Below are 144179 nucleotides of genomic sequence, written 5' to 3' on the forward strand. Positions count from 1 at the left end.
ACAGGCATGCCACAGCCCAGAGTAACATACACCTGTGTGTATGTGCATCACTACAACCAGTGTGAACACAGCCACAGCTACATATGGCATGCTAGCGTATTATTACAGTATATGGACTATCTGTTCAACACCAACCTCATATGTGCCACACACACACACTGACCCTACATATACTGGTCTGCTACACAGTGTGGTCTGCTGCCTGTCTGTGGTATGGGACATGTGCGTGCATGGCTCTACAAACATGTAAGCCGATAGGGTAACATACAATGGAGTAGCATGTAACATCAGATAGAACAGGACCAAGAATAATGACATCTACCACAGTCTGTACACAGGCCAAGGTACATATTAACATTACACGCACTGCCAACAATCACCATAAGTACACAGACCTCAGTACTAATCATACAATCACAGAATGTCCAGGTTATATCATCAACTATAACCCCTATTATACATTACATGTGTAGCAGTCTGATATCTCACTGGCTTGTTATCAGATATGATATCAGTAATTATGGTGTACAGTACATATGCACCCCTTACTGCATGACATGTGTACAAAGGTTGTCAGGATTGTGGCTGGAGGCACATCCACAGTGCCAATCTTGACATGTTGCTGTGATAACCTCATACATTTACTGTTGTAACAGGGTTTGTTGCACCATATATCCTATGAGGGATAAGAAGTCAGTAACTCTCATGGCTGTCACCATCTACAGACTGTCACACTACCTTCTATAGTTCACAGATAGGTGCTCTGTGGGTAACACCTGAAACAGAAGGCACCGCCCACTGGCCAGTCTGCAGATGGCCCTACAGATGGGTGTCCCCCTCATAAACATAGCACTGACATGGCTGGTATGTAAACATGTAGGACAGCCATAACCACACAAACCCTGTTAAACCAACATTACTCCAAATGCAGTATAGCACCTCTTACAGTCTGTAGTCAGGTCAGGCATATCCCCCTCCTGTGTGTTGGCCTATTTCCACAGTGTATGTTGTTAGAGGTAAACACCAATCCATCTGAAATGCTGTTTGCCAAACAACAGATGGAGTTCTTGCTCACAGTGAATGAAAGGCCCAACACCAGCATGATGTTCCTAGATATTGGTGTGTGTTTCCATGCAATTGGCTATGGGAATGTTATCACTGCTGTTCCACATGCAATCAGCTAGAGGAGGACTGGATTTCCTACAGAGACTATCAGCTGATCCTGAGCATCCCTTAAAATACACATGCTGCTGCCTAAGCAAAGCAGGTGTAAGTCTCCACATACACCAGAGAGGGAGTAAGAGAGGCAGACAGAGGCACAGAAAAGCCAAGGGGGGTGGAAGAGTAAAACTTATGCATGCTTGTGTCACACACCTACCAGTACAGGGTAGCAAATCCCCAATGACTATGTAGTGCTATCACATGTCCATGCAGTTATTGGATGCACCATATAGGTTACATGTTGGGGAGCCCTCAGAACGTATATGTGATGGTGAGTGACATCTGCAACAGGGATATGGTAGCTATGTGGTAGGTGAAGTACACGTGCCTGCCCGCATGAACAGGTGTCAGCGTCAACACAGCCACACTTTCACAGGGATGCACACACATTGCCACACTTGGCAGGGCCAGGAATACAAATTATCACTAGTGGAATTGCCACAACACAGTACTGTGCAGATATCACATGCACCACAGAGTTCATATGGAGGTTATATGTGCAAAGGGTATTTGGAGGTGTCTGACATCAGACAGCATGCTTCAGTATGCCAGTGGAGGTTATAGTGAGTGTGAGTGTGGTCATACGCATCATACACCATACACACAGACACAGATTCCAGTACTGGCATGCATGTGTGCACTGCTTCATGGGTGTGTTGTGGTTGACAGTGCCAAACGGCTATACAAGGCTAGGTGATGGGTATACCTTGGCATCAGGTCACATGACAATGGTCTGCATTGTGGCTCAGGGTTGTAGTGTCTGGAGTTGCCCACACAGGTGGGTATTGTATTCACCATCCAGTCACCTGAGTGACTATTGCGTGTGGCCAACACTGTGCATTGCTTGCCATGTATGTGGTTCTTCATCCATGAGATGGACAGTGTCTGGGATGTGCACACCTCCCACATACATGTACAGTGACATGTGGAACTATACCTGGAGTGTCTGGCCCATGTTGTGTACACAGATCATTATCATCAGATGTGCCAGTCCTGGCCTCATGTGGCGGGAACTGTTCATGGACAGCAGGTTGGCTCTGCACCTAAATTGATAGCATGATACTGGTATTCCCTGGTGTCAGTGGCATCTGTCCATACAGGGCATGTGTTTCAGGCATGGTATGTCCTTTGTGGGTCACATGTGATGGCACCACAGGTGTTGCAGGTGTCCAGTGAGGAACATAGGGGAGGTGCACTGTTGGCATGTACATGCCTATTGGACTGATGGACAGGATTCCATTCCCTCTGTAGCCCACTGTAATCACACCATGGTTACTATCAGTGGGCAATATGCAGGGTACTACCAACATAGTGGCTGATCGGCTGTTGCCTAGGCAAGTGTGTGTGTATATGAGATATGGGTTGAGAGTATACCCTGGGTAATACAAGGGTTGCTAACATTGTTCAGCTGGCATTGATGTCACATTTAAGAGTATGGATTTTCACCCCAGCCTCTTGGCTAATTCACATCTGTTATCCCTGTACAGTGGACATTGTGATATATACGTGGCTCACCATATAAGAAGTTTGCAAAACCTGCTACACATGGAGTCCAGTTGTTACACACTCACCACCACACAGGATACGAATGACAAACACAGCCACACACGCACACACATGTCATGTCTGGGATTAGAACTCTGACCTAACTATATTACTCTATAGCACTACACCATTATAGGATGCGCCACAGAGATTACTGGAGCTCTCCTTCCCCAAAGGTGTATTTCACAGTGAATGACATCAGCAGGGATGCCAAAGTATGGCATTTGAATTGTAGTGCGTGTGACTAGCCTAAAAATGCATTGCTCCCTACACAAACATAGAAACACACACAAAACATCCACAACTGCCATGTATGGGGATAAAACCCCTACCAGATGTCTATATCACCCTACAGTATGATGCTGTTATAGGACACAACATGGGGATTACTGGAATGCCCCTTCCCCAAAGGCATATTTCACAGTGAATAACATCAGTAGGATTGCCAAAGTAGGACATTTGAATTGTAGTGAGTGTGACTAGCCTAAAATGCATTGCTCCCTACACAAACATAGAAACACACACAAAACATCCACAACTGCCATGTGTGGGGATAGAACCCTACCAGATGTCATTATCACACTACAGCATGGTGCTGTTATAGAACTCACCAAGAGGATTACTGGAGTTCTCACTCCCCAAAGGTGTATTTCGCAGTGAATGACATCAGCAGGGATGCCAAAGTAGGACATTTGAATTGTAGTGAGTGTGACTAGCCTAAAATGCATTGCTACCTACACATACATAGAAACACACACAAAACATCCCCAACTGTCATGTGTGGGGATAGAACCCCTACCAGACGTCTATAGCCCACTACAGCATGATGCTGTTATAGGACACACCACAGGGATTACTGGAGTGCCCCACCCCCAAAGGTGTATTTCACAGTGAATAACATCAGCAGGATTGCCAAAGTAGGACATTTGAATTGTAGTGAGTGTAACTAGCCTAAAATGTATTGCTTCCTACGCAAACATAGAAACACACACACAAGTACTAAATCAAGGAGTAGAACTCCTACCTAACTATTCTATCACACTACATTGGTACGCAGTTATAGGACATGCTACAGAGATTACTGGGCTACAATATTCCCATAGGTGTATTTAAAGGTGGATGGCATCAGCAGCCTTGCCAAAGTAGAGCATTCAAATTGTAGGGAGTGTGACTACCCTAAAAAGTGTTGCTGTCTACACAGACAGACACACACACAAATACTTTCCAAGTCTGGGATTAGAACTCCTACATTACTAATTTATCACAATACAGCAGTATGCAGTCATAGGACACGCTACGGAGATTACTGGGCTACGACCTTCCCAGAGGTATATTTCTAGGTGGATGACATCAGCAGCCTTGCCAAAGTAGAGCATTTGAATTGTAGGGAGTGTGACTACCCTAAGAAGCATTGCTGTCTACACAGACAGACATACACACAAATACTTGCCAAGTCTGGGCTGAGGACTCCTACCTGACTAATTTATCACACTACAGCAGTATGCAGCTATAGGACACACAACAGAGATTACTGGGCTACAACCTTCTCAGAGATGTATTGCTAGGTGGATGATATCAGCAGCCTTGCCAAAGTACAGCATTTGAATTGTAGGGAGTGTGACTACTCTAAAAAGCATTGCTGTCTACACAGACACACACACAAATACTTGCCAAGTCTGGGTTTAGAACTCCTACCTGACTAATTTATCACACTACAGCAGTACACAGTTATAGGACACGCTACAGAGATTACTGGGCTGCAACCTTCCCAGAGGTGTATTTCTAGGTGGATGACATCAGCAGCCTTGCCAAAGTAGAGCATTTGAATTGTAGGGAGTGTTACTACCCTAAAAAGCATTGATGTCTGCACAGACAGAGACAGACACACTTGCCAAGTCTGGGATTAGACCTCCTAACTAACTAATTTATCGCACTACAGCAATACACAGTTGCAGGATGCACTACAGAGATTACTGGGCTACAACCTTACCAGAGATGTATTTCTAGGTGGATGACATCAGCAGCCTTACCAAAGTAGAGCATTTGAGTTGTAGGGAGTGTGACTACCCTAAAAAGCATTGCTCTCTACACAGACAGACACACACACAAACACACACTCACACAGTTGCCATGTCTGGGATTGGAACTCCTACCTAACTAGTTTATCATACTACAGCAGTTATGGGACACACCACAGAGATTACTGGGATACAACTCTTCCAAAGGTGTATTTCACAGTAGATGACCTCAGCAGGTTTGTCATAGTAGGGCTATAGGGAGGGCAGTGTGTGTGCATGGGCCATAACCCATTCATCTAGAGGTTGACACACCACATGCGGGCACACACAGGGTCATATTTCACAGGTACATGTATACAGATGCTAGATGACTACTTCCATGTACAGTCATGTTGCACAGCTAACACATGCACCACATAGTCTGTAATGCTGACAGATACAGGTGGCTAGTATCTACAGTGAGTGACATCTGAACCTCATGTTGTTGTGGCCCTTTCACTGTGTGCTGGGTGGGACAAGCCTTTATGGCTCCTTGTCAGAGTTACCCTCTTCCACACATCTATGTAGTCTACTTTTGGCTTATTATAGTATGTTGTCCTTAGATATATGTCCAAATTCCTATCCACTGTGAGTGCAAAGCATGTGTGGTGCATACTGAGAAGTGTATGCACTAACAGCTGCGACTGACAGATATGCCTGGTCCACTGGTGTTTGCAGACATGGCCTTCATGTGTTTAAGTGTGTGACCATGCCCAGTATGACCTTTCAGTATGTTGTTGACTGACATTGCCTTAATTTCTCTAAGTGTGTAAGCATGCTCAGTATGCCGGTCTGTATTGAATGTGTGGATCGAGTCCAGCTAGTTTGTACTGCATTGCCGACCATTGTGTTGTACACCTACAGGTAGCATACTGTTTCTGCAGGGTATCCATCGATCATTTGGCATTGACTGTTACTACATTTCTACATAGGATGGGGGGCACACCTGACTATTTCTACATTTCTACACAGGATTAAGGGGGTACACTTGACTGTTACTAAATTTCTACGTAGGATGGGGGGGCACACCTGACTATTTCTACATTTCTACACATGATTGTGAGGACACACCTGACTGTTACTACATTTCTGCATCGGATGGGGGGGCACAACTGACAGTTATACACATTTGCTATGACTGTACTGGTATGTCTAGTACTCCATTTCATTCTGTATTCTTACCTATCATGCTGACTAGAGGCTTACCAGTGTACTACAGATCTTAGCTTTGATTACCTAGATATTAGTTTCTGACTTCCTACCCTTCAGAATTAACATCCCACTGCCTGACCTGCTGTAGTCTGTCTGTGTATGCCGGGGGGGGGGGTTACCCATAGGCATCATTCAGAGGCCATAGCATGGCCTTTGTTTGTGTTTGTTTACACCTGTCCTGCTGGCTGTGACTGTTGTTGGGTATGTGAGCCCCCCTGACTGGCATGTGTGAATCACTTACCTTGTGGGTGTCCCAGTATTGAGGGTGGTGCTGCAGGGCTTCCTATGTCAGATGCACATAGTACACTTCCTACACATGGTTGAGCACAGGTAGTGTAATGTTTGTCACCCCTTTTACTGTATGTGAGAGTCAGAGAGAGGTGTTATTCCCTGTGTCCCTCCTGTGTCAGTGTATGTGCTATGCGTTGCCTCTTTGCCAAGGCCAGGGTATACTGGGCATACCTCCTTCTGCCTACTGGGGCAGGCTCAAGTTGTTCCTCCTCCAAATCACTCAGTGCCTGGGCAGGCCTTGAAAATGGTGGGGTGCTGTGTGGCCCTGCCCCGTGCTCTTCCTGCTGCAGCTGTTTATGCAGGATCATATTGTGTAGCATGGCACATAGGAGGACAATTTGGGTACACATAGCTGGTGAGTACTGCAAGGCTCCACCGGATGTGTCCAGGCACCAGAACCGTGACATGACAATTCCAAACACATGCTCTACTATAATTCTGGTCTGTGTGTGTGCCTCATTATGGAGTTCTTATTCAGGTGTGTGTGCATTTCTGATGGGTGTCATCAGCCATGGCTCCAATGTGTATCCAGCATCCCCCACTAGGTGACCGTGAGGGATATCCCCATTGGCAAATCTGTGGTATGGCTGATACAGATGCCAGATGTGGGAATCATGATAGCTTCCAGGGCAGCCAGCACACACATTCATTATTATGCCCTGGGCATCACACACGACCTGGCAGTTGATGGAGGGGAAGCCCTTGCTGTTGCTGTAGACTCTACCCCACTCACCGGGTGGTGCTTTGATGCATATGTGCATGCAGTCTATAATACCCACTACCTCAGGGTATTCTGCTATTTGGTGGAACAGTTGCATATTGCTAGCCAACGCCTCATGGGTGCTGGGGAAATATACGTGCTCACTGACATGTGTTGACATGGCATCCAGGAACTGGTGGAGTACCCTGGATGATGATGCCTGTGAGATCCCCATCATATCCCCAGCAGTTGTCCTTTGGAAGGTACCTGTAGCTAGTATTCTTAGGCCTACACATACCTTGGTATCCACTGGGATGGGTTCCCCTCTGTTAGTTCTGTGTGTGAGGCATGGCCAGCGCAGCTCAACAATTTGCTGTAGGAGGTCCCTGTCCACCCTATAGCACTCCACTATCTCCAGCTCATGTAGTCCCTGGTAGGTTACCCTGGGTCTCCGTCTCCTCACTGTGGGTTGGTCGACAGCATTCACATCTTCACTACCCTCAGCCTCTTCCACAAGTTGTTGAATGATAGCTATTGCAGCCCCTATCATTTTGCTGATGTGAGTGTTAAAAGTTCCGCACTTGTTTACACCGGTGGTGTAGAGTTTGGGAAAAAACGGAGGGGAAAGTGTTTGCATAGTTTATAGTAGTGTTCTGGGCTGGGCTGGTCTGCTGCCTGTCACCTGTGTGATTGGCTGATTCTGATACATTTCACCTGCCAGCTATGCTAGTTCTCCTTGGTTACCTTTCTACTGCTGTTTTCCCTTTCCATTGCCTTCCTGTTTAAGCCCGGGGGCACCATGCAAACAGAGTGCTCCAATGTGCACAGTGCTGCTATTTCCTGTTTTAACTTTTTTTTTCTTCCTTTAAAACCCGGTGCTCAGTGCGCACACTTACTTAGGCAATGTAAAGAGCGCTAGGCAGATTCAGACACACCCCCTAGCTTAGCTGTGCTAAGCTATGAGCAAACCCGAGCCACAGGGCTCCAATCTGCTTACAGCATGCCTGACACCCCCCCCCCCCCATGATGCCAGCTAACTCCTAGGCTTGCACCAAGCTATTCCTACTCTTACACTGTTGTGATCTGACTAGCATGCTGGGGAAATCACTACTCACTAGCCATGTTGTCTTCTGCCTGCCATTGACTTGCATGGCAGAATAGTGATTTTAGTTAGAATGCTTAATTTAGGTTTATTTTGTTATTTTCCCCCAATCCCATTTGCGTGCCGCTGCCCTACGCTTAAATAGCCGAGATCGGCTAAAAAAAATAAAAGTTATTTTTTTTATTTTTTTGGCTGTTTGCAATGCCAATGGCCTTATACTTGGCCAGTGGCATGCTTCCTAACTGATATGCAGCCTTTATTTGGAGCTGTCACAGCTCCGTTTTGGATTTTGCAGAAATATACTCAGTTATTAACCGAGTACATTTCTGCAGATTGCACTAGTCCTACACGGCCGGTTGCAAGCTTCCTGGATTGCAAATTCACCTCATTTGCATGGATTTCTCCTACAAATAGGGTGATTTGCATGCAGGGTCTTAGTCCATGCAGGACTAGTGCAGGAGCACTCATGCACACCCCTACAGGCTGTTCCTGGATCGTACGGCAGACATATTGCCTGCTAGGGCTCCTGCACTGATCCTGCATGCCGTGCAAGGCATAGAGAATTTGGGGGATAGTCTTTAATTTAGCTACTTTAACTTCTTAGACAGTACAGCTAACAACAAGCTGCAAGTCAATGCAGCATATAAAGTTTTATAAAACGTGTCTCCCATCTGAAACAATATTTACAAGAGACAAATAATTATGTGATATATATTATACTGGAAATGGTTTATTTTAAACCATTTCTTCTAACTTAATCTGTTTTTACTGAAATATAGATAGCAGTTATATAATTTTTTTCACTTTTAGTCCCTTTATTTTCAAAAATCTTTGGAACACAGCATATAACAAGAATAAATCAGTTTGTGTGTTTATCACAAAACATCTTCTCCTGTGTTTGCTCCCAGACTGAAGCCCCCAGCATTATAGTGTTGCATGTTTATCATAATATAGGAAAGACAAAACTATAGCAGTCGCTCTTGAAAAAATGTAGTAAGAAGTTGAAGACACTGTATTCTGAACTTGCTATTAAACGCACAGACTTGCTTTCACCATAAGATAGGTGTCATCTGGTCAGGATAAAATAGACAAACATTTGTGGGTTCTGTTCAACAGCTTTATTACACACAAACACATCAGAAATGAGGCTTTGTAACTTAAACTTAAATAAATTTATAAACAGACTGACTACTGCACTCATACATGTTAACACTCTAGCTGTTCAGTCAAAATGGCACTGCTGCCTGCACATGCTCACTATTTATATGCACGTGCTACATATAGAAATGCTTCTTAAAAGTACATGCACATGCTCTGATCTACATCCTCCCTCTTTGAGAAATAGCAAATATACGAACTGACAGTATTCAACGACGTGCAATTTACAGAGACAATCTTTTGACATGCAGTTATACAGAACTAATTATTTGACATGCAATCATACAAAATTAGACACATGGAAAACAATCATGTCCAGGTTGCTGTGTATTTTACACTAGGTCTTGAAATACGACCTGAGCATGTAACATAAAAGTCAGAATTGGATATAGCAATGGGGACTGTTTTCAAGGAATGTTCAACTTTGGGGACATCTGGGACATCATTAGGAACAGAAATGGATACTGCAACACGTTCTTTGGTAAAAATATTGTCCAGGTTGCTCTGAGATATAGAATCTGTATCACAGGTATGATGCCGCGATATAGTTTCTGATACAGGAAAGAGATGTCTGCAGTTTCTCCTGTACTCTATACCCTCAGATTCAACTAAATAGGATCTTGGCTTTGTATATATACCTCTCACCTGACCAATTTGATCAAAGCCTTTCACTGTTTGTAATCTCACTGTCTCTTTCTTTTAATCGACAAAGAAATCTGCTCATTTTATCACAGCTGGACTTCTGAAAAGAACACTTTTTAAAAAGTTGGGCTTTGATTGCTCAAACTAGAACTCAAACTAGAACTGATAGCCAAGGTTGTTCTGGTTTGCCTAGATAGAAGTCTCTGAGCAGGTGAGCCAAGTAGATTGTCATGGGGTATATTTCTGAAATTAATTAAATTCAAGAAGATATCAGTATTGTCATGCGTTGACCTATTGGGTCTATATTATAAAGGCAAACTTTCAGGTTGTTGAAACCTAAACAGCGAAACCTAAACAGCGAAAGCTAAAAACCGTGAACGGCCACTTCCGCAAATTTTTTCACAGGGAAAAAATTTGCTAGGCTGGCAAACAGTTAAAGAAATTTTCAACCCTAATCAAGTGGAGGTTTTTGCACCCCACACCCCGCTAACTAAATATACTAACTCCAAGATCGTTCTACATTGGGGAAAAGGGCAAATTCCCATTAACAGCCAAGCAAATTTTTTCCCTGTGAAAAAAATTGCGGACGTGGCCATTCACGGTTTTCAGCTTTCACTGTTTAGCTGTCAATGTTTACGTATTCGACAATCTGAACATTCGCTTTTATAATATAGACCTGACCTTTCCAGTAATTGCTTTGCACTCTGCACTGCATGTTCAGCAATGCCATTTGACTGAGGATATTCACGACTGCTAGTAACATGGATAAAGTCCACTCTTTAGCAAATCTCTGAAAGAATTGACTGGTAAACTGACAACCATTGTCAGAAATAACTTTGAGTGGACTACCATGGACTGAGAAATGATATTTCATCTTAGTAATAACAACACTGGACATTAGGTAGAAAATCGATCTCAAACCAGTTTGAATAAGAGTCTACCAACACTAAGTAATGTTGACTGTTGACCAAGGTAGTTCAGGAATATGGCTTACATGAAGTGGCTCCTTTTGCAAATGTGACTTAGTACTATTGCACACTGAACAAGAAGAAAGCATTTTATCAATGTCTTTTGCTAGAGAAGATCAAAATACTAGTCCTCTCATCCTTCTTTTGGTAGAATTGGAACCTGGGTGACCACAGTACAAAATCTGAATGTATTCATGTTGTAAGGAAATAGGGACAACAACTTTTGGACCTTTTAAAATGACACCATCTTCCATCAGCATCTCATCTCTGTATGGAAAGGATGGTTGTACTTCTGAGTACATAGGATTGCTTTGATGGCCATCCTACATTGATGAAATGGTTGAGCTTTTGCAAAATTGGATCAGTCTTTGTATGATCTCTCAGCTCATCAAGTCTCATGGTAGAAAAATGATGCACTTCTATGACATCAAAGTCAAAATTCTCCACATCAAGCTGTTCCGTGGCATTTCTGGGTGATCTGAATAAAGTATCAGCCAGATAAAGAAGTTACCCTTTGTAGAGACCATTTTGAAATTATGCTTTTGCAATTTGATCATCGTTCTTTGTAGTCTTGCTGGAGCGGAATGCATAGGCTTCTTTAAAATAGTAACTAGAGGTTGTTGATCAGTTTCTATCTGGATAGCTCAGCCATAAATATAATCATCGAACTTCGAAACATGCTAACACAATTGCCAAAAGTTGCTTCTCAATTTGAGCATGCTGCATCTCAGTTTGGGTAAGAGTTCTAAACACACAGGCAATATGTGTGCCCTCTTGAAGAATAACTGCACCAAGACAGAACTTTGAAGCATCACAAGAATGATCTATTGGTTTGCGGACATCTTAGTGTCTTAATGTAGGCGTGATGGCAATTTGCTGTTTGAATTTATCAAATGCTCTCTGGTGTTGTTCTAACCATGACCATGCAACATTTTTGTGTCTCAGCTCTCTTAAAGGCACTGATAATTCACTAAAGTCTGGGATAAATTTGCCCAAATATTTAACCATACCAAGAAAACGCTGAAGGTCTTGGACATTGTCTGGAGCTGGCATCTCAAGAATGTCTCTTGGTTGGAAAGATCTGGTCTTAAGCCTGTACTGGTAAATAAATGACCTACATAAGTAACTTCTGGTAGTCTAAATTTGCACTTCAGAGGATTGAGCTTTAAATTCACTTCATGTGCTCTGTCCAGAACTTTCCTGAGGTTTCTGCCATGCTCTGCTTTACCATTGCCTTCAACCAATACATCATCAACTATTATTGCACACAGTTAGCCTGAAAAAATTTGCTCCATTGCATGTTGAAAGATTTTAATAGCAAAATTTATTCCAAAAGACATCCTGAGGAATCTGTATCTACCAAATGGGGTACTGAATGGAGTCAGTAGTGAAGATTTGCGATCAAGCATCACTTGCCGAAATTAACTCTTTGCATCTAAGACAAAAAAAAACAGTGGCATTTGGCATGAGGGTTGCAATCTCCTCGACTGCACACATAGGATGAAGAGGTCTTTTTAATGCCTTGTTTAAGTCTCTTGGATCAATGCATATTTTGATTTCATTTGAATTTTTTCTTATGAGCAGCTACCATGGAAGATACCCATTCAGTCGGTTCTGTGACTGGACAAATCACGCCTTGCTGTACCATTTTGCCTAACTGGACCTTGACCTTGTCCTGCATAGCTATTGGAACTCTCCTTGCTGGTCTGACCACTGGACTGACCTCTGGGTCTACTTCCATGGAATACACAACTGGAAGTTTGCCTAGCTTGTCATCGAACACATCAGCATACTCTGAGAAAACAGTATCACTGAAGTTGGAACTGGGACGTGTTTACATGATGTGTAAAAGAAAGTAGTTTCATTCTCAAATTGTCACTGAGACCTAATAATAACTGCACAGGTCTTCAGACTACATAAATTTGCAAGCTGTAACTGTTCCCAATCAAATAGCATGAAAGCACTACTAAGCCTTCGGTTTGAATCTCTTTACCTCCATAAGCAACAAGCTTTGCAAAATTGACAAAATTAAGTTGCTCACCAGCCCTCACTTGAACAAATGTTTCTGCTAACATTACATCACACTTTGAACCAGTGTCTACTTTGAGCTCTGTGGGCTTACCATTGATCAGGATAGTACAAAATATTTCATTCTTTGCCAATAAATCTACTGCATTAACCTTTTCACCGACCACTGATACACCATCTACATAGAAAGTAGGGTTGCAGCTCTCTACATTATCAACTTCTTTTTTGATTGATGTTTCTTAATAACTGAATGAGGCTTGCTTGATTTACAAAACTTTTGAAAATGATTCCATTTTTTACACTTGTGGCATTGCAGACCAAATGCAAGGCACTTCTCTCTTTTAGACTCATGATTGGCACCACAATTATGACACTTAACAATAAGACTTGACATGGGTTTTGCTGACTCACCCTTATACTGTACTGAGCATGCCATTTTTATTGAGCTAGTCTTTGAACTTGTTAGAAAGCTTTGAGGTCTCTCTGCCACACCCATAGGGATTGCTGCTACCATGCGCTTAGGCCTGTTTCTGCTTGCTATGTGTTGCATGTTGTCTATGTTTGCTCTAGAGGCTATTGAAATCATGCTTTTTTCACTTGTAAGCATATTTGTGTGCCTTTCTGTGAGTTCATGGATCTGACAAGTCTCTCTGGCTTTGATTAACATTAAATCATTGCCACAAAGCAAAATCTTTATCACTGCACCACTATTAACACCACACACAAGCCTGTCCTTTATTAACTCATCTTTCAAGTCACCAAATCTGCATGTTTTAGCTTTGTTTCTCAAGTCAGTGATATAAGCTACAAAAGTTTCACCTGGCTTTTGGTCTCTTGTATAAAATAAGTGTCTGTCTAATGTAACATTTGTCTGGGGGTTGCACATTTCTCTAAATTTATGTTTTAAGCACTCAGAGACCTCTCTCGATTCATCCAGTACCACAATATGGTGGTTTTCCCCCTCCTGCATATACTGCCGGCACATACACAAATGAATGCTCTCTTTCAATAGTCTTTGACCCAGCTAAGTTAAGCAAAATGAATGCCCTCGTACGTTCATCTTTGTCAGAGAAAGCTGCTTGTATGAAAATATGGTATTCCTGCTTGAACACTCTCCAGTTCTCTGCTATATATGATCACATGCAAGTGGACTTGGTTTGCAAAATGCCTCTGCCATATCAACACAGCAGTGAAAGTGCTTGAAATCAAGTACCAACATACACACATAAATACATATGCCAGAACTTTATGCCAGTACTTGTAATTATGTGCAATAGCACAACAAACTCTTTGAAAAACTGCACTTTGCCAAATAAGTCTCCGTAGCACAAGAATACTTTGAAAACATCGTACTTTATGAAACCACTCCTTATCAGTGTAAAACATACTTCAAAATGACTGTACTTTGCGAATTAACTGTACACAGCAGAAAATGCTCAGAGTAAGAAACACTTCAAGATGAATGCACATTGCAAATAAACTATGAATAATTTTGCTAGTTTTATCAAATATCGTGGTATAAAACATTTTTTTAATTAATAATGCGGTTTGTGCCTTTCCTTTGCTTAATATGTTTTTTGTGCTACTTGTTTGATTAATAATGTGTTTTGTACAGTTTCATTTTCTTTGCCAAGTAAATCATTTTTGCTTTTTTTCTATACCTTTAGTTCATTTCTGGCTCTTTTTTTGTCTGTGCTCTATTTCACTCAACCTGCTTAGTCTGCCTTCACCTTCAACTCTGTACCTCATGGCTCAAAGTTGGTCTTCTAATCCCAGTTCTGACACCATGTCACTCGTCTGGTCAAGATTAAACAGACAAACATTTGTGGGTTCTGATCAAGCAGCTTTATTGCACACAAACACATCAGAAATGAGGCTTTGTAACTTAAACTTAAATAAACTTATAAACAGGCTGACTACTGCACTCATACTTGTTAACACTCTGACTGTTCTTTCAAAATGGCACTACTGCCTGCACATGCTCACTATTTATATGCATATGCTATATCTGGAAATCCTTCTTAAAGATACAAACACATGCTCTGATCTACAGTAGGCTTATATGTAACAGTTCAAAGGCTGGATTCAGAAATACTTACAGTGATGCAGAAACCTTATTTGGGATTTAGGAACCACTCTCCTGATATTGGTTTTCCAACTGGGACCTGTAGCACAAAATGATGTCTCAGTGGGGAAGCTGAATGCTATGAGACAGTCCAGGGGGAGTGGCTAATGTTATTTAATCATCTGGTCTCCCCCCGGAAATCATTGTGGCTCCCCCATTAGCTCAGCAGAGGGAATCAGAGAATCACTCTTCTAAGTTATTTTCTTTTTTCTACAATAAAAAAGTGAATGTCATATTTTAATAGCATTCACTTGTCACTCCTATATGAACAGTTATAGTCCTGGTAAGAATAGTGGTACCATGAGGGCATACGTTTGCTTGTGGACATGTGCACGCATGTCTGTAAGGGCATGCATGTAGCTTAATGAATATATATGTGCATGTGTCTGTCTGGATGGTGGCACTACAGGAGTTACATAAGAAATGTAGATTTTCTGTGTTTATGTGTGTATTCTCTAACAGTCAATGAATGAAGGCTTGTTTGTAGATCCTTGGACACTGAGTATGTGTATGTGTGTGTCGGTGTATGTATATATATATATATATATATATATATATATATATATATATATATATATAGGCATGTGGGTGTTTCCCCAAGAGTGAGTAATTGTGTGGAGGCTTATTTGTGGGTACTTGGACACAAGGGGTGCCTGTGTTACCACAATGTGTGTGTTAGGCGGGAGAACACCAGCACAGGTTTGACATCACAGTGTTTAATTCATAGAAAAGGTAATGATATGTTAAAGAGGAGGTTTTTGTCTTTACCATGTCTCTGTGATTCTCTCCCTCATGCTAAACAACTAATTTGCATTGGTCAATTAATACATGCAGAAAGCATCTTTGCTAGTCTAGCGCAAGTTCTTTCCCCAAGTTCATCAATACAAATCTTGCATAACTGAATAACTAAAGGCATTGATCTTGGTGAAAAGCAGACATGTAGAGCAAAATCAAATGAACACACCAACAAGAGGTTGGAGCATCTTAAATTTATCGGTACATTATCCGGCATGCACTCATTGCAAAACTCAGGTTATAGTAAAATTATTTAAAGAAGAATATACTATTTAGCCTGCTAATTTTCCATCAGTCAAAAGTGTACAGAAATTCTACCTGTTCTAATTCAGCATGCATACAGAAATAATTAAACTTACAATGGGTGTCTTTGGTAATATATGTCATATCTAAAAATTATGCAGAATATAGAACTAAGGTTAAAATTATGCAAGAATGTCATAAATTGAAGTATAAATCCTGTCCTTAACTAATTTATCTATTTATTTATTTATGTTTTGCTTACTGGGTCAACTGTCTGTGAAAAAGTCTATTTTTAGAGGAGAACCCGGGGAAAAATACGTTATTAGAGTAGTATAAAATATAAACAGAAGTATTTGTACAAAAACAGCAGGAATAGCACACAGAATGATTACTGAAATAGGGTAAATGTTGTATGCTATCATATTAACTTCACTGTACTGGTCATGTGTCAGCCTTAACTTCCCATAATTCAAGTTGCACATTACAGCACTTGGTGTACTGTGTGGGTATTAGCAGCACTGTTGCTTTGCTGTGTAACTGTACTGGCAATGAGGCTTAGCTGCACGGAAAATGCACCTTTGACTTTGGGTACTGTTTAATGTCATGCAGTGTTGAAAGAACTGTTTTTGCAGCAGCCCTTCTGTTGGCTGCATTTTACATGGCTTCAGCATGTTGCTGCACATGTGCTAACATGGCTAGCAGCGTATCGCATGTGTAGTATTGCATAAACATATCTGGTTTCTGCACTTTATCGGTTTATGCAGATGCCAGATATCTAACTGCACTATCAACACCAGTGCAGAAAATATCCAAAGTGGTCAAATTTCCCCAATATCCACATTGTCTTAGTAATGAGCTCCTAACTTTCTTCATAAAAATATGGGACATACTGTATGACTAATGGGCATGAATGTGTGACAAGGGATCTGATGAAGCTAGAAGCACAAAAGATAGTGCATGGAAGTGCACAAGTATTTATATCAACTTCATATGGCAGACAATGACCAAAAATATTGACTTAAACTGGAAGTGGTCAAACTGAATTCTGCTTTAATATAGAATTGTTTTATAACTAAAACGTACAATATAGCCTTCAACAACGTACATGACATATGAACTCTAATCTGCATGCTGTTGTCACATTGATAAAATGTAATCTGCAAGTAGCTGACAGTGTGAACACATAGGTGGGTAGGGAGTAAACTCAGCATGTGGGTGCACTCTGAATTACAATGTTATGTGATATCACAGCAGTATATGTAAGCAGCTTACACATTTGCCTTACTGACAGACTTTGAGCATTCTGCTCATATGCTGCATTTCCTTATACAAGTCTTTCAGATTGTAGTCATATGACATTTGGACAAAAGGAGTGAAAGTCAGCTGTATACATATGCAGCCCACTAACATTGTTGGTCCATAGTTGTGTCAGCTCTGTATATGGCCAAGAGCAATATTTCTACAGCTCTGTATTACAAGGTTCTCACTGTGCAAAAATGTGACATTGCCTTGCATAAACTACAGTTATTTTTTGTAGACAGTTACTCATTTCTGTAGGTTCCTAGTGCTGGATTATGTTGCCAATGCCAAAGGCCTCCACATACAGCATGACCACTCTACCTCTACAAGGGTGCTTCTGTGCATAATTTGTGGGCATGTGCATGGACTGTCAGAAACAGGGGATATCTCAGCACCCCAGGTATGATTGGCACCTTCTGATGTATCCATAGGCCTGTAAACTGATCCATGTTACTTTAATAGTATCATAGGATCATAGGAAATTACTAGGCTATCAACCCGGAGATCATTTTAAGCCTATCCATTTCATCCCAATGTAATACCATGCCTGTCAATACCCAAGTTGCATTTAGTGATGAAAGCCCATGTCCAGGAGGGTTGTGGGTCATATCCCCAGTAAGAATTTACAATGCCCCATCCACTCATCCAGGTTCCACTTGAAGAGTGTCATAGAGGTGCTCTGTTTCACATGAATTGGTAGCCTGTTCCAAAGATGCAGTAGTCACTGGGAGATAAATATGTTCCTCCAGCATGTCCTATTTAAGTCACAGGACATATTTAATTTCATGGGATTCCATACATTTGGGTCATGTAGCATTTTGGAACTTAACTATCAGCCCTAAAGAGCCAGTGTGCATGGTTCTAACATGGAGGTGCACTCATATTTAATATCAATCTCTCTAGCTCTCTCTAACCCACTTTTGTAACTCACATTACCCATGATGACCAAACCATACATCTTTCCACTTCTGTCCCTATATTCTGTTCCTCTTGTCCTTTCTTTTTAACCTCAAATGCTCCCAGACATTACTTTTCTTTAAACTCTTTAACAACATCTGTACTACATACAGTGAATACATACTCTGTTTACTCTATTGCCTCTGTTTTGCCATACTCTATTACCTCTATGATGCATCTATGATTAGGCATAACAGATGGACTTCAGCTTATGTGCCACTGCCTACCATACTATAAGATATACAGTAAAGTGAATTATAGCAACATTATTCAAATACTTTAATTGCCTGTATTTGCAGTCTCATTTTAAGGTTTGATTGCATTTGATTTCCTTGAACTATTTATTGCTAATGTTACAAGCAAAAATCAAATGAAATCAAGCATTTGTTGTTAATGTTTAATTTTATTTTATTTGTATCTGTTTTTTTTTCCTGGCTGAGACTGAAAATAGTCTAGATGGAACAATGCTCCACACAGTTAACAAATAAAAATAAAATCATTAAAACAATAGTGCTATTGTCTCATTCAGTCACCATGCAAATTATTTCTCTAATTTCTTATCCCTTTCATTTAGTCCCTCTCATGTTGTTTATAACTTCAAAGTCCACCTTACCTGTTGTGTGTTGTCTTTTCCTATGTGTGTGTCAATCACATTGGTTTTGCACGTCTTGATGTACATACCTACTAACTCATCTAACTGCATTTTGTGATTTGCACTAGCCTTTCCAGGAAACTTTCTAAAAAGGGGGAAAAAAGTCCTATATCTACCACAAGATTAGCCTATATTATGCCTATTGAGCATATCAAGACCCCCTCACAGTTTCATCCTCATATAACCAGCACCTCCTTGTCATGTTTACCTCATGTTCTTTCTGTTGCATCCCATATAACATGTTTGTTCATCTTCACTGGATCTGGAGAGGGGAGGGTCATGAATGTCACTGTTGTAGCACACATTTGCCTTTTCCCAAGATCATCTTTACACAAGAATGTGTATGCATAAGACTGTGGTGTTTATGGCATAAGCTGTTATGCAGGGGACTCTCTTAATGTACTACATACCCGAAGAGGCAGAGGTGTCATAACAGGAGCACAGGAGCATGGCAGGAAGACATGAAGGGGCTACTCTGAACAGAAAGCAAAGTGAAGGAAGGAGAGAGATGGCATCACATTTTAGGAAACAAGTACTCCCTGCATCTGTGAATGAATAGGCGGCGAAGAAATCCATGCAGACATTCAGGAGGGTATAAAACAAGAGGTGGAAGTGTGAGGGGAAAAGAAGGGACAGAGAAGAGGCTAAATGTAAAATGTAGTTAAAGGGTAGACAAGACAGGCTCAGCTCCCACTACCATAATGTAATGAAGACTAATTTTAAGGTTATGGTACTGTAATTAACACATTGGAAGTATATCTTGTCCTATGTGTGTGTCATGTATAATGATGAACAGACAGCATTGTGTCACATGTACACATTAGTGCACATAAACACTACTCACAGAACACTGTTTTAAAATGCATGTGGCACATGTGCTATCACTATACTGATATAGTGCTGTATTCACACAGTGACATATTGTAATGATATGTCACTATGTATACAAATCACTAATGAACATGTGGGCAGCACATGTGATTGATGATTCTAACAATATAATGGGAATACTTACATGGCTCATAGGTTCATAGGTTCGTACTAGGCTATCTGCCCTAAGGCATTTATAAGCCTAGCCAGAGTGTATGTGGCTTACACCACCCCTTAGGATGAAAATACTACGCCCTTTTAGGGTTTAGTTTACTATGCCTCTGTCTAGTAGTGACACAGAAATGACCCCCGGGGTAAACCTACGATCTCCCATCCATTCGTCGAGATTTCTCTTGAATAGAGTCAGTGAGGGGCTCTGCCTAACATGGACTGGGATTCTGTTCCAGAGTGTAGGGAGCCTCTGGGTTATGAATCTGTCCCTCCAGCACGTCCTATTTATTTCTGTGTTGAGGTTTAAGTCACTTGTTCTCGTGGCTCTGATGGATTTGGATTTTCTGAGGTGGAGCATGTCCATTAATTCAGGATTGGACATGGCCTTGTACGTCAGGCACAGATCACCTCTGAGTAGGCGGTATGCGACTGAATAGAGCTGGAGTTTTTCAGTCGGGTGGCATATGACATATGTTTAAGACCCTTTATCCTCTTGGTGAGGAACTTTTGGGGTCTTTCCAACTACTGCAGGTGTCGGGTGAGATACATCCCAAATGGGGCATTGTACTCAATCATTGGCCTGATAAGAGAAGAGTACAGGGGCACAATGACCTCTCTTGATCTAGATGTGAAACCCTTCATGATAAGGTGGGCAATATAGAAGGTCTTCCTAACCACTTTGGCAATGTGAGTGTCAAATGAGAGGTTACTGTCAACCTGGGTCCCTAGGTCCCTGATTACCTCTTCCGTACTTAATGGATTACCGCCTATGTGGTAATTTGTCGGTACCTTGTTTTTCCCAAAGGGTATGACTATACATTTTTTGGCGTTCAGCTTAAGGCCATGGCTCTGGCACCAATTATCCATTTGTATGAGGCCTCTCTGAAGGATGTTTGTGTCCGCTGGTGTATCAATTATGGCACCCAGTTTGCAGTCATCTGCGAACTTTGTCAGCCACAATCCTCCTATGTTTGCCTGTACCTCGGAAAAATAAATGCCGAACAAGAGGGGTCCCAGCACTGAGCCCTGTGGGACACCGCTTGTGACTGGCTTAGAGTCTGACATAGCTCCAGCAACTCTGACCCTGTGGGTTCTGTCCTTGAGCCAGTTTGCAACCCATCTTGTGACATATGGGTTTACATTTAAGCTGGTGAGTTTGTCTATGATGCCCGAGTGGGGTATTGTGTCAAAGGCTTTGCAAGGTCAAGGTAGGCTGTGTGAACTGCCTTACCCTCATCAATGGCCTTAGTGACTGTTTCAAAAAAGTCGACCAAGTTCAAAAGGCAGGATCTGCCCTTGACAAAGCCAAATTGGGTAGGATCCAATGTCTGTAGGTCCCCAATGTCTTTGTTTATGAGTTCCATAATGATCCTCTCCATAGCTTTGCAGACCAGACTCGTCAAGCTTATGGGGCGGTAATTTCCAGGGTCCGTAGAAGCACAGCCTTTGTGAAGTGGGACCACTGTTGCCGTACGCCACTCTTTGGGTACGTATCCTGTAGTAAGGCTAAGATTAAACAGCAGCCTTATGTGTGGGTTTAGTTCCTCTTGGAGTTCATGTAGCACACAGCCTGGGACACCATCCGGTCCCATTGAAGCTGTGTTTTTAGCTTTAGAGAGGGCGGCTCTCACCTGGGCATCTGAGATGTTAGGGAGGCTACACTCTGCTGGGATAGTTTTTTCTCCTTTTGGGAGGGAGGGGGAGGAGAAATTTGCACTGAACCTGTCTGCCAGAATGTTGGCAATGTCAGTGGGTTCGGTGTATTTTGTGTCATTTTGGACTAACTCTGAGCATATCTGGGAGTTTCCACCCAGGTTTCTAACATAGCTAAAGAAGGCCTTGTGATTGTCTTTTGTGTCTTTTGCGATTTTTCTCTCAAAGTTGGCCTTGGATGATTTTATGAGTGATCGTAGCTTTTTGCTAGTACTGATCAGAGACGCCTTCCCTTTTAGGGATTTTGCTCTGTCATGTAGTAGCTTCTTCCTCCTGTTGTAAAGTTTGTTTATGGCTGGGGTCCACCAGACTGGCCTGCCTTTGGGGAATGGGTCTTGGTTTTATTTGGGATTGCATGATCCATGCATTCTTGAAGGTGCCCATAGAAGGCATTTGCAAAGGATTCAGCAGTGTGGGTTGTGGTTTCCACTGGCCCAGGGGCCTTGAAGGATACCACTTCAATCTTAAGAAGTGTGAAGTTTGCTTTTGAGAAGTTCTTCACTGTGGTCTTTTGTGCAGGGGTCCGGGGCGGATGTGGATTTCCAGTGAGATTAATTTATGGTCTGATCTTACCAAAGAGGGATATACTTCCGGTGTGGAGCATTTTGTCCCCATGTTTGTGATGATCAGGTCTAGTATATTGTCTCCTCTTGTGGGAATGGTGACTAGTTGTTCCATTGCATTTGAGTTTATGAATTCTAGGAACCTTTGGGCTAGGGTGTTGGGGCTTGAGTAATGCTCCCAGTCTATGTTTGGGTAGTTGAAGTCTCCCAAAATGATGGTATTTGGAGAGACATTCATACTCTCCATTGTCTTAAGGAAGGCTGTGTGGGGTTCCTGAGTTTGAGAGGGTGGTCTGTAGCATGCTACAAACTGTAAGGCAGTTTTGCCTATGGTTAGTTGCACCTGGATAGTCTCCGATGCTTCATGCGTTGCCACTAACCTGGAGGTGTGGGTATCTTTGATGAAAATGGATACTCCCCCTCCTTTTGTGGTTCGGTCCAAGTTTTGCGGCCGGAAAGCATGATATGAGGTAAAACCTGATAGTGCTGGGGTGCTCTCAGGAGCCTTGAACCAGGTTTCAGTCACCTCACAGACATCGATGTTCTCCATACTGAGGAGGGCTTTGAGGGCGTGCATCTTGAGGTTTAGACTTCTGGCATTGAGCAGCATTACCCTTAGTTTTTTTCCACTTGTGTTTTCTAGGGAGGTAGGTTTGTCATTTGAGCCTTGCCTAAAAAGGCACTATGAGGTGGCAAGAGCCTTGGCCAATATCCGGAAGCCCAGGGGTGACAGGTGCAAGCCATCCCTTGTGAAGCAGCGTGGCTTGTCAAGCATGTCATCCCAAGCAGACAGACATTGGATCCCCTTAGAATGACACCAGTAATTAAGCCAATTGTTAAAACTGATCATTTTGTCTTTGTACTGTGGCATCATTCTTGGTGAGGGTAAGATGCTGCTCAGGGTCAGGGTCATACCGGCCTGGGCTACATAATCAGAGAGCTCCTCTATGTCTCTTTTCATGTAGTCCAGGGAGGTACGTCTCAGGTCGTTCACACCGGCATGTACAATGACTGAGTCATATTTGTACTTGCTGTGGAGTGACCTGAGTGCTTGTGTTATGTGGCGGATTCTAGCTCCCGACAGGCAGCTTACTGTGACCTTTTCCTTGTTTAGTCTGGTGAGCGGGATGTCAGTGTGTCTGACTATGGAGTCACCTATTACAAGTGTGTATGGCATGTTGTTTGGCCTTAAGGGCTGTGACTGTTTAGCACACTGACTTTGTGAACTATGTGTTGCATGTGCTATGTCTTGAGGTGGTGGTTGCTTGGGTGTCTGCTTTGGAGGCCTCTGTTGTTTTGGTAGATTTTTAATCAGCGCCTCTGAGTATGTTTTTGTGTGTTTATGTGTTTGGTTTGCTGTTGTGATAGTTCTATGTGAGACTGGGTTTGTGGTGTGCGTGGTTACCTTCTCCTCCTGACTGGTCTTGCCAGTACTGAATTGAGAGAGCTCAGCCTCCAGTTTGGCTATATAGTTGCATCTCACACATATATTTGTATTTGTTGGGAGGAGGAGAGGGTTGTCTGTGTACATGAGGCAATTGTAACATTGCCTCAAGATTCCCAGATTCACCAGCTGAACAGGAGAGGATGCCAGCAACTGACCCTTCGACATGCTAGAAATAGTGAAAAAGATTGCTGTGAAACTGAGTCAGAAAGGACCTATAGGGAGATGTGTACTCAACAGAATTTAGGTGAATGAAGTACTTTCTTTTATTTAAGAGTGCTTTACCTGTATAAAAATGCTTTAGGAGCAAGTGCTGAGCTTTTCAGATAGAGTATAGGCTGTTTAGATTGCAAGTAGAACAGTTCTAAGGGAAAAATTGAAGAGCAGACTTGGCGGAGCCAGAAAAAGTTTAACCTTGTTTAACTAAGTTTAACCTTGTATAACCGGCGCTCCGCTATGCGCACGACCGCGCAAAGCAGTGCAAAGGTGGATTTTAAGCAGTGAACTACAAAAGAGCTAGGAATGGTCCCAAACAACCAATTACTACAGCATGTTGAGATCAATATTGTGCATGTGTGTGCATTTAAGGGTTTACCTATGCCTGTTTTTACTTATAGGAGTGTGTTTATGCATGTGTGTGTATACGTGTTTGTGTGATGTAAGATTCCACAAGTGTATGTCTATATGCATGTATATGTATGTGTCTGTGTGTGTGTGTGTGTGTGTGTGTGTGTGTGTGTGTGTGTGTGTGTGTGTGTGTTCTGTTCAGATGTATAGCTGATTCATCCAGTGCCTGCAACGATTCCCCAGTCTGTCACCCCTTAACATCACTGATGAGCAAAAAATAAATAAAATCCAATCTGGTGACTGGTTGGTACTCCTGAAATGCAGGACCCAACTAGCCAACTTGATCCTGTTTCTGCATTACACCCCAGCCCCATTGCAGGACAGGAGCAATTTAAAAAAAAAGTCCAAGATCTGGTACTTGATGCAGGGGCCAGTTATAACCCATTTCTGCTCCCTACCTCCACCCCTCCTTCTTCAGTTAAGAGAAATAAAAAAATATCTTTTCTTTCCTTAACTGCAGCAAATTGTTTGCTACATTTGTGAAAAGCAGTTGCTACAGTTTGTGCAGAAGGCACATGGAGCACTAAAGTGCTAAAGTTATTAAAAAAATTCAGTTTATATTTTAGAAAAATGATTGTTACATTTGTAGTAAGCAGATGCTACAGTTTATACCATGCATAAAGTGCTACAGCACTAAGATCTGTCTTAAAAAAAGAAAAAAAATGTTTTTTCAAACTGAAGCAAACTGCTTGTTAGATTTGTAGCAAGCAAATGCTACAGTTTATGCAGATGGAGCACAGCCCACTAAAGCACTTATGTAACAAACAAACAAAAAAAAACTTCTGTTTAAAATGTAACAAATTGCTTGCTACACTTTATACCACCAATGGAGTGCTACAGAGCTTACACTGATTTGTCTTAAAAATAAAAAAAGAAAAAGAAAAAGAAAATTTTAAACTGTCGCAAACTGCTTGCTACAGTTAAACCACACATGGAGTGCTACAGCACTCCGTTTTTACTGCAAATGTAATACCTGCATTTATATGTTGGTATGCACTACTAAAGAGTGATCAGGATTGCCTGATCATACCCACTAAAACTTTGTCCCCTGGGGCAGCTGCCTTGTTTGCCCCATCTGAACTACACAATGCTACTGGTTGCATATATGTATACATATAGCAACTCAAACATACTACTTTGTCTTTATTCTTTGTCATCATATCTCTTTGTTGTCTTAAGTTGCATGATATGGCTTCATTAGTGACATTCTAATCATTGTCCAATAGTGTCTTAAAGGTCTACATTCATAAAATACTAATCCTTGCTGTAACCCTTGGACAATTGTCTGTATTTTTTTTTTACATTTTTTTGTAAATGCTCTTTAAATTGAGGGTACACATCATCTGTGTGTTATGCTTTCAGGGATTTGAACATAACTACAAACTTAGCAGAAGTGAGTTATGTGACAGTGTGGTATCTTAGTGAATCTGTGCATTGCAGGGTATTATACTGCAGTTTGCAATTGACATACCGGTCTTGTAGGCATATTTGCTTTCTACTGCATAAACAGCTATTTTATTTTAATTCTTTACAGTTGCATTCAGCATGTTTGGGTATTCATCATGTGTTAAAAATAACACTGACAGGATAGTTTTAAGGAATTTTCACCTTCTAAAATATTGGTGTTTTGGGCAGGCACACATTTATAGTACTACACTTATGTTATACTTCTCCTATGTTAATGTGAAACACAAATGCTCAGATATTAATGTCCCAGTGGCATTTCCAGAACTATCATTACCTCAGTTCATAAAGTATTAAAACACATTTTAATGAAACAAACATAAAAAAGAAAAGAAAAGAAAAAAAGCATTACTTAAACTATTTTACAGGGCCAAGTCACCCTCTACCTCTTAAACTGTTATGTGGAAGTATTGGTACTGCTCTAATTGCCCTTATTTAAGGAAAACAAGCTTCTCTGATCTCTAATAACCTCAGCTACTACAAGAGCTGTCCTGCATCTAATTGCTGATTGTTTTTTTTTTCTTTTTAGCCCATACCTATGATTGGGATTCCAAATATAATTCCTTGCTCTTATTCCTGTTTCTATAACACCTTCTGACTGTCTTCTCCTATTCTGCCGATATTTAACTAACAGTGGAAACTTTTCCTCACATTAGGTAATTAATGCCCGCAGTCTTGATACTTGGGTTAGGGAGATGAGGAAAAGAAGAAATATAAACATCAGGAACAGAGTATGAGATGAGAAAAAAAGATGGAAAATAAAAGTCAGGAACAGAGAAAGGAATTGCATCGGTAGTACAGTGGGGTTACAGATGTGCGGGAGGGAAATTTGAGTGCATTTTGATGATGTAGGAGGTGCTGCTAGAATAGTAGCATGTGGTGTGCATAGAAAAATAAAATTAACAGGCATACAATTTTTGGAATAGCTGTTTCAAGATTATGACAGTGGAGAGATGGGAACTTAGTGTGCGCTTGAGCTTCAGCTTGTAATTGACCAGGAAAGTAAGTAGTTCTCAGATTAAGGTACTGGCAGGATGCAAGGCTTACAATATCTTCAAGTAATATAGGAACATGATAAAAAAACAGTGGCCATACATCATCAGAAGCAGCAGCCAATACTCTGGGTAGGGGCAAGGTGGACTGGAAAAAAAAGAAGCAGGGATAAAATCTTTCACATACTTTCCATCTTTTTTTCTCATCTCATACTCTGTTCCTGACTTTTATATTTCTTCTTTTCCTCATCTCCCTAACCCAAGATTTAGATCATGATCCTCCCACCCATCACACCTTGTGCCATTTAACCCTCTGTGAACAGTGTTTTGGTGCCATTATTTGTTCTAGTCCATCTTTCCTCTAGCCAGAGTACTGGCCACTACTTCTGGTGGTGTAAGGCTGCTGTCTTTTTATCACATTCCTGTATTGCTTGAAAGTATAATTTTTCTAATGTTTTTGTTTAACATTTGTATCTAAACACTCATGCAACCTCAGTCTGTAATTTCACTGTGGTACTTACTATTAACCTATTGCTCTTAGTTAGCTGTGGATTACTAGAAAATAGAAGCAGTGCATATACTAGAGAAGTGTATATTGTGTAGCTGTATTTACATAAGACTGAACACTTTGAATGCATTTTAAATGATAGCATGCAGATAACAACTGTTGGGTCTCTTTTTTGCCGATGTATTGTGATGTATCGTATGCTAACAAAGATAGTTAATCTTAAGTTTGCAAGAGTGCCCATTTGTTAATCCTCAGCATCCAAATATGTTTGATCCTTAATTTTTCTCTTTATAATGCAAATCATAATCCAAACTTATCCTGGTTTAACTGCTTGCGCTCATTATGCAGCACTCTAAAATTAATGTTTTAAAGTGGCATAAGCTTAGTATTACTGAAATAACTGCATTACTACTCCTGCACTGTTTTCCTTTCTATTACACAGAACTAACCTTTTTCCTCTTTATTATGCCGACTCTACTCTTCTTATTATCTATTGATAACTATCTTTTCCTTATTACTGTTTCCTTCCCTCTAAATGTTCGTTATTTACAGTATATGCAGGCACTACTATGCTAACAAACTTGCCATCTGTATAAAGGATTTTAATTCATTGTTACTGCTCACTTTCTTTCTAACTTTTAACCCATCATCTTCCACAGCCTCCATTCCTGCTTTTGTTAGCTAATCTCGCCCCTCCTTTTCATAGATATTGTAAGCCTTGCAACCTGCCAACACCTTATCCTGAAAACTACCTACTTCTCCTGGATAGCTACATCTCTCGGAGTCATGGTCTCAAAAAGCTAGTGCAAAAAATTGTATGTATTTTAATTTTATATCTCTGTGTACACCACATGATACCATTCTAGGGATGCCTCATACATCACCAGAATGCACTCAATTTTCCCTTCCTCACAACTCTAACCCCTTTGTATTACCAATGTAATTCCTTTCTCCTACTCCTATTTCTATAACAGCTTCTGACCACCTTCTTCTCTTCTGCTGATATTTAACCTTACAGTAGAAACTTTTCTTCACATTAGGTAATTATTGCCCCTAGCCTTGGTACGGTTCTAACTGCTCTTATTTAAAAAAAAACAAGCTTCTCTGATAACCTCAGCTACTGCAAGAGCTGTCCTGGATATAATTATTGATTGTTTTTTTTTTATTTTTAGCCTGTACCTACAATTGGGCCAACCTACTCAATTTGCTCTCATAACAAGGATGCAGTTCGCTCATCTACCCTACCCCCAATTCCCACCCACCCCCACTACCTCTACATTAGATCTCACAACTCTGCGCCCCCTTCCTTTTTTAGCTCCACCCTCCTCCTTCAATTCATCCTACTTAACTCTTTACTTTAATTATCACACACTCATCCTATCAACTTAATACTCCCTTTCCCCTTTGAATACAGACACCACTACCCCCTTCCTAATACCTACCAACTCAATATTTCTTATTCCATCTCTCCAATCACCTCAATTTCTAACTACACACCAGTATACTCTACACTTAATCATACACTATATACACCTGTATAGGTTCCAGCTGTCTTTGTTTCACCTTTTAATCAATGTTGGCTCATTATATCACACCATTATCCCTCTTCCTATCCACCTTATTCCAAAATCTTTCAATACACCATTCACTACTCCTCTTTCTTCTCATCCATTTCATAATTCTTCCAGTCCTAATTCCACCATCATTCTCCTTACCCTTATACTTTTCTCCCGCTCCTCTCTGTCATCTTATTTTATACCAATCCCACATACACTCCTCCCTCCTACAGGCACTGCCTCTTCCTCCAATTTCAGACATCACTACTCCCTGCCAATTGCTCTTCATCTTGTTTCTTTAAACCTAAACTGTATCAATCACCACTGTATTTGGCTAACATCAAACAGAGTTTGATCAGAGAGTATGGCCAAAATTAAATACTTTCCGTCCTGTGTATTCTTTAAATTTTTGCTACTCTGTGGTGACATTCACCCCAACCAGGTCCTACTTTCACACCATCCCCATCTCTAACTAATATTCCAGCTTCACACAATAAACTTAATTTTATCTCAGTAAACATACATAGTATTTGCTATGATGTTTCTGAACTACATACTTGGAAGACACTATATTCCCCCTGACATATTAACTATTACAATAACCTGGCTCAAACCACAAATCAAAGATATTGAAGCCCTTTCCCCTGGTTTCAACATGTTCAGAGCTGACTGACCCAAAAGAAAAGGAGGTGGTGTAACAATACTATATCCTGACTATTTCTTTAACGCCTTATAACCACCCTGTATCTTCCTTTGATAAAGCCAAACTTATTATCACCTATCTTAACCTAAATAATAACAAGAGCATCTTCATAATTAAATTGAATATAGCCCCTGGCAACAATCTATCAACTCTTGAAAATATTCTCTCCTGGGTATTAGCTAATATTTCTCTAGAAACAGCTTTATTAGGTGATGTCAACATTGACTGGCTGAAATTTAACTGCCAGTTCCTTGCTGACAGCATTAATTTCTTTGGTTGTTCACAGCTTATATAACACACCCAGCCTATTTCAATTCATCACACCAAAATGGCTCAGTATTTATTGACTGCCTTTTAGTCTACCACGTCAGTAATTTCAATGAATCCACAATACTACCAGACTCTATTAGTGATCACCACCCTATCTGCATAACTAGGCTTATCACTCACCCTTGTAAACAACATACATATAAGTCAGTAAGCAACTTAACCCACATTAATCAGCAGACCTGTATGAATATTGTAAGTACTATTAATTGGTCTTTGTTTAAATACCTCTTGATGAGGCAGTAGAAAAGAAATTCAACTCTACTTTCCTAAATACGTTAAACAGATTAGATCCTGCCAGAAAGAAAAGAGTCAAAACTAACTATTCTCCCTCACTTTATAACAATACCAAATCCCTTATGCAAAACAAAAGAGAGAGAGAGAAAGCCTCGGCTTGCTACTCAACACAAAAAACACAAACAAATCTACAACAATTTAGAGCACTACATAACCTAGTAAAGAAACAAGTGAACATAGATAAAAACAATTATACACAAAGCCATAAGATCAGCATAAAACCAGTCCAAAAACATTTTGGCAATCAAAAAAATTCTACACCCTAGAAATCAATCTTCCCTTCAACCCTCCAATGACAGTACTTCTACTGATATAGCATCTCAATTTAACTTATTTCATTAACAGCATAGCTTCCATTACTAAAAACTTCCCAGCATCACCTTTTACTTTCTCTAGACACCTCACCTCTTTCCCACTACAACCAGTACCCACTTCCTTTATCAATCCCTGGTAAGCAAACTCAAACCTTGTTCCCCCTCTGCTGATAATCTTCACAGTGAGTATCTAAAACTGGCAGCAAAATCTATAGCCTATTCAGTTTCCATTCTTATTAATAGATCTATCAAAGAAGCCTATGTCCCCACCTTGTGGAAAAAGTTCTTTATCCTGCTTCTCTGCAAAGGTGGTACCTCCACAGAAATATCTAACTAAAGGCCTACTGCAATCCCTTCTCCTCTATCCAAAATTCTAGAGAATGCATCCACAAACAATTGCTTCAATACCTACTTGACAATAATTTTCTTTCTTCTACCCAACAAGGATTCAGACCTGCATACAGTACTAACACTGCTGTGTTATCCTTCACAGTAAATAAAGTCTGTGATACAGGTAACTTTGTCTCATCTCTATTCTCAGATCTAACTAAAGCTTTTGATACAGCCTCCCACCCCAATCACTTGTTACAACTTTCTCAACTTGGCTTAACTGAAACTACCTTACAATGGTTCACCAATTACCTCTCAAACAGATATCAGTCAAATGGGATACCAGTTTCTCTCCTTATCTCCTAGTATGCACTGGGGTACCTCAAGTTTCCATTCTGGGTCCAGTCCTCTTCAACATTTTCATCAGTCATCTTCATATCTCCACAAAACAAGCAACCTTATTCACTATGCTGACGACTCTACTTTAATCTGCTCCTCAAACAATCGTACCCATCCTTATTTCTTTATTTTATTTATCTACATTTGTTTACTGGGAAATTCCAACTGGACACATGTCCTTTTTCAGTGGAGGCCTGGGGAGAAAAGCTCCACAGAACAATACATGAGCAGCAGAGTACATGAAGAACAATTGAATATACATACAATAGCAAATAAAACATACTGCAGCAAACATTAGCAATACATACAATATGAAACATAGCAATAAACAGGTACACAATATCTAGCTAAAGGCTAGGAATAAATGTAGGAATTATATACAGATAGTACTAAGCTCAAACAGATACTGTTCTAAACTCATATACCTAAATCTTGTATACAAACATTGCACTAAACTCAAGCAGATATAAAGCAGAAGCTCCACATGAAGGTGGAACAAGCTAGAAGGGCTAATGGGATGTAAGGGGAAGACAGAGGAGTAAGAGAGGAGACTGACTGAGCAGTATACATGGTAGTGAAAGGAAGCTAGGTGTAAGTCAGTTGGATATGTATTTGGGGTTGAGATGAAGTGAGGTAGTTAAGCATGTTATAACAGGTCTGAAGGATTGAGTGAGGAGGGAAGGGGAGGGTAAAGGGTGAGCCAGAGCCTGCAGAGGAAGGAATGCAATGATCAGATGGTGTGAGGCAGGGAAGGCGGGACAAAGGGAAGGTAAAAAGGAGGGCTACTAGTTGGGATTGGTGCATGGGCATAACCAGAGACTTTTTAAGTGAGTTTTTAGTGCAGTCTTGAAGTAATTGCAAGAAGGTAGTGTGGTTATAGAGGGGGGGGATTGTTCCATAATCTGGATATGACGCAGGAGAATAGTGCTTCACCTGCTGAGTTCTTGGGTTTGGTCACTAGAAGTAGTTTTTTGCTGCAGGAGCATAGTGGTCTAGTGGAGCAGTAGGGCTGGAAAAGGGTTTGAAGGGATGGGACTTTAAGAGGATGATTTACTAACTTGTGGGTGAGAGAGAGTTGATTCAGATGAAGAATTTGAGGGGGTTCAAGCCAGTGAAGTTCTCTAAGTGAGCTACAGTGGTGGCTGCGATAAGATGCACCAGTGGCAAACTTAGCAATTTTATAGTAGCAAGCCTAGAGTTTGTTTAGGTTTGTTTGTCTAAGGTAGGTAAGTATAGTAGAGACGTAGAGTAAAGTGGAGATTAGATGGGAATTGGCAGCAGAAATTCTGTCTGTCTTGGTGTGGAATTGTTTGTTTCTGTACAATGCACCTAGTTTTTTGTGAACCTTTTTTATGGTAAGAGAAATGTGAGTGTCAAATCTGAGGTTGTTATCAATCTCAACACCAAGTAGTTTGGTGTGTTCTGTTGGGGAGATGATGATATTGTCTTTGGCTAGAATATTAAAGTGATGGATAATTGGGTTAGATTTAATGGATTGGAAGATAAGGAGTTAAGTCTTGCTTTGGTTGAGTAATAACTGGGCAATAGATAGCCAGCTTTCTACAGATAAAAAGGCTTCCTATGTGATCTTGTGAAGTTCAGGTATAGTTGGGGCTGAGCAGATGAGGATGGAGTCATCTGCATACTGTATAAGAGAAGCATGCTTGGTGGCTGTGAATAGATTATTAGTGAAGAGTTGGAATAGTAGGGGACCAAGGATGGAGCCTTGGGGAACACTGAGTGTTACAGGAAGTCGAGGAGATAGGTCATTATGCCAGACAACTGATTGTTGGTGGCCAGTTAGATAGTTCTGAAACCAGTAGCTGATTGAGAAAAGGATAGATTAGTATGAGAACAGAGATAAGTAGTTTGTGTGAGGCCATGTCAAAAGCCTTGGATAGATCCAGAAATATAGCAGAGGAGAACAGGCCATTATTTTTATGATGTAGGATAGTGTTAGTAAAAGAGAGGAAGGTGGTAGTAGAGCTATAGTATGGCCTGAAGCCATGCTGGGTGCTGGAGAGGAGGTTATTAGCTAAGAGGTAGTCTAAGACTTGGGAATGGATGCACTTCTCAACTATCTTGGAAAGTGGGGAAAGGATTGCTATGGGGCGGTAATTGGAAAGTTCAGTGGAGGAGCCATCTTTATGGAGGGGAATGATGTGGGATATTTTCCAAAGTGTGGGGACATAGCTTTCTGATAAGGACCAGTTAATTAAGATAGAGACTGGATAAGCTAGGGCTTCTACTGCTATTTTTAGGTATTCAGAGGGGAGATTGTCAGATGCAAGTTTTGTAGGCTTAAGTTTCAATAGAAGTTTTTTTTATATAGGAGGTAGGTACTGATGAAAAAGAGAAGACTGTGGGAAGAGTATTTGATTTTGATGTAAGGAGGGTGGGTAGAGGGTTGTGTTGTTTAGTCAAAGACAGAATGGTTTCAATAAAGTGTTTATTGAATGAGTCAGCAATACTGCTGGGGGAAAGGGGAGTGGAAGGTGGGGGGGTGCCTACTTTACCTGGATGGAGAATGGAGTTTATTGTGGACCAGAACTTTATCTTCAAAGTATAACACAAGAATCATTTAATTCCATTGAGGCATGGCTCACCAACAACCATCTTCTACTCAGTTCAAAAAAAAAAAAAAACAAACTCCTACTATTCTTACCCAAGGAATCCCCCCCTAATAATACTACCTTTACAATTACTTTCCTGAAGAACACCACATTTGATGTTGTCTCTCACATTAAGCTGTTAGGTCTTACAATAGACAACAATCTTAAATTTGATCTGCATATCAATAACAACATAAAAAAGACCAATGAAAAACTTGGCATGTTGTATAGGATTAAAAAATCCCTCAAATATTCAACGAAAGTAACTCTTGCCACCACTTATCTCTTGCCATCACGTCTATACAACTCCCCAATCCCAATCCTAACAAATATTCACTCTTCTCTAAAAGCAAAACTCAGTCAATGTTGTAATAGAATAGCTAACTTTGCCACTGGTCAGCCCTCCTAATACTCACAGTGTGAGCTGCACTCAAAACCTAAAATCAGCTCGAACTGCCCCACCTGCTGACTTTTCATCAACTAATATTAACACACAAAATAATGTATAACATCTCTTTTTTCACAAACAACCTCAACTTTACTTCAATATTATATTCTATTTTGTGACTTAGGCTCCTCTCACAAGCATCTACTATCTATTTATAAATCTCAAGGATCAAATGGAGTTAGTCTGTATTCACACTGTGTTGCAAAAACCTGGAATACTATTCCTGAATCAATCAGACTTTTACCTCATTACTCTTCCTTCAAATCTCGACTGAAAGAACATCAGTCCAACAACTGGATCTGCCAGTGCCCCTTGCCAACTTAGTTCTCTGTTCAATTCTCATAGCTGGAAATTACTGTGAGTCAACTAACTTCCCCATATTTTTCTTTTCTCTTGCCTTTCCATCTGTAAACCTTATCTACTAATTATTCCTTCATTTCCATTCCTACTCTACCCTTTCCCTTTCATTAAACCATAATTTTATTTATTGAACAAGAGCTTGTACTAGTGTTTATATAGTATATAACAGTTTTGTTTATTTTTCATTTATAAAAATTTTTTACTTGTTTTGTTGTGATAATAGCATCTGTAATCAATGTAAAATTATAACTTTGCTAACGTGCTTTTGGAGCTTTTCTCCCCAGGCCTCCCCTGAAAATGGACACATGCCCAGTGGGACTTTCTCCGTAAGCAAATGTCAAATAAATAAATACATTTATATATTTGAACTCCAAAGCCACACAGCCTTGTCTTGGTGAAAGACCAACATGCTTTTTAAACTGTATATTAAACTTTTCTTTTTTGTCTTCTTTGATTGAGGATAACAATGAAGGAGTTATAGTTTTTAAGAGCAAATTAAGTGTATTAATAATGAGCAAATAATAAGCCAACCAAATACAACTCAGGAAAAATTACATTGAGCAAATAGGAGTTAGGAAAAATAGATTTGCTCTATTGTAGATAAACCATATATTGTAGCTTGTTTTTTTAACTAGATTGGATATATTATTTAGAAGGGAACAGAGCTGTGGCACCATTACTGTTTCTCAGTTATGGGTGGGGAAAAAGACTACAGAGCTCTGGGAAATTGTGATAAGCTTACTAGCTATGGGGACCTTTCAGAGATAAACTGAGACACACTGGGTATTTCATGGGCCCCTGCCCCTGGAAAAATCAACAAGTTCCTTGAAATAAAGCTTCTACATATAAAGCTTCTACATATGATGGATCAATCATAGGGCAATTCATTGTCAGCACTACAATAGAGTACTATTATATCAATCCTATTAGCCCTGTTATCGCAATCATTATTAAATTCCATTACAGTATGGCAAGCTCCCTGCACCCACCAATTTTACATAAACCTCTGTACATAAAAAGTCTGCTCTTTGTTGTGATCCCAGCTATTTGTACCAAACTGTTTTTATAATCCTTTTATTTACTAGACACTGTTTTAAGGTAATTCTAAGAGAAGCTGTTTTAGTGCACCGCTGGATTTGGTACAAATGGCTGAAATCACAACAAACTGTTTTTTTTTTTAAATCCTTTTATTTAGAAGACATTAGTTGAGGCAGTTCTAAGAGAAGTTGTTTTACTGCACCAGCAGAAGACTGGAGTCCATCTTATACTCATCATATCTCTATAAATGCTACGCTGCATAATTAAAAAAAATAATCATAAGAAAACATACTGGCATTATTTAATAAAACTTAATTTACTTGATTTACAGTCATGATATATAAGATGGTCCCTACTTTCATTTCCTGTTAATGCTGTGATTAAAGGGGTAGTTTAACTTTTGGTGGGAGACAAAAAGATTGACAGGCTTTACCAAAGGAAAATTAAGTTATTCTGGATCCCAAACATGACAAAACAAAATTCATCAAAAATAAGAAGCCAGTCCAGTGAAATATTTGATCTTATGTCCAGCCTACATTGGTAGTAGCATCCATGGCAGAAGTGTGACAAAAGACAGATTTATTTGGTATTGATGACTATTGGGTTATTCTGAACATAGACATGTATAGTACAAATGCCCCATCAATGGACAATATATTACACAACAATAATAAAATACAGAATAAAACTGAGCAGTAAACATTAAACAATGCTTAGAACAGTTGTGGTTATTTTAATTACAATCATGTTAAATAGTTTATGGCTTTAATATAACAGCATAGTATTTAAACCCACAGTGTTTGCATGCAACAGAGCTGCATTTTGTAAAACTCAAGAATGCACATGCAGATGAGGGATGGCTTTAGTGGGTTAGCATATCGCATGCACAGCACACTTCTTTGTCTGACATCATACACAGTGTAGTGTTGCGTGTGCTGCAGAAAAGAACAGAGCTTGTTTTAAAATGTGTACAACAGTTATTACTCCCTAATCTGTGTTGTGCAATTTCATATTTAAGGAACCTTTGAGCTAAAAACACTGATCCCATTATGCTTGAAAGTTCTGTGCACTGACATTTTAAACTGATATTAATATCTTGCTATCCTGACTTTCAGGGACTACTAAAGGTAAATGCCTCGGTCTCTGTGCAGTATGCAGAATGTAAGACATACTTAAACTGACTTTTGTTTGAAAGAACGAGAAGCACATGAAACAATAGGAGTAAAGAAATCAGACCCATTGAAAGAGCAGAGCGGGTGTATGGATCGTCTACAAGGAGTGAGAACGGGTGCTTGTATCTATGGGTGTTCACTTAACCTGGTCAAGTTTTCATAATTTTCTTCCTTCCTTCCTGACATTAAACTGATGAAGCCATTTTAAACTAAATTATACACTGTGCCCTCTGTATAAATTAGAAGATTATCGGTCACACCGAAAATGTATGTCTGATGAAGAATGCATGGACGTTAAGTAATTCCAAACCTCACCCCAGATAGCATAGATATAAAGAGCTCAGCATGCACCAATTTTCCATTAAAACAAAAATTCATTTCAAGGGCTTCAGCTGCAGATGAAAAGATAGAGATGCCTAGAGAAGTGTTAGCTGCATAGTAGGTTGTGACATGAGAATGATCAGTTCACATTCCTGGTTGCAAGGGCAATGGCCACATTGCAGGGGGGTGAGATTAAAAGATTTTATTTGCCATACCTTGCAGTTTAAAAGCCATGGAAAAGGAAGCAGTGGCCCCTGCAAGTAGAGATGTGTAGCAAGGACCAATATAGCCCTTATCTGTATGACCAGGTAGGTGAACTGGCCACTTTGATGTCAAAATCATGCATGTAAGGGTTTTAAACTCTGCTCAGATTTTTCTATGGAAAAATAATAAGCCAGTCTTGTGTGATGGCACATCCATCACTTTTTGGTGTCAAAGGGGGAAATCATATATGAGTTGTCAAAGCACAGACTACACATGTCTCATGTACATGTTTTTACTGCAAGGGGTGTCATGGCAACAGTTTATCTTGTCTGACTTTACTATTGAGAGGAAGGGCTGGGGTGAATGAGGTGGGTTCTGCATTTTTTTTTTTTTTTTTTTGGTACATTGCCCCAGGCATCAAACTCCCTTGCAACTTCATTGGGTGATGTATCCTGATTTGTGTCTCAGTCATGTGCCTTAGGAAACTGAACAAACAAGGCATGTTATCCTTAGAGGTTAAACAGAGAAGGGAAAAAACAACTTGGTGAACCATAAGGTCCATGCAGTGGGACTTACTACTACAAATTTATTGCAGTGGAAAAAAGTTGCAAGGGATATAAGATTTTTTAAATAATTTATGCTGTGGAAAGGATAATGGAAAGTGAACACAATACAATTATAATACTGGATGTTTGATAAGAAAAGAATATTGTACAAGTTTTGTCCAACTCAAGGTTGTGGAGGATCCAGGGGTCAGAACTCATGAACATATTCACTCACATGCAGCACATAACATTATGGCTAATTTAGAGGATCACCAGTTCATCTGATGGTATGTCTATAGAATGTGGGAGGAAACCAAAATGCTCAACAAATACTTACACAGACACATGCAAACTCCACACAGAAGGCAATACATCCAGAACATGATCCAGAAAACCAAGACCTGAGAGGTAGCAATGCAATACACAGGAAATTAGGGATAATACTAGGCAAACAATCATGGGAACTAGAGGATGCTTAGCCATGTATACTTTTAAGCAGACCAGCATATAACTCCTTGCCACCCTTACTGTTTAACTGCCATGCCCCACAGATGTATATTGTTTGACCTTAACACTGTTCCTAGCACAGCAAGAAAAAAATGAAGGAAACATGGTCAAAAAGGAAATGAAAAGAGGGGCCATCTGTAGAAACATTAGGAATATTCCAAGAGAAAATAGATGAGAGTAAAAAAATGATTTGATAGATAAGGAACCATAGATCTCACTGAGATGGGATACCTGTCAGTCATCTCTGCAACAAACTTCCTTGTAACTAGAATGTTGTATACAGGTGAATGCAGGCAATGACACTGCAATACAAATGAGACTACAAGCCTAGAACAAAATCTGAAGTGAGGTTTTTGATATAGATAGGTAGAATTATAGACAGAGCAAAAACATTTGGAATATTCAGCACAGCATTGTAATAGGCCATTGAATGGTAGTGAGGAAGAGTTAAAAGGTCAATGGCAGAGGAATCAGTAAGTTGGCAGATCATGGGAATGGACTTGTCAGTATGGCATTTGGCAGGGCCGGGGACCTATTGAAAAATAGCCTTGGCATTGGGCCAACCTAACATCAGACTCCTGACTAAAGATGACAATCTGGGAATAGAAATAGAACTGGTTTGAAGGGCTAAGGCCTGGTATAAAGGGACATGGCCTATAACAGGACATCTCCAACTTTAAAAGACTGTAGGGATGAAGGAACTGAAAGTTTGCAAGGTAGCTCTTGACTTTACTGAAAATCATAATTAAGGATATAAACCCTGAAACATGATGGAATGAAACAGAATGTTGAAACACAAATGATATTAAGTAAACATGATTTGAATACTGAAATTTATGGAAGTTAATAAAATAGCAAAATTCAAATAAAAGTAAGCAGGATAATAAAGCTAGCATCTAATCCTGATAAAATGATAGTAAATAAATCTATGATCTGGTTACTTAAAAGGAGGATGGCGTGGTTAATTATTATTATTTTATATATATATATTATTTTTGTGTGTAAACCAAATCCCTTGTTATAAACTGTGCTGTCATTTGATAAATTAATGCAGCTCTGCAAAGACAAGCTGACGTTTATTGAGTATAAAAGATTTGTTCCAGCCTTAGGCAGTCTTAATGCAGGTACTCTATATTTCCCAAAGGAGAATGCATTCTTTGGCATGAGTGACGATGCAGAAAAGAACATATCTTCAGCTACTATCTTAGCGAGTTCTCTTTAATTTGGAGCAAAACTTTTTTTTATAAATGCTGTTGCAGTCAGCATGGACATCTCAGACATAATAGCACAATGACCCTAGGGTTATCAGATCTCAGAGCTCATATGCTGCTTAAAGGTCATTTGGTAACAGGTAGCTAAAGGATTTGCTTGACCCTACTTCATTTTTATAGGAAGACTGTTTTCATGACTATCTCTGCATCAGCAAAATAAAACAACTGCAGCTCATGACCTGGTTCAATGCAGATACCATCTGTCAGAACAAATTTTTCAATTGGGTGGGTAAGACTCTCGACTGCCTCCTTTAAGGGGATTTTTTAACCAGATATCAAAATGATGCAGGTGTGTTAAGTTTTACGGTGACACAGAAAAAATGAGGGACAGCTAAAGTTTCACAAGAGAAACTTGAGACATAAAATTAATATTTCCATACAACGACAATGTGACGTAATACAGTTTCAAATGGAACTGCATACTGCTTTTGTTGCATCCTGACCACAATGTGTGTAATTTAAGATAGTAACAATTTCTTTTCAGAAGATTAATATGTGAATGCTTTAGCTTCCATTTTCTTCAGTAAACGTCTCTTCTTCCATGATAATTCTTTCCTTTATACTTCTTGACTATATCAGAACAAAGCTAGCAATTTGGCTTACTGTGCTATTGTGAGAACAGTAGACTAGACATTGCAACAGTCAACACAAATAGGGGGATTTCTGCTTATGCTGAAACTGAATAGCTCATTTCTTGTTAATTCAAGCAATATGATTTAAAAATGGCGCCTTTTGTCATTATTTACCTAAGAAAGGGCAAAACCAAGCACTTGCTCTTTTTGTAAAAAAAAAAAAATAAATTAATAATAATAATGCCATTTATTTGAGGTATGTCAACCTTAGAGCTAATTAGCAAAGGGGGTGCTCGGGGGTTGACTTCTGCATACAATACAATGTTATGACAAACATCATTTTGCAGTTTTTTGATTGAAGTTATGTCTATTAGATGTGAAAATCATAATATTTTGAGTAAGTTTCACATAAATGTTGACAGTTTATCAAAATAAGAAGGGAAAGTGATGAACAGTTGACCATACCATTGTTTATCTGTACACAAAATTCCAGTTATGAGGAAATTTTTTTCATATAGCATTTTGGACTTCATTCCTTGTCAGTTTCTGTTTGCCCTCAGCAGGTATCTAATGACCACACTCTCACCATTTCTATGGCTACCTGCTATTCCCCGTGTCTTATAATAAATGCCTTCTTACAGATTTATGAAGAAATACTTCACACTGGTCTGAAATAGTCTGTGAGTAACTGGACAGTTCTAGAGCATTATAATTTTTCCACACGGTAAACAGTTCACATAAGTTTGTAGCCCACATGTATTTCAGGTGTAGGTAGGTACTGTGCTGAAATCTATACATTTGCAGGCTGCTTCTATATAAAACCAGATAAAATTTCTGAAACATACTAAGGAAGTAAAGTAGGCTATAACAATCCATCTCTCAAAGAACATTTCTTGAAATAAAGAAAACTAGATTTTTTATACAGTAAATCTTCAATAAAACTTGGCTAATCCATTTTTTTTACATTGTCAACAAACCGAGAAAATTCACAGCTTGTTAAGGAAAGTGGTCATAAAACAAGTGCCATGACATATAAAGTAATTTCTGCATGGCACAGATGTTAGCTTTCATTTACTAATTTCAATTAATTGTTTTTTGCAGAAAAATACATACTTTACGAGGAGCAGACCAAAAATATGATTAAAAATATCCATACATTCTAGGAAATTCTGGAGAGTTGAAAGGTGTGATGGTATGATGAGTTTAATATCCATATGAAGGTGCAGAGCAAGGAACACTGATGTACAATGTCCATGGGTTTAAATCATAGAGAAGTAAAAGTCTTACAATGAGTCATAGAGTTATACTGCGATATCAGCATTTCTCATGTCATGAGACTTAATAAATACATATATACATATATTTATATATATTTATTTATGTTTATATTTTCATAGCTATTGAGTTATTAATTGCATTCATTTTATATGTACATTTTATATATATATATTCTTATTTGAATATATATTTTTATCTGAATATTTTTACCTGAATATATATACATATATATACAACTGCACTAGATAATCTGACTTGAAAGTTTGAAGTGGTTACAATATTGTGTCTTGGTTCACAGAGGGTTAACCTTCTGTGAATAATCTCTCCTCAGTTGTTCATTGGAGGATTTGAATTAATTGGACCATCTGAGATAATCAAATATGTATAAATATGGTTGTTACTTTTTGTGTGGTGATCTGAAGAAGCGTATTGTTACGCGAAAGCGCTCATCCCTGTGTTTCATCTAATAAATATCATCGTGTTTTAATACTTTGGATTTCATCATTGTCTCCTGCCTCTGCGTTGGAACTGAACGTGTTTTTTCTACTACTTAATAAATACACAAACAGTATATGTCATCTGCATCCATGAGATCTATATTGCAAACTAAATTCACTGGGACTTCTGCATGCCATCCATCCATTCATCCACAACCCCTTTTCCTATTTTTGCATATGGGGTCAGATATCATACTAATCACTGTACATACCTTATTAGTGGATGCTATATGCTCCATAACTAAAATGTTGTTTTTTGAAAACTATAAAACATAAATATCTATGAGGAACATTTATTATTTCACACTACACACTGCAACATTACCATTAACAGTATTATACACAAAGGCATAGCTAGGATGGGACAAAGGGGGTAGCCGCACAAATGGACAAATTCAGCACCTCCCTTTATGTCTGTCCCTTCATGTCTGTCCTGTGATAGGCTTCACTGCATTGCCAGCATTCAGAAATGAATGCTGGCGCTGCATTTGCAGTCAGAACTGAAGTGTTGTAGCAGTCAGTGTGTGGCATATACTGCAGCAATTGCTTCTATAAATGCAGTTTGCTGCAGTTTAAAAGGAGAGAGGAGCTTCATATAGGGGGACAGTACTAGAGTACTAGGAGCAAGAATGGCTAGCTATACCTCTGTCTATGCCATGGGCTAATTACAGTAAAATCAAACTTTTGTACACAGTTAAAAAGACATTTAGCAGTGCAGATTTTCAGTCCATGGTATCACTTTCACATATGGAGTAGTCCATATACCGGTCTGATTTCTGCAGGGGTCTGTTATAGCTGGTGAACTTAACAGGACTGCTTACAACTGATCTTCATTTTGAGAAAGTTCTTCATGCACAGCAGATTCACAGGTAGACAACATTTTATAAGGCTATGTAACTTTTGACCATCATAGTTATTCTTGCAATCATCTTTATTTTCTTTCAAATTGAACTCTTTCAGACAATTCTGGTCTCATATCTTTATGGACCTTCATTTTCATATTACATGCATTTGTCTTGACTAAAGATACTTAGGATTTTACTCATCTTCCCCACAAACAAGGCTCAACCTCAAGTGAAATTGCTATATGCCACCACCCCACTTTCAATCAATTTCCCCTTGCACCACCAAAAGTTACTCTTGTTTACTCCCCATCCTGCCCTCTACACTATCCAAATTAATTGTTTTTCTTATGTTCACACTATGCCTTGCTCTTTGTTTTTTCCTCTAACCCTACACCTTAATTGACCAGGTTTGCACTGTAATAACTATGAAGGAAATACATTTAGTAGGGGGTCTGGTGTTGTTATTCTACATGGTTTGAGGTGACTTTAAAGATTCCCCCCATTCCTTTGACCTTATGATGGCCTGAACAAAAATCATGAGGAAGGAAAGAACTTTATGTTCTCATTTTGGCTTCTCTTCACATTTTCCTCAGTCCTTTCAATATGCCTTAACTAGACCAAACTGCACTGTAATAATTGTGGAGGAAATCAATTATGTTGGCTTTGGGACTTTACAAAGCCACTGGGATCCATAGAGTTTTAGATCCTAGAATGGATATATTAGGCATTGTTTGATTCAGTCAGCTTCTTTTTGCCTGTTATGTGATTCTGACCAAATCACTTAACCAGACAGTGCATTGGAATTGGGATAGTTGGTAAATTGGGCAAAGTTCCTCAGTGGTCTCCTTGATCACATGCCTAGTAACTACCAATGAACCTCTTCATCTAATGATGGCTTAAACAAAAAATATGCGCATAAGGAAATAAACTCATTTTCACACTTTATTTACATTTCATTTTTCACATAATTTCAACATTCTACATGTCTAAACAGCACTGTAATTGCCATGGAAGAAACAATCAAATTATGTGTAGTGGCTGGGGGTCAACTAGGGACCCAGGACAAGCCATAGGGTTATAGATGCTCTGAACTGCATTTTAGAACTTTTTCCCAACTGTTTGCTCAAATAACAGCCTGAACAGACAGTTAAGAAATTCAGTCTTATTTTTTATATTTCAAGGAAGAAACAATTTGTGTCCAAGACCTAATAATAAAAGCTGACAAAACAGCAGTTAACAGTGACCTATGAAGACAAATTATTATTAGGGCATATAAATTAAATCACTATCTGGGAATATTGTTTGCCTCCCTACCTAACAAAAAAAGAAAAACACAGTCACCTTCTGTACAACACTCTGGTATTACAGTGCCATGAATGTAAAAAGAACGAATGTCCACAGTAATGCATTTCAAGTTGTTGCTCTAATACATATACAAAGTACATCCCTCACCCATGCCTCCAAAGGACAACCACTTTCTCTTTATCTCTTTAATGTTAGACTGAGATAATACATGGCATACAAAATATAGCAACCTGTATACATCTGATATTTCATTGTGAGGAACTTAAAAAAATAATTCCAGTAATGAATTCCAACTTGTTTCTCCTAGACGGTATGCTGCCCATAAACAAACTATAACAACCTGCTGTGGATACCTTTGAGGTTTGATTAAAAGGTATGCTAAATAAAACATGGCTACACTGTCTCTATGCATCTCCCTTGCAAACTATAGTGACTTTCTCTGTACAGCTCTGACTTTGGTTGATTATTCACTAGATGATACCTGGGGCAGAGGTTGAGGATGGGGACTACCATACTTAACCAGTGTTAAAATCCTCTTAGAAAGATGGGTGTTCTGCTCACCACCAGGCCCTCAGAAGCTCTGAGAGTCTACATGCCCTATAATGCATTTTATGACTTTTTTGAAAGATAATTATTTGTTGAATGTTATTTTTACTGATGGCCAGAGCAACCCTGGCTATACCAACCTTTGGAGCACACCTCTATGCAGGGCTGATTGAACTAAAGAGTAGGTACTTGTAAAGCCAACACTGTGGTATAGAATAAAGCCCTAAATTTGGTCTAGGTGACCCTGGTTTAATTAGCATCTCACACACTGCCAGGAAAGGATGGACAAAGCTCATCCCAGGAGGGAGGGAATTTGATGATGACTCACTCTAAGAGGAGTAAGCCCTCAGATGAGTTTTCCAAATGCAGGAGACAGAGTGGGGAAGTGTTCAGGGCATAAGTAAAAAAACAACTTCTAAATGGAATGTAGATTGCCAAGACCTCCAGGATGTCCTTAGGTTCCATGACAGGCCTCAACAGGATACATATTAAGTCTTGGGTATTTTAGTAGCTGGTAGACCCAACATGGACATGAGGCACTGGATTGCAGTGCACAAAAATGATGCTGGGAACCCCCAAAAGCAAGGGGGCCTTGGGAATAAGGGTAAGGCGACATGTTGTCTATTTGTGTCTGAGAGCAGCTATGCATGTGTCCCCCCATACTGTGTATGACCACAGATAAAAACTGTGATATTTTTCACATTTTCATGCATGCACATACACTGACACTGATGTTGATAAGCCAGTTCTATCACAATATATACCCACACACAGACAGAGACCACACACTGCATGCTTGCCTGCAGGTAAATTGGAAAAACAACAGTTCACTTACAGAATTGTATTTGAGGTGTGGATGAAACTGGAGCACCTAGATAAAACCCAGAGAAACATAAGAGACACTGAAACAACAACAGATCAAGAACTCAACTAGAAAACCAAGAGCTGTGAGATGACAAGAAGTCTTGCTGACCACTGTACCAATAATCAATTGATTTTATATAAAACCTGCCTAAAGTATCAAAGACAAGCTCTAATTATGTATAGAACTGTTGTGTGACTTTGATGGAATGTCATAGAAATTATAGATAACATATTTTTCTCAGATGCAATTCAACACTCCTAATGCACACACAAGCATAAGACACAGACAGGATTATTTCATAACTGATTTTATCAAATATAGTGCATTGTGTGACATTGGTTAGGTCAAGCCTGTTTAGTGACTATTTAACTGTGATAAAACAACAGAAGGATTAAATTGCTGTTCTGCACAAATTACCTCCATATCCAGCAGTTACAGAGACTGACAATGCACCACCTCAGATACCTGACTGTGATTTTATAAAATGGTCACAAAAAGCATTCCAACTTGTTTCTTGCAAATACAGACTAGTCCTGCAAAGCCAGATTAATGTCTGTTTAGCTTAATCCTGACATCAGGCTCATTTAATCCATATGCATACCAATACATAACACTTAAAGCCACTTTGATGGCTGTGCAGTGATCAGATATCAAACAGTGGGAAAAATAATAGTCACAGTAATGTATCTCAAACTGTTTTCAAACACACAAATGTGCAATAATTCTACAAAACCAGACTAATGACTGATTAAATTGAAGAGACAAACTAGATCAGTCACATTCATCCTCAGACTGCAGCCATACTCTGCAGTTATTACCCAGTTTGACTGTGCATACTTTGGACATCTATTATTGTTGTAGAACTTTGTTTCATACATAACAGCATACTAAATGAACCACAGCTTCAGCCTGCAAAATTTGCTATAGCTTCTGTATATTTATTATGTATTCAACCTGTACAACAGATAGTGTCTACCATAGTAGCATTTTTGTTGCTTATTTCTTTCCAGATTTTTGTTATTTTATGTTGAGCTTCAGGCATGAGCAATGCAGCTGAAGTAACCTGCCTTCAATTTTCTTCCTATTAGCAACACAGCTATTCCATGCAGTGTACTCTCATATTCCAAGCCTGCAATTCACAAATTGTAAAGCTTTTGTAGCAGTTCCTTCTAAATTGATTTTTCACTGTCTATAATATTCTATTTGCCCATTACACCGAGGAGAGAGGACTAGATATTACATGCCTAAATTCCCATTTATACAAATGTCTTCTGAATTCCTGGTTTGTTATGTGGTCTAGTGTGAGATGTGAGTATATTGGGTGCTCCCAATCTAAAGAATACAGCCATTAATGTAATAATCACAACTGCAATGTGTCAGTCATTTGGATTATTTCATGGAAAAAAATAATAGAATCCGCTTGGATGAGATATAAAGGGTTCTCTGAACTAAAGCAAAATTAGTGCCTACTAGACTTCATAGATTATCTGAACCTGGATAGGCTGTCATTTCTCTATTGGGATTGTTTATATAGCATGCACTGTAGAGGATTTAGCGCCTTACTACTCATTCAAAGGAGTTAACAAATCTAGCCAAAACATTCCAAGTCTTGCTCTTTCTATTCTTAGATGTGATTTATGTATCCTGTCTAGTATTTGCTTTCTCATTTGACTGGGAGCTATTATTGTGTTAACTTTGAACTTCATTTATTACACATGTAGTTAGCTCTGGTAGCACAGCAGGATAAAGTACTGACTATGGCCAAGGCAATCTACGTTTTAACTAGTGATTTAGACACTGGATGGAGCTGACAGGGGAGGGTTGGGTATGTCTCTCCTGGTGAGGAAGGGCAGAGCAGGACATATATTGTACAATCCCATAGAGGAGGGATAATGTTGCATAATCATCATGGGAGTGAGATTGTGCTCACTAAACCAGCATCTGGTGGTGGCCCTCAGAACTAGATGCAAAAGAGAGTATGCAGTTGCAGGAGGGGCTGTATTGTGGGTACCAGATGTGATGCAGGTAGCTGATCCTCTCACCTAGGAAGTAGGTTTAAGGCCATTCATATGTCCACAAGTAACCTTCATGGCTGCCTGAATGCTGGCTCTTCTGAAAAGCTCTTGCCTTAGCTCTTCTGGGGATTCTGTATCATGGAGGAATGAATGGGTGCAATCTGAGTTAGTGGAGGCTTAGTGGTCCTCACTTATAGTGGCAAAAGGAACATAAGAAAAGAAAAAATATACTGGATACAATTTAACTTTTTTCATTGAATTTAGAATAATGCTGAATTTTTTTCCTTGTTTCCTTGCTGCTGATTCTTTTTTAGCCAATGCCATCCTTTCATCATAACACCTTCCATTAATTGCATTTTTGATGAGTATCAGTATGTAAATAGCATTCTTTTACTTTTAGTCCTGTCATGGGTGACTGCACTATTAACAAAACAATCAAGGTTCTTCTTCTAGTAGTTCTCTAAGATTTTCTGATAAAGAACATATATGTTACATGTAGTTCCTTATCTGGTCTTTTATCACCTTCAGGAAATACTACTGTAGATTAAGTAACATGCTGTATAGTCTTGGGAGAACATTTTACAAGGAGATTGTGTATACATTTAGCAAAGATTGGAATTTTCCAAACATGCAGTATTGCTAACAGTTTTTTTGTTAGATATGAGTATTTTTGTGCTTCTGTAAATTATTTTTACACAAAGACAAGTCTTCTGTAGGATCATTGCCTCTATACCATTCTGACCACCATCTGCTTGTAACACATCTGGATTTTTCTCAATCTATATGCAACTGGTATTTTCCCTTGCAGAATCACAGCTCCTATACCACTCTGATTGGCACCCACTTACACTACAGCTAGCTTATTCACATCATAGTATTTTAACATTGGAGAAGCTGTGACTTTTTGAGAATTTCATAACTCTAATCTTGTTTATAACTCCTTAACCAAACTACATCTTACTCTAACAGTTTTCTCACATGTTTAGTTATAATGAGCATATATTATTCAAAATACTGCATAATTCCTATAAATCTCTGCAATGCCTACTTGCCTTCAGACCATGGTATGTGCACATTATCTCAAATTATTTTCTTGATTAGGTTTCAGAACCTCTCACATTAGAACATCATCATGCATTTCAGACTTGTTACTTTTTCTTAACTACTTGAAATTATTCTGTCTTAATCTATTCAGCAGATGTATCAGTGTCTATTGTCACTTTCTTTTCAGGTCAGTACCACACCAGTAGATCAACAATTACATTTATGATACTATCCAAGCCTTCAGTTTTGCTGAGTTAGCTCATAAAGATTTTATGAGCAATAGGTCCAATATAGTTTATAACATGTCTATTCAAGAATGGAAAGCTTTATTAACTTTAAGTAAGATGGATGACATTGTTTTCAAGCCATCGGATAAGGGTAACAAACTTGTGGTTATGGATTTTTCTGATTATTTGAATATGTGTATGAAACATCTCTGTGATATTAACACTTATAAGGTTGCTGAGCCTGAAGTTTATTTTACAGCTATTGATGAATATAAGGAGCTGGTTAATAAGGGATTAAGATTGGGCTATTTTTGTCAGTCAGATGTTAAAAAAAAGTTTCAAGTGGAGGGTTGCAAAATGGCCTTGTTTTACTGTCTACCTAAAATCCATAAGAATTTGCAAAAGCCCCCTGGTAGGCCGATAGTATCTGGGTCTGAGTATTTCCTTCATAACCTGGGTGTTTTTTTACATCATTTTTTGTCTCCTTATGTTATGAAATTACCCTCATACATAAGTGATGTGTTTGACTTTTTGAATAAGGTAAAAAGCATTAAAATAAATCGCAATATGATATGGGTTAGTATTGACGTAAAAAGCTTATATACAAGCATTAGACATCAATTTGGTTTGGAAGCTTTAAGATTTTTCTTAGGCAATTCACCTGCTACAGAATACGTGATGGAAATGGTACATTTTTGTTTAACTCACAATTTTTTTGAATTCAATAATGTTTTATACCATCAGTTGCAAGGTACAGCCATGGGGGCTTCATTTGCCCCCATGTATGCCAATCTTTTTATGGGTTTGTTTGAATTAGAAGTGATTTATAAACAAAAATTTTTTCAAGAACACGTTATTCAGTATTTTAGGTACGTTGATGATTTAATATTCTTGGTTGATAGCAATAGGGATGAAATCATTGAATTTTTTAATGAAATCAATGCTAATAAATACCATATCAAATTTGATGGATTAAATATTGGACATATTATTCCCTTTTTGGATGTGGTGTTAGATATTTCAGATGGGGAGAATATTGTGACATCTCCCAATAAGAAATTTGAAGGGGCATGCCAGTATTTACACGGTACGAGTGGGCACCCTTCTCATGTAATTGAGGCTCTACCTTATGGTGAAATGTTACGTATTTTCAGACTGTGTAATAGACCTGACATTTTCCATAAAGAAATGGGTCTCTTGGTTGAATCTTTTTCTACCCGAGGTTATAGTAAGAATGTTTTGGAGAAAAGTTTTACAAGGTTAGTGACAGGGGTTAAACCTAGACATGAAAGATCTATTTACCATAGGACCTGCAACACTGTGAGAGGTAACAGGACACAACAAAATAATGAAAGCATAACTAAGGAAAACATTTATTTTGTAACCACTTTTGGATGTTTTACTAAACAGTTTCTTGACATTGTTAGCCAATTTTGGCTTTATCTATGCTCTCTTAGGAATGTACAACAATGGTTTAATGTGAATATTAAGTTTTCTTACCGTAAAGGTAAGAATATAAAAAATTTTTTGGTGAAATCTAAGATTGTTTTACCCTCCCCAAGAATGTATATGGAACCTGTTAGGGTTGGGACCTTCCCTTGTGGGAAATGCAAGGCTTGTAAACACATTGTATCCAATTTTGAATTTATTAATAATGTTAAATTTGATAGTCAGGGTCTATTTAGTTGTAATTCTGTGGGTGTTATCTATGCTTTACAATGTCCTTGCAATAAGTTTTACATTGGGGAAACAAAGAGGGCATTTAAAATAAGATTTTTAGAACATGTAAGAGACATTAGAAATTGCAAGAAAGATAGCCCAGTTGCAGTACACTTTTCAGAAGCCCATAATAATTGTAGTGATGGCTTGAAAGGAACTATATTGGAACAAGTTTGTGTATCTATGTTCAATAATATAAGTATCAAAACTGTTTTAGTGCAGAAAGAAGCTGTGTATATTTTAAAATTTAAAACTATGTTTCCTTTTGGGCTAAATGAAGAGCTCAATTGGAAAGTATTATCATGTTAATAAGCTGTTTAAATTGATTAATTGTTTAATCATCTTATAATGGGTGTGTATATAAACTGCTTTTTTATGCAAGTATTTTATTCTCCTTGAAGGCTTTGGCCGAGACGTCAGAGAGAGACTTTTTCCAGTGTATAATAAATCCTTGGTGGAATTTGCTCCTGTTGTTTTTTTCCTGTTTGGTTCCTGTTGTTCCAGTTTGTTACTTTTTCTTAACTACTTGAAATTATTCTGTCTTAATCTATTCAGCAGATGTATCAGTGTCTATTGTCACTTTCTTTTCAGGTCAGTACCACACCAGTAGATCAACAATTACATTTATGATACTATCCAAGCTTTCAGTTATCTGTACAATAGCTCTTGAACACCTCTGGTGCTGACAAATTACCAAAGGTTAATCTAAGGTGACTCTATATTCCTAACAGCATGTTAAATGAACACAGTTCAGAGCTTTGTCCATGTAGTTTTATCCATAAGAAACAATGGTTTGCATCCAGTACTGAAAAAAATCCTAGCCTTTGTCATTCTTGAGACAAATTTTTCAACAGAAGGCAGTGGGTAATGCTCTGTCCTAATCAATTAATTTAGATCATGTGGATAAACGCGAGTACAAATGTTATCTATATTCACAAGTGACCACACCATTCACCTATTCTGCTAGCTGTAATTTTGTTCTACCACCAACCTAACCTTTCCATATGCTTCAGTTCCCATCTTTGGAGTTTGCATCTTTCCCACTGCATTAGGTCTTATCGGTTTATCAACAAATCAGCACAGTCATGTAGAAAAACATCCAAGATGCTTGTGTGATTGATTTTGAACTCTTGCATTCTTTGCTTTTCTCTGTGAATTAATTTTATCATTCTTATTTTATAACAATCATCATAATCCCAAATGTTAGGAGTTGTTTCTTTAAATGCAACAATTTCACAAAGACTGGACTGTTATTCTTGTACTGACTTGTCAGCAGTTGCTGAAATAATGATGCTATTCACTGGCCAAAATAAATTAATAATGTACATACAGCACCAGGCTCTATGCAGTAGAGAGATAAAGCCCTGACAATGTCAGAGAATCTGAGTTTGAGCAGAAATTTGAGTGTTAGGAAGACAGTTGGATGAGTTTTGGAGTGAGGGGTAAGTGCTTGCTCACTCATCTTAAAGGAAAGGGAATAGCAGTTAATGTCATAAGTTACTTTCTACAGGCAATGAGTGAATGATTTCTAGTCCAGTGATGGAGTTTGGCTTGATAAAGCACATGAGTTGCAAAAGCCTGTGTATGTTTGTCTAGCAATAATTTTTTATTGTGGTCCTTTTCAGCTAGTGTTTACATTTGTGTTGAACTGCGCTTGGCTTAGCAAGCTGGTGATAGTAGCCTTCATTAGCTTGCATGTAGCAACATGAGCACACATGCAGGGGGCATAGTAGACCTCCATAATTTTTATTTAATTCTATTTTATCCTTAATTGACTGGATTAGTACCAGTAGGCTAGTGGTCTCTTTTCAGGGGGCAACCCGGGGTTGAATTTATACAGCTGCTCATTTCAGCCACAAGTGTAAGGATAAAATGTTTGGCTATACATCTTAATAAGGGATTCAGGCAAACCCCTGGCAGCATCATGGGATGAAGCAGAAAGGATCAACAGCAAAATCAGTCCTCTCCTGTTTGTCCACCAGGCTGCTAGTCCAGACAGTCTGCAACTGGGTGGGCCATAGTAGACTGATAGCATCCATATAGCTACAGCTCCAAACAACCTTCTTATCTGCCTGGATGATGTCTCCCTCTGCTCAGCTATGTCTCTAACAGGGAATAAAGGGGCTAAGAATCTTTGTAAGGGATCTAATGGTCAACAGTTGACGAGGCAAATGGCCTAGAGAAACATACACACTGTGTTCTCTTTGGAGGAGGGGGACAAAGAGATCCCAAAGCTGTCAAAGTATTTTTAAACAAACCATTAAACCCTGTATCATATCTAATTAAATTCCACATGCTAGCCACTAGGTCTCAGGATTACTTTCTAACAGTCTCCTTTAAACACTTGTTTCACTGTCTTTCATACATATTCAGATTTTACAGAATCACGTCTTTTCATTTGTAAAATACCTACAATTTTTTTTCTTATTTCTGTTTAGTAACATGTGACAGGGTGCCTAGAGAGGAGTTGTGGTATTGTATGAGGAAGTCGGGAGTGTCAGAAAAGTATGTAAGAGTGGTACAGGATATGTACGAGGATAGTGTGACAGTGGTGATGTCTGCGGTGGGAGTGATGGATGCATTTAAGGTTGAGGTGGGATTACATCAAGGATCAGCTCTGAGCCCTTTCTTATTTGCAATGGTGATGGACAGGTTGACAGACGAGATCAGACAGGAGTCCCCGTGGACTATGATGTTTGCAGATAACATTGTGATCTGTAGTGAGAGTAGGGAACAGGAGGAGGAGACCCTGGAGAGATGGAGATATGCTCTAGAGAGAAGAGGAATGAAGGTCAGCAGGACTAAGAATATATGTGTGTGAATGAGAGGGAGGATAGAGGAATGGTGAGGATGCAAGGAGTAGAGGTGGCGAAGGTGGATGAGTTTAAATACTTGGGATCAATAGTTCAGAGTAATGGTGAGTGTGGAAGAGAGGTGAAGACGAGAGTACAGGCAGGATGAAGTAGGTAGAGAAGTGTGTCAGGAGTGATTTGTGACAGACGAGTACCAGTAAGAGTGAAAGGGAAGGTCTACAAGAAGGTAGTGCGACCAGCTATGTTATATGGGTTGGAGACAGTGGCACTAACAAAAAGGCAGGAGTTAGAGCTGGATGTGGCAGAGTTAAAGATGTTAAGATTTGCACTGGGTGTGACGAGGGTGGACAGGATCAGGAATAAGTATATTAGAGGGTCAACCCAGGTTGGAAGGTTTGGAGACAAAGCCAAAGAGGCAAGATTATGTTGGTTTGGACATGTGCTGAGGAGGGATGATGAGTATATTGGAAAAAAGATGCTAAGGATGAAGCTACCAGATGACAGGAAAAGAGGAAGACCTAAGATACGGTTTATGGATATGGTGAGAGAGGACATGCAGGTGGTTGGTGTGACAGAGCAAGATTCAGAGGACAGGAAGAAATAGAAACAGATGATCTACTGTGGCGACCCCTAACGGGAACAGCTGAAAGAAGATGATGAACATGCGACTTCCCTTGAAAACTGTTTTCAAACACATCTTTAGAAAAGTTTGTTTTCTAACAAATTTTGTAAGCTTTATTAACAAGGTTTCCTTTTATGTTTATAGCCATACCCACAGAAAACCTGAAGTTCAATAATGCTGTATTTCTGTGCCCTCCATCTTTGCTACAGTACATAGCCTAATGGCTTCATTTTTCCATATCCATTAGTATTACAGACCTTTTCTGTATAATTCTTTGTGGTCAAGGTTATTCCTCCTTTTGTCAGTTCTATTTTCACAAATGTGTGCACTTTACTGAATGCAGTGTTTTTGCAAGCACAGAGGGATTGCTACTGCTGGAAGACTGCTGTTTACTTCCATGCATGTTTCATTTTTCTCCAGTTCTGTAGCCACATTACTGCATCTAAGTACAGTGGTTTGGGGGTGAAGCTGCCAACATGGGTGATACATGGGACTAGCATCTGTAAAATTTTGTTTTTCTATTTTTACAATTAAAATTTCATTTAATGTATAAAAGCTGAAATAGTGTTTTGTGAGGGATGCTATCCATTTAAGCATATGGCAAGCCTTTTAAAATACCTTCTATTTCTCATTTTGCCTTATTATTTTACTCAAATTTGATCTTTTGTATGTTTTTGTCATCAGAAATTCTTTTATTTTTGCACCAGTAATTTTACTTTCTATGCACACACCTGCCTTCCTTTTTGATAAGTTGAGATGTCACCCTCTTAAGTAGCCTGCTTCTTGTTGCATCATTTCCTATACCACAGTTTTGTCTTTGATTACAGAAACATACACCTTACTAAATTGATAGCATGTGGTTCTGTTCCCATATACGTCTCTATGTTCCCATTGCACCTTGTGCTGTAGTAGATGGCAAAGTCTTTTTGGGTGGGCAAGGATTACTGAAATTATCAAAGTATTACTATTTTGTCGTTTTCTTCATAAGAAAGCGATAAAGTTAAATTCTTTTATGGCTTCTTCCTTAATGTGTGGATATGCTACGCACTTAACCTTTTTCAGATTATTCAGCTGATCCACTTATGGATCTATAGCATCCAGATTTCAGTAAGATGTCCACAATGAATTATACTGCTGTAGATCCAGACACAAAATCTTGAAAGCAAGTACATTTCTTCATATCCTCCAAAACATTTCCTCAGGTCTAACAGATATCCTTAACACTGTGATACCATGTCATGTCAGGAGGCTTAAACAAAATGCAGAGACAGTTTATGAGGTCTAAATTCAATTAAATCTTTAGTTTAGAAAATCAAATTCTGAAACTTCTAGGAGTCTTATAACAGACTAATATTTGGAGGTATTTCATTAGCAATTAAACCTGAATGTCCTATATTTAAGTGTATTAGGGCAAGGTGACCAGAAACTATAGTTATATATTTATATATCTCATATATAGGATTCAAGATGGTAACAGCATTAGTTATATTCCTGAAATGGCACATCTGTGTTAGGACTAGGACAATAAAACTGACAAAGGTGAGTCCCCATGTCAGTTTGTAATGAGTGTTTAGTACTGATAAAGAATGACTAAACTAATGTGCATATCAGCGATGACTGAATATATTTTAATAGTATGATTTGGTTAACTCCTTGGAGACCATGTAGCCTTACTTGTCTGTCTGCCTAATTTGACTTTTTTTTTGCTCCCCATCACACCATTGATGTGCTCTGTACATCATTCCATGAGGCATCTCATCTTTACTGTGGAAATTAACTTTCTGATGATTATTCTTTTAGCTGAGTTTGAGGGGAACAGAAGGATATACAGCCATCATACATCCCACCTAAAACCCATGTCCTAACATTTATTTTTTTCCTCTTACAGCTGCCGTTCACAATTTTCCAGTGAGCACACCTGATAAACCCTGCTTAACTGGTTCTCCCACCCTTTTGCAGCTTCTTCATGGCAATAAATACAAGCGTTCATCTCACCTGCAGGGAAACTATTAATTTCATTAATCTTCCTGCTGTACTAGGCAAGTTTCTATAGTGAAACACTTTAGTGCTTACTTGACTAGTGGCACGCTCACTAACTCAATCAAGTAGTGTTGAAATCCCCTACCCTTTTCCCTGAACTTTCTCCCTCTATTCTTCTCTCTTTTTAGGAACTGCTAATATCAAGAGCTGCAAAACTATACAGAACCAATAAAGCAGTATGTATTAGGCTGCTATTACATGCGTACGTTTCTTATCTCTAGGAACTGTCTACTCTTAACTGCTCCACTGTCTTGAGGCACATATTATTAACTGATTGTTTCTACTGTGGTCTGGCAAGCTGCTCATTCTATTCACCCTCACTCTGCTTGGGATCACTTCACTCCGCTCCTCTACCCTATCCCCATTCCCTACCACCCCACATCAATTACATTTATACCTTTCATAAGCTCTTCCCTTTCCTGTCTAACCCCAGTCAACACCCAGACACCTATACCAGTATCCTCCAATTCACTCCACCCTAATTATCTTCCTTGTTGATATTTTCCCTTCCTGAATCTTCCTCCTTCTTCTCCTTAACTATAGTACCACAACCTTTTCCTAACATGTACTACACATCAAAACCTTGTATTACCTTAATCTCCCTTACCCCTTCTCCTTTTTCTATCCCACACTACCTTCCTACTTACTATATTCCACTCTCCAACTTCAACATTTTCCACATTACCCATTGCACCCCACACTAATACCAATAGTTCTCTGATATCTCACCCTCTTTATTCATCTTCCATACTTGGCACCTTACAAAGATTAGATGTTTTGTCATCATAATCAAACTAAAATTAATTTGTAACCCCACCATAGGCCACTCGTCATTATTCAACATCCCTCCATAATTACATGTCACTACCAGGCCCTCTGTCTATGTGGTGACAATCACCCCAAACCTGGACCAATAAACCATTCTGCCCAAAAGCTTTATTCTAGTGCCAAGAACCTCTGCTTCATTACAATTAACATATATAGTATCTGTAACAAAAACACTGAATTCCATGCTTGGCTCTCTCACTACTCCCCAGATATTGTAGTACTCACAGAGACCTGGCTAAAACCACATATAACTAACACTGAAATAATCCCTCCAGGATATAATATACATAGGAATGACTGGTTACATAAAAAAGTTGGAGGTGTCGCATTAATCTGCCGTGACACTTTAGCTGTTACACCATATGATAAACCTATACCAACATTTGGAAATATGGAATTATTATGAGTTAACCTTCACCTCAACAGAAAACAATTATGTATTGCTGTACTCTATATTCCCACAAGTCAAAACATACCTACTTTGGAAGATCTACTATCCTGGACCACCCTCAATATATTCAATGAAACGATCATTCTTGGTGACACAAATATAAACTGGCAAACTCTCATCTCTGACTCCCCAGTAAATAGTATTAACTTGCACAGGTTTAATCAACTCATCTCTAACCCCACTCATAAGGTAAAAAACAAACAGAATCAACCCTAGACTGGATAATCGTCTGACACCGTCAAAAATTCACCAAGGCAGGGACCCTACCCAATACCTTTAGTTACCATCTTCCTGTCTATGCTCATAGAAACCAACTTCAAATAGACGAACTGCATTGTTTTAGGGCTAGGAATCTTACCCATTTCAATGAACAACTATTCTTAGAGTTTCTAAAAAACCACAACTGGTCCCCTACCAAATTTCTCCCACTGGATGAAGCAATCATCTACTTCAATAAAGTATTTTTAGATATTCTAGACAGTCTTGCCCCCACATGTACCAAAAGAGTAAAGCCTAACCATGCCCCATGACTAAGTAAAAAACTAAACAGTTACTTACCTTCAGGAAAAATGTCTGAAAAGAATGGCATAGAAATAGAACCCCACAACTTGAACTCAGATATAATCAACTTTGTAACAATGTCAAAATGCAAGTCATCGGTGATAAAAAAGCTATTTCTCGACTAAACACACTACCCAACAAAATAACCCCAAATTGTTCTGGAACTCTGTTTCCTCTCTCCTAAATCCTAGTACTCAACATAACCCTTCCCCATCTCCTGACAAAGACCCTCAAGAAATTGCCCAAGCTTTCAATTCTCATTTTATTGATACTATCCAAAAACTTGTTAATGATTTCTCTCTACAAACTAACAAAAGTACAATTGGTAACATAAACAACAATACACTCTCTAAGCACTCCCCCACATCAATTGCAATTCCAACAAAAAGCATCCACTCCCCTATTTACATTACAACCAGTACCCACCTCTCTAGATCATAAGCTGCTCTCAAAACTAAAACCATGCTCCCCCCTCTTCTGATGGCCTCCCACCTGAATACCTAAAACTTGCAACAGATTTTATAGCTCTTCCAATTAGCATTCTCATTAACCGAACAATCACTGAATCATATGTCCCACAACTATGGAAAAACTAAATTATTACTCCCCTTCAAAAAGGCGGTAACAACAGTGATTCATCTAACTACAGGCCCATCTCCATACTTTCACCTCTATCTAAAATTCTAGAAAAGTGTATTCATTCTCAACTGCTAAAACATCTCACAGACAATAACCTACTCACACCCACCCAACATGGTTTCGGCCAGCACACAGCACAACAACAGACTTACTGTCATTTATTACACAGTATACAAAGCTATTGATTCAAAACTACTAACATCAGTGATCCTACTAGGCCTATCAAACGCTTTTGATACAGTGTCCCACTCAAAACTACTTTTACAATTTGAGACCACAAAACTGCTCCCCACACACTGTAACCTGGTTCCTTAACTATATACACAACAGAAAATAATATGTCAAAGTAAACAATCCAATTACCTACTCAACAACACAGGCGTTCACCATGGGTCTATCCTTGGGCCCTAGCTTTTTAACATATTTATTAATAATCTCCATAAAGCATCCCTGATGTTTTTATCAGTTTTGATTATTTATATGCTGTGTGTCAGAAGGTAGTTATATACTTTTTTGTTTTAGTATGGTTACATGCTGGTTTTAATGTGGTAGCATTGTTGTATGCATTCTTTTAGGTAGGCTGTTTTGCACATTATCTAGGGTATCAAGTAATGGATAGGGGAATTACTTATTCACTACATTCAGTTATTTATATACTCTGGTTAAGAAGTTTACATTGATTTTAATGTTCATTAATTTGTATTTTGAACTATTAATGTTTTAGCAAGAATACAGTCATGTACTAGTGAGTAATATTTAATATTTCTTATAAGATGTGAACAGGGTATTCCAGTACAGACTGTCTATTGTTTGTTAGTATTGTTATTCAGTTTTTGATTTGAAGCATTATTCTTTTAAGAACATTTATTATTTATTTATATTAATCAATTATTTAATTATTAGAACACAGTATAGTATATTTAAGCACTGCTGTTTTATAATTTTTTGTTCTGAAGAAGCTTTGTATTTAGCAAAGTGAAAGCATGCTTAACGTGATTCAACTTGGTTTTTCCATTCATTTTATTGGTATTGTTCGCTGGATTAAACAAGTGTTTTGGTATTCATTGGTCTGATTCCGGTTTATTTCCGCCTTGGAGCTGTACTGTTCTTGGTTTGTGGTATGCAAATAATTCAACAATAATTACATCCTCTAACAACATCTCAGATCTCTTAAAGTTAACACAAAATGCATTTACTTCCATCGAATCCTGGCTTAACGAAGCTCAACTGCTACTTAATCCCAAAAAAATCAAAACTTTTACTCTTCACAACCAAACCTCTAACTCTAGACTTTAAAATATTCTCTCAAAACAATACAGAACTTAAAATTGTAAAAACAGCCAAACTACTTGGCATCACAATTGATGACAAACTATCCTTTGAGAATCATATACTCAACTCAAGCAAAACAACTCATTTTAAGCGTGGCAAACTCTATAGGCATAAACTCTATTTGGACAAGTCTACCAAGTTGAAACTGGAAAATGGTCTACTTCTGCCCTCCCTCCTTTATGGTTGCCACATTTTCATTAAACTACACACATCTCTCCTGAACAAACTGCAGTCATGCTTCAATAAAATACCTAAGTTTGTCTCCAACATGCCAACATACACAAATCATTGCCTGGTTATTAAATCTATAAATTGGTTTGAGTTCCCTCATTAGCTGCATTACTCCCAACTTACTCTCACCCACAAACTACTAAATAATCCAAACTACTCCCCACCCCTTCAAACTATAATATAAACACACATCCCTACTTGGCATCTTAGGTCCTCTAACACACAACTATTAACCATAACTAAACCCAACAAAAGAGCTAGACAATGTCTCTATCCCCTTGCCAATGCTAAACTTTGGAATGCGCTCCCTCTCTCTATTACTCAACTAGACTCTTTAAAAACATTTAAATTAGTACTAAAAGAACACTATCTGCTCTTGTAGTCATATGATTATACCACCTTAAATGATTTAGCCACCATACACTACAAATACTTTTACTACTTAATATAGTTGCAATTTACACTATCTGTCTTTGGATCCAATCTCTCTTGCTTTCTTTATTTCTGTGGCTGAATAAACAGAATTGATTAAACAGTGTTCTTACTTATGAGAACATACAAACAGAATTACTAAAAATTTAACACACTGGGTTTATTTTGTTGTATTGTAAATCTATGTGATATGTATTTGTCTTGTATATCTACTTCAATTTGTATTATCTAAAAAATTTCTTGATTTTCAAACTTAAGCTGATGTTATGTAAAAATGTCTGTGATTGTATGGAGCTTTTCTCCTCAGGCCTCCACTGAAAATGAGCCATTGGGCCCAGTGGACTTTCCCGGTCAACAAATGTCAATAAATATATAAATAAATACATAAATAAATTTATGCCTAATCAAGTATCACACAGCAGCCAAAAACAGCACAATATTTACTAAGCTGGTCTCAGGGCATCCATCACTCACACCAATGCCCTGGCTAGATTGTCATGCAGTTCATTATAAGCAAACTGTATCTGCTGGGCACATGAACTTGTCTACTGCTGCCCATCCACTAGGTGGAGCACTGTCCATCCTCTGAGAAGGACTGAGCCACTGTGAGATGCTTATTTTCATTCCTTCTGGACAGCTGCTCTATTATCCAGTTTTGCCAATGAAACCTGGATTGCGTGAATTGCAATTTAGAAATGCAATTTTTCATGCAAGTGTTCCTCAGCTGTGTGTGGATTTGTGACAGGCTTTGGTTAAACTAAGTTTTGGAACTGTTCCACAGACTTAAGGAGACAGATATATTAGATTAAGCAAAGAGCTATATCAATGCAAGCACTCATGTTAGAAAAGCGCACTGCGGGGGGGCATGGCCAAGATGCCAGTCTGATAGCAGCAGAAATCCATAGCTCTGCTTAGATTTTAAAATCCTGACAGGAAATATACTTTATTTTTTAGAAAAATCTAACTAAAAATATACTAACAGACAGATTAACATAGACTATTATTTTCTAAAACATAATACCTAGCCAAGAGAATGTTTTTAATTATTCCTGTCAAGAAGTTTTCTACTGGAGATTTCAAGGTGAGCAACTCGAAGACCCACACCAGGAGAGTGCAGTGAAGAAAGAACTACAACCTATAATAACAAACATCCAAGAACGGTCACTAAAAACATGAGCAACGTGAAGAACCCACACCAGGAGAGTGCAGCGAAGAAAGAACTACACCTTATAATAACAAGCATCCAAGAACTGTCACTAAAAACATGAGCAACGTGAAGAACCCACACCAGGAGAGTGCAGTGAAGAAAGAACTACATCTTATAATAACAAACATCCAAGAACTGTCACTAAAACATGAGCAACGTGAAGAACCCACACCAGGAGAGTGCAGTGAAGAAAGAACTACATCTTATAGTAACAAACATCCAAGAACTGTCACTAAAACATGAGCAACGTGAAGAACCCACACCAGGAGAGTGCAGTGAAGAAAGAACTACATCTTATAATAACAAACATCCAAGAACTGTCACTAAAAACATGAGCAACGTGAAGAACCCACACCAGGAGAGTGCAGTGAAGAAAGAACTACATCTTATAACAACAAACATCCAAGAACTGTCACTAAAAACATGAGCAACATGAAGAACCCACACCAGGAGAGTGCAGTGAAGAAAGAACTACATCTTATAATAACAAACATCCAAGAACTGCCACTAAAAACATGAGCAACTCGAAGAACCCACACCAGGAGAGTGCAGTGAAGAAAGAACTACAACCTATAATAACAAACATCCAAGAACTGTCACTAAAAACATGAGCAACGTGAAGAACCCACACCAGGAGAGTGCAGCGAAGAAAGAACTACATCTAATAATAACAAACATCCAAGAACTGTCACTAAAAACATGAGCAACGTGAAGAACCCACACCAGGAGAGTGCAGCGAAGAAAGAACTACCTCTTATAATAACAAACATCCAAGAACTGTCACTGAAAACATGACCAACGTGAAGAACCCACACCAGGAGAGTGCAGTGAAGAAAGAACTACATCTAATAATAACAAACATCCAAGAACTGTCACTAAAAACATGAGCAACGTGAAGAACCCACACCAGGAGAGTGCAGTGAAGAAAGAACTACATCTTATAACAACAAACATCCAAGAACTGCAACTAAAACATGAGCAACGTGAAGAACCCACACCAGGAGAGTGCAGTGAAGAAAGAACTACATCTTATAATAACAAACATCCAAGAACTGTCACTAAAACATGAGCAACGTGAAGAACCCACACCAGGAGAGTGCAGTGAAGAAAGAACTACATCTTATAATAACAAACATCCAAGAACTGTCACTAAAAACATGAGCAACGTGAAGAACCCACACCAGGAGAGTGCAGTGAAGAAAGAACTACATCTTATAATAACAAACATCCAAGAACTGTCACTAAAAACATGAGCAACGTGAAGAACCCACACCAGGAGAGCGCAGTGAAGAAAGAACTACATCTTATAATAACAAACATCCAAGAACTGTCACTAAAAACAAGAGCAACGTGAAGAACCCACACCAGGAGAGTGCAGTGAAGAAAGAACTACATCTTATAATAACAAGCATCCAAGAACTGTCACTAAAAACATGAGCAACGTGAAGAACCCACACCAGGAGAGTACAGTGAAGAAAGAACTACAACCTATAATAACAAACATCCAAGAACGGTCACTGAAATGGACAAATTAGAAAACAAAATGGATGTTATCAAACAAGAATGCAGTAAACAACTAGAACTTCTAAATGGAATAGTAAAAAAACAATCTGAACAGATTCTTGCCTTAGAGGAAACAGTGACTGGCCTAGATACTAAAGTAACAGAAAATGAACATCACAATGATTTTCTTCTGAAGCAAAACACCAGGCTGCTTGAGAAACTGGAAGACATTGAAAGTAGATCAAGGAGGAATAACATAAGAATGGAATTCCTGTGAAAGAAGAGGGTGCTAACATGATTCACTTCCTCAATAATTGGTTTTCATCAGCACTAAATATGCCTGAATCCCTCTCTTTTGGACTTGAGAGGGTTCATCAGTCCCTGGCAAATCCAGCTTCATCTCTGAGTTCATCTAACCCCAAGGGCTGGATTTACGAAGGCTTGCACGGAGTCTAAGAGTAGTGTAAGACTCCAGAAACCAATATGTCTGCCAAGCGATCCAGGAACAGCTGGCAGGGGCGTGCATGAGAGCTCCTAAAACTACTCTTGCACGGACAATGTTAGGTTATGCAAATTACCTCATTTGCTGCTGAAAACTATGCAAAAGAGGTAAATTTGCGATCCAGGAAACATTAACCTGTCCGAGTAAGAGTAGTGTTATTTGCAGAAATGTACTTGGTTGGTAACTGAGTACCATTCTGCAAATAACAAAACAGAGCAATGACAGCTCCAAATAAAGGATGCATCCAGTTGAGGAAGCGTGCCAATGGCCAAATATAAGGCCATTGGCATTAATATGTGTTGCAAAAAAATTTAAAAAAGATATTTTTTTTCCCCGATCCCCAATGTTTAAGCATAGCGCAGCGTTGCACAAATGTGCGGCGCTCTAAAAACCAAAAAATAAATAAATAAAAGTCAAAAATAGGCATATTATTACAAATATACATCTGCCATGCAAGTGAATGGCAGGCTGAAGACAACATGGCTACTGAGTAGTGGTTGCTAAGGGGGGAAGCTCAGTGTGAGAGATGTAACTAAGCATTAGTAGGCAATCCTATGCAAATGAGTATAAGGATAGTGAATCCCAATTTTCCCTGCCATGTGAACCAAGTCCCTAGAGTGTAAGAGTAGGATTAGGGGAGTATCAGAGTAGTAGATAGGTGACATCATGAGGGGGTATGTATCAAAGACTGTAAGCTTATTGGAGCAGAGTGGCATGTGTTTGCTGTGAGTTACACAGGACTGGAAGAAGCGTGTCTACAGATGTCTGAACTGAAACCAAGAAACCGAAGGTGTACACTGTGGCTACAACCAAAGTTTCTTGCAAAGATGCTCGCACTGTGTGCGCGTGTGTGCGCGCCTGCACACCCGTCTAAGCCTATGTGCGTGTGTGTGCACCCGTGTAAGCCTGTGTAAGGCTGTGTAAGCCTGTGTGCGCAGATGTGCACCCACCTAAACCTGTGCAAGCCTGTGTGTGTGTGTGTGTGTGTGTGTGTGTGTGTGTGTGTGTGTGCGCTCGTTTGCGCTTGTTTGCACGGCACCGTCCCCTGTGGAAACAGAAAAGGGAAAAGGAAGGAAAAGTAGTAGTAGGAAGTTAACCAAGGAGAACTAGCAGAGCTGCTAGGTGAAATCAATCAGAATCAGCCAATTACACAGGCAGTCCACTAGCCCAGCCCAGCTCAGCCCAGCACTTAAAACTCTGCAAACAACATTCCCCCATGTTTTACTCAGAAACACTGCAACACTGCAGTATACAAAGAGAAGTGAAAACTTAAAAAGCTTAACTGAGAAAAAAAATGTTAGGGGCTACCATTGCTATTATAAAGCAACATGTGCAAGATGCTGAGGGTGGTGCCATTGCGGATGTTGCTGAGCAATCCACAGTGAGGAGACAGAGAAGAGTTTACAGACCCAGGGTAACCTACCAGGGGCTACATGAGCTGGAGATTTTAGAGCACTATAGAGTGGACAGAGAGCTCCTGCAGCAAATTGTTGAGCTGTGCAGGCCACGCCTCACACTCAGAACCAACAGAGGGGAACTCATCCCAGTGGAAACCAAGGTATGTGTTGGCCTAAGAATACTAGCAGCAGGTACCTTCCAGAGACCAACTGGTGATATGTTGGGGATTTCACAGGCATCAGCATCCAGGGTACTGCACTAGTTCCTGAATGCCATGTCAGCACATGTCAGTGATCATGTATATTTCCCCAATTCCCATGAGGTATTGGCCAGCAATATGCGTCTCTTCCAGCAAATAGCGGAATACCCTGAGGTAGTGGGTGCAATTGACTGCATGCACATACACATCAAAGCACCAACCGGTGAGCGGGGTAGGGCCTACACCAACCATAAGGGCTTGTACTCCATCAACTGCCAGGTCATGTGCGATGCCCAGGGCATAATACTGAATGTGTGTGCCGGCTGCCCTGGAAGCTACCACGATTCCCATATCTGGCATCTGACACAGCTGTACCAGACATTTGGCAATGGGGACATCCCTGATGGTCACCTAGTGGGGGATGCTGGATACGCACTGGAGCCATGGCTGAGGACACTCATCAGAAATGCACACACACCTGAAAAAGAACTCCATAATGCGGCACATGCACAAACACGAAATGTAATTGAGCATGTGTTTGGGATGCTCAAGTCACGGTTCCGGTGCCTGGACATATCAGGTGGAGCATTGCAGTACTCACCAACTACATGTACCCAAATTGTCATAGTATGTGCCATGCTACACAATATGATCCTGTGAAAACAGCTGCAGCAGGAACAGCATGGGGCAGGGCCAAACAGCCCCCCACCATTGCCAACACCTGCACAGGCACAACGTGACTCAGAGGATGAACCACCTGAACCTGCCCCAGTAGGCAGAGGGAGGCATGCCCAATATGCCCTGGCCTTGGCAAAGAGGCAATGCATAGCACATACACTGGCTCAGTAGGAACCATGGAAATGATACCTCTCTCTGAATCACACATAAATTAAAAGGGATGCCTAACTTGACACTACCTGTTTTCAAACATGTATAGGGAGTGTAATATGTGCATCCAACATAGTCAGCCCTGCAGCACCACCGGAGGCATGATTGCCATGTTTTAAGCAAAATAAAGCAGTGCTAAGCAGCATTTACCAATATTTAGTATATGTAAACAAAATCGCCCGTGCTAACTACCGTAATGTTGGGCAACATTGAGCAATATTGGCCAAGGTTGGGCAAAGTCGAGCAAAGTCAGGTAAACATGCTCATATTTACTCTACTGTTCCTTAACCAGTCTGCTCTGCCCAGCATGAAAATAAAAAGCAGTGACAGGGCTCAAACCCAGGATACTATGCACTATAACCACAGTACTGAACCACTAAGCCATGATAGCATTTCAGTGGCACAGACACAGCAGGACAATTGTATAGTAATGCAATCACAAAGAAATGCTGTATCATGTCCCTAAAGAGGCATATGGGTAACCTCCCCTACAGGCCTATGCAGACAGAGAACATCAGGCCAGGTGGTGTGATGTGGTAAGTGTAGGCTATGAAGTTGCAATCTAATATACGTGACACTGGACAGTAGGATCTGTAGCACGGTAGTATTCCTCAAGCCAGTATGATAGGCAACAGTACAGACTGAAATGGTGTATGGTACATAGCAGTGCAGACATAGCAAATGTGTATAAGTGTCAGGTGAAACCCTCATCCTATGTACACCCACAGTAACAAGCAAGTGTGCCCCTGGGTAGAAATGTACAAAGAATAGCTGCCCCCCTGTATGTAGTAATGTTGATAAGTCTATGCAAAGTGTCTCATGGAAGCCCTGCAGGCATGGCATGATCCCTGTTGATCTATGACACAAAGGTGAGCCCTGCTGTAAAGATACATCATGATTTTCCATACACATATAGTATAAATGTCTATACTGGGCATGCTCACACACTCCAACAAATGTAGTGGATTTCATTCAGCATCACACTGAAAGGTCATACTGGGCATGCTCACACACATGCCAAATACGGAGGTGATAATAGGGGATCTATGGACAAATATGGATAGATATCTCTACTTCCAGAAACACATTCACAAAGTTGTCAGAAAATCATGCTATGTGTTCACATAAACTGCCAAGGTCTGTGCATGTAGGTTAAAGGAGGTTCCCAGTACTCATCAGTCATCAGACCCATCAGAGAGTACCACAACACACTTGCAATGAATCAGACTAGGCACGTTCAACAGACAGAAAGACCACTGAAGTACCCTAACAAGAGGATTACTGGCCTCAAACAGTTGCCCCATGCAACAAGACTGAATGTAACCCAATCTGTACTCTGTTGCTTACTGTCTACTCAGGAGATCTCTGCCCAACAGGCAGGTCCATGTCATGGCTACACTCAGATCTCCCTCCCATCTCAAAATGCTCCATCTGTACTCCCTTGCATATCACCTACTCAGATCTGTACTGAGTTACAGCTCAATGGCACTAAATATACAGACCCAACTGATATTGCCAACATCCTGGCAGATAGGATCATTGTTAACTGTACCCCTCTCACCCATGAAAGAGCACACCTCTATAATGAAAGACTGCAAGGTTGCTGTCATCACAGCTGCACAGGTTAAAAACACTCTCCAAAGGCATTATCACAGTAGCCATGGGACCAGATAACTTCACAGGTTGTGTTCCACACAAACCACAGAACTAACAGGCACCACACTTACGTACCATGTGCAGTCATAGCCTCACTTCATGCTCTGTGCCTGTTGAATGGTGCACAGTGATGGTTATCCCACTACACAAGGGTGGAGACACCACAGACCCCAGGAACTAGTGCCCCATCAGCCTGACGAGACCGCTCCTCAAGGCCATGGAATGTATCATCATACAACATATAAACAATTACATTTGTAATCCCCAAACCCTGGACCACAACCATGTTTGGTTTTGTAAAATGCAGATCATGTCACCTAAACCTGATAGATGACATTGAAGCAGTCAACAGAACTGTCGACAAGGGTAAGGTGGTTCACACAGCCTATGTTGATACTGCCATGGCTTACAACACCACCCTACACTCTGGAAATATAGATAAACCCACTAAACTAGGCATAAAGTGCTATGTCACAAGATGAGCTGCCAACAGGCTTACTGACAGAACACACACTGTGAAAGTAGCAGACTCCAAGTATGACATTGGACCAGTGATGAGTGCAGTACCACAAGGTCCAGTCCTGTGTCTTGTCCTGTTTAGTATCTACTTCCCTGACGTAAACTTTAACATGGAAGGTCTGTGCTACAGATGTTACCAGAGGACTGCAAACTAGGAGCCATAATTGTAAACACTAAAGATGTGGACATCCTACAAAAGGGCCTCACTGAGACACATGGCTGTTGTTAGAGCCATGGGCTCTAGCTCAGTGGCAAAAGGTGCATTGTCATCCCCTTTGTTCAAATCTCTGTAGCCAAGAACTACAACATAGGTGGTAGTATACTCAACACTGAAAGTGTGACAAGGGACCTTGGGTCACAGGTGTACACTGGACACAAGTGTGTTAATCACATCCCCACAGTAGTCAGGAAACCCTGCTATGTGGCACACCTCATCACAAAATGTGTCTCATGCAGGATAGAAGAAGACATTGTTCCCCACTACTCATCACTCACTAGAACTATAATAGAGTACAACACCACTTTTGCTAAGTACCTCACAAGACAACTATAACAACTGTAAAGCCTGCAGCAATACCTCACAAAGAGCATTAGCAGCCAGAAATACATGCCATACACAGACCATCTCAAAATGCTCCATCTGTACTCCCTTGCATATCACCTACTCAGATGTGTTTACTGCCTAACATACAAAGCTATGTCAAACGCAGAACTGTTGGACAGACTCCACATAAAACGCTCATAATCTCCCTGACCTTCGTACCCAAAACCATGAGTGAAATACAAAAGGAAGGGGTGTACCCATTTACCATATGGATACACACACCTTCAGGTTAGTGGCACAGCATGCGTCCTTGGAGACGATGCAAGTGCAACCAGCATTGGGCAAAGATGCTCATCAGATTGTAGCCTGCTACAGATCACCTACCTTGTCACAGGAACCTCACTCAGTATTCCTGAGAACAGTGGAAAATATAGAGGTCCTATCAAACACCATTAGATGATGTGATTACAACTACCCAAATAGTGAGTGTGAGAATTACTTGTGTACAACGTCCTTTGCCCAATATTTCCTAGAGTTTAAAAGCTCTAACACCCTGGAACAGCTTTTCACCATGCCCACTAGAGGTGACACCATACTGGACATGATCATCACCAACATGAGGTACCAGTGTTCCACAACAGAGATAAAGCCCTCGCTGGTAATATCAGATCATAAAGTAATCACACTGGACATCCACATCCTGCCCCCTCACCCAGTAAATGAAACCACCATGAAGACATTTTCAAAAGCAAACTGTACACATCCCAAAACAAACGTGGAAAGTCCCAAAGACCCCTTGCTGTAGGATAATGGTATACAATCTGCCGAATCAGTTACAAGTAAATCCTATGAGCATCTACAGGGATGCATGGATCAAGACATCACAAATAAAACCATGATGCACTTCTCCAAAAATAAGAAAACAATCTGGTGGTCGTTGCCCATAAATAAGCTAGACAACAGAAGGAGGAAACTAACACCTGATACAGCCAACATCACTAAAGGAAAGGCATCACTGAGCATTATTAGGAAGAAGCAATGATTGCTCATAAAATAATTCAAGGACTCTTTCAAAAGACAAATTGCCAAGGACTGTAAGAATGATAACCACAAAGCCTGTGGTAGCTATACCACACATGTAGGTGTCAACTTCCAAATATGCTGTCAGCTACTGACAAATGGCAAGGAATAAACTGAACCAACTTTCATTGTCCACATCCTGGGGGACAAGTTCAGTGCAAATGTCCCCCCATCACCCCCAAAAGGGCCTGTGTCCATCACAGAAGGATGCAGAGCCCCAGACACCATGGACATGCAGGTAAGGACAGCCCTCTCCAAAGCCAAGAACACAGCATCAATGGGGCTGGATGGTGTCCCCGGCTGCGCCTTACACTAGGCACAAAAGGAACCACACCCTCACCTACATTCACTGGCCAGACTCAATCGTACCACAGGGTATGTACCCAAAGAATGGCATACACCTACAGTCATCCAGCCCCACAAAGGGGGTGCCACAACAGAACCTGGAAATCATTGCCCTATATGTCTACTCAGCTTGGCCTACAAAGCTATTGAGCAATATGTCATGGAACCCATAAACAGTGACATTGGGGACCTCCAGACACTGGACTCTACACAACCCTGCCTTGTTAAAGGCAGACCCTGCCTCCTAAATATAGTTGACTTACAAGAAACAGTTACCCAGGACATAGATGGAGGTGAAAGTAGTCCACACAGCCCACCTGGACCTCACTAAGGACTTTTTACACCATTTCCAACCCCATCATCATGGACACACTTACCAGCCTGAACATCAACAGCTATGTCACAGGATGTGTGGCCAAGTGGCTCACAGATTCAACACACATGCTCAGAGTTGCGGGTGCCATGTCCGACTCTAAGACAGTCATAAATGGCATCCCATAGGTCCTGGCCCTGGGACCCCACCTGTTCAGTAGACACTGCTCAGAGGTACAGGCAAGCATGGGAGGAGTATGGCTGAACAGGTTTGCAGATGACTGCTAACTGTGGTCCATAATCGACTCTATGGCTGACACACACATCCTTCAGAAGGGGCTTACTGAGACAGATACCTGGTGTGAAAACAATGCCCCAAGAAGAATGGCAAAGAATGCATAGACATCCCCTTTGGCTAAAACAAAGTGCAAACAAATTACCACATAGGTGGTATTCCAGTTTGTATGGAGAAAGTCACGAAGGCCCTGGGGACACAGTTAGATAGTACACTCTGCTGTGATGATCACATGGCCAAAGTGTTTAGACACTCCTTCTATGTAGCCCACCCAATGTCACTTAATGTAACCCACTTTGTCTAGTCTGATGATGTCACCAACCTACAAATATACCTGTGGAAAATAGAGCTCACAGTAATGTGTATAGCGTGTTGTGTAAATGTGTACGCTTGTAGTATCATAAACCAGTTAGGTAGGGGTTTGAATCCTGCATTTGACAAGTGTGTGTGTCTGCTTGTGTGTGATCTCCTTGGAGAGGAGCAACCTTTTTGGAGAGTACTCATAGACCTTAAAAGTATTATACCAATCTTTGTCAGGTCTGATGATGTCACCATCCTTCAAACATACCTGTGGAAAAGAGAACTCACAGTAATGTGTATAGCGCATTGTGTAAATGCGTACCCCTGTAGTATCATAAATCAGTTAGGTAGGGGATTGAATCCTGCACTTTAAAACTTTGTTGGTGTGTGATCTCCTTGGAGAGGAGTAACCTTTTTGTTGATTACTCATACACCTTAAAAGTGTTATACCAATCTTTGTCAGGTCTGATGATGTCACCTTCCTTCAAACATACCTGTGGAAAAGAAAACTCACAGTAATGTGTGTAGCATGTTGTGTAAATGCGTACTCCTGTAGTATCATAAACCAATTAGGTAGGGGTTTGAATCCTATGCATGACACCTGGGTGTTTGTGTTTAATAACCTTGGAAAGGAGAAACCTTTTTGTAGAGTAGTAGAACACATTACAAGTGGTATACTTATCTTTGTCAAGTTCGATGATGTCACCATCTTACAAAAATACCTGTGGAAAAGAGACATTCCAGCAATGTGTATAGCACTCCATTTTAATGCGTACTGTTCTAGTATCATGACGTAGTTAGGTAGGGGTTTGAATCCTGCACTTGGTGAGTGTGTGTTCTCTATGTGTGTGGCACTGTTGGTCAATGCATAGTGGGTTTTGCTTTTACTACTGTATGACATGTCAGTATGCATTGCACATGTGAGGTAGCTGTGTGGCAAATACATATACGTACATGTTACCTCAATTATTGCATGTGTGTGAACCCTGCTGTCTCCAAGGACACAACTGTCAACTTTGCCAGACTGTGCTGCTGCTTCCCAGACATTAGGTCACATCTGTATGCTTGTGACAAGGCCAGCCACTGCAGTGATCCCTGGCCTTGGTCATCCATGTCACACACACTCATTATGGTTGCTATTGAATTGTGTGAGTGAGGGTTTATGGCCGAGGTATATGTTAGACCAGTTCTAACGCAACAAAGTCTGTCAATGATGGCTATTCATTATAGGTGTACAACAACCTCTGTGAATATGCATGCAAACCCCTTATTGCTTATGTGATCCACTGAGGTATTTTAAAAAATCTTAGGAAATGTGATTATTAAAGGAGAGATGACGTAACACTTGGTTGCATGTACACATCGGTACCTGTTCATCATGTTGTTGGCTACTACCTTTGTGGTACTGTGGGGATACTATGTTCTGTAAAGGTGGATGACTATGCTTAGTCTGGATAATAGCTTTACAGCATGGGTTTGACAACAGTTATCTGTCTGTATGGTACCCTTGTGGAGGATGTGTGTGTCATCTGGAGAATGCATTATAGGCCACAGTATGCATTACCAGATGTGGACAGACATATTCCTACTGTGATTGCTCGTACCTAAGAGAGCTATATGCCAGACAGGAGTGGTCTCAGTAATGGGTGCAGGTGAATACCACTGGTTACTGGCATAATATAGTACCTGAAGGATGCAAAATTTGCTGTGTGTCCTGTGTGTCAGTTGTGAAGACATCATCTAACGATTGTTTATGGTCAGGCTGTTGAAGTTATGTATACTACCAGAATGCAGAACAATGACAGATAGTAACAGTATCACCCACAGCACAGTGTCAAACCATATCATACACACATGTGTAGTCAGGTTCCGAAATCTGTGTAGTACAATGCATACTGGCCACCAATACAAACTATGTAGTGTTACTGTGTAATACAGGGCATGTCACCCTGCCCATGTGTTCACTATGCACGTACATGCAGACAGTGCACCTCCACCATGTTCACAGATGTACACCTGCAAATCTGTGCTACACACAACCCACATATACTGTCCACTCTCTAACACATGCTGCCAAAACTACACAAATCAGCCAAGTGGCACGTGGGCTGACAATACACTATTTTAACTAACACTGGTGTATACAATACTACAATGAAATTCATAGCTTTAATGCATCATGCCTGCTCAGCTACACCTTCAAGCATATCATTACACTCTACTGCTGACAACATGGTAACATTGCTGTACTGTTATAAAGTCACCCTGTGCATCAGCACCATGGTAGCCTGTTCCTGCATCAATGTTACAGATGACAGGAGGTGGCACAGGTTTCATCATATGCACAGGGTGTGTTGTTGGTTTGCCAGAGGCCTACAGTGAGCCATCCAATCGACATGTATGTGTGTGTGTGTGTGTGTGTGTGTGTGTGTGTGTGTGTGTGTGTGTGTGTGTATGAGGGGCAAGAGTAGTGCTATGGGCCAATGTTGATGTAATGTGTGCGGGTATGTGTTAGCCCTAGGTGTCTGGTTCCTGTGTGTGTGTGCCTGCATGCACACAGTTCCACCATGTGGCTGCCATATATGGGTATTTGTGGGACAACCACAGACTGTACCTACCAGGCTTTACAGATCACCATCTCTGGCCACAGATACAGTACTTGTGCCTGGCAGGGGTGCTACTGACACTATCAGGTACTAAGCCAGACTGGGTACTATCCCCAGAGCTAGATGGATGTACACTGGACCCAGGTCCCTGCTGAGACTGTCCAGAACCACGTGCACGTGGTCTTCTAGGACGTTCTATTGACAGCCCACCCCCAAAGGTGCTGGGGCTGCTACTGGCACTACGGGAGCAGCTGTGACTTGTGGGACGTCCGTGGCAACTGCCAGCTGCTGATGTTGCTGGCATACATCCACATTGATGACTCAACCATCCCGCACTGTCCTGACACATGGACATGACATTGCGGAGTGCATCTAATGTCTCTTCCCAATGTCTATCTGTGACCTCAGTGTAATGACGGATGGCACCTGCTAGGTCATGGATACTGTCAATTATAGTGGTGTTGTGTGCCCTCTGTGCCCTTAGTCCCTGTCTGGTGTACCGTTCCATCTGTGCCTGTGCCACCATGACAGCCTGGAACATGCGTGATGTTGTCAGACCTGTGACACATCTGCCAGTGGCATGATGAGCAGCAGTGCTCTGTCGAGAACCCCTGGACATCTGCCTATGTGATATCCATCTGGGTATGGCTGCTGTGTTGGGATGCATGTGCCATGGATACCACACTGTCCTGGCCAATGCTGGCTGTATGCTGTCCCTCAGCTAAGGGCATTATTGATGGATGTATTGGCAGTATGACTGTGTGCATGGATAGTGTGGACACTTGTGTACTGTCGATTGGCGGCCCAACAACAGACCCTGGCAAACATGCCTGTGCCTCAACACACCTATCATCATCATCACTATTTTGCTCAGTTACATTGGTTTGCCCACTGCATTGAACCAGCCCAAAGTCAGCACCTGTGAGAGGAAGACAGGAAACACACACGCACACACACACACATGAACACATGCAAACATGCAAACATGCACACATGCACACATGAACACATGAACACATGCACACATGCACACATGCACACATGCACACAAATGCACTCCTCACTAAAACAGACAGACACACACACACACACACACACACACACACAGACACCACCAGCAATCCAGAACATACTCAATAGCGGGTGATGGTGGGGTACAGTATCACAAGGCAAACAGCTAAATCACATGTGTCAGCATGCAGGGCGTGTGTTGCTCAACAACATGCAATGCGTGTGTAGACAGCCCTTGCTAATAACAGTATACATGGCTTTGATGCATGTGTGTTGTTGTTCAGTGATCAGCCTCACCCTAGAACATAATGTGTACATGGACACAACATTGCTGTGCAAGTCTTAAAAGCTCTGCAATGTCTAATGCACCATCACTCACAGGTATACATAACATGGCTGGATGTGTATCTGTGTGTCACATAGATATCCATTTCTGATTAGTACAGCTGTGTCTTTAGCAGATGATTGTGGACACAGGTTTAGCACATGCATGCTATGTATACACACAGGATGAGTGGTGCATGTATACCTGATGGAATATCATTGCTCAACATAGCCATTGTACAGTGGTTATGGTGAGTGTAGGACATATTGTGGACATGCCAGTGCCAGCCATGACATAGCATGCTACAACACAACTGCAATGTTAAACTTCACACATACACAGTGTGTGTGTGTCATGTGATCTATACACTCAATAGCATTACATGTCATATATGTGTCACTGTGTACAAGTGGTGATTGCTATGCATAATGTGTATCGGTGCATATGTTTGCACACACTCAACATTGAGGTGCATAGCAGTTAATGCTATGTGTGGTACTGTGGTCACTGTAACTGGATGGAGTGTAGTACAATGAGCCATCATCATGCAGCATCATGTGGTCACTCAAGGCTACTAATGTGTGCCAGACTGGTACATACCATGCTATACTGGAACTGCAGTACCATGGCTACATTCATCATTTCACAGCCACTTGTTACATGGGTTTGTAAGGTGCCCAATAGGGAGCATTGCCTAACATGAATGTGTTGCGTGTTCGAGAGTGTTGCACTGCCCCATGATAGACTTCTACCCCTCAGGTATATCATGTGTGCTGTGTGGATGACATTTGGTATACTGGAATGTGACCTTACAACGTGTGTCTGAATATCATGTGTAGCATATTATCATGTACTGCGTATGATGGAGTTGTGCATGTTGTGTGCATGTGTATTGACTGCCTATCCAATGTCCACTATAGTGTAGCCACAATTGTTTGGGATGCTCTGTGTATTGCATGTGTTTGAGGCAGCCACTTACGTTACTGAGATCTGTATAGTCTCACAGCAAACATGCACAGCATGCGTTATGCATAGGTGTGTTACATGTGTACATGGCCTACACCTCACCTATGACATGCACATTTTATTAGCAATATTAAATGTAGAACACACTCACCAGCATGGGTCTGCTGCCTTGCTGTCACACCAGAGGGACCTACAAGGATATGAAACAGTTTGTCAGTGGCAACAACTGTGGCATTGCTACTGTGGCTTTGCAATCTTACAGTAGCACAATGGTTGATGGTCACAGGCCTACACATCATGTTCCAAATTATCAGTATTGAACAACACCAGGCTCCACATCTTCTAATTACACATCTCACATATGCATGATCTAACAATAGAGGTAACAGTAGTATACAGATAAGCCAACTAACCTGCATGCTCCATGTGAACTTGCTGGGGGGCTCTGGCCTCCATGATGATGCATGTGTGCTGTTGTTGTTGGCCGGGAGTCCCCAGGCTCAGCTGCAGCTCCACCACTCTGGTGAGGGGGGGATGAGTGGCAACCCCACCACCTGTGGCAAGCTGTTGCCTACGGACATCAGACGCACGCTGCTGGACATGTCTGAGTAAATCACTGTAGTGATGTTGTACCTGCTCGTAAGTCTGGTTATGCATGCCTATGTCATTTATCCTATGGACAACATCTTGCCACAGCACAGTCCACTCATGCTGGTCTTGGCTGGTTCTTGAAAAGAGCAGGTTGTACTGTTCAATGAGGCAGTTTGTTAGAATCTCATCCTCTGCACGGCTGTATGCAGGATTGCGATGGTGAGACATGGCCCTGGAAGACAAGAAAACAATATGTGTGAGCAAGTCATGTGGCACACTTTACATTCTACAGTACAGATATCACTGAACTGCCATAATTAGCAAACTATTGTCTGTCAGAGGATACACACACATTCAGTAACACATATCGCTGCTCAATACACAACTGAATGACACTGCCTGACACGCTCTATATATTAAAACATTTTCTGCACAGCAACAAAGATAAACGACTATGTATGACTATGCAAGAGTACATGGCACACTGTATGCAGCACAATGCACCACCTAGCTACAGTAGGTATATATATATACAGCTAATGCATAACGAAATATGTAATCCATTGCAATGATTGTAAAGTCCAGTTACAGCATTACCAGTATACCGCACTAGTTGTTGATGGAAAACCCCTGCCTACAATATGTGCACATTCGTGAATATAGGAGGCATACTGCTGTGCTAGACTATACATGTTGCTAGATACACACTTATATCCTGTAACACACATATGACCGGGGCATGTTACAGGCATACCCGGACACACATCAGACATGCATACAGGATACAGAGGTATGGCAACCCAGATGAGCTTTACGTGTGTACCATGCAGTACTGTGTGTCAGTACTTACAAACCCTTATGCCTGAGGTATGTAATCTGTGAGGACTACAGGGAACACACAGAACAGTGTTTCCAAGCAATGTGGACATACGCCATACTGTGCTGTTTAGGCCGACAGATTCAGGTCGTACTACAGTTCATACAGGAGTTTGATTCACCAGCAGTACCAATCAATGAGCATACATGTACTGCTTCATCCTCCAATGGCACACCCCAGTTAACACAAGGGGACTACATCGGACCGTATGCCATACCGCTTTTTCTGGCTAGCATTAGCATACACATCTTTTGCTGGGATCAAAGCTAGGACACATGACAGAAGCAATTTCCCAATAAGCTATCCCACATATACACACCTGTGACACATTCACCAACACATTCACCATCACACTCAGTCAACCTCACATAGCAATTATTGCAACAAGTACATGTGGATGTGTATTGGTTCATAGGCAGGTTATAGGCTATTGGCCCTAGGACCTATAGAAGCCTAGCCAGACGGTACCCTGTCCTTTGACACCCAAGTAATTTAGTTCCATGTGTCCCTATCAAGCAGAGCCACAGAGTTGATTCCCAGGGTGTAATTCCTATCTCACATCCAATCATCAAGACTATTCATGACGGGTGCTACTGAGGTGCTTTGTTTGCTATTGCTAGGTAGTTTGTTCAACAGTATGGGATGTCTCTGAGATAGGAATCTATCCCTCCAGCATGTTCTGTCTATTGTGGTGACAAGTTTTAGATCCCTAGAGTGTGTAGCTCGTAGGGATAGTGATCTGTTTACATGGAGCATGTACAACAGCTCTGGGTTTAGCTAGAGAAACAATTTTTACTTTTAAGGCAGGAAGTGGGGCATTTTTTGTGACTGTTTTTTGTGATCGATAGAATGAAAGTACTGGTTTATTAGGTTGCCTTATTCATGACACTGTTTTATAAGGCCATACATCATTTAAATAATACATTAAGACTTAAGTTTTTATTACCAATTATCTATGGATGTTGCATTATTATTTATTTGTTCTCGGGATTAGTACTTTTTAGCACTTTAATTGTTGATTTGAAAAGAAGAGCCATGTGGCCATGAATCATTATTTAAGGATTGTCATGGCTGCTATGTACCATTTGTTCTGAAGAAGCTCAGGAATGACCGAGTGAAAGCGCTCAACTTTAAGGATTTTACTTGTTTGGTGTAATAAAGTTGTTTTTAACCAATTATTGGTTACCAGCACTTTCATTGTTGGAATTCGGGTCCTGTGCTTCGTGGGCTGTTTTTTCTTCTTGTTTTTTTCATTTTGAGTATTTTGTGTTTTTTTTCGAGCCCTATGGCAGAAGGAACGGATTCCGAGAAAGTTCTTGACACACCGGGTGTTATGAAGGACAACTCTGACAATTCACCCGTAACCCGGGGTGAATTCAAACAAGTTTTGGCTCTTCTTTCAGAGTTAATGGACAGTATTCATGTTAGGAACACTGAAACCAATATGCCGTTGCCAGGCAATCAACAACAGCTACCGGAGGGTCAGAGGTCGTGTTCTACACATGTGATGCTGAATCCCTCAACTGCTATTGATGAGGAAGCACCGTTGTATCTTCTACAAGGGAATGTGCAATTTTCTACATCACCTACGAGGGCTGGAATGGACCGAGGAACACACAAGGTCTGAACGGACAACAATTTGAATGCTTTCAATTTTGACACTTGGACTAGCAAACACTTCAACTTCAACGAAGGTACTGTGAGTGATTTTAAAAGTAATGTGGACAACAATTTTAACAGGTTTAGAGATAAACTGTATGCATTCAAATCTAATCAACTCGAGATAGATTATCTTAAAGAATGTGTACACGTGAACCGGGTCCCTAAGGGGCTTCGAATTTTCAAGTTTCCAAATAATGTTCAACCAGGGACTATACTTTATGAACAACTGCGTGAGGTTTTTAACAAAACCGGGATTGAGGTTCTTAATTTAATGATTAGAGACTATGAGAACAAAGCGGACATTTTATTAAAAGACCTTAACACTTTAAATCAAAGGGTACTCAATGACAACATGTTCACCAGTGTAACAAAGAACTATGAAAATGTATTTTTGAAATTGATCAGTTTTGTGTTAAAGTGGTTTATAGAAAAATCAAAAAATTAGAGAGGGACCTACTTGAATACAAAGAAGGTAGAGCATATCCAGCCCCTAGACATGGGGCATGGTCTAACAAAGCTGACAATGTTTTTGTGGACAGGGTAAATGTATTTCATAACAACTACAATAATCAGGAGACTGAACAACAGGTCTTGAGATGAAGTGAAAAACTGGTTGAGAAGGAAAGGAAACATTCCTTCCAGGATTTTCAGCACCCGATGACGAGAGGGGGAGGGGGGAGATATCAAAGCAAGGGGTAGAATCACCCCCGAATTAATTTTACATGGCACTTCAATCGATTTTAGTGGCATTAATGACATGGGGAGTAAGCAATTAATTTTTAGAAAAGGTAATTTTACCATTTTTAATTTTACTGAGTTGACACTTACAGGTGAATATTTTGATCTTTTTTCCAGAGGGTTTCAATATGTCCCCTCTCAGCCTGGGACAATTGCCAACACTTTAATAGATTTAAAATTATTTATTAGACAGCTCAATTTAAATATTTTCTTTAAAGGACAGGCACACACTGGTTCTGGACTGACCAGGAAGAGTACATTTAACCCCCCACCCACTCATCTCTTAACGTTTTTGAAGAGTTAGCTGAAAGAGATATACAGGCATTTGAAAGTAGTAATAATAATGGTTACTCTGAAAACATAAGTGAAAAGGAAAAGGAATTGATAGAACTTTTAAATCAAGAGAAATGCAGAGTTATGAAACCAGATAAGGGGGGGGTGGGGTTGTGTTAATGTGCACAGTGGATTATGATACCCATTTATACAATGTGTTGCAAGACTCAGACCAATATAGAGTGGTATCTCGTAATGAGATTAATATTGCATACGCCAAGATAGGTTATTATTTATATGACCATCTGTTGCAAGGTACCATTGATGAATGATTGTACAATTATTTACATGTGAAAAAAAACAAAAGTCCTATAATTTTTGGAATTCCAAAGACTCATAAAGGTATTGATCCAATTAAATTCAGACTTATAGTATCAGGGGCAGGTAGCGTCACTGAACCCATAGCTAAGTATGTGGATTTTACTGTTAAAAACTTTGTAGCCTCCATTCCACATATTAATAAGGATTCTTGGGATTTTTTGAAGGGTATTGACCAAGGAAAATTTGACATTGACACGTTAATGGTCACTATTGACATTATAGAACTTTTTCCTAGCATTCCGCATTCGACCGGACTTGATTGGTTTGGTGAGGTTTTGACGACCAAATCCGGTCTTGACAGTAACACTATTAATTTAATTTTGGAATTTATGGAAACAATTTTGGATAATAATTTTATTTATTTCAATGGTGAATTTTACAAACAAATGAAGGGAGTAGCAATGGGAGCTCCCTGTGCCCCACTTTATGCTAATTGTGTTTTATACTATTGGGAGCAGAAATATGCGTTACAGACCCAATGGTCCGAATTTATAGTGTATTACACAAGATACCTTGATTACATCTATCTTTTATGGAGAGGTGCAAGGAAGAAGTTAGAAGAATTCTTAGTGTACATTAACAACAGTACTGAATTTTTGGGTTTTACACATACAATTGATCAGCATCAGCTTAATTATTTGGATGTTACATTATATAAAGACTATAAAAAACATTGTTTTCAATCCAAACTTTTTAGAAAAAGTACGTTTTCAAACTCCTATCTACATTTTGAAAGTGGACACCCTTTTTACCAGAAGAAGGGTATTGTAAAGGGGCAAATTATTAGGGCCTCGAGGATGACTAGTACTTATGATTTTTTTTAGGGGAGATTAAGATTATTGGGGCATTATTTGAAGAGAAGGGATACCCTAGGAAACTTATTGACAACATGATTGTGGAAGTTACAGAAAACAGAGATTTGAAATACTTTCCCCTGTTAGGGACTGGTCAAACGACTAACAATAATCTAGTGCTGAAAACAGCCGAATTTAAAAACAATTTTATACACACATTTTCTTCCACTTCATACAAAGTGGAACATATTATTTTAAAATATTGGCCAATTTTAACTTTAAAAGATGAAATCAGAAGGTACATCCCAACCTTCCCACAGTTTGTGAGGAAAAGAGATGTTAATTTGAAGGAGCTCCTGGAAAGGAGTTCTTCAATAAAACTGGGCACAGGTAGATTAAAAGTTGGTACATATAAGTGTGGAGCATGTCAGCAATGCAGTTTTATGATTAACCAAGGTGCGGTTTACATCTCTTCAAGGAAATGTGAGTTTAGATCTACCAACTATTTCAACTGTGGAACCAAAGTGGTGATTTATTTAGGAATATGTGTGACATGTAAAAGTTTTTATGTTGGCAAAAAGGAGAGACAACTCAGAAAAAGAGTTTATGAGCACATATATGATGTTTCCAAGAGTAAGGATAATAATGCTTTTTTAAAACATTCTCAGCTTTGCAAAAAAATGTAATTAAAATTGATGGTGTTGGAACAAGTGATCCCAGACCTCAGAGGGGGTAATTGGGAAGCTAGGTTGGAGTATCGAGAGCTGCTGTGGCAATTGAAACTTGATGCAGGGAGGGCTCCTGGTTTGAATGACAATATTAGCATCAGTAGTGTATTGAAACTAAGAGCGGTCCATTTATGAATTTACAATATTTTATTTATTAATACCATATTTATTATTCACAACCAAATATGATACAGTTATTGGTTATTATTAATTAAGGACACTATTTGGTAAGGGGTGGCTTGATATTTATAGGATTAATTTTCATATTATATTACTTAGCTAGAGAAACAATTTTTACTTTTAAGGCAGGAAAGGGGACTTTTTTTGTGATTGTTTTTTGTGATCGATTGAATGAAAGTACTGTTTTATTAGGTTGCCTTATTCATGACACTGTTTTATAAGGCCATACATCATTTAAATAATACATTAAGACTTAGGTTTTTATTACCAATTATCTATGGATGTTGCATTATTATTTATTTGTTCTCGTGATTAGTACTTTTTAGCACTTTAATTGTTAATTTGAGAAGAAGAGCCATGTGACTATGAATCATTATTTAAGGATTGTCATGACTGCTATGTACCATTTGTTCTGAAGAAGCTCCGGAATGACCGAGTGAAAGCACTCAACTTTAAGGATTTTACTTGTTTGGTGTAATAAAGTTGTTTTTAAACAATTATTGGTTACCAGCACTTTCATTGTTGGAATTTGGGTCCTGTGCTTCATGGGCTGTTTTTCTTCTTGTTTTTTTCACTTTGAGTATTTTTTACATATAGATATACATATAGGCACATATACAGTCCACCTGTCATGGTGGGAATATCAATTATGCAAAGTTTGGGAGGTATACAGTTATGTAATGATATTGCACAGTCTTGTGCGAAATGCATTGAAGGTGTTCTCAGCCCATGTGGTTTTAGCAGGCCTCACTGGCTGCGACACTGCAAACCTGACAAATCACACCCACAGTGTTTAACCACCACATGTCATATACCAGCAAACAGCCATTGTCTACAGTATTGTACAGAACACAGATGACATGGTTCAGAAGTTTGACATTTAATGCTTAGCTACATATATCACAGTTATGTCCCACTGCACACAGCTACACACTAATTTGTCCATGGCAGTAGTTATGTAGGGCATCTGTGCATAGATGTGTACTGCTGCCACATATTGATGTTTCAAGGTATGTAAAGTAGTCTTCAAATATATCTTCTACATGCCAGTAAATACATATCTGTTACATACTTTTCCTTTGTATGTGTTTGTAGTTTTCACTTTGTTGAATCTTTGGCTTTATTTTAGGTGTTTGTTGTTTTAAATATTTTTTTTTCCACTGGTGTGGGTGGGGGTGTGCAGCTCTCTCTCTCTCTCTCTCTGACTCTGTCTCTGTCACTGTGTGTGTGTCTCTCTCTCTCTCTCTCTCAGCATCTGCAATGTGATGATTGCATGTGAGGCCAGCAGGTACAGCCTGCTTTTATAGGTATCTGCACATGTGCATGTGATGGCCTCTGCACCAATTGGTGGCCACCATTTTGTAATTGCATGCAGCCTGCTGTGTGGTAATTGCAATACTCACTGTCATAGCAACCCAATGCTATAAATAGCTATGTTAGGTAGGCATAGCCCTTTCAGCTTTCCAAAGTGGGGCCCATTCTTGTTTGCTGTGGACACTGTTGTGTAAGTCAGAAGGTTGGTATACTTCTTATATGTGAAGCTAGGGGTGTAGCCAGGGATTAAAATGTTGTACTCAGACCTGAATGTTGCCACTTCCACTACACAGTTGTCAGTGTAGATTTGTAATCACACCTACAAAAACTAACGCAAGATACATGGGTTTATGTGGTTTCTTTTCTACTTATACATTTAACTGCCATACAAAAGTAGTTACTGAGATGTATTCATTTGGCACATGAACTGTTTGTGAACTGCTATACTGTGAATATTTATTTAGCCACTTTTGAACAGTTTCTGCTTTTTTAGTGTTGACATTAGCACAGGCTGCTCACGAAAACTGGACAAATTTCAGTACTAAGTATGCCTACCTACATCCTTGGTAGACCCTGAACACACAGGTTTATTGTACATTTGGGTAGGGGTGCAGAAGGACAGAGATCATTATGTATTAATGTGTGAACTTTATCTTGCTGAACTTAAAGGGTTGCTGTGTACCTGTTAGTTTACCAAGGCAAGTAGTCTGTCTGCGTAGCTCACAAATATGGACCTATCCAGATTGTAGCCAGAGGACAGCCTGTTATTCTTTGTCTGTGTACCACACCGGTCTTTTCAGCACTGGAACAATGGCATTGTCACAGTTGGTTGCTACCAGTACATGGCTACATCCCTTGGTATTTCACTGTTGTACTCCTACATAAGGGTATGCTTCTGGAACTCCTTCCAAAGCTATTTGCATAGTGTGTAACAGCAGAATAGCTGATATGCCTGTGTGTTTCTGCCTCTGCCAGGCCTCCCAAACACTCAGGTACATATTTGAACAGACTCAGGGAAAAGTAGGTAGAAGTGAGGTACACCTTTACAATATTAAAGACATTAAGTTGGGACTTTGAGAGAAACAGAACATATGGATTAATACACATTTCCTAAAGTACAAACGGTGTCCAACTCTTATTTATTGTTATTATTCATTAAGTGTAATTCACCACCTTTCTGACTAATGTCAGTAGCTTTCAGAGGGATTCAGAGTGACACAGCTAAAACCTGTCTCAAAATCAGGGACATGGCTGAAATGTAGTCACAGTTGCAAAGTATGGACTCTGCCCTAAACAGATATGCTAGTGTTTGTCCTACTATGATATTGTGTGGGGGTTGTTAAGTGCTGCTGTAACATTATTTCCTGCTAGTATGGCTGGTTCTCTTTTCACTGTCATGTAATGCATTTCCACAGGAACTGCTGGTAAGGATCCACAGAACAGGATTTGTGTTATGGCATTCCTATTTGTCCTTTACATTCACTCATTATGATGCATGATATATTGATTGCAGCACCAATTTGTTGTATGTTTACCATGGCTCAGTGGTACTTCATGCAGTCTAATGTGTCCAAGGTCTGGGGTTCGAGACTGACAGAGGTATTTTATTTTGCTGCTGAGCAGAACAAGGGCACAGAAATACCTAGTGACTAAGGCACTTTTAAGCAGTTGTAAGTGGGTTTGCGTGGGTTTGCGCAACGCTTAGCAATACTTAGCTAAGGGCACACAGGCACACACTCGCGCAAACCCGCTAACTACTGCTTAAAAGTGCTTACTCCCACTAACCCCCGCGCTCATTTCTTTGAAAGAAAAGAAAATGGGGAGATAGGAAAGTGGTGAAAAAGGGGCACAAAGAGGGAAAGACAGTAGGGAAAACAGCTCGGGATGTGCAGGATGGGTGTAGGGAAGGTCCATAGCTGCCTATTTCTTTAACAGCAACAGCTGTGCATATACTAATAATTTAGATGGAAATTTGAAACCTTCCACCCCTGGGAGAGGGGTGAGGACAACAAAGTATGTTGTACTGCCAATTAAATTTCAGTTTATGTGTCCAGCGGACATGTGTGCAAAATGGGCAGCTATGTATGGGGCATAATTTTTTTGTGGAGCAGATTGCCCATTTTTTTTCAGGTGAGAGTGGAATGTGAGGTAGGGAAATAGGTATATTTGGGGAGGTAGGTTGGGGAGGTAAACAGACAAGACAAACAAGACGCATACAGGGGTGGAATATGACACATGTGGTGGGTAAACACCATTGACAGGGAAGGGTGTTTGGAAATCGCAAGCCCATGAGCCCACAGATGGCAACAGTGGAACTGAGATCCCCACCCATGGGCAGTCACCACTGCACCTTCACAGCCTGGAGGGTGGCTGTGCTGGGGGCTGCATAGGAGGGGCAGGCTCACTCATGAGTCACGCCACTCTTGCCTCGAGCTGGTGTAGAGGATCAGCAGCTGAATACTCGATCTCCCTACGCACCACAGCCCGGACCGTTTGGAGGGTGATAGGTGGCCCTCCTCCGGCCACGCTTGCATGGGGGCAACGAGCCTCATCCCCTGCAGCGCTTCCACCCAAAGGTGGCACAGGACCAATGGAGGAGGGGGTCCCGAGCTGGGCACCAGACCTGCTGGAATATGGGTTAGTAATAGCCAACAGCATTCCAATTTAGTTGTAACAGCATACAGTAGTATTCCCATTAACTCAACACACCAGAGTTCCAACAGTTGAGCAGCAAGCATAACACATGCATATATAGAACAACAGTGGACATTCCAACAGCATGCAGGATTGATTGGTGTCAACAGGCCACCAAGACTGTGATATGTGAACAGGGAACATGCATCAAAGTAAATGCAGATATTTATAAACCAATAGGACATGTGTTCCAACAAATGTTATGAGATTAGACATACCCATAGAGGTGTGGAATTGCATTGTTTAGGCACATACAGTAGGGTGTAAAAGATACCTCCATTAACAACTTATATATACTTGTAGTTTACACTACATTCCTATTGACTGCAGTTATATATCCCCTACATGTATTATTACACTGGGCAATGTCTGTTAAATTGTAAAATGGGTTTTGCTAGTTGTTGATATACCTGACCTGTATCTGACATACAAACTGTCCTGGATGCAGATGTTACTGCTACATATTTATATATTTCATTTATATTTAAATATCTACATGTCTGCATGTGTTCAGGTGACATTATCAGGTATATGTTGACAGACCCTTACATTTCTAGCAGCACACTGACATTTCTGGGGAACTCAATAACAAGCTACTCATGTGCCAAATTAACCTGTACATGCCGGCCATGAACCAACAGTTGAGAACTGTATATATGCTTAACAGCTACTGGCACTCCCTTCATCCACTTTATATGGGCCTACCCATGTGTGGGTTGACTGCGCTTACTACAACAGTACTATTTCTATAATGCAAGGGTACAACAGCATATCGAAGAAAGTGACATGGACACACTCCAGGAATTATACCTTTATTTATTACATTACACACTTTTCTAGTGGGTCTCTCATTTATTTGATACATCAGTGCATGCAGAGGTCTTTTATTCAAGACATATTATACCTTTATTAATGGGTTACAACACCTTTTCATGCTGTCTCACTTCTTTTATATAACAGTACATGCAGAGAAGTTATTCAACACTCATTATACCTGTATTAATGGGTTACAACACTCTTTTTCAGGTTCTCTCAATTCTTTTATATGACAACACAAGCATAATAATTACTAACCTGCCAGGTGGCACAGCCTTGGCAGCCTATCTGCATAGGCTTGCTGATTCGCAGCACAGACACCTGCAGCTGTGAAGTAAATGAAGGGATATTGAGACATACCTATCCATAACATGGACTACTATAGCAATTCTTACATACTTCATTCCATGACTATATACTCAGTAGTGGGGCATTTTCCATTTGATGGGCCTCCTGTATCCACTGGTTCAGTCTGTCCTCCTTGCATCTCTTCAGGTCTGAAAAGTGGTGTCTGACCTGCTCATCAGTCCGAGGGACGCCTGTGGCACTGGTGAGATCATGTGCTAGAAGGTTCCAGGCTTCCGCTTTGTATTCAGTGCCCTGAAACTGGCCCTGCAGTAGTCTTGCATCATGATGATGGATGAGGAGCCAAACCATTACTTTTGACTCCTCAATGCCCCACCGTTGCACTCGAAAATGAGAGCCCTCTCCAACACCGACTGTACTGTCTGCAGATGGGAGCTACAACCAGTTATGGCAATTATTCCCACCTATGGAGCCTAAATATGCCTCGTTTCCCACACGTATTTGTGATTGGCCGGTTTTGAAAATTCTCAGCTAAGAACAAACCTGCTTAGCAATGGGTAAACTTCCATTGATATATATGAGTGTGTTGGAAATGCATCCATATTTAAATCTGTCATGGCATAGTGGTTTAGTACTGGGATTATGGTGCACAGTATCTTGGGTTCGAGGCATGCCATTGCTTTTTATTTTACTATTGGCCAGACTGGCTTGGAGGTGTGGCTGTGTTTAGCCGACTTTGCTCAACTTTGCTCAACTTTGCCCAACGTTGCTTGATGTTGCTGTACGTTTCTCTACATTGCTCTATGCTGCCCGACGTTGCCTGATGCTGCGCTAGTTAGCGTGGTGCGCAGCTCCGCGTGCAAACATGTTTTGTTTGCCCTAGTTGGCACGATGTACAGTTCCGCGCAAAACTATTGGGCTAGTTATAGCACTGCTAAGCTATGAGCTATTGTACTTAACTGTGCTTAATACTACTAAACTTCGCTTAGTACTGCTTCACATTGCTTAAAATACGTTACTTATGCATTTTTCAGTATGCATGACCATTCCACATGCTTATATATATATATATATATATATATATATATATATATATATATATATATATATGTTAAATATCGTTCACTACCACATAGGCCATTTCAATGCATTTTACTGTGATTTAAAAGGTAAATGTCAGGAATTCTATTTATGCACACATTTCTGACAGAAAATAGGTAGGGGAGTGGTGGGACTCGAACCGGGAATGCCTCCTCTTTGTGCGTGGGCTCTACCACTATGCTATTGCTATTTGGCTTAATTTGCATATAAATAGTTTATTATCCTCTTTGATGTCTACACTGCTAATTGTAGCTACGCAATGGGCAAACCCATGCAAACACATGCAAATACAGGCAGCTATATCGGGAATAATAAAAAAAGGTAACCTTTACATTTTAAACTTGTACAGGGATTTAGAATGTAGTGGAGTGTAGTGTTGGGTATGTGGACATTTGAGCGTACTCACTCATTTCAGTTGACATTTGCAGTTTAGGCACTTGCAGAGGTGTGGATATTTGGACTGCTCGGCAGTCTGACACGCCCCCTGCACTCGTGCATGCTCCATGTAAGCCTTACAGTTGAGTCAGCGTGCACTCATGAATATGCATGATGCGCTGACATCAGACCCTTACACTGCAGTGTCCGTGTAAGACTTAGTTAGTCTTACATGGAGGATTAGTGAATCCCGGCCCAAGTCTATAATAGTGAGATTTCTTTCCTCACAAGACAAGGACTTAGTGCTAAAATCAGCTTGGACTAATTCCCCTATCAAGATGGGTGAAAAAGTTATTTGTTTGGACAATGACTACACCTCTAAAGTTATATCCGGATGAAAAGATTGTGTTCCTCTAATTATGTCCTTGAAAAAAGCGAATATTAAAGCTCAAATTCTTTTTCCTGCAAGAATAAAAATCACCTTGTCAGAAGGAGTGAAGATCTTTGATTCCCTACAAGAAGCAGTAGAATTTATCCAAAAGAAGAAAATACTATTAGACATAAAAGAAATGGAATGGTCATCCCAGAGTTTGAAGAGACAGGCAACAAAAAAATGGATGGTCTGTGAAGGAAGGAGCAAACAAAACTAAGAAGCTAAAGGACAAATTCCTTCTAATTTTAAATGCTTTGTTTTATGAATCATAATATATTTGATTCTGGAAAATCTCTATACTATAAGGTAATGTGAATCATCTTTATTATTAACTTTCTCTGTTCCTTTCTATATCTATTTCTTCTAATTACATATAGTACTGAGTATTTAAATAACATTTTTTCTTTCTTTCTCTCTCTCTCTCTCTCTCTCTCTCTCTCTTCCTTCCTATTCTTTTTTTGTTACTAATGTTCCTTTTCTCTATTTTCCCCATTTTAAGTACTGTAAATGCTTTTCCATTTTAAATAATTACAAATAATATATGTCTTCTAATTCTTCCGCAATAGTATAATTTGACTTAATACGAAAGTGCATTTTTTCTAGTGGGTCAGTGGGGGGGGGACAATATGTTTCTGATTAGTGTTTCTAACTAGATGTTTTAGACTCTTTGTTAGATACATATAAACATTACTACAATACATTAATGGTGTTTTATAGATAGCTAAATATGCGTTTTATATTTGTGTATGTATATATGTATATATATATATATATATATATATATATATATATATATATATATATATATATATATATATATATATATATACCAGGTTCTTTCTAAATAGCTGTTTTTATATGAAAGGGTTAATTTTTTCATGAAGTTGATGTTTTGTGAGGAAACTTGTGGTCTGTGTGACTGTTCTCATTGTGGAGATTCATGACATGTACTGACAAGGCAGCTCAAGTTTTTTTTTTCTTTCTGTGAACTCTAAAAGCTTCAAGGCTTGAATTTCCTGCCAAAAATGCTTTCTTCCTCACTAGAGACAACCTCTGTTGTGCACAAGGCTATTTAGATACTTTTTAACAAGTTTATAAAGCTGCAGCTTGAAGAAACAACAGTGATGACATAATTTGACCTTTTGAACTTGGTAAATGGTTGTATTTAGAATTCTTTTCTCTTGAAATTCAGTTATCCTTCACTTAGATACTTTAAATGGTAAATGATTAATTCTGATGGAAGTGTTTGACTCTTTTGAAAATACCAATGTTCTTTTATAGATGCATACATTCTGCAGATTCACTGACAACATTAGTAACTAAATGACATCAAGTGAACTAGGAGCTGCATTAGAAAACTCATTATGCATATTAACATCGGACTTACGTTACATAACTAAGCCTTTAGTAACTAAACAGAGGGTCATGAGCCTTTTTTGTTGTTAATACATATGAGTAATATGTGTATAAGTATAAAATATAACAGTTATGTTGTAATAAGTGTTTATATATATATATATATATATATGTATATATATATATATATATATATATATATATATATATATATATATATATATATATATATATTCAACAAAATCCTTACATGAAAAATATTAGATAGATGACTGACAAAATGATTAAATCATCTGATGTTTCTTGAAAAGTCTTGGAAATATTGACAATCTTCTCAACCTTCAGCTTCTAATGTTTATACATATTATGATTTGATGTCTATTTCCTGCATATCTACTTATTAGAGGTGCTATTATCATATGTGACATATTCATATAGCTTCAATTATATTGAACAATCTCATTCTGATGTATATTTCACGGATTCATATTTCTTTAATTTCTTTCATAATGCTTTTCTTTTTTTGTTTTCATACTATATTCTAAACAGAGATGGATAATTTGTGTTTTTTGGTGTTGGAGAGGTGGTGGAGGGATGGTTTATTTAAGTTTTTAACTAAACCAGTTTATGTTTCATGTATGTGTTTTTAAATAGTTTGGGGTTTATGAAAGTAATGCTTAATACACGTTATGCATCCATGATATGTAAGTCTTCAGTAGATTTAAAGTCAACATGGAAGAAAGGTCTTTCAGTAAGTAACAACATGCACATTATAATCAATGGCTTATAAATGTTTATCATTAAATATTAATAGTTTGAGCAATAATGTCAAAAGAGCTGGTTTGCTTATATATGTCAAGATGCATAAAGCCAGATAATCTTTTTACAGGAAACCCATCAATTAAAAAGATCTACAAAAATACTCATTTAATGGCTATACCATTCTGGCTAATTCATGTTTTAAGACTAAGAGAAGAGACACTCTTATTCTATGGAAAAATACTTATACTATGCCAAGAATTATAGATACAATTTCAGATAAAGATCAGGTGCTAAGCATGGTTATTTTGGAAATCAATAGGAAGTATTATACTTTGATTAATACATACTGGATTCCAGGACTAAGTACTAAATATGTTAAAAAATATCTGGACCTGATTACTTTAAATGCAAAAGGGGAAATTATAGCAACAAATAATTTAATGGTCTATTATCAGGCAATGATGCTTCTAAAAATGGTAAAATAAAATTAACATCTCAAGCCAAGAAGTTAAATTACTTTACAAACCAGATGAACCTTAAGGATATACGTGGTCTAAGAGAACATTATTCCTTAGTCTATACTCACTATTCATATGGGTTTGGTGCACAAATAAACATTGATAAGGTCTTTGCATCAAATAATATATACTCTAAAATGAGAGATGTATCTACAATGACTTGTCCACTTTCAGACCATAATGCTATAAACTTTACATTACCTATGCATACAGATGATTTAAGATTTCCACAGATAATTCCTGCTTACATAACTAAGTTAAAAGACTTTAGGGAATGGATAATGAAAGAAATAGACAGGTTTATGGAACCAACTGATACTGGTGAAGTGACTTATGCTATACTATGGGACACCTTTAAAGTTTATATATATGGTAGAATAAAATCTTGGTACCTTAAAAAAAGGAGAGCTTGGGACAAAGAAGTTTTAGACTTACAACAAAAAATAGACAAGATAAAAATGGATGCAAAACCAAATAACAAAGTAGCACATAATGAAATTACTAAGTTAAATCAAAAATACTTAGAGGTTCTGAACCATAAGGTAGCCATAAACCTGGAAAAATTGAAATTGCAATGTTATGCTGCAAATCCCAAATATCTACATAAAATAGCGGTAAGATTCCAAAAATAAATAATCAAAATTGTATTAATGAGATTAAATATAAAAGTGATGGCTCAATTAAGAGTACATCTAACTTAAGGGGCATATTAGAAGTATTCAAAAACTACTATAAAGATATAAATAATAACATACCACTTTTGGAGACTGATAATGTAATAAATATTTTTATTCAAGAAAATATAACTACTAAGGTGTCAGTCCAACACCTTGCAAATAACACTAACAAAAGTGAAAGAGCAAATAAAAAATTTAAAAGATAATAAAGCTCCAGGACTGGATGGAATAATTCCTGAACTATATAAGATTTTTCCTGAATATATAATAAAGAAAATGATGAGTGCCTTTACTATAGTTAAGCAAACTGTATAACACCCCTATCATGGAAATATTCAATTATCTTCCCCATTTTAAAACAAGGTAAGCACCCCAAATCTTGTAATTCATATAGGCCAGTTTCATTACTAAACACTGATTATAAAATTTCCATGACAATATTAGCTAATAGGATGAAGGAAATATTACCTAATCTAATGGATAATGATCAGACAGGGTTCATTCTTCATGGAAAAGTGCAAGATAACATTATTAAATTACTATCATTAATAGACATAGCATGCAAATACAAAAAGCAACTATTATCAGCCAAGGCATAGAAAAGGCTTTTGATTCTATTAGTTGGTCTTATCTACAAATAATCCTGATTGGTTTTGAATTCTCCTTAGATTTTGTCAATTTATAAATGAAAATTTATAGTGGGACACAAACTTATGTGAAAATCGGACCATGTCTATCCTCACCACTAGAAATCCTCAAGGGAACTAGACAAGGTTGGCTTTTGTCCCCATTGTTGTTTGCTCTTTCAATGGAACCTTTTGCTACATATATCAGAAACAAGCAAAATATAAAAGGCTTTCAAGTTAAAAAGGACTATTGTCCTAAGATAAAATTATTTGCTGATGATATATTGTTAACGTTGGGTAATATTGATGGTTCTTTGCATGATGTTATAAATACCTTAAACAAGTTTGAAAGAATTTCAGGGCTTAAATTTAATCATAATAAATCCAAAACATTACTAATTAACAAAAAGATCAACATAAACCTAAGGGAGAATAGCCTGTTTAATTGGAAGAATGATGTATTAGAATATTTGGGTGTCAGTATAAAGAGTACATGGAACGGGTCTGTTAAACTAAACTACTAATTTAATAACCACCATTAGTGAGCTAATCAAAAGATGGAATAAAATGTTCTTCACAATGGAGGATATGCTCTCTTTAATTAAAATGATAATTTTACCTAAAATTTTGTTTTATATACATTCATTGATACTACCCCCTCCCAAAAACTTATTAAAAATTTAGATTCCATGCTACTTAAATTTTTATGGTTCCCCTTAAACCCTAGGATTGGATATAAATGGCACATTAGTGCTTCGAACAGTAATGGAATAGCATTCCCTAGCTTAGATCTTTATTCCAAATCAGTTATAATTAATATAATATTACATTGGATCACATCTACCTATATATCTGGCTGGGAAATAATATATGAAATTCATATAACTGATGTCAGAATTATAAAAAATCAATTTAAGGAACAATATGGAATAAGTAGAGTTCATTGGCTTTTACATGAATTGTGTTTAATAAGAAGTTTGATCATTTTTCTTATGGCATTAATCAAATATTTAATAACTTTAAAATATAATTGATTGTAATTACAACATTAAACAATTCCTATTTTTTTATATTCCCTAGAGCATAGTCCCCTGATTGTCTAGACTCTTTCAACTTCAATGTAATGCAAAAATTAAAAGAAAATTACTCGATATTCTGGCATCAATTTATTGAAAATAAGGGTATTAAACCACTAAACTCTTTTTTATATAGTTTTGATAACAGTCAAGACAGTTGTATGTTTATGCACTCATTACGGCAGTTTATAGAAAACAAAATGAGAGTATCAAGCAACCTAGATACTGAATCTATGCCTAGTTTGATCCAGCTTTTTATTACATGTCTTGAAAAGACAGATGATCAAAAATTAAGTATCTCATATATCTATAAGATACTAAGAGAAGACACTCTAAAGTTTGACTTAGATTTTTGGAATTACTATGTAAAGATTAATGGAAAACAAATATCTGATGAATCAAAAAAATCTTATTGAAATCTATGTATGGTACCTCTTCTTCATTAAATTGGAGATTGTATACATGGAAATTTATGAATAGAAGTTTCTATACTCCACATAAAATAAATTTTATACTCAAAAACAGTGAAAGTAAATGTAGAGGCCAACTGGGTTCACATGTTCATTGAATGTAGAACTGTTGTTCAGTACTGGGAAGACTTCAAATAGTTTGTAAATGCTTTATGATCTGACAACTGTCATATTTCTAACTCATTAATCCTATTCAAAGTTCCTATACCTAATGTAATACCTAAATCACAGATTCAGTTACTCTGGTCAATTCTTGCAATTTCCAGAAAAGTTATTACTTTGAACTGGAAAAGTAAACAAGATTTGATGTTTAAAGATTTTATTAATTTAGCAAAAGTTGTTTGTAAAAAAGAAATGCAAACCATTTGTTATAGAACTCGTATCATTACTCATAAAAAATAGCATGGCAAAAATTGGAAAACCTTTTGAATAAATACTAATAACTACTCATGGATAAAATGATTGTTTATCATGGATGAATGTTAATATTGTAAATAATTTTATTATTGTTTTATTGTATTTGTTATATGTACATTTGCATATGTTTATAATGAAAACAAAATAAAAATGTTTTTGAAAAAAAAAAAGAAATGTGCACTGCATTCCATTTATTACAAACATTACTATGACTATTTGGTGTTTGTGTAAATCTTACCTTACCTATTTAGCCTAACAGTATATGTTACATTGGTGCAGTTCTCTTCAATAAACTGCACTACTTTTTTTATTTTACAGCAAAATATTATTTAACAGAAAAAAAAAACAGAAACACTTTCCAGCCATACTGCTGACAGGCTCACTTGATTGGTGAGGTATATATGACAGATGACCTAAACATATCAAAGAATATGTAGATACTTAACTATTAGCACAGAGCCTCTATAACTGTTGACTGACAGATTGCAATTTTTGCATATTTGTTTAATCCCTGTTCATAGTAAACCCTGCTTCCTATTGTCCCATTCATTCCTCGTGACCCCTGGTGTCATATTACATATTACAGGATAAGAAGGAAAACAGATATAGTGTTCATACACATCATATAATGAGAGTTAGAAGTTTATCTGCATAGTTCCAAGGTTATGTCAGAAAAGTATTTTACAATGGCAGCTGCTTTGGACCAAGTGAGAATCTACATTTCTTCATGCCATCATTTTCAACTGTACCTGGGAGGCTTCACCTCCCCAAAGACACTAATGCAAGTGGTATACTCTTAGGACTTCAAACATTCTACCAAAGAAAATATACATGGCTGGGATTAAGAAAGGTTTACCACAAGACAGAAGTCTCAACTCAGCCATTTCCCCCTTGCGGTGATCCTACCAATTCACAGAGAACCCTACTACTGAGATTTCAGACTTGAAGGAACCCGAATGCAAATGACAGTCTTGCTGGTAGAGTGGATAATGCTAATTAGTCATATGCTGTCCTCCAGAAATGCCAAGTAACTCCTGATTTATACTGAATGATTCAGAGAATCACACAACAGTGTAAAAACTTCACTGTTGGAGTAAAAAGTGAATGTCAACTATTCATTTCTATGGAAGCACTTACAGTGCAGGGAATTTCCATGAAGATGTGAGAATGGGACATGGGTGTGCATATCTGCAGGGGCATGAACGTGTGTGTGCATGTGTGTGTGTGTGTGTGTGTGTGTGTGTGTGTGTGTGTGTGTGTGTGTGTGTGTGTGTGTGTGTGCATATGCGTGTCCACACATGTACGTGTGTGTGTGTGTGTGTGTGTGTGTGTGTGTGTGTGTGTGTGTGTGTGTGTGTGTGTGTGTGGTTATATATCTTGTCCTGAGTAATCACATTAGGAGACTTAGGTTGACTGAGTGTAGGTGTGTGTGAGACTCATTGGATGTAGGGGTGCTTGTTTGTTGATGGATGTGTTTGTGTAAGCACATGCATGCATGTGTAGGGGGGGTGCATTTGCTAACTTATACACGGGAGAACACTAACACCATCAGGTCTGACAGCACTAGTGTTAGCATACAGTTCAGAGACATGCTAATGAGCTGATAATGACATCTTTCTCTTTGTAGCCATGGCTGTTTCAATCATATTTTTTCAACCTCACAAAGTCAATTGTCATACAGATCAACACACAGGAAAAAGTGCTATCACTGCACGAAATTTCGATACTCAGGCTCATTCCACAAGAATGACACTTTGCAGAAGGAAGATAAATTAAATTAATAAAAAAAAATTAAATTAAACTAAAATAAATAAAAATAAATAAAAAAATAACATACAAAAAAGTAAATAAAGTAAAACAAATTTGAAAGCTCTATTTACATCAGAAACACAACAAATACAACAGCAGGAATAGACTCAGTAGAAATATAAGAATATGCAAAAAACAGTACTATAATAAATAAGAGAGGCACACATGTAAACTTACTACCACCAATATATGCCATAAACTTATAGTTCACAGTTTTCCTAGTGCAGATGGAGATGTATGAAGTGAACTGTTCATAGAGGTTATGTAAACAACAATGACATATTGCACATAAATAATGTTTTACCCATGTAGCACATTAGGCTATGGGTTTGCTATTCAGCAGTTTGATAGCATGTGGGAAGAAGCTATTAACAGAATCTGAATGTCCCGCATCTAATACTTCTGAAGTGCTTCCTTGTTAGCAGGAGTTTGAACAGTCCATAAGCTGGATGGTGTCTATCTCTCAATAGGTTTTGGACTCTGCCATAGCATCTTCTTGAATATATGTCCTGTAGTGATTGAAGGTTGAAGCCAATGATTTTTGTGGCCTGTTTAACAATCTTATCCAGTGACTTCCAATCAGCTTGAGAGAAATTTCTGTACCAGACAATGATGTTTTTTGTCAGTACACTTTCAATCATGAGTGGGAAATGTTGGGGAGGTTAGCTCTACGAAGTCTCCTAAGGAAATGAAAATGTTGTTGGGCTCTCTTTATAAGGTAGGAAGTGTTTGGGCCCAACTTAGGTCTTACAAGATATGTACTCCTAAGAATTTGGTACTATTTACACTCTTAATTACAGCACCATTGATGATGACAGGGGTGTATGTGGCTTTTTCTTCTTCCTAAAATTGATGATGATTTCCTTGGTTTTCCCAAAATTTAGTGCTAAGTTGTTATCAGTGCACCAATGAACGAGTTGGTTCACTTCCTCCCAGTAGGCCTCCACATCTTCCTTCTTGATAAGGCCAATTACTGTGGTGTCATCGGCAAATCTGATGATTCTGTTTGACTGATGCATAACTGTGCAGTCGTGTGTTAGAACTGTGAAAAGAAGTGGACTGAGTCCGCAACATTGTGGGACACCTATGTTTAGGGTGATGCTGTTTGAGCGATGTTTTCCAGCTCAAACTATTTGTGGCCTTTCAGTTAGGAAGTTGAGAATCCAGTTAAATATTTTGTTTTCTATGCCCAGTTTACTCAGTTTAGACAGCAGTTGTGGAATAACTGTGTTGAAAGCGGAGCTAAGTCTATGAATAGCATGCATATGTAACAGTCCTTATTTTCCAGGTGATCCAAGGTGTAATGAAGTGTTAAGTCTATGGCATCTGCAGTAGAATGATTTGGCCTGTGTACAAATTGTAAAGGATTAAATGCAGCAGGCAGGATGTTATATGATCCTTGACCATTTTTTTGAAACACTTCATCACTACTGAGGTAAGTGCAATAGGCCAGTAGTCATTTAATGATGATAGAGATGATTTCTTGGACAGAGGGATGATGTCGGTGGTCTTAAAGCATTTGGGCACTTTTTCCTGGCTGAGAGATATATTGAAAATGTCCATGAAGTCTGGTGCCAGCTGATCAGAACAGTTTTTAAGAAACTTCCCCGGGAACCTATCCTGACCAGATGCTTTGCCCGGAAGAACCCTACATAGGTTCTTGCATACTTCTTCCAGGTTGAGGCATAGCAATGTGACATCTTCATTTGTGGTAACTGATGGTAATTGACCTACATGTAATAAATTACCATGAGAGAATAAAACATTTTGTACTCAGACCCCTCTCTAACTCTCCATATAGTTAGTGTTTTTTTTTTCAGGCATCTCAGGAATTGGTGCTATGAAATCTTTGATGTCTGACCTTTAAGTATATGTAATACTCTAATTCCCTTCAATTACATGTTTCCCCTTTACACTTTCTCTTCCTGTCTCATGTCCTCCCAGATTTTTTTTTTTTTTACCAAGTTGGGCATTTCTGTTTCATATTTTAGCCCTGATCTGCTAATAAAATTCCTGTCAGGTGGTATCATAAGTAATTCAGAGTAGAAAATGAACAAATATGACTTTGTTTACTTTAAATGCTTTACTCTGGTGCCTGTTTGAAATTATGAGGAACATAACTGCAATCCTCAGAATAGGAGAACTGTAAGTACACAGAAGGATATATATTAAGTTTTGGGATTATGTACTGAGGAGTACCCTCTCCTTCTCTGAGGTACAGGAATCTAAGATTTTAACAGAGATAAGAAGCAGTGATTTGGGAGTGAAACCCTCCCACCTCAATATTTTGTTACCACAATAATAGCAAGTTTCAAAATGGGCTTTTTTGTGCAGAGAAGTTTATTTTTAGAGTGGATTTTATATTTTGTACTGATGGTAGAAAGCAGCATTACTCATGGACATGACACTCTTCAGAGTCAGTGCCAGTATCTTAGTCTAGCTCGACAAATTCCCAAGTCTTTTAGAAGCTGACAATCAGCTAACATTTAGTTCTCCCCAGATACCCCCACAACACACAAATACCAAAAATAGATACTTTTCTGCCTCAGCCTAACCTCAGGAGTTACTACCAACTGTGGTGAAATAACTATACAAGTTGCAGTGCAGTTAACTATTCTGCAGGATACCACAACCTTAAATTAAACACAATAGCTTTTAACAATAATGAATCAATAAACAAAACTGAAAGTCAGATAGAAAACGGCAGTAATGGACCTAATCCTATATTATAATTCAGCATGACTGAATTATAAAACTAAGAAACAAACAATCCTCCATACATTACAAAAATAATTAAAAAAAAACAGTTTCTACTATGGAACCTTCAACTTCAGAATCCAAAATGCCAAAAACTAATGCCCAAAACAAAGAAATGAAGGGAAAAGGTTATCTGCAAGTATTTTCTGCAGGGTAAACACTGCTTTCACCCCCAATGTGGGTTGCAAGCCCTTAACACACCCCAAACATACAGTATGTATACAGACTCCACAGTTGCAGCATCGTGAGGGAAAGGAGAAATTTTACAAAAGAAGGGAATCACTTGCAAAGTCCACTTAGAAGTCATAGTCACAGTGATTTCCGATGGGAAACGGTCAGCATTACACTCCTGGGCATCTTGTGCTTTGGGAAGTTGACACTCAAAGCATTTTACCTTGGTCAGCTGTAAATATACCAAAAGTTGCCTGACTCCTTCAAGTAAATACAATAAAAATTACCTCAAAACAACAGTAGAAAATCACCTGTAAGACAGACCATTCATAAGGGATTTACAGAAATTAAGTAAATCCCTAGGGAGTATTTAGAGAGCTCCCTACTACTAACTGTGCCATGCTGTTTGTTGCTTTGAAGCTAACTAGTGATACAGAGATACGCAAGAGCAACGTGCAGCAAAAGCTCACTAGAGACTCCTTTACCTGTCTCCAATTAGTGCAAATGGAACAATTGCTCTAGTATTCCCCCTACAAACCCACTCAATGCAATTGAGCAGACACACACACACACACACACACACACACACACACACACACACGCACACACACATGCACACGCACGCACATGCACGCACACACACACGCACACACACACACACACACACACACACACACACACACACACACACACACACACACACACACACACACTCCAACAGATGCACTTAGATACCTGGACAGTCACACACACACACTGTCCAACAGGTGCGCACAGATAGCCGGACAGTCACACAGACAAATTTTTGACAGATACATATAATCACACAGACTCCCAGACAGTCTCACACAGAGACACATACAGCCTCTCAGTATTTACCTGGTGCAGTTTTTCCTGTCCTGCTGCTGCTATAGGCTATGAGTGAATGCTGTGAATAGACTCTCCTATTCTAGTTTCACTGGACAGGAGTAGTTTGTTGAGTCTCACTTAGGGTCTTGTACAGGCTATTGACCTTTCTTTTCAGGTGGTTTTTGGTAAAAGAAAAAGTGATTTCTCTTTTTCTGATGGGATTCAAGAAATTAAATCCAGAGAGGAATATAATGGAACAGATACAGTTTTTTTCCCTCAGAATTCTGATTCAGACTCACTGTAGAGCATGTTACCTGAATCTCCTTATCAGTAATTCTCTTTCTCCGAGACTATTTCCAGAATGTGCAAACGTAATCTCAGTCCCCCAGAAAATACTATCAGCTGTTACAGAATTAATTTTCAGAACTTCTGGTTCTGTCCGGTTTGGAGGAAGTATGTGTCACAGCCTGCGATTTTCCTGATACTCAGCCTGCTGCCTCTACAAAGGCAAATAGAATGTATAAAGTTCCTCATTCTTTTAAGTTTTTATACACTCTTATCAAACATAAACCAGCAGCTATATCTTTAGTCAATCCAGCTGCTGCCAAACATTTTAACTGTAATCCTTCCTCTTTTGACAAGGACTGTAAAACAAGTTTGGAGAAAAAGTGTTTGTTTCTGCAACCTTAGCTTTTAGAATTTTGAATTGTCAGACTCATATGTTAAAGTTTATTATGACTAAATGTAAAAATACAAGAAATGTTTTATCTGCAGTTTCTCCTTGTGAGGAAAAATCTGCTTTGTGTGGTTTGGGTTCTTTTATTTTTCATGTCACTAGTCATTTAAAGTGCGTTTATGACTGTTGATACCACATCCTGTGAGGTTGCTGCTGGTACTGTGTTGAGGAGGTTTGCCTGGCTTCATTCTCAGAATCTCCTAGAGAATGTAAAATGAGCTTTTGAATTTACTTTTGGATAGAGATTTTGGTTCCACTGCTGCAAAGGTTATCAAAAATGTAATGGGAAGATTAAGCTAATATACAGGAAATTTCTCAGATTTTTTTTTATCTCTTCTCTAAATTTTCCAAGGGTTACTTTGCTGCTTTGCCCAACTGTGGGAAATAAACCAAAACAGTCTTAGCAATATGCTGATAAGCAGATATTAAAAAGCAATGGTGGAGGGATTCACTAAAAGAAAGCAGGAACCCCCCACAGCAAAGGACAGTCAGAAAAGTCAGAATGAGTATGTAAGAGGCCTTGTCACCCCTCCCACCCTGGCAGTCTCTTATCCCTTTCAGAAAGTCATATTCTCTATTTCTCTCTCTTTGGCAACAGGCTATTTCAGGCAAATGGCTTGTGAGACTAATTCAGTGGGAAGAGATCCCTCCTCTAAAGGAAAATATTCCACATCCCCAAACCAAGCTCCTCTGTTCCCTCCTGTCTTACAGCACACACTTTAATGGGAAGTGGGGGCGGTGGTAATACAAATAGTTCATTTTTCCCAGTGGGCAAGAGGTTTTCATTCAAGAATGTTTCTGATGCCAAAAAGAAAGAAAATGCCTGGAGATCAGTTATGGACCTGTTTCTTAAACCAGTTTGTGATAGTCCCCAAGTTCAAGATCCCTTCACAACACAACCTCTTACTCCTTCCCCATTTGTGATTTTTCAGCAACCTTAGATTTAAAAGATGCTTATCATCACATTCCTTTCTATTAAGGTTTCAGATGTTTCTTAAGGTTTTGTGTGTCTGGATCACCTTATCCATTTTCTCCCTTACCCTTTGAGCTAGCCACTTCACCAAGTGTGTTCACAAAGTGTCTAGCTCCAGTTATAGCATATTGCAGGCCACAGGGCATCCTCATTTTTCCATATTTAGATGACTTGCTTATCTATGCAGACTCATTTTCAAAGTGTCAGAACTCTCTCTCTTTAGTGACAGATCTCATATGCAGGCTGAGATTCCAAGACAACCTCAGTCCAAAGAGCTTTTTGTCCATAGGAAAAAAATATCTATATTTAGATCTATTCCACATTTTTCCCTTGATCCCTCTTGTGTTACACATACAGCTACTATAGACTTGGAGTTAACAACATCTTCTGTGACTGCTGGGGTCCCCTTAATAGGCAAAGGAGGGAATACCTCAGGATTCTGAGTCTCATGGCATCTATGATTCTCATAATACGTCTGACAAGATTCCACATGAGAAAGATATAATGGTATCTGAAGCCTCTTTGGTCCCAGCACCAACAACTGTTACCTTTCCAGATTACAGTTCTGTGATGTGTGAGAAGAGAAAAACCTTGGTGGAGACATCATGTACCCTGAATCCAGGTCTCTCCATCTCCCCTCCTTCTTCAAACCAGTCAGTCACCACAGTTACCTTGCACTTTGCTAGAGCATCAGTGTTAAAGGGGATAAAAGTGCAAGGTATCTGGGACAACAAAGACAGACACAAACACCTAAATATAAAAAAGATGTTTGTCCTTATCAAGGCATTCAACTGTCTAAATCACCTTCGGTCACCGGGACCACTTCAAGTTGTTCCGGACAATACCACAGTGATGTTGTACATAAAGAAGCAAGAGAGAGCCAAGTCATATCCCCTATGCAGCTTAGACATGTTATCATGGAATATAGCTTTACAGCAGAATCTCACTCTACTCCCTACATCCTATCAGAGGAATATTGATGTGGCAGATAAGCTGGGCAGGACAAAGGCAGACCTTCATGAATAGAAACTAGATCAGGGGGTCTTCCAAGATCTGATCCATTTGTGGGAAATTTCTCAAGCAGGCCTTTTTGCCTTCCCAATGAACAATCATCTGGCAAAATTCTGCTCCCGGACTTCATGCAAGAAGGCCTGGAAGACAGATGCCTTTCCCTTTCATTGAACAAGAATATTTCTGCGTGCTTTTCTACCCTTTCCACTGATATTCATGGTAGTTCTGAAGATTCAGAAGGAATCCCCCAAGATCATTATGGTGACTCCCTTCTGGACCAAACAACAGTGGTTCTCCCTTTTTTGGAACTGGCCAGGGGCAATTTCCACATTTTCTCACAGGTTTGTTTTCATTTATTCATTTTTGTTTTCATTTATTTAAATATATGATCACCTGTGTCATAAGTGATAGTTTCATAAAGCTGTTTCTTGTTTGAAAAAAACAAAGAACAGGGACATTTTATACATCCCAACCCGCAAACAACTTCAACTGATTGCCTGGATCCTTGGGTCTTACTACATTTTAGGCACCTGTTTACTGAGGATGTGCAGAAGGTACTAATGGGGGCAAGAAAGCCCGCTACTACAAAATCATATATTAGCAAATGAAAAATGTTTTCTAGTTGGTGCCAAAGACATAACCTGATCCCATTCAGAGTAATTTTTCTCTTTTTTTACAATATTTGTGTGAGTTACTTTTCTATTGCCTGCTTTACTCCTCTATCAAGGTTCATTGTTTGCTATTTTAGCATGTCTGTCCATGGATCCCCCTTTTTTAAGGCATTTCCATGTCAACATGTTTTTGAAAAGGGTTTTGCATAACAGACCTCCAAGAAAACCAGTGGTTTCACCTTGGGACATTAATTTTGTGTTAGGGAAGATAATACATTAATTTTGTGTTAGAGAAACTAACACTTGCTCCATTTGAACCAGCTCATCTCACTGACTTGAGGTTCTTGAGATGAAAAAAACATTTTACTGCTTGTTCTGACCTCTGCAAGTAGAATATGTGAGTTATAAGCTCCTATGGTGGCTTAACCTTATTTCACTTTCCACAGGACAGGGTTTCATTGAGAGCACAAGAGACACTCCAGGTGCAGTTAACCATTGATAAGACCCCTATTCAAATCATAGCTAGCTACCGGCCCCCAAATTTGACTCAAGATGCCCAATCCGCCTATCTGGACCTCTTCAAATCTATCAAGATTCAACCCTTTACCCTGATCCTGGATGACTTTAACTACCCAAACATAGATTGAAAGAACTACTCATGCCAGAACACAAATGCCCAGAGATTCTTCAATTTGGTCAATGCAAATGTCTTGGAACAGCTAGTCGATACCCCCACAAGAGGTGATAATATCTTGGACTTGGTATTAACCAACATGAGTAACCACTGTAGCATCCCTAAAGTATCATCCTCTCTGGTAAGATTCGACCATAAAGCAGTCACTTTCAAAGTTACCATCTTCCCCAACCCCACCCCTCTAGCTAGGGTCAAACAAAAAAACTCCAAAGCTGATTACAGCCTTCTGAGGGATGGTATAAACTGCTTCACAGCCCCCTTCCCCTCTGTAGGAACTGGCAAAAATATCTAAAACTACACCAAAGCACTATACGAGCCTTTATATAGATGCATGGAATCAGGAATACACAACAGGACAAAAATCATCCTCCACAAGGAAGAGTAAACCTGTCTGGCAGACATCTGTAAGAAATAAACTCTATAACAAAATGAAAAAAAATGCTGTCCAGGACCAAGAAGGAACAGGTGCCCAACTGGAAGTAATCACTCCTTAGCCTGAACAATTTTGTCTTACAGTTTGCTTACAGACTGTTCTTGCATCTATCATTTGGAAAGCACTTCCGAAGCATACATTGCAGAACTACAAGATTCAGGAACAGCTTCTTCCCCAATGTCATCAGGCTGATGCACTCTAGTAACAACTACACTCCTTGGTGGCCACCTGGGCCAGCAGAAACTGTCTCAAATTGTGCAATAACCTGCTTACTAGTCTCATCTAATACTTAGTGCAATTGTCAACATGACTGTAACTTATAGGCCATCTAGGCAGTAGCAATGCAGTAAAATATCTCTTATTTCAGTGCAATGCATATTGCAAATTTTAAGATCCATAGTGCAAAACTCTAATTTTCACAGTGCAATACTCAAATGCATCTTTCTGTGCAAGGATCAGTGCAATGTCTTAACTCATGCAAGTAAGTGTTCACTTTGAAAAGTGTTAAAATGTGGTTCTAGTTATGTGCAATATTAGTCTGTCTACCTATATGTCTGTAATGTAACAGCTAGGTGTTATATGTGTAAATGTCTGTGAAAATAGTCTAAATGTTGTCTGCACATTGAGTCCGGAGACACGGAATTTTGTTCAGTTTATGCACTTGCGTGATTTTTGAATGACAATAAAGTTTACTTTGACTTAACAAGAAAATAAGAGTACTAGTAAAATCCTCCAAAGCAAACTTCAAGTCCAAATTGGCCACATCTACTAGAGACAGTCATAAGGCCTTCTTCACATATGTCTACAATCTCAACGGAAGCACTCAGATCTGCTCAGAACTGGTGGTCAAGGACACCACATATACAAATGTGGTAGATATAGCCAACTTGCTGGGTAACATATTCAAAGAAAACTTCACCCCTCTGTTCCCCCCATTAGTAAATCAGGACATCCCCAGTACCTGCCCCTTCCCCTTAAACCTAGGGAACAGGTCATCACTGCTCTCTCAAAGGCAAAAAATACAGCCTCCATGGGACCTGATAACATTCCAGGTTGCATCCTACATAAACTCCTGCAGGAACTTGCAGGACCATTAGATGCCATATTCAATCAAAGTCTGAGTACCGGCTTTTGCCCAGCTGAGTGGAGGACAGCCACTATCATCCCTTTGCACAAAGGTGGACCGTCCACCAAACCAGGAAATTCTAGACTCATCAGCCTAACTAGCCTGATCTGCAAGGCCATGGAATGGATTATCATGGTCCTTATTAACAAGGACATTAGCAACCTCCAAACACTCAATCCCACACAGTTTGGTTTCATCAAGGGAAGGTCATATCTGTTAAATTTGGTTGACTTCTTTGAGACAGTCACCAAAGCCATGGATGAGCTGAAGACAGTACACACTGCCTACTCTGACCTGGCCAAAGCCTTCAACACTATTCCCCACTCAGGCATAATAGATAAACTCAGATAAACTCTCTCAACTGGGCATCTATCCATATGTTACCAGATGGATAGCAAACTGGCTCACTGATAGAACCCACCTAGTCAAAATAAGGTAAGCCACCTCAAGCAGTAGACCTGTAATGAGCGGCATACCTCAGGGATCAATCTAGAGGCCTCTGTTATTTGGGATATACTTTTCTGAGGTGCAAGCCAAAACCAGTGGGCTATGGCTGACCAAGTTTGCAGATGACTGCAAGATGGGCACTGTCATCAGTTCCCCTAATGATGTGGACATCCTCCAAGAGGATCTGACCCAAACAAATGACTGGTGCTAGAAACATGGCCTCTAGCTGAATACCAAAAATGCATCATCATCCCCTTTGGGGAAAGTGATGTCCCCATAAATTATCACATTAATAACAATGTCCTAAGCATGCAATCAGCCAAGAGGGATTTGGGCATCTAGGTTGATTGCAACCTGACTTTTGACCACCATGTTGCTTCAGTTGTATGGAAAGCTTTCTACATGTCCCAACTCTTAAGTAAGGGTATCTCAACCAGGGACAAGAAGGTCATCACATCCCTGTATTCTTCCCTTATAAATTCCATTATTGAGTACAACACCCCTTTCAGCATATACCATGGAAAGCACATGCAGCAGCTGGACAGATCACAGATGCCTCTCAGCTGTCCAGACTTTTGCAGAATGTCCAGATTTTTGGTTCATATTTTTAGTCTGTTCCACATAAAATGTGTGGTTTTCTGGCAAATCACTTGGATGATCTGAGGATTGAAGTCACTACATAATGACATACATTTTAGATTCAGACTTTAGATCCTTCAGAAAATGTATGTTAAAACAAATCCTGTTACTGTAGCAACTTTCAAAGTTTATAAGACCAATATTTAAAATATTTCCTTATTTTTCAGCCTCTGTCCCCCATTTTGTCCGGCTTTATCCAGATTTCTTGCTCTAAGAGGCTGAGAGGTATGACCACAGAGGTTACTCACCAGGATTATCCAGGGTCTGAAATACCTACCATACACATATTGGCTAAAAGCCCTGTCCCTCTACTCAGTTTCATACAGACTCCTCAGAGGTGACATCTGTCTGGCATACAAAGCAATCTCAGACCCTGCCTTGATGGGATTGCTGCATATCCGCAAGTCAAGCTCAACTCGAGTAACCTGCATGTGCAACCTCAACCTAGTCTGTGACATCAGTAGGACTTGTGGGCAGGACAGATTTGTGTCCCAGAGACTCCCTCATCTGTGGAATAGACTGCCTCTTCATGTCAAGCAGAGTATCTCATTACCCCTTTTTAAGTGCAACATGGATAACTGGATAGAAAACAGAAAATACACCCCTGGGATTCCACCTGTGTCCCTGCTGGACAGGGGGCATCAGGTGCTGACTTGTCTAAACATGGGGTAGAACTCTTGGCTAGGCTTATAAGGGCCTCAGGGCTAATAGCCTAGTAACTACTTTTGATCCTATGATCCTATGAACTAGTCCTTCTTTTATGCTTAAAGTAGAATTCAGATTTACTTAAAGCCAAACTATGCATCTCCCTGTGTTATTCTCTGAGCCCCCACATGAGGAAGAAAGGATACTTCATACCTTGGATGTCCACAAACACTTCAGATACGATCTTTACAAAAATTTTCAGAAATTCCAATCAGTTGTTCATTTCTTGTGAAGGTAAGGTGAAGGGACAACCTGTGTTGAAGCAGACTATTTACAAATGGATATATTGGGCTATTACCTTTTGCTATTCCCAACACAACAAAACTATTCCAGACAGGATCAAGCCATATTCTACCATGGCCTTGGTTTCATCTATGGCTTTTTGAAAAGGTTGAACTATAGAGGTACTCTAGAAGCAACAGCCTGGTCCTCTGCGCATACTATTACAACACACTACAACCCAGATTCCTTCTCCAGGTCTATGTCAAGTTTTGCTCGGACCATTCTCCAGGGACTCTTGGCCCCTTCTTCTACCTCCCAGCTGTGGTAAGCTATGGTAATCTATCCATAGAGTGTAGGCTACTGCAGCAATGATCAATATGAAGATCATAGTACAGCAGTGGAAATAAATTTACCATGGCAATAGATGTTCAAATGATCACTGCTACAGTAGCTGCTCCCTCTCACTTTTGGTGTGTTTTTATGTCAGTGTGTGGGCATTTGTTTTTTATTTATTTATTTATTTTTTATTTTTTTATTTTTAATTTTTTTGTTATTCCTAGCAATGCCTTCTCAGGGCTCAGTATCCCCTCTCTCAGTTGGCATGAAAGCTCTGAAGTTCCAAGTCTGACTTCCCGGTATAATGTTAAATAAACAAATATTAAATAAATAAAAATAAATAAGTTGGCACTCAAAAACCTGTCTTTATTTACATGGCTTTTTAAAAGTGGAAGGGAGGGAGGAGGAAAGAAGGAAAAGAGAATAGAAACAAGCATTGGTTTGTTCTTTTTTATATTATAATAATTAATGTATCTGTCTTTTGTTGCATACTGCAATATTGTTTAATACATAACAAATTATTAATTTTTTAGTAACAAAGCTATTTCATCTCTCTACTTATTCTGACATAATTGAGTATCTTATTGTTTATGGTATTATTTTTTTATTTTTGTTTCTAGAATGTAAGTGATACAACAGTTACATTTTATGGCATTGTCTTTTATATAGTTTATCTGAAATATCTTTTTATTTTTATTTTTATTTTTTAGAATGATAATTTTAATTATGTTTATTAATTACCACATTCTTTAACCTATTTTTCTTGACTCATCACTTCATGACATCTTACAATTCATTTCAGAGGGTGGTCTTATTGAAATGTGGTAACATGTTATGGGTAGTGGAAGAGTAAGATAGAATATAATGAAGGTAGCTGGCTAGTCTTTAGTGTCATATATTTTTTTATTATTCCCAGAAATATTCTATTTATATTACTCTTGTACTGTCTTTACATCTCGCTATGGATTATGCATTTACAAACATTGCAGTATCTATTAACAGACTGGTATTGGTATTCATTATCTATTTCTAGTATGTAGTACCGTAGTACTATATACCACTTAACAATGGTTTATTGGATTTTTTTATGTCATACTGTATTAATACATCTAAGATCATAACTAGGCAGTTCCTGACTGTAATTTGCTGCTAGTTTGAAAGACAATTTGAGTGACTGATGTCACTCAAATTAGGAGTTTTTAACTCCAGAAGGGTTTGGGGGTTTTTCTTAATTAATAGTTTGTGTTATATATTTTTGAAAATATCGTTACTGATGTTCAGTACAACTCACATAAATGACCACTATTTAAACTTATCTTTGGTTTTACTACCTTATTATATCTTCTTCTTCTTTTGGCTTTTCCTGGTTAGGGGTCGCCACAGCGGATCACCTGTCCGCTCATGATTGGCAGTGGAGTTTTACGGTGTTGAGTTACCAGTCCAGCACCCAACCTTCCACAGAAGGCACACACAAGCACACACTCATACCTAGGGCCAATTTGGAGTGTCCAATCCACCTACAGCATGTCTTTGGAATGTGGGAGGAAACCAGAGCACCCAGAGGAAACCCACACGACCACAGGGAGGAGATGCAGACTCTGCACAGAAGGCACCCCAGCCAAGAATCGAACCAGAGAACCTCTTGCTGCAAGGTGGCAATGCTAACCGCTGCACCACTGTGACCACCCTTTACGACCTTATTATATGATCTATATAATTATCGTTGTGTTCCCCATATCTATCTCTTATTTATTAGCAGTCAAACAACTAATAACACTTAGAGTTAGAATGTATTGTTATGCAAACAATTTAAATCATGACTCCCTTACATTGCATTTCACTTAATGTGAATGGTTTAAACAATCCAAACAAGAGGAGATCTTTAATTAAATATCTTAAACTTCAAAATTTTCAACTGATTTTCTTACAATAAACCCATTTGATATCGGATGGCATTACCAAATTAGATTCTAAATCATTCTCTCTGTTAGTTCTGAACATGTTAAAAAAAAAAAAGAGGTGTTGCAATATTATGGAATAACAGACTCCGTGTTCCTAGAATAATAGAGACATACCAAGATAAATAAAGGTATGGTAGCATCAGTCACAATAGAATTTAATAGTAAACTATTTACATTATTTAACATATATTGGATTCCTGGCTTTGGACTTAAAACAGCACAGCAACATATAGAACACATTATTCAATTTTCAAAAGGCAACATGATTCTAGCTGGTGATTTTATTGTATTTTTTGATAGTAAAGACTCTACCTTCACTGGAAATAGGAGGATTTCATCCACTGCCAGGTTATGAAAAGAATGTACTGATTCTTTTTGTTTGAGAGATATAAATAACTATGCAGATACTAAATCATTATTCTATACTTTTTTTCTCACAGGCATAACTCATTTTCAAGGATAGACAGATTTTTATTTCTAATAATTTAGTTGATTCTTTATCCAATGTTAAGATGATTGCATGTCCCCTCTCTGATCATAATTCTATAACCTTTGACTTATCTAGTTACTCATTATATAATGCTCAGATAAAGAGGAATCCAGCCTACATCTCTAATTTGAATGATTTTAAATCCTTCATATCTACAGAAGTTCAAAACTTTATCAAACTCAATACCACTAAAGACACTTCCGAAATTTTCATATGGGATGCAATGAAAGCCTATTTATATGGTAGGATAATTGATTTGTATAAAAAAAAAAGAATTACATGGGATAAAGAGTTAAAACAGATTCAAACAAATCTTGATAATTTGAATCTACTCCTTTTAAAAAACAACGGAGATAAAACTATTAAAAAACATATAAATTATTTTAATAAGAAGTATCTTGAGATTTTAGATCATAAGATAAAGATTAGTTTAGAGAAGTTTAAAATTATTAATTTTTCATCAAACCCTAGATCCATAAATATGCTTGCCAACAAAATTAAAAGAATGAAGAAATTTAATCACATTAAGGAACTTTATTCACCTCAAAAAAAGAAATAGGTTTCTGGTCTTCATAACATATTAAATTAATTTAGAGATTTTTTTTCTAAACTTAATCAGTCTACTGAGTTAATAAACCCCATAACTGATATACAGTCGTTCATTAATAAAAACACAAAAAAAATAGGTAACTGATCAAGTTGAATCATTAGACAGACCAATAACCCTTAATGACATTCAAGTACAAATTAACAAACTAAAACAAAACAAAGCCCCGGGTAATGATGGTATCATCCCTGAAATTTATAAAATTTTACCTACAAAATCTCTCTCGATTTTACACTCAACTTTCAGTATAGCCCAAACTAAAAATTTAATTCCAGCATTGTGAAAATATACCTTTATCACTCCTATTCTAAAACAGGATAAAGATCCTACCAAATGTAATTCATACAGACCAATTTCTTTATTAAATACAGATTACAAAATGTTTATGTCTATTTATGCAAATAGACTCAAAAATTTCCTTCCTAGTTTGGTAGACTCTGATTAAACTGTCTTTATTATTAACAGAACCTCATATGACAACATTAAGAGAATATTAACCTTAATAGAATCAGTTAAGAACTTTAAAAATAACCTAACTATAATTAGCTTAGACATAAATTGTGCTTTCGACACAATAAACTGGGACTATTTATTTATTCTACTGGGAGAACTTAACTTTTCCAAAAGTTTTATAAATCTTATTACCCAACTTTACACTGGTTGTCAAGCATATGTCAAAATAGGTTCCTATATTTCACAATTTATACCTATTGAAAAAGGAACCAAACAATGCTGTCCATTATCTCCCCTTTTATTCACCTTAATTATGGAACCATGGGCTAATCTGATCAGGGATAATACTAACATTAAAGGTTATGATTTGGGTTTTAATGAAACATCAAAAATACAACTATTTGCGGATGACATCTTGATTACTTTGGGGGTAAAAATCCTACCTTGACAGAGTTATTTATTAATATGAACAAGTTTCAGAAAAACTCAGGTCTTAGATTTAATCATCATAAAACACAAATTCTCTTAGTTGGTCAAAAAAAATTCAACATTCAAGATAATTTTAAGAAATATGTAACTCAAACTCAACAAGTAACATATCTAGGTATAATTAATTCTAATAACTTAAAAGATACATTAAAAAAACATTTCAACAAAAGTATTCAAATAATAGAATCTCTAACAAGCTCATGATTAAAAAAGGGATTCTCAATGGAAGAAAAGTTGTCACTTATAAAGATGGTTTTACTTCCTAAAATGTTGTATATAATACAGTCTATATCTCTAACCCCTACCCATATAGTAATTAAAAAGTTTAATTCTCTCATTAATAAGTTCCTCTGGCATCCAATTAAACCTAGAACTGCGTTATCTATCCAAATGTTCAACTGGGATAATGGTGATATTGCTTTGCCTAATCTAGAATTTGATGCTATTTCATCTGTAATTAAAACTATTACTCTTCGTATAGATAGTAAATATTCAGCTAAATGGAAAGATTATATTCTTTGTTTATCTCAAAACCCTAATAATACTTTTGAAATTAATATGTTAAACTTAATAAATAATACTTTTATTTGGAGATTGAAAGAATTTTTTTCATATCATTACATTCAAGTGTATAGCTCTAACTACATAATTTTAATTTTGAAATCTTTCAAAAGCTTTATTCTTAGACACAAATTATATGAATACTGGATATTTCTTATTTTCTCTATAGCCTATACTCATAATATCATCTTTACTACAGATTATCATAAAATGTATTTATTTAAACAAAAGCATTTATTAGTTTGGTATCAAATGATAAATAATAACGAGTTAAAATCACTTAACATTCTTATTGAAGAGAATAATTTTGATTCATCCTCTTGGCTTGACTTACAAGAAGCTAGGAAATATATCAAAGATAAGCTTGATCTTATTCCTTCTACAACTAAAACAATACTCCCCAGGCTAATACAGTATTTAATGGTTCTCATTCAACAGAATGACTCTAATAAAATTAGTCTCTCTCACATATACAAATCAATAAAATCAGACTTAGATATTCATTCAGAAAATTATTGGAAATCTTTTATTACCATTAATAATTCTTATCCTTCAGATATTGATAAATTATGTATATTCCAATCAGCTCGTAAAACTACATCCTCACATAAATTAAGAATTTTTACTTGGAGATTTTTGAACAGATCATTCTTATTCTGTTTAAAGTCAACAAAATATCTAAAGAAAATGTTTTATGCTGGAGATGTAAGAAAGTTATTAATGCGGATTGGGCACACATATTTGATTGTCATCTTATAAAGAAATTTTGGGATGACATCAATAACTTCCTACAAGCTATCTTTACAGATACTTTTTCAATCACTAAATCACTTATTTTGTTTAACACTCCAGTCCTAAATTGTGTAAATTCAAAAAAATATTCAATTCTGTGGTCTGTTTTATCCATTGCCAGGAAAGAAATTACTAAAAATTGGAAATCCTCTCAAATCCCTTCTTTTCAAAACTTTAAAGATCTTCTCATGGACGTCTCTAAATTTGAAATGATGACAGTTAGAGCTGGATCATCAGGGAACACAACAACTTACAATTATTGGAAAAGTATAAATGATCTACTGGCAAACCAGTAAAATGATTCTAGTTTCATTTTATTTATTTTTTTTAATTTAAATAGCAAACTTCATCCATAGGTAGTGAACACGTTTGTAAATAGTTATGTTTATTCTTGTTTTTGTATCAATGTTTTCTATTTTTATCTATTGTATCAAAAAATATTATCAATTATTTTATAACAGTTGTATGTTTTAGTTTTGATCTTAATAAAAAAAATGTTATCAGCAAAAACCTGTCTTTTTAGCCAGCTCAGCTGAAGCTAATGGTTTGGGTGCATACCTCTCAACTGTCCAGATTTTTGCAGAATGTCCAGATTTTTGCTTCATATTTTTGGTCTGTTACTCAGAAAAAATAGATTTTTTGACAAATGATTGGAATGATCTAAGGATTGAAGTCACTAAATAATGATGTGCTTTTGAGTTTCAGACTTCATATACTTCAGAAAATTAAATTTATAAGAGCATTATTTAAAACGTGTCCCTATTTTTGGGTCTTTGTCCCCCCATTATGTCAGGCTTTGTCCAGATTACTTGTACTAAGAGGTTGAGAGGTATGTTTGGGTGAGTGGAAGGTACCCTGAAGTTTTGCAGGATAGAAAACATATAGCTTAGGCTACTGCATCAGGGATCATTTGAACATCTACAGTCATAGTAAATTTACCTGCATAGCTGTACTTTTCTATAACCCATCTGTTTACATGCAAATTTGATTTTATTTCAGTATTACTTTCTACAGTTCAAGTATTAGTTGGACTGAAATCTCATAATGCAGATTTAAATAGCAAAGTCGGTGACTGTGCCTTTGTGTGTGTGCTCTTTTAATCAAACTCAGAAACCAGCATTTATTGTCCCCAACACACTAGGACATACCAGAGGAAGCGGAAGCATGGACTCTGGTTTTACTCTATTTTTGACTATAGTGCTAACAGCTCAGTGTATACTTTTTATTCTGAGTTTGGAAATTGCCAGTCTATCTTCACTGTATCTACTTTCACAATATAAAGTGTATGCAAGTTACCTGGACTGTGGCTAGAAACAGACTGAGACCATAGAGTCCATGCCATATAGAAATTACAATTGTTGTTCACCACTATGTAATTTGTGTTGCAATGCCCAAATAACACACAGACGCCAGAGTTTAACACTGTATATTAAAACTTCTGTCCTCCTTTCATTTACTCATTCAGGTTTTTTAGCACACAGGCCATCTTTTTGAATGGTATACTCAAAGGCCATGCATTCAGATGAAAGTACATGTCCTATTCACACTTGGAATGGGGTGATGAAAATCAGCAGTTTCAGTTATAATTTTAATATGAAATGTATATGGAATTATTCTTAATACAAAAACAGTTGTCCATATATGTAGCTCTTCAACATATATCATGTGTGTACATCTTTTATCACAGTTAATAGTAAAATAAAAAAGTAAAAATGCTATTTTCATGCCACTACATGCCTCTCTGGTCCTCCAACCCCTCCAGCCTTCAGCATCTTCCAGCACCTCTGTTTCTGGTTTTGTTTTACATGCATTGCAATAGCAGTAGTACTTTATGTTGTGGTAACTGTTATATATGTTTTGTTTGGTGGATTTATTTTATAATTGTAAGGTTTAAGACAGAGCTTCTGTTGGCATTCTGAAACTTGTTTTTTCTCTAAAACATCACCCCTCTGTATGATGTCATATTAGGTAACAGTGCTAGAGCAGAGATGGGAATATTGAAGTGTGGCAGGCTTTTTTCGGAGACTTGCTCTTATTTTTTTCCTGGTTTCAACTAGGGCAAGATAAAAAGAATGTAAATGCAGGAACATTCAGTTTCGTAATGTAAGTCTGTATTGCACTGAATGTTTTTCACTGCAGTACTTTTCAAGGAGTTACCATTAAGGTTGCTCAGTGGTGAAATAGGTTATATCTCTGTGTTGTACCACTGGTACCTTCACACTTGCTGCAGTTTATTTTAAAATGACAGAAATGTAATGTGTTTTCTTTCTGTGGAAATAGTTACTCGTTTATGTATTATTTCCAGATGTTTTCTAAGTGATGTTAGTTCTGATGTGCATACCTCTCAACTGTCCACAATATTGTAAAATTTGTCTAACTATGTTTTCACACACACACACATTCAGAACTTTATTGCAATACTGCTGCATATTTCTTACATGAGTACATATCACAGTCTGCCTTCATGATCTGATCCCAGCAGTATCATCATTCCAACCTCTATCACCCTCCATACATCTCCCAGATAAAATGTAAAAGTGCAAGCGTGTGTGTGTGTGTGTGTATATATATATATATATATATATATATATATATATATATATATATATATATATATATATGTGTGTGTGTGTGTGTGTGTATATATATATATATATATATATATATATATATATGTGTGTGTGTGTGTTTGTATGTGTGTGTGTGTGTGTGTGTGTGTGTGTGTGTGTGTGTGTGTGTGTGTGTTTGTAACAATCTGCAAGACACAGCTTCTGTGAGGATCATTATGCTGTTTATTTATAATTTCATATCTGTAGTTAATTTTCAAATACATCCATACCATTCACTAACTTCTTCACCTACATACCAAACAACATTTTACCCATACAAATACTGCTGCAGCATTAAAAACATCACCAAATGCAGCTGTGCACCAGTGTGAATCGGCAGTAATAAGACCAAGTGTAACATTATAATAATGCATTCACCAGTATCAAAAAAAAATAGCAATCATTTAGTAATCAGCAGCAAAATAAAGTCACTGTGTCCTAGCAGAACCCATGGTATTTGTAATTTCCCAAACAACTTTCACTATAGTATGGAGGAAGCCGCACAGCCTCATCAACATTAACATTGCAGTCCTGTGAACTTCCTACAGGACTCAAATAGGGGTCATCCTTGTAAGGATTTGTAAGTCCAACCTCAGAAGTTAATAGAATAACATGGACATCACTGCTTTCATTAAAAAAAGTTCTCAGAATCAATGTCACACACTGAACAAGCAGTCTTACTGGAATGCCTTACGTGACATCTAAGGTCAGAGGGCATTTCAGATTAAATTTAAATTACACCTTGTTTGGATATATTTTATGGGGGACACTACACATGATAAATACATTTCTTGCTTTTTTATTGCCTTACATTATTTCTTACTTTTCTTATACCTTACTGAAGTGTTATAACTGGCTATGGAATATTTTATCTACTGTTCTGTTTCCTTGCCTTTGTATAGGTTAAGGCATGTCTGAAACAGTCGGATTCAGATCAGCACTCTCACCTAGTTAAACAACGAAATACATAAGACAAGTAGTTGAAATATTTCAGAAATATGAGAGTTTGATGGCTGGCAATGCTTGTTACAGTGGATTAAATGCTAGGAAATTGACTGACTTGATGGTCAGGTAGGTTCTTTATGTAATTAATATCAGTCAAAGGAAAAAGTGTAATTGCTAGGTGAACACTAGAATAATCTATGATGTTAGCCATTAAGTTTCAGTGAATGGGGAGCTAATGAAATAAAAAGAAACATAATATAATGTATGCATTATACCGACTAAATTTCCCATAAAGGCCACATTGTCAAAATAAATAGAGTGTTAAAGAACAGCACCTGCTATTGAAAATATCTAGTTGGATATTTTAATCCACAATACAGATTTTGCAGACAGTACAGTTAACTTGGTCAGTTACTGAGTATCAGGCTCCTTATAAAAATATTAGTATGTCTCAATTGTGTTGCTTGTTGCAAGGATATAAAGACGTCCAGTGGAATATGTGGAATGCTTTGTATAAACTAACAAAACTGAAAGGCAAAAAAAACAATCTGAAAAAAGGGAACGGTTTATATGAAAATGCCAGTAATGGATAAAAAGCTCCCATGTTGTATGTAACAAAGAAACAGGTGTATATGACAGAGGTTCCTCCAAGAGGTCAGTCTCTGTTGTAAAGTCACATCTCTTTTTCTAAACACGAATAATTGTGACTGTGTCCTGGAAATTCAGAAGGCTCAAAGATTTCTCTTGTGATCTGAGAAGTTTGAAAAGAACAAAAGAACACATAGACTCATTATTATTATTATTATTATTATTATTATTATTATTATTATTATTATTTAGTAGGCAGGTTACTTAATCTAGTAAGTTAAATGGGATATCTTGAAATATTTCTAGAAGAATATTTGGATGGAATTGTTTGGTAGATCTCTTATCACAATATTGTTTCTCTGACTTCTGGATTTCAAGTCAACATTTTTTTCTGTTGCAAAAAACAACATAGATTTTTTCATTCACCATAAACTAATATAGAAACAAAGGGAAAATATTTTCATCTACCTTTCTTGATATGTCTAAAGCTTTTCACATGGTTTCTTACAAATCTCAAGCTCAGCCCTACTGCTCTCTCCTGGTTCCAAAGTTACCTAACAGACTGTTAGCAGGAAGTGAAGTGGCTACAAGATCTCTTCCCTCTACTCCCTGTCACACTAGGAGCCCCACAGAGTTCCATTTCCAGTCTATTTCTTTTCAGTATTTTTATCAATGACCTTAATACTGCCACCTCACTAGGTTCCATAATACAATACATAGATAACTGCTCTCTTATATGTGTAGCACAACATACAACAGCTCCAAGATAAAACTTAGAAGTCTTTCACTCAAATTGAATCATGGCTAACTCTGAACTCATACTTAACCTCAACAAAACCAAACTGATGCTTTTTCATCCTACCCACCTTCAGATCCCCCACCCACTTTTTATATCACTGCTTCCAATAATGCAAAAATACCCTGACACTTTCACAAAACTACTTGGAGTCACAATTGATAATAAACTGAGATTCGACTTACACATACCACAAACATTTAAGAAAATACATAAAAAATGGGAACCCTTTATAGAAACAAAAAATTCCTAACAGATAGTTCTAGAATAGCTATCACCAGAACCCGCCTACTGTCTACTCTCCTCCACGCCTCATCCATTCTTACCAACCTTAAAAAAAGACTTACACAAATTAGAAATATGCTACATCAAAATAGCAAAATTTGCTACAGACTTTTCACAGAGGATACACCACTGTCTCACTCTAAAACAACTCACCTGGCTAGAACTGCCACAATACAACTACTAATTTATAACCAGTTAATTATGGCCCACAAACTACTGTATCAACCTGAGAAACCTCCAGCTCTCCTAAATGTGCTACAATCATACTCCAACATACATAAATTTCACTCAGCAAACAAATCATTATTACAAGTCATTAAATCTAAAAAAACACTGCAAGGAGCTGTCTATATTTATGCTATGTTGATAAAACCTGAAATCTGCTACCTCAGTCTAGTAGAACCACTTCTAATTCAACTTTACTTTTCTCTCCTCATTAATATAATTGGACAGAAAGTGTTACAAAATATGTTATTTACTCTACTCTCCATTTCTTTACTTCAAATTGTATATGAGACTGCATAGTTAAGTTCTCTACACCACCAAAGACCAATCAAACCACAAGCCACAATAAGTACCATTCGATCAGACTTTACTATATTGCATCTGTATTGTTATCATTTCCTGAGATTATTCAGCCATCTCTACTTGATTTTTTCCTACTGTATATGTACTTTTTACTACAAGATCACTGTCAATTCTTTACCAGTATATAAAAATGCAATAATTATGTTAATGTTGTTGTTATTTTATTCTTACTATTTGGAGCTTTTCTCCCCAGGCCTTGGCTGAAAATGGAGTTCTCCCAGTCAGACTCTCCTGGTAAACAATGTAAAATAAAAATAAATAAATAAATAAATTCACCTTTATGGAAGACTTGTTCAAAGCAATATTATCTTCTAATGATGAAAATTTAATCGATGATATTCGGCCTTTTCAAACTGTCAGATGGTCATTTTAATTTCTGATGATTCTGTTAAAATTTAGTGTTTACTTTAAATCTTAACATTTTAACGTAGTAACCATTCTGAATTTTTGTAATAAAAATCTGCTTTCTTCTTTTACCACATTTTCTTCTGGACACTTGGTTGATATCCTTTTCTGAAATAGTAAGAGATGATTCCTAAAGACCCATTTTTTTAAACTTTTCAATGACAGCAAGGAAATCAGGCAAAACCTGAAAATTTTCAATAGTAAAAAATTCCAATTCAATAGTAATTTTCTATACTTGAAGCAACACACCAGAGAGTTGGTTCTGTGCGTTTGCTGATATTTAACTGAAAATTCAGACAAGTTGACAGAAACCAGGGATTAATGAAAACACATCTCAGTCTCTAACCGGCATCCAAATTGTCCAAGTCTATTGTTGTCTCTAACAAAATTCCAGTCTCTTCTTCAACATATGTATATGTGATTAAAAAGGATTAAATACAGAAGGACAGTCTTTAAATACTTGGGGTGGGGGGTGAAGAAGCACAAATGTAGCCCAAAACATAAGCAACAATTGAACAACAGTATCTAGTGAAGGAAACAGGACCCCATTTACACATTAAAATAGACACTCTCCAGCTATGCAAGATAACCTAGTCTGAAGCTGTGTCCAAATACAGACCTCTCAGATTATAGGCAGCATTTACTAGACTTCTAAGATTCAAAAGCAACTTTCTGTGTCAGAAAGCATAAATATGTAAGAATTGAGAGTATAGTCTTTTACCCACAAAACCCATTAACATTCTACATACAACCTGGCCCACATACTAAACTTCTTTTTTTTTTTAAACTTTCTTTTTATTAATTTTCATAAATCATGAACTTCTTACATCATGCAATAATTATGCATAGACATAACACTACATATTAAAACTATATACAAAAGATACTCATAACATTATACTGTTCTGTTTGAAATCATTACATTTTATCTAATAACTTTTTTAGTTTCATCCAGGATAACTTTCTATGTGTCATTCTTGTTGTTCTAGAACCAAGAGTTAAAAGTTCTCTATTGCATACTGTTTTAGCCAATAATGTAAATTCAGCAAAAGATACAATTGCTTTGGTTTTCCAGTTTAAAGTGATGACTTTCCCTGCTATAGCCAAAAGAGACCAGAGAAGATGCACTTGTGATTTTGGTATACAATCTGGCACTGGAGCATTAAACAACAAAAGTGCATCTGTTATTATACACTTGTCAGTCCATAATGCCTTTATAAAATCTCTAAATTTCTGCCAGAATGGGACAATCACTTTGCATTCAAGGAACATGTGTACCCAATCAGCACATAGACTCTCATCACATCTCCAACAATCATGACTAGTTTTATTTGACATTATAGCAATTCTCTGTGGGGTAAAGAAACTCCTGTGTAAAAAATTCCATGTAAATACTTTCCAATATGGAGATGATTTATGATTGATTGACCTGAGTGTTACTAATTTATCCTTTTCAGAAACATTAAATCTGTTCATACTTTCTATATAACTCCATAAAGAGTCTTCAGGCTGTTTTAAGTCAGCTCTTAATGTCTTATAAATCTTAGATAAAGAGAACCCCATGCTAAATTGTGATGTATTTAATTCACATAAAAGAAAGATTATTTTAGGTTGTAATAAAATATTAATCACTTGGCTCGTTTTAAATTCCTTTATTAGATGTTCCCTAAAAATCTGAATATTTAACCAATTATCTTGATTTGTGTTATACCTTGCTAAAAGGCTTGTAGTATCATGAATATTATTTGTACTTAGGAACTGATGCCAATAATTTAGTCCATTGCCTTTCATTTCCATTATTTTATTCATATTAAAAGAGTCTAGACAATTCTTCTTGTGGGCTATTGGGAATATTAATATAGAAAAATGTCTTGTTATGCAGTTACTATTTATAATTTTTCTAAAATTGTTTAGTATATAGCTAACAGAATGTGGTAACTTCTCATGTTTATTTTCTTTATATACTGAGTCCTTTACTACTAAAAAAAATTGTTATTTTCAGTAAAAATGTCATTGTTTATTGTTTCATTGGCATTAGATAGTAAAATATTCATGTGTAAATTTTTCCAGCTTGAAGTATACTTGTTACTTAACCACTTGCTTATGATGTGAATTATAACTGATTCAGCATAGAGTTCTAAGTTTGGAAATGTAATTCCACCTTTTCCCAATCTCTATTGTGCCAATCATACTTTATTCTTGTTTTTTGTGGGAACCATAAAAACTTAATTAGAAGTGAGTTGAGCTGTTTTATTATTTTTTTTTTTGGAGGGCTAATAATTATTGTTTGAATAAGAAACAAAATTTTAGGAAGAATATACAGTTTTATTAATGTTAGCTTTTCTTCAAAAGTAAAGAACATTTTATTCCATTTGTTTATATATTCTTTGATTATGCCTAACAAATTTCTATAATTGACTTGTATAATTTCTTTCCAATTAGGTTTTATATATATTCCTAGATATTTAAGAGTGTTATTCCCCCAACTAAAATTACTGTGTTTTCTCCATTCAGAACTTACCTTTTTATTTACCAATAATGTTTCAGATTTAGTGCTGTTGAATTTTAGACCTGAAAGTTTTTTCAAAATGTCCTATAGCTATTGTAATATGCCTTATTGAAAAGTCTAAATTTCCTATGGTTAATATTATATCTTCAGCAAATAATTGTATTTTAGAAGCATAATTTGAATTAACAATAAAGTTATTTATGTTGTTATTATTTCTTATGTAATTTGCAAACGGTTCTACTGACAATGCAAATAACAAAGGTGACAGAGGACAACCTTGCTTAGTTCCTTTTAGTATTTTAATTTTGTTAGATAAAAAGGCTCCAATTTTAATATACGACAAAGAGCTTTTATATAAGCTATTTATTAGTTCAATGAAATCTGTGGAGAAATTAAATGTTTCCAAGACTTTAAATAGGTATGACCAAGATAAAGAATCAAATGCCTTCTCTGTGTCTAAACTAATAATTGATAATTCTTTTTTCTTTTTATTTGCAACATCTATTAAGGTTAAAAGTCTGATGACATTGTCCTGAACTTTCCTATTCAAAATAAACCCCGTTTGATCATCTGCTATTATTTTGGGGATGAATTGATTCAATCGTTTGGTAAGTATGGAGGTAAACATTTTATAATCTACATTTAGCAGAGATATAGGTTGATATGATGATACTAATTTAGGGTATTTATCTTGCTTTAGAATGGAAGATATTATAGCATACTTCCATGAATGAAAGATATTTTTATTTTTCCTAAATTCTTCAAAAGCTGCCTCTAAAGTCTTTAAGGATTCTTCTGGAAACAACTTATATATTTCTCCTATAATCCCATCTAATCCAGGTGCCTTATTGTTTTTAAGATTACAAATGCATTATTTAATTTCTTTTAATGTTATTGGTTTGAGCAAATTAGCATTTTGTTCCTTTGTTACTCTTTTGTTGATATTTTCATTCAAAAAATTACACTTAAGCATATTGTCTGCAGAGTCACTATTTGTATTATTTACCTTCTCATAATATACTCTGAAGACATCCAGAATTTCTTTGTGTTCCATTACATGTCTTGTTTTAACTCCTGTATTATCAGTAATTTCTTTTATATGACTTAGTCTAGCTAATTTTTTTGATTTGACTGCCAACCTATGTACATTTTTTGGGTTCACTGAATAGGATTGGATTTTGAATTTTTCTAGATTTATTGCCACTTTATGATTTACTATTTCTGCATATCTAGTATTTAATGTTTTAAGTTCAAAATTAGTTTTTATGTCCTTGGTGCTTAAACTTTTCTTTATTCCATATATTTTAGTTGTATTTGTGTTAATTCATTTTCCCATTGTTTTCTTTTGTTTAGATACCAATTTTTGGTCTTACCATATAAATAAGATTTTAGTGAATCCCAAAGTATAACCCTTGAAGTTTCATTATTATCATTGATGTCTAAAAAATATTTTATTTCACCAAGAAGCCACTCTTTAAATCCATTAAGTGTAGTAATGTAGACAGGTAATCTTTGCCACATTATTAAGTCTTTAGGCATGATATTTACCTTAAAAAATAAGGCATTATGATCTGACAATGGGCATTAACTAATTAACACTTCTTGTACCTTAGAAAATATATTGTTAGTAACTAGTAGTTTATCAATTGTTGTTTGTGTACCATTCCTATATGAATAATGGGTGTATTCTAACAAGTGTGTTTCTTTTGAATCATATATATCCCTAGGACATAATACATTAATAAAATTCTTTAACTTTTTAGCTGCAGGGAAAATTCTAAATTTATCATTTTTGGTAGTATCTTTTTCATTGAGAAGGTAATTGAAATCTCCTGCATGTATTATTTCTCCTTTAGATTTGGAAATTATTAACTCCAAATGATTCCTTGCTGTAGCTGCTCCAAAACCAGGTATCCAGTAAGAATTTACAAGAGTTACATATCTTTTGTTTATCTTCAGAACTGCCAGGCATAACATGCCATTCTTGTCTGAGTAAGTATCAATGAATTTAGGCATTGGTACTGTTTTTTCCCATAGTATCATTGTGCCTCTTCTCTTGGTTTGGTAGTGGGATTCTACAAGGACCATATAACCATTAAAAGATAATTTATCTATGTCCCTATTGACAATATGTGTTTCCTGTAAAAAAACTATATCTACTTTATTAAATTTCAAATATCTAACTATACTCCCTCTTTTGATGGGATTATTAAGGCCATTGACATTTAAAGACGTACATTTTTAAGAGAACATTTAGAATGATACATATATATCTATTGAATTTAGTTATGAGCAGGTAAATAGAAATGAATAAGAAAATCATAACATATATAACTATATACAAAACTAAACATGGAAACCTAATTTCCTGGCTTGATGAAAGCATCATCTTAGCCACCACCACTAACAGTCTTACAACTAATCAACCTTTATATTTCTGCTTCTGCCCTCTAATAATTAGGTATACAGTTATACAGTTAAACTTATTCAATATTATATAACATTATGTTTAGTTATTGAAGCGCAAAACATCTCAAAACATATGATAGAATATTAAGTATTTTACAAATTACAAATAAAATAGTCATGCAAAAAATATTCATGTTGGACAAACATCTCTATGTTAGAGTAACAGGATTATGCTCTCATAAACCAGCATATGTAAGCTTGACTTCAAAAGCAATATAAGAAATCAGAGTCTTTCGTTAATATGAAAAAAGATATCATTTTCCTAATACAGATTAAACTATGAATAAAGAGTGTACATCCAGTTTAATTATATGATTTGAAATTATACTGCGTATTAAATATATATTTATATATTTATAGAAACCTTCTCCATTTTTCTTCTATCGCCCATTCTCCTCTCGACTATTCCTTATATACATTTGTTTATGGGCTATATATATATATATATGGTCTAAGCAAAGTATGGCCAATATTTTGAAATCTGTAATATTAAACTATTATGAGCATTTTAAGCTTATTTAAATGTGGTAGATGTACTTTATTCAAACACCCTTCTCCGTTTCATTTATCCCCTTTTGTTCCAGTAATAAGCCATTTATACAACTCTCTAATATTGATATTTCAAAAATGTATTCATTCAAGTCCTCATTGTTGTCAATATCACTGCTATTAGCAAGAGAATAAATCAACATTGCTTAAACGAGTTATTAACTATAAGATAACATCTTGAATATAATGATCAGACAGTACAAGTGTTTGTTGCTTTGAAGTAACTTGATATGTGTTATTCCCAAAACAGTTTTTTTGTTTTGTTTATTCAACACTTACTGTTGTATTAAGTACTTGCTTAAAATCCATTATTAGTACTATGTGGGCTATGCAATCAACTTACTTTACAGCATCCTTCTATATTTTAGGAATGCCTAAATACAAAGTACCCTTGAAAATAATAAGCACATTTCTATTATCCAAATAACATCCCTAATGCATCAGCGGTCACATGAAAAAGATATGTTTAAAATAGGATTTTTTGGGGTGAGATATATAACACATATATGAAGGAACTCTCAAATATGATTCTCCAAAAGTGACTTATGAAGAAATACCAATAATGTTCTTTTTACAGTTTCTTTTTTATTTAAAACATTTAGATGTTCATATATCAGGTAACTATATTTACCTCGGCTTATTAACATGCGACAATATTACACCTTCCCCCCTTTTTACTTTCTTTTTTTTTTTTAATCTATCAGTAACTTATAAAAGGATGCTGTATTTTAATGTTTTTCAACTTTCCCTTCAGACAGCTGTGTTTATCTTGCATTAAATATCTGGTGAAGCTGCATTGTAACTAAAGCGTCTGTGTGATGTATAGAGAAATGTTAATTTTCTCTTCATGTGTAATTTACTCTTCATTTGTAAGTTATTTTATTTCTACATACAATTAACCAGAATTCACCTTAGAACTAAACATGTATCTCACACTGTCAATAAGTTTAGAAAACAAAGCAATTCAAAATAATGCTAGGAAGCATGAGTGATAATTATGCCTTGAATACTGAATTTAACTGCAACTACAACAGTTTCCAACATTTATGTTATTAAATCTAGTCTCTGGCATCAAGAGGGACTAGTAAACATTCATTTTGTTAGGAAATTATAAACTTACAGTCAAGAAACTACTTTGAAGAGTATTTTGAATGTCTCAGCATCAAAAACGTCCTTGCTGCATCTTTATCGCCTGTCGCAGTTGTTTCTTATGTGCGACCGGGGCTCAGATTACAATTACGTCATCACTAGAAGTTTTTACACAGAGCGCCAGTCTCAAAACCACAGATCAATGAATAGCTCATGATTTAGTTCTCTTGAGGTTTTGCATTCAAAAATGAACTGCATACACGAGGCAGGTATGACATTTTTCGGTTATTTTTGGCTTTCCTAGCTTTCGTGTGCTCATGGGTTACAAAAAAGCATGTAAAATAGAAATAAACAAGTTAAACAGGGTAGCATTATGCAGCTATTAATTTTTTTTAAATCACTGACCGGACTTATTTTGAAGCTCTCTGTCTCCCCAGAACATCCATCATAATTACTTTAATACCTACAAAGAAAATGTAATCAGTCTAAAGCCCACAAAGCTTCCTGACAGACTGTATAAACACCCACAACCCCCGTTCAGCATTTAAAGCTACTGCCACTCTATTTAATGTATTAAGATTACAGAACAAAGACACATAAACTATTTTTAAACAACAGTTTAATATTTTTCTGACGGCACTCAGCACACCACTAATTTAAAATATAACATTAAATCATGATCTTGTAAGATTATGACAAGATCTTATGTGCTTATAAGCCTTTTGTTTTTATTTATATTATAATCTATATAGGGGATAAAAAACTTCATAACGGAGGAAGGAGAAACAGCAGAAAGTAATCTATATAATAATAAGAGTAATTACTATAAAAGAGGAAGAAGGGTTAGTTATATATAATTGTAAATATTTATTTTAAAATCTTATCTCATATTTGCACTATTTATCCTATTCCAAGGGAGAATAACCTCAGGAAATTAGAAGCTTATGTTTTACTTCCCTTTAAGTTTTTTTTGTGGACTTATCATTTGCTGTTATTTTGCCATTAGTAGCTTGTCTCTTTAGGCTTGGAGTAGAAAGTTCCATATCTTCAATTTTGTCTAGTAAATTATGTTTATTTAGAAATTCTGTTGCTTCTTCAATATTAGTAAAGATTTTTTGACCATCTGGAAGTGTGACTTTTAATCTAGCAGGGAAGAGTATTTGAGCTTTTATTTCAGCTTTCTTAAGGTTTTAATGAGGGGAATACAAACTTTCCTTTTTGCTATTGTCACAGATGGATAGTCATTATCAAATCTAATAACTCTTCCATTTTCTTGAATGGGGCTCTTTGTCCAGGCAGTTTTTAACACCAGATCTTTATCCTGTGTTGACAAAAACTTAGCTATGATGGATCTTGCTGAAGTTGAATTTTTTGATATAGAAGGATTTGATAAAGACCTATGAGCTCTTTCAGTTCCGTAAGAAAGTGATTCCGGGAGGTTTAGCACTTTAGCCAACCAGTTATTCAGGAAAAGAATCATATTATTTCCCTCTGTCTTTTCAGGAACTCCATAAATTCTAATGTTGTTCCTCCTTGACTCCAAATCTTCCACTTTCTCAGTTAATAAGTTGTTTTGCTTCAATAAGAAATGTATTTGACTGTCATTCTCTATCTGCCTTCCATCTATGTCATTTAGAGATTCTTCTATGTTGGCTATTTGATCCGAGTGCTTTGAAATAATTTCCTTTAAATCTTGAATTTGCTTTTTACTCTCTTTTTTCATATTTTCCATAATGTTTTCTAGATTGTCCATTTTAGTAGAAAGGTCCTGTAAACTTGCAATTATGGTCTGCAGTTCTTTTTTCATTGAACTGTCTTGAGCTGAAGACTTTGAATGGCTCATATTTCAAGTATCTGTATACAGCTGCAAATATTCTGACAGGAATTTTGTGAGAAAATTCACTGAAAAATGTTACTTTTTCTTCCTCAGGTAATCCACAACAATGAAAAGAATATTTGTAAGTAGTTTTTCCTGATGTATTTTGAACAATTCCAAATAAATCCTGTCAGAAATAAAACTTATAGACAGAGCAAGAAAAAACTGCTGCACTCACTGACATCTTAGCCACGCCCCCTCCATACTAAACTTCTTGGTGTTATTATCAATGGCCAATTAAAATTTGATACTTATATTCAGGACTGTATTAAAAAGACCAATCAAAAACTTGGCCTACTCTACAGACATAACAAATACCTAGTCCCTGACTCTAGGCAGAAACTAGCCCAGGCCTTCCTCCTTCCATGTCTACTTTATGCCCCCCCCCCCACCTTTTCACATCTACAATCTAGCCTTTTGGCTAAACTCTCTCAATCATACTATAGTGCTGCAAGATTTGCTAGTAACCAACCCTACAAATATCATCACTGCCATGCGCTAAAACAACTCCAGTGGCTTGATTTTCCCCAGGACCTGCTTTACTCCCAGCTGCATGTGACTCATACTCTACTCTTAAAAAACCTTTCCTGTCCTCCTCTGTCCTCACTAATATCACATTGTAGCCCTCCCAGAACTCCCCACAGCTCTGACCAGCTCCTTCTGGACACTTATAAACCAAACAAAAACCATTGGTAAACTTCTTTACAAATATAGTATTTCCCATGCATGGAACAAACTCCCCCTTAACAACTGAATAATTTCTAACATAAAGCTCTTTAAATACAAACTTAAATCTTTTTTCCTAAATATCAACACCTGTCACTGCAATGATCCCACTTAAATCCCACCTTACCACTTTTCTGCCTGTCACACTTTTAACACCCGCCTGTTGCAAGTGTCTTATCGCATTGACATCTATTTCTCTTTTTATTGATAATTGTACTGCATGTTATGCGCATTATTGTAATACTTATGTAAACTTCATCCTCAGGCCTTTGGCAAATTTCTAATGTTCTCATGTAAAGCACATTATTATATTGTTTGCATACAACTTTATTGTCAGATGTTTTTCTTTATGTAACTTTGTAATAACTGTCTGGAGCTTTTCTCCTTGGGTCTCCACTGAAAATGGGCCACTGGCTCAGTTGGACCAACCTGATTAACAAATGACAAATAAATTAATTAATTAAAGAAAAGTATGAAGTCTGTGATGAGTTTTAATTTTTTTGATGATTTTTGATTGTTTTGGAGTCCAAGGTAGCTATGATGGTTGCCTCTACTAAGATAAATAGAAATTAGGACATGCTGATAAATAGTTAGCCTAGTACAAATCTATGAACCTATGAACAAGAGGTACACTGCCCATGGCCTGTCATTCCTCCCCCTTCTTGCCTGGCTATTCTAGTACAAGGACCACTCATCAAACTGCAGTCACCTGGATCATTGTTACATTCGTCATAAATCACTACTATTACTTGCACCATCAATGTGCTGGAATGATTTCAATCTCCACTGATTAGACACATGCAATCGGGAAGCAGGATGCTAGAAGTGGACTTACTGAGTGGAAACTCATTGTGCAAGTCTGAAAAGTGCTTACCTAATACATGCTGCAAAAGAAAGATAAGCATCCAACTAATTGGGAGCATGACGGAAGTGAATGACCTATAACCTGTCAGGTGGAACAGTACCCTAGGAAAGAATAATCAAACTGCAGTATCATCCTGCTGTCTGTCTTCTGTCACAATTTCCAGCCTAACCCAAACAGGTTGCAGAACGCAAACTGAAGTATCATTCAGAGATGTATCATCTCATTATTATTGCAATGACTTGGTCACGTATCACACGAACTGAATTCTCATTACACAAAATCATTGCAGTTTACTGGATCCTAACTGCCTGCAATGCCTGACAGAGCAATAATCTGCCTCATAATATGGGGACACACACCCATAAAAAAGCATGCAATAACAAAAAGGCAGTAATATAAATCCTGGTATGTTACTCAGCTTTTTTACCTAATTTTACAACCGAAAACCTTCCACTGATAATTTAGGCACAAAAAATAATTTGACAGTGTCTGGCTGAAGACAATATGCCTCTACTATATTTAGACATTTATTAACCCGTGTGTTCAGTTTATCAAAACGTGTCAAAAGACAGTATGACCACATTCATTTCCACACTCATTGCTTTAGTTATAATATATGAAAACATTTTAACATTTATCAGTTTATTATGGTGGGATTTTGAAAAATGTGCATTTTCAGGGAATATACCCTATTTAAGAGAGTTTTGTTTTAAGCCTACAAGGCCTTCTAGCAATTTATGACATCAGTTACTTTCTTTTCCTCCCTTAGACAAGCCATGCAAGATATTTCCCAAACTGATGACCAAAAATATAATTACTTTGGACCTGATGTCCAAACTTTAAGTCTATAACATACCAAATTATTTGCTTGACAGTGTTTTTGAAGTTTTATCTTCACACTTACGAAACTAGCTACAATGTACTAAGGTGTTCTCTACTTTGCTGATAATGCTACAGCCTTCCTCTATTCTGAATCTCACTGGACTGCCAACCATTTCTTTGATCCCAAACATATTATTTTTAAGGAAGCTGTCCATTTTCTCCAAATTCTACCTTCTTTGTATACATGGCATCATAGTTTAGGCCAAACATGAATGTCATCTTTTCTAATTGCACTCAAAAATCCATTATTACCAAAAAGCTAAGAAGCCTCCTCTAGAACTAGAGCCCCATAAATGCATCTACAAAATGGAAACTTTTCTAGCTTGAATTGGGCCTAGACATTCTGCTACATCTAAATGACTCTTTTTAATTACTTCTTAGTATCAAATTAATCCTGCAATCCCCCTCCCTACTTGAATAATTATCTCTTTTGCAAAGTGTTAAAGGCTAAAACAGTTTTGGCTTATGCTCACCATTTTGGTCCATCCTTCTTCTCACACACCTCACCAGTTTGTACCATTCTCTAGAAGATTCAGTTAATAGCAAAACTATTGTCACTGCATTCAAATGAACTGTCAGTGCATTGATATCCACACTTAAAATGTCTTGACCTGACAGATAACGCTATTGTTTATAAAGCTATCCTTATGACCTGTTGCATCCTTATATGTGGTAGATTTATTTTATTATAGCTGATGACAATTCATTTGTCTCTCTCTATGCTCCTGTTTTCTCTTTTATTTTCCATTACCTTTCTTTTCAAATTCAATTGTACTATTTTCCCTTTCACTCTAATTCCCAGTTCTTTGTTGAAGTATTTTTTAAACCTGAATACAAATCTGTATGTATCTGTAAAATCACCTGCAATCTGTTTAAAAATGTTACTGTTCATGCAAGTATTAGCAGAAGAACTAGGTTCAGAGAAACAATGCTTTTCTTTCACATTATGACAATCCAGGGTCTTTGGCTCTCCAATAAGCAAGTTGAGCAAATTAAAAATCAATAAGATTTATTCATTAAAAATGACAACCCTTGATTTTCTGTTGATATTGGGTACTCTCCCAGCACTGTGCCCAATATCAGATGAACTAGACATATGTGCAATACAAGGCAAAGTGTGTGTGTTGGAAACAGTACCTTTGGCAGGTGGCATCAGTTGTCACATTCCTGCTCTGCACTTGCTGTAAAGAAGACTCTGACTCTGCCATCACATGGAAATTAGTTGATCCACAACTGCTATCTACCTTGTGTATGAGACATGGTACTTACCTCTGTATCCCCAGCTTTGTATTTTCCATTGGTGGTTTAGTAGTCAATAATGATTGGAAGGCAGAGTCTTTTCTCGCAAGAATTGAATACTTCTTCCCATGAGAGCAGCAATATTACGAGGCCAAATTCACCAGGTGAATTATCTAAACTTATTGAACTGCTCACTTGTCTTATACACAAGGTAGGTAGCAATTGTGGATCAGTTAATTTCCATGTGATGGCTGAGTCGGATTCTTCTTCCAAGCAAGTGCACGGCAGGAACATGATGACTAATGCCAAATTATGTTTCGCCTTGTGCTGCCCATATGTCTAGTTCATCTGGCATTAGACATGGTGCTGCCAGATTACCCAGTTTTAATAGAAAATCAAGTGTTGCCATTTTTTATGAATAAATCCTATTGATTTTTTATTTGCTTGACTTGCTTATTGAACTTCCTTTCTGCAGATGGGGCTGGTGTATTTCTTGATGGGTTACAAGTTTGTATTTTCAGCGTTTGTTTACCTCTGTATCTCCAGCTTCATATTTTTTTTGGATCTTCCACTAGAGCAGAGCAGTTAGGTAGTGTTTTCTTTTGCAAGACATTACCTAAATGGCAGGTCTTCCCCATCACAAATGGTTTCCATTTCTTTTAAAACAACCTCAAATATTTCACATACCAAGAGTGCGTACCTTAAGTATTACTTCCTCTGTTTATTCCCTGTACTTGTAAATACAGCTTCTAGGCTTATCAGTTAATTTTTCTGCAAAAACAGCCAAAAATAAATAAATAAAAGATCATAGTGCAGAGGTATTCTTTTTAAGTGACCATTGTTCGAGGTGACCAAGTTTATATTTCATCCCGAAAATGTAATCTGAAAATATAATTCTGACCCTGAAATTAACCAAGTAGAATAACAACTCCTTCAAATTTAGCACTCAAAGGTATCTTCAAATTCTACCTAAAAGGCATACACTAAATCAAAGATAGTCATTGTAGCAGTCTCAGGAGCTCAACAGGTAGTGCAATCATCTCTAATTGGTGCTGGAAGATGAATAGGCTGTTGGTTCTATTCCCACACCATGTAGCTGAAGTAATTTCCAGTACTAACACTGTGAAGCATCTGAGGGTACTGTTCCCATGAGTGCATCATCCTTCAGATGAGACATTGGATCAAGACCTCATTTACCTGAATCAGTATAGCACAGGTGAGTTTAAAAAGATCCCGAGTAGGAAAAGTTCCCTGGTTCTTGGCCAAAATTTCCCTAGTCATTATGAATAACACTTTGAGTCTCCCCTGAAAGAGACCATGAGCCTAGTCAGACTAACCCAGTTAAAGTGTAAATAAAATAAATAAGATGGTAGTCTTAGCACAACAGTCAAAGAAAAGCAAGAAACCTCAGAACTACTCTAACAGATAAAAGGAGACAGACACACACATAATATTCTTCTTCTTTAACATAATCTTAAACAGTCATAGTGGGCATTGTGTGCCAAAACAGCCTTAACTGAAAGGCAGGATTTTTCAGTATATCATCCCTGACCAGGCCATTTGTGGTACAAGAAATCAGGAAAAATACAACTCTCTTGTTGTGAAGCTGGGAGCTTAACACTGAGGTGAAGATTGAGATATAATTAGAAAATCCACAAAACTAGATATGATGAAAAAAAAAAGGTTACTTTTCTAAGTTTTATGCACTTGTGGAATTATGAACCCAGCCTACACTGTATGTTGGGTCAAATGGAAAAGGAGCTATAAAAGCTCTAGGAACAATATAATTTGTATTTTGCCACAATCCCATAATAATCTGAGTTTATCTATGGCCTTTGTCTCTTGAGCCTACATTTTTTGGTACATTTAGTCTCAGGTCACTGTGTACTGGTATCATTTTCTCCTTAAAATACATGACACACCATTGTTTTGCCTCACTCTCCTTTAACTTCCTTTAAGGGCATCTTCATATATTTCTTTCAGCATGTTATACATGTCCTTAAATTTTGTAAAACATGCAGAAAGTAATTAGAGAGAGTCCAAAATCTTATCTTAATAATAATACCATGATAAAGAGATATTGTCACTTTTCACCACCAGGGCATTAGAAGATGAATTATTTATGCAAGGCAGCACATCTGTTTTCTTTGTCAAGAAAAACAGATCAGCAAGAACTGTTTCCCTGACAAAAAGAAGGAGATTCATGTATATTTCTAGCACATAAAGCACATGGTTTTCAGTTGATATGGCTCTTAATCTGCTAAAAGGATGATAGATTAGGTGTCCTGAAAAATAGGACCTTTCAGGGCAAACTAATCACGTGTTCTTCAGCATGCAATCCTTTCTATGCTTCTGTAGTCATGAAATATTAAAATAATTTTATCCCGGGTTCTGACTCTTTTTAAAATTTATCATTTAAAGTCATAACATGGTTATGCCTCTCTAATAGCACTCTTGAGGTGTTGCAGTGAAGAGAGGAAACATGAGTGCTATTTCAGTTTGAAAGCCTCAGGCCATACCAATACTTTAAACATGAATTATTTAGATTTAATTTGCTTAGTCTCTTTTGGTATAATACTGAAAATGTAATGTGTAGAGGCATGAAGACAACCCATTCTTTTAGAAATCAATGTAACAGTATCCCCTGCTACATATTCATTTTTTTAGGTTGAGTACTTAAAGCTTGAATATATATTAACATTAAAAAATGTGTATTTATATGTGAACATTTAATTTTTGAAAATAATGGATTCAAAATATGTTATTTGCCTGTTGTATATATTTGAATGAATCGATTTTGCTTTCTAGTCACAATTATGACAGATTCATTAGCTTAAATATGATAATTTGACAGTTCCACTCCTAGAGATCATATGATACAGTCTAATTAGAAACATAAAAAGTCATTTCTTACTAATTGGGCAGTATTTTTGAACTATAAATGTCTAAGGTTTACAGGCTGTTCATGTTAAATTAAAAGGAGTTGTAGTAATAAATAAGAAATAGTGATTACCCATTTACTATGAGGTTCCATCTAAACTGGACAAATCTGAAAGCATCGAAGCCAATTATTCTGGCTTTCAGCGTGCCACCTGAAGAAGGATCCATAAAGCGAGTGCAAGAACCTTAACTGTAAGTTCCACATATACATGCAAAATAAGCAATTCCACTGACATTAAAATGTAATGTTGTAATGCAATGTATTTTCTGCAAAGGACAACAGCAGCAAAAAAAAAACACCAGGGGCAAGTATATAGATTCCTTCAAGCAATCAAAGGTAAAAAGACATGCAGAAACATCCAAAAAGCACAGCTTAAAAACAAATAAAACTTTAACTGTATAAGTAGATAAGTACTTTCACATCTCAAGGGATGCTTTATCAGACCATACAAAATACAGCACAAACATGATGCGTAAAGGAAAACTCTACCTTAGAACTCAAAAAAACATGCTTTTTTTCATTGTATCTTTGTTTTCAGAGCTATTTAATTGCCTCAAAATCACTCCAAGTGCTTTTACAATTTTAATGTGTTTCCCTCAAAATGGTGGATGATGGGGCCTGCCTTGGTAACATGATTTTGTTTTCTTGCTTTCATTCCTTCTTCCCAGAATACTTTCCAAGTCCTCTTTATATGAGCCATGCTAGACATAAGGAAGTGGTGTTGTTTTCTCATGCCATTAAGGTAGAATGGCAGGGTTGTCATCTAAAAAACCTTTCTGTAACAGAGCTACTTCTATGTTTCCCTGACTGAGCTTCATTTATGTGTCTGTCAGAGTTTGTTATATTCTATAAATAGCTATTAGCTACTTCCAGCAAAAGGAAATAGGTAAATAGCAGGTTTCTGTAAACATATTTTTTGTAGCTCTAAAAGAATTGACAGACATTCCCCCACAGTCTCATGCTGAGGCGTGAAAACTCTCACTGTAGTAAATGATCCTTGCAGTACATTTACAGCTGACAAATAGTAGGACTCCAAACTAAGTCTGTCTACTACTTCCCAATGCCTTCAGTGGGAAGTATTTTTTCTCTCTCATGAATGATGCAGAATTAAAATGTGCTTTACTAGTTCTTTAATTATTTCTGTCATGTTCACTCCCCTTTTTTCTATTTCATATTTATTTATACTTTGTAACCAGGAATATGAACTGGTCCCAGGATTCTTTTCAGCCATGACTCAGGCTACTTTGGTAAAAATAATAACAAGCAATAAATGCACTTAGCAATACAAAGAAAAAAATACTGATATAAAGACACTCCCCTGGATTCAGCAAGCCCTGCATGGTGTGCAGGAACAGTGCAGGAGCTGCAGGAGGCAATTTGTCTGCCGTGTGATCCAGGAATAAGCTGCAGGGGTGTGCACGAGCGCTCCTGCACTATTCCTGCACGGACGCAGCTCCTGTATGCAAATTACCCCATTTGCAGGTGAAAACCATGCAAATGAGGTGAATTTGCGATCCAGGAAGCTGTCGGCTGGCCATGCAGGACTAGTGTAGTGTGAAGAAATGCACTCGGTTAGTAACCGAGTACATTTCTGCAAACTACAAACTGGAGTCATGACAGCTCCAAATAAAGTGTGCATATTATGTGGAAACCATGCCAATGGCCAAATATATGGCCATTGGCATGGAAAACAGTTTCAAAAATTAAAAAAAAATAACTTTTAATTTTTTTAGCCGATTTCGGCTGTTTAAGCGTAGGGCAGCAGCATGCAAATGAGATTGGGCCAAAAATATAAAAATATAACCTGAAATAAGCATTCTAAGCAAAATCGCTATTTTGCCATTATACTCAATGGCAGGCAGAAGACAACATGACCAGTGAATAGTGGTTGCTAAGGGGGGGGGGCTCATTATGGGACCTGTAATTATGCATTAGCAGGCAATCCTATGCAAATAAGGGGAATGATACTGAATCCCAGATTTCCCCTCAATGCTAGTCAGTACCCAACAGTGTAAGTGCAGAAATAGCATGGTTCAAGCCTAAGAGTTAGCTGACATCATAGGGGGGTATGTCAGGCATACTGTAAGCTGATTGGAGCCTTGTGGCTCGTGTTTCACCTTAGCTTAGCAGAGCTAAGCAAAGGGGTGTGTCTGAGACTGCCTAGCACTCTTTACATTGCCTAAGTGGGTGTGCGCACCATGCACCACGTTTTAAAGGAAAAAAAGTAAATCAGAAAATAGCAGCTCTGTGCACATTTGAGCACTGTGTTTGTGCGGCGTGCCCCCGGGCTTAAACAGGAAGGCAATGGGAAGGGAAAATAGCAGTAGGAAGGTAATCTAGGAGAACTGGCATAGCTGGCAGGTGAAATGTATCAGAATCAGCCAATTACACAGGCAGCAGCCCAACCTAGCCCAGAACACTACTAGAAAATATGCAAACACCTTTCCCTCTGTTTTTTCCCACATACTCTACACCACAGGTGTATACAAGTGGGGAAATTTTAACAAACAAAAACAACATAATGAAAGGGACTGCAGCAGCGATCATACATCAACATGTGGAAGAGGCTGAGGGTGGTGAGGATGAGAATGCCGTCAACCAACCTACAGTGAGGAGATGGAGAAGAGTATACAGACCCAGGATAACCTACCAGGGACTACATAAGTTGGAGACAGTGGAGCACTATAGGGTGGACTGAGACCTCCTACAGCAAATTGTTGAGCTGTGCCGGCCACGCCTGACACACAGAACCAACAGAGGGGATCCCATCCCAGTGGATACCAAGGTATGTGTAGGCCTAAGAATACTAGCCACAGGTACCTTCCAAATGCCAACTGGAGAGATCATGAGGATCTCACAGGCATCAGCATCCAGGGTACTCCAGCAGTTCCTGGATGCCATGTCAGCACATGCCGGTGAGCACGTATATTTCACCAATACCTGTGAGGTGTTGGCCAGCAATATGCGTCTCTTCCACCAAACAGCAGAATACCCTGAGGTAGTGGGTGCTATAGACTGCATGCACATATGCATCAAACCACCACCCAGTGAGCGGGCTAGGGTCTACATCAACCACAAGGTCTTCCAATCCATCAACTGCCAGGTCATGTGCGATGCCCAGGGCATTATAATGAATGTGTGCCCTGGCTGCCCTGGAAGCTATCACGACTCCCAAATCTGGCATCTGACGCAGCTGTACTAGAGATTTTCCAATGGAGACATCCCTTACGGTCACCTAGTGGGGGATGCTGGTTACGCACTGGAGCCATGGCTGTTGACACCCATCAGAAATGCACACACACCCGAACATGAACTCTATAATGAGGCACACGCACAGACCAGAATTATAATAGAGCATGTGTTTGGGATGCTCAAGCCATGGTTCTGGTGCTTGGACACATCCAGTGGAGCCTTGCAGTACTCACCAGCTACATGTACTCAAATTGTCATCATATGTGCCATGCTGCACAATATGATCCTGTAGAAACAGCTGCAGCAGGAACAGCACAGGGCAGGGCCACAAAGCACCCCATCACTGCCAAGGCCTGCACAGGCACAGTGTGACTCAGAGGAGGAACAACCTGAGCCTGCACAGTAGGCAGAAGGAGGTGTGTCCAGTATGCCCTGGCCTTGGCAAAGAGGCAATGCATAGCACATACACTGACACAGTAGGGACCCAGGGAATGACACCTCTCTCTGACTCGCACGCACAGTAAAAGGGATGCCAGACATGACACTGCCTGTGCTCAACCATGTATAAGGAGTGTACTATGTGCATCTGACATAGGCAGCCCACCAGCACCATCCTCAATACTGGCACACCCACAAGGTAAGTCACTCTTCTTACCAATTGCTGAATGGAGTAGAATGTGTTGTTACTTGTATCTACGGCATGGATGTAAGCATGCAAGGGTATTGGGTGGCTGAATGGGATGCCAGCAGATAGTAGACACCTATAGTGGCAGCATGAGATCTGTAACAAATACTGGTGTCACCATAGTAGCCAGTACTACACATGGTGACAAAACCCACTGCAGGAAATATGCTGGGCCACATGTGTGTCCATATGACACACACATGCCAGTCAGGGAGACTCACATACCCAACAACAGTCTCAGCCAGCAGGACAGGTGTAGACAAACACAAACAAAAGCTGTGCTAAGGCCTCTGAATGATGGCTATGGATAACCTCCCCCCCAGCCTACACAGACAGACTACATCAGGTCAGGCAGTGGGATGATAGTTCTGAAGGGTAAGACGTCAGAAAATGATATGTAGGTCAATGAAACCTAAGACCTGTAGTACATTGATATGCCTCTAGTCAGCAAGATAGGTTGGAATACAGAATGAAATGGAGTACCTGACATACCAGTACAGTCATAGCAAATGTGTACATGTCAGGTGTGCCCCCCCAATCCTATGTAGAAATGTAGAAACAGTCAGGTGTGCCCCCCATTTTATGTAGAAATGTAGTAACAGTCTGGTGTGTCCACCACCCAATCCAATGTAGACACATAGTAACAGTCAGGTGTGCGCCCCCCCCCCCAATCCTATGCAGAAATGAAGTAACAGTCAGGTGTGCCTCACCAACCATTCCTATGTAGACGTAGTAACAGTCTGGTGAGCCTACCCCCCAATCTAATGTAGACACCTAGTAACAGTCAGGTGTGCCCCCTCAATCCTATGTAGAACTGTAGTAACAGTCAGGTGTGCCCCCCCCATTCCTATGTAGAAATGTAGCAACAGTCTGGTGTACCCACCCCCCCCCAAGCCAATGTAGACATGTAGTAACAGTCAGGTGTGCCCCCCAATCCTATATAGAAATGTAGTAACAGGTGTGCCCCCCCATTCCTATGTAGAAATGTAGTAACAGTCAGGTGTGCCCCCCTGGTCTTATGTAGAAATGTAGTCACAGTCAGGTGTGCTCCCCCACCATTCCTATGTAGACATGTAGTAACAGTCAGGTTTGCCCCCCAATCCTATGTAGAAATGTAGTAACAGACAGGTGTGCCCCCCCATTCCTATGTAGACATGCAGTAACAGTCTGGTGTGCCCACCCCACAATCCGATGTAGACACATAGTAACAGTTAGGAGTGCCCCCCCCCCAATCCTATGTAGAAATTTATTAACAGTCAGGTGTCCCCCCCGATCCTACGCAGAAATGTAGTAACAGTCAGGTGTGCTCCCCCCACCATTCCTATGTAGACATGTAGTAACAGTCTGGTGTGCCCACCCCCAATCTGATGTAGACACGTAGTAACAGTCAGGTGTACCCTCCCAATCCTATGTAGAACTGTAGTAAAGTCAGGTGAGTCCCCCCATTCCGATGTAAAAATGTAATAGCAGTCTGGTGTGCCCCCCCTCAAGCTGATGTAGACACATAGTAACAGTCAGTTGTGCCCTCCCAATCCTCTATAGAAATGTAGTAACAGTCAGGTGTGCCCCCCCACCATTCCTATGTAGACATGTAGTAACAGTCTGGTGTGCCCACCCGCCAATCCGATGTAGAAACGTAATAGTCAGGTGTACCCCCCAGTCCTATGTAGAACTGTAGTAAAAGTCTTGTGTGCCCCCCCCCATTCCTATGTAGAAATGTAGTAACAGTCTGGTGTACCCACCCCCCAAGCCAATGTAGACATGTAGTAACAGTCAGGTGTGCTCCCCAATCCTACATAGAAATGTAGTAACAGTCAGGTGTGCCCCCCCCATTCCTATGTAGAAATGTAGTAACAGTCAGGTGTGCCCCCCTGGTCTTATGTATAAATGTAGTCAAAGTCAGGTGTGCCCCCCCACCATTCCTATGTAGACATGTAGTAACAGTCAGGTTTGCCCCCCAATCCTATGTAGAAATGTAGTAACAGACAGGTGTGCCCCCCCACCATTCCTATGTAGACATGTAGTAACAGTCTGGTGTGCCCACCCCCCAATCCGATGTAGACACGTAGTAATAGTCAGGTGTGTCCCCCCAGTCCTATGTAGAACTGTAGTAACAGTCAGGTGTGACCCCCCATTCCTATGTAGAAATGTGGTAACAGTCTGGTGTGCCCACTCCTCCAAGCCGATTTAGACACGTAGTAACAGTCAGGTGTGCCCCCCCCAATCATATATAGAAATGTAGCAACAGTCAGGTGTGCCCCCAATCCTTTGTAGAAATGCAGTAACAGTCAGGTCTGCCCCCCCCCATCCTATGTAGAAATGTAGTAACAGTCAGGTGTGTCCCTCACCATTCCTATGTAGACATGTAGTAACAGTCAGGTTTGCTCCCCAATCCTATGTAGAAATGTAGTAACAGTCAGGTGTGCCCCCAATCCTATGTAAAAATGTAGTAACAGTCAGGTGTGTCCCCCCACCATTCCTATGTAGGCATGCAGTAACAGTCAGGTGTGCCCCCCATTCCTTTGTAGACACATAGTGACACACAGGTGTGCCCCCCACAATCCTATGTAGAAATATAGTAACAGTCAGGTGTGCCCACCCCCCAGTCCTATGTAGACACATATTAACACACAGGTGTGCTCCCACAATCCTATGTAGAAATGCAGTAATAGTCTGGTGTGCCACCCATGTAGACAGGTAGAAACAGTCCGGTGTGCCCCCCCCCCAATCCGATGTAGACACATAGTAACAGTCAGGTGTGCCCCCTCAATCCTATGTAGAAATGTAGTAACATGCATGTGTAGGTATAATACCAGTGGAGCACAGATAACCTGAGGTGGCCAAGGTAGCAGGATAGATTATAATATTTGTACAATATGCAGGTATTCGTGTGTTAGTTTGGTGCGTGTTTTATATTGTGTGAGAGTGGTCAGAATGTATGCCTGGTGAGGTTTGTCCTGGTGACCATTGCCGAGTACTGGTGATGACAGGTCCAAGTCCTCAGAACTGCAGTGCCAAACACAATGCACCCCAGTATAACACATTCTAGCAGTAAGCCATTGTAAATGTATGGAGGTAATATGTGTCACCATCTGAAAGATGGACATGGCATGACTGTTGGGCCAGATATATAAGCAGTACAGAGGGGAAAGTACCTGAGACAGACAGTGTTCATAGGGTCATAGGTAGGTACTAGGCTATCGGCCCTGGGGCCTATACAAGCCCAGCCAAAAAGGTACCCTGGCTTTTGCCACCCAAGAAAATGATTTTCCTGTGCCACTGTCGAGCAGAGCTACAGAGGTGATCCCCAGGGTGAATTTCCTATTTCCCATCCAATCATCAAGATTTTTCTTGAAGAATGCTAATAAGGAGCTTTGTTTGATATAGATAGGTAGTTTATTCCAGAGTATGGAAAGTCTCTGGGATAGGAATCTAACCCTCCGGCATGTTCTGTTTATTGTGATGACAAGGTTTAGGTCCCTGGGGCGTGTAGCTCAGAGGGATTGGGATTTCTTTAAGTGGAGCATGTCCAACAGCTCTGGGTTTGACATAGCTTTGTATGTTAGGCAGGGATCACCTCTGAGTAGGCGATATGCGATGGAGTAAAGCTGGAGTTTTTTGAGACAGCCAGCATACGGCATCTGTTTGAGGCCGGTAATCCTCTTTGTGAGGTATTTCTGCGGCCTTTCCAGTTGTTGGAGATGTCTTGTGAGGTACATACCAAAAGGGGCATTGTACTCTATAACAGGTCTAATGAGTGATGAGTAGAGGGGAACAATGACCTTTTTTTCTGGATGAGAAACCCTTTGTGATGAGGTATGCCACATAGAAGGATTTCCTGACTACTGTGGCAATGTGATTATAAAAGGAGAGACTACTGTCCACCTGTGTCCCAAGGTCTCTTATCACACTTTTGGTGTTAAGTATACTACCGCCTATGTTGTAGTTCATGGGTACAGAGTTTTTACCAAGGGGGATGACAATGCACTTTTTGGCATTGAGCTTGAGGCCATGGCTTTGACATCAGGCATCTGTCTCAGTGAGGCCCTTTTGTAGGATGTCCACATCGTTAGGAGTTTCGATTATGGCTCCTAGTTTGCAGTCATCTGTGAACTTCATTAGCCAAAGACCTTCTGTGTTAGCCTGTACTTCAGAGAAGTAGATACCAAACAGGAGAGGACCCAGGACTCAACCCTGTGGTACTCCACTTGTCACTGGTCTGAAGTCGGATTTGGAGTATGCTACTTTCACAGTGTGGGTTCTGTCAGTGAGCCAGTTGGCAACCCATCTTGTGACATAGGGATTTATACCTAGTTTAGTGAGTTTATCTATAATTCCAGAGTGGGGGATGGTGTCAAAAGCCTTGGCAAGATCTAGATAGGCTGTGTGAACCACCTTACCCTTGTCTACGGCTTTGGTGACTGCTTCAAAGAAGTCTATTAGGTTTAGGAGACATGATATGCCTTTTACAAACCCAAACTGGGTGGGATCCAGAGTTTGGAGATTACCAATGTCTTTGTTTATAAGTTTCATGATGATATGTTCCATGGCCTTGCAGACCAGGCTCATCAGGCTAATGGGGCAGTAGTTCCCGGGGTCTGTGGTGGCTCCCCCCTTGTGGAGTTGCTATGCGCC

This window comes from Protopterus annectens, chromosome 7.part0 (assembly GCF_019279795.1).
Source record: "Protopterus annectens isolate FY-2018-M chromosome 7.part0, PAN1.0, whole genome shotgun sequence".
Lineage (NCBI taxonomy): Eukaryota > Metazoa > Chordata > Ceratodontiformes > Protopteridae > Protopterus > Protopterus annectens.